General features: G+C 31.9%; 11 protein-coding genes and 1 long non-coding RNA gene across 20 annotated transcripts; 5 read left to right on the top strand and 7 right to left on the bottom strand.

Moving 5' to 3' along the window:
• The first annotated feature begins 21 nt into the window (after positions 1-21).
• Positions 22-5,708, top strand: LOC114389733 (FRIGIDA-like protein 3). 3 transcript variants are annotated; one of them, XM_028350481.1, is made up of 5 exons: positions 22-208; positions 543-592; positions 1,915-2,972; positions 3,745-3,917; positions 5,053-5,708. In XM_028350481.1, exons 3-5 carry the CDS (start codon positions 1,925-1,927, stop codon positions 5,470-5,472), a joined length of 1,641 nt encoding a protein of 546 aa, XP_028206282.1. In that variant the 5' UTR covers positions 22-208; positions 543-592; positions 1,915-1,924; the 3' UTR covers positions 5,473-5,708. The 3 variants fall into 3 exon arrangements, with proteins under 3 accessions (XP_028206282.1, XP_028206283.1, XP_028206284.1); XM_028350482.1 differs by lacking the exon at positions 22-208 and adding an exon at positions 239-375; XM_028350483.1 differs by lacking the exon at positions 22-208 and adding an exon at positions 255-380.
• Positions 5,709-11,771: 6,063 nt separating this feature from the next.
• On the bottom strand, positions 11,772-13,886 carry LOC114391145 (receptor-like protein kinase HSL1). Its single transcript, XM_028352148.1, has 2 exons — positions 13,375-13,886; positions 11,772-13,289 (listed from the first exon to the last, which is right to left on the bottom strand). Exons 1-2 carry the CDS (start codon positions 13,884-13,886, stop codon positions 11,810-11,812), a joined length of 1,992 nt encoding a protein of 663 aa, XP_028207949.1. The 3' UTR covers positions 11,772-11,809.
• A 5,068-nt stretch (positions 13,887-18,954) lies between these two features.
• LOC114389682 (receptor-like protein kinase 5) lies at positions 18,955-22,776 on the bottom strand. Its single transcript, XM_028350416.1, has 2 exons — positions 19,991-22,776; positions 18,955-19,670 (listed from the first exon to the last, which is right to left on the bottom strand). Exons 1-2 carry the CDS (start codon positions 22,620-22,622, stop codon positions 19,261-19,263), a joined length of 3,042 nt encoding a protein of 1,013 aa, XP_028206217.1. The 5' UTR covers positions 22,623-22,776; the 3' UTR covers positions 18,955-19,260.
• An 11,608-nt stretch (positions 22,777-34,384) lies between these two features.
• Positions 34,385-38,338, bottom strand: LOC114390573 (receptor-like protein kinase 5). The gene is made up of 2 exons (XM_028351347.1): positions 35,593-38,338; positions 34,385-35,202 (listed from the first exon to the last, which is right to left on the bottom strand). The coding sequence occupies exons 1-2, from the start codon at positions 38,204-38,206 to the stop codon at positions 34,781-34,783; spliced, it is 3,036 nt and encodes a 1,011-aa protein (XP_028207148.1). The 5' UTR covers positions 38,207-38,338; the 3' UTR covers positions 34,385-34,780.
• A 21,835-nt stretch (positions 38,339-60,173) lies between these two features.
• LOC114391029 (mitochondrial import inner membrane translocase subunit TIM17-2-like) lies at positions 60,174-63,178 on the bottom strand. 2 transcript variants are annotated; one of them, XM_028352022.1, is made up of 2 exons: positions 62,427-63,178; positions 60,174-60,352 (listed from the first exon to the last, which is right to left on the bottom strand). In XM_028352022.1, the coding sequence occupies exons 1-2, from the start codon at positions 63,023-63,025 to the stop codon at positions 60,349-60,351; spliced, it is 603 nt and encodes a 200-aa protein (XP_028207823.1). In that variant the 5' UTR covers positions 63,026-63,178; the 3' UTR covers positions 60,174-60,348. The 2 variants fall into 2 exon arrangements, with proteins under 2 accessions (XP_028207823.1, XP_028207822.1); XM_028352021.1 differs by lacking the exon at positions 60,174-60,352 and having other exon boundaries at positions 61,989-63,177.
• A 2,415-nt stretch (positions 63,179-65,593) lies between these two features.
• LOC114390480 lies at positions 65,594-73,152 on the top strand. The gene is made up of 14 exons (XM_028351220.1): positions 65,594-65,837; positions 68,872-68,927; positions 69,016-69,190; positions 69,325-69,426; positions 69,551-69,622; positions 69,884-70,000; positions 70,125-70,202; positions 70,508-70,577; positions 70,635-70,742; positions 70,923-71,001; positions 71,074-71,285; positions 71,753-71,898; positions 72,158-72,280; positions 72,649-73,152. The coding sequence occupies exons 1-14, from the start codon at positions 65,751-65,753 to the stop codon at positions 72,805-72,807; spliced, it is 1,584 nt and encodes a 527-aa protein (XP_028207021.1). The 5' UTR covers positions 65,594-65,750; the 3' UTR covers positions 72,808-73,152.
• Positions 73,153-73,398: 246 nt separating this feature from the next.
• LOC114389651 (cytochrome B5-like protein) lies at positions 73,399-76,745 on the bottom strand. Of its 4 annotated transcripts, none has more exons than XM_028350373.1 (6): positions 76,625-76,745; positions 76,377-76,482; positions 76,226-76,266; positions 75,201-75,278; positions 74,791-74,882; positions 73,399-73,742 (listed from the first exon to the last, which is right to left on the bottom strand). In XM_028350373.1, the coding sequence occupies exons 2-6, from the start codon at positions 76,456-76,458 to the stop codon at positions 73,676-73,678; spliced, it is 360 nt and encodes a 119-aa protein (XP_028206174.1). In that variant the 5' UTR covers positions 76,459-76,482; positions 76,625-76,745; the 3' UTR covers positions 73,399-73,675. The 4 variants fall into 4 exon arrangements, with proteins under 4 accessions (XP_028206174.1, XP_028206173.1, XP_028206170.1 ...); XM_028350372.1 differs by lacking the exon at positions 76,625-76,745 and adding an exon at positions 74,473-74,536 and having other exon boundaries at positions 76,377-76,618; XM_028350369.1 differs by lacking the exon at positions 76,625-76,745 and having other exon boundaries at positions 76,377-76,618.
• A 4,969-nt stretch (positions 76,746-81,714) lies between these two features.
• Positions 81,715-87,514, top strand: LOC114389149 (senescence/dehydration-associated protein At4g35985, chloroplastic-like). The gene is made up of 5 exons (XM_028349767.1): positions 81,715-82,408; positions 85,394-85,521; positions 85,733-85,899; positions 86,287-86,371; positions 87,133-87,514. Exons 1-5 carry the CDS (start codon positions 81,761-81,763, stop codon positions 87,302-87,304), a joined length of 1,200 nt encoding a protein of 399 aa, XP_028205568.1. The 5' UTR covers positions 81,715-81,760; the 3' UTR covers positions 87,305-87,514.
• A 10,994-nt stretch (positions 87,515-98,508) lies between these two features.
• Positions 98,509-108,584, top strand: LOC114388936 (putative ABC transporter B family member 8). The gene is made up of 9 exons (XM_028349479.1): positions 98,509-98,971; positions 99,096-99,150; positions 99,604-99,782; positions 100,065-100,522; positions 102,769-103,309; positions 104,083-104,262; positions 104,461-105,744; positions 106,495-106,910; positions 107,677-108,584. Exons 1-9 carry the CDS (start codon positions 98,717-98,719, stop codon positions 108,020-108,022), a joined length of 3,714 nt encoding a protein of 1,237 aa, XP_028205280.1. The 5' UTR covers positions 98,509-98,716; the 3' UTR covers positions 108,023-108,584.
• A 2,510-nt stretch (positions 108,585-111,094) lies between these two features.
• Positions 111,095-113,674, bottom strand: LOC114389155. Of its 2 annotated transcripts, XR_003661711.1 has the most exons (6): positions 113,541-113,674; positions 113,169-113,310; positions 112,927-112,997; positions 112,741-112,812; positions 112,569-112,640; positions 111,095-111,356 (listed from the first exon to the last, which is right to left on the bottom strand). It is a non-coding gene; the product is annotated as an uncharacterized LOC114389155 (long non-coding RNA). The 2 variants fall into 2 exon arrangements; XR_003661710.1 differs by having other exon boundaries at positions 112,741-112,997.
• Positions 113,675-120,118: 6,444 nt separating this feature from the next.
• Positions 120,119-125,285, top strand: LOC114391250 (2-oxoglutarate-Fe(II) type oxidoreductase hxnY-like). Of its 2 annotated transcripts, none has more exons than XM_028352306.1 (11): positions 120,119-120,268; positions 120,352-120,547; positions 120,843-120,941; positions 121,059-121,110; positions 121,703-121,824; positions 122,051-122,151; positions 122,244-122,302; positions 122,812-122,868; positions 123,533-123,578; positions 124,110-124,189; positions 124,817-125,285. In XM_028352306.1, the coding sequence occupies exons 1-11, from the start codon at positions 120,179-120,181 to the stop codon at positions 124,905-124,907; spliced, it is 993 nt and encodes a 330-aa protein (XP_028208107.1). In that variant the 5' UTR covers positions 120,119-120,178; the 3' UTR covers positions 124,908-125,285. The 2 variants fall into 2 exon arrangements, with proteins under 2 accessions (XP_028208107.1, XP_028208106.1); XM_028352305.1 differs by having other exon boundaries at positions 120,840-120,941.
• A 570-nt stretch (positions 125,286-125,855) lies between these two features.
• Positions 125,856-130,963, bottom strand: LOC114390585 (NADP-dependent malic enzyme-like). The gene is made up of 19 exons (XM_028351371.1): positions 130,700-130,963; positions 130,065-130,185; positions 129,855-129,929; positions 129,382-129,533; positions 129,190-129,295; positions 128,975-129,040; positions 128,729-128,824; positions 128,522-128,593; positions 128,354-128,437; positions 128,155-128,253; positions 127,875-127,922; positions 127,714-127,767; positions 127,488-127,586; positions 127,318-127,407; positions 127,150-127,227; positions 126,959-127,033; positions 126,775-126,865; positions 126,410-126,538; positions 125,856-126,300 (listed from the first exon to the last, which is right to left on the bottom strand). Exons 1-19 carry the CDS (start codon positions 130,849-130,851, stop codon positions 126,212-126,214), a joined length of 1,776 nt encoding a protein of 591 aa, XP_028207172.1. The 5' UTR covers positions 130,852-130,963; the 3' UTR covers positions 125,856-126,211.
• Positions 130,964-144,179: the final 13,216 nt, after the last annotated feature.

Below are 144,179 nucleotides of genomic sequence, written 5' to 3'. Positions count from 1 at the left end.
AAAAAGAAAACAGAAGGAGAAAGAATAGTGAAGAAGAAGTGAGAGAGACACAGACACAGTGCGGTTTGCGACTCTAGTACTATTAATTAAACAAACACTTCTACCACACATTCTTTTCTTCTTCTCTCTCTCCCAGGGTTTCACGTTTTCATGTGAAAATGGATTGAGAATCTCTTTCTATTTTTATATTTTCTTTCGGGTCAATTAGGTAACTCTTCCTTTCTCTCTCTCTCTCTCTCTCTCTTGTGATTTTGTTTTGTTGCTGTCGGTTTAGATCGGCTTTGTCTGCTTATGCGGAACAAGAATCCGCTTTCTCCGTTCCACGATTGAGAGATGTTGTAGCCATTGTGCTCGAAATCAGCTCTCGTAACTGCAGTTTGGTGAATTTTGTGATTTTTTTTGTTGTTGTTATGTTATGGAAATTAGTTATTCTGTGATTTTTAGCTTTCTACTTGTTATTCATTTTTGCGTTTTGTTTTTTGAAATTGCCTTAATTGATGAGTGGAAATGTTGTGCTGATTTTGCTCATGTTTCCATTTTAGGGTTTTTTGCTGGCGTGATTCTGAAAGCTTGGATCTGGATATCTTCTTTGGTAAGGTTTTTAGCTTTTTTGGTTATTGTAGTAACTAATTAAGCTGCCTGACAAATTATAAAGAAATGAGTAGTTGAGGATTCTGTGGAGGGTTAAATTTGATATCAAATAGTGAAGTGGATTAAGCTCAGATTTTGTTTTGAAATTTTAGGAGCGTTTTGATGATTTGATAATGCTAGTTCTTTCCTTTGTTATTGTAATGAGTTGACTGTGAGGGTTAAGGTGATAGATTTTTTTCTTTCTTTTTCACTTGTAGTATTAATTTTGGCTGTAGAGTATTGCACTATTTCTATTATTGTGTAAGGAGCTAGATGCTCTGCAATTCAAAATTAAACTGCGCAGAGTGCAGTTAATGATTAATGGTGGACAATTTTTTAATAAGCTTTCACTGTTTATTTCAAATAAATATGAAACCATTGAATGGGAACTGCACCACCATTCAGTTATTTCTTAACTTCAGAAGATCGTAATCCTATTGTGTAAATAATTTTCATTCTAAATCTGAAAACAAAATTCACCATATGAAATTAATTTTTTTTTGTGCATGAATATCAAATAGTTTCTTGATTCTTGCTTTAAAAGTAAATAAGTAGAAATTTCTATTCTCTAAGTACTTGATTCTTTGCTTTTATTTTAGTTTGTGATTGGGACGGGATATTTTAACTAACATTTGGTAAAGACTAAGGAGTAAAGAGAGACACAGCATGTGTATAATATGAGAAAAAAGACAAGCAAATATTTATGCCACTAGGACATTGGCAAATTGAGTGAGAAGGGAAATATGGAGGAACACACTTAAGTGAGAAGGGAAATATGGAGGAACACACTTTACACACACAAGTTTTGGTTCATTGTCTGGTTGCTAGACTTCACTGCAAAGTTTGAACAGTAGCTACTTGTTCTGAAATAACTGCAATATAGGAAGTTAGAAGCTTGAAACTTGCACCCTAAAATTATACACTTGGCCACTCACAGAGCTTGCTTTTCTGAACATTGCCAATTACTCAACTCCACCAACAAAAATTCCTCCTTTAGGTAATTATATATCATTATCCCTAAGTTATAGTAGCTTTTGCTTCTTGCCTTTATCATTACAACAATTTCCAAAATGGCAACCTTTTATCTGTTTTTCATTGTTTTATTTATCTTGCATCTGGATAACACAAGTATTGTTTTTCTCATATGGTGCATGTATGGTTATTCTCATATCAAGACAATGAGTATTGTAATTGCTGATATATCTTTAGTTCATACTACAGCACATGGTCTGTGTGTGCATAATTTAAAACTTGGTATTTCTTTCTTTATTTTATCTTCTTCAGCTTCTTTGCTATGGAAGACTCGGATTCAGTTGCTACATTGATAGATTCTACTACTTCTAAGATACAACAGCTGCAGAAGGCATTTGCTGAACTTGAAAGTTATCGGGCTGTTACTCTTAACTTGAAATGGAAAGAACTAGAGGAACATTTCCATGGTCTTGAGAAATCCTTGAAGAGGCGCTTTGATGAATTGGAAGACCAAGAAAAAGAGTTTGAAAGCAAAACGAGGAAGGCTCATGAGATACTGGAGAAGCGGGAAGCAGCTGTTTTTGCCAAGGAGCAAGATTCATTCCAGAGGCTTCAGGAAAAAAGAGATGCTGCTTCATTTGCCATTGTAAATGCTCGAGACAAGCAGAGGAAGATTTCATCACGTGAATTGGCTACTGTCTCAAACGGTGGTAAAGGAGGGATTCCAGGAGTGGAGGAGAAACCTGTGGATACTGTGTCCACTGCAGCTGAAGGTAATGTGGAAGATATAAAAATTCCTGACAATGGAAATGTGGAGTTGGTATCTTATCCAGAGTTGGTAAAACTATGCAAAGAGATGGATGCTGCTGGACTTCACAAATTCATATCTGATAACCGTAAGAATCTTGCTACTGTAAGGGATGAAATACCAAATGCATTAAGAGCTGCTACTAATGCTGCCCATTTAGTTTTAGATTCTCTGGAAGGATTTTACTGTACAGAAGTGTCAAATCAGGACCTAAAGAAGGATGGTAACTTATTGGGTCTTCGTCGAACCTGTATCATGCTGATGGAATGTTTATGTGATTTCCTGAGCAGCTCAGGTTGTGTTTCTAATGTGATTTCTGAGGATATCAAGGACAGGGCAAAAGCAGTTGCTGAAGAATGGAAACCCAGATTGGATGCTCTTGACATGGATGCTAGCAATGGGAATTCCTTGGAGGCTCATGCATTTTTACAACTTGTAGCTAGTTTTGGCATTGCCTCTGGTTTTGATGAGGAGGAGTTATCCAGATTGATTCCAATGGTGTCTCGGCGCCGCCAAACTGCTGATTTATGTCGTTTTCTTGGGCTGTCAGAAAAGATGCCTGGTGTGTATTTGATCTTTATAATGTTTGACATGAATTAAAACTTTACAAGAACTATAGGAAATTTTAAATATTGAGCCAAATTTGATACAAGGAAAAAGTTTTAATATTCTGTTTATTCTGTGCAAAGCTTTTCATCTAATTGCATCATGTGTTATTTTTCTTTAGTTTTATTTTTATTTCAATAACAAAAAGCTGTTCCCTTAATTTTCATTTTGTGATTAATATGAGTTTTTGTTAAAGTATCTACTGTCGCGTGGCTGCCAAAACAACCATTTTAGTAACAGGATTTTTGAAAGTCTTACCAACTTTGATTAATTATTATTTTTTACTTTGCCAGTCTTCTTGGATGTTCCTGCTTGCTGGTTCTTGTTAAATAATTGAAAGGAAAAGCTAAAGGAAACTTAAATTGTGATAGTATGCCAGGATATCTACTGAAAATTGATGACTCTTATACTTCCCTGATATTGTTTGAAGACAATTGAATGGTGTGCATTAGTATGCTAGGATGTCCACTGAAAACTGCTGATGCAAGTTATCTAATATAATATAAATTATATCGTAAGAGAGTTTTTGGTTCTTAACATATTACATTGCAGCGTTGATTGACTTTTAATGAGAACCCTTGACCTTTGTTCCTTGGAATCATCCCAAGTGGCTTTTAACATGCGAGTCTCATGCATGAAATCTAGCAGTTGTATCAATTACAGAGTGAAGCAATAAAACTATTGCATCTGTTTGTTTTAATGCTTCATTTTACATTTTGGATATACAGGTGTTATTGGGGTTTTGGTGAACAGTGGGCGACAAATTGATGCTGTTAACTTGGCTTTTGCATTTGATCTTACTGAACAATTTTGTCCTGTTTCTTTACTGAAGTCTTACTTGAAAGATGCAAGAAAAGCTTCTTCTCCTGTTAGAAGTGTTAATTCTTCTCCCACTGCACAGGTGTGTTATTTAGTGTCCGCTATATTAAGTAATTATTCCCTCCATGATCTTCTTTTCACAGTTTGAGCTAGTGATCTAATATTTTGCCAAGCTCTTCAAATTGTAATCAGGACTCTAGGTAAAGCTGATGAGCTGGAAGGCCTACATATTATTCATGTTTGTTTCATTTGTTTTGGAAAAAATTGGAGATGATGGGGATTTTCCAATGGATAATAAATGAAAAATATGCTTAATTCTATATAGCAGAACCATTTATATTTAGGTTAAAAAGCAATTTGGTGCAAGAGCCTCATGAAAGTCTTAATGCTATAGAAAAATATCTAGATTGTAGAGCTTGCAGTCTAATGTTTAGGACTTAAGGGCTATGCTTGCGGAGAAAGATCTGAGATTCTTATTTCTTTGTGTACAGTGTACACAGGTTTTGGTTTTCTGTTTGACTTATGGTTAGTAAGTGATTTAGTATATAGTATATGTATACTAGATGTGACATGGCATTTAGCACAAATATTGCATTTATTTACATCTGAGATTCTTTTGTATTGCATAATAAATTATTTCTAGTAATTTATAATATTTTCTCTAGATGTATGAACAATGTACATCTTCAAACATATATCTGGTGAATGAAAAAGGAAAAAATTGAAAGCAAATGCAGTTTTTAAAAGCAGCTTATGCTTTTTGTCAGAAATAATTCCACAGAAAGCAGCTGTATGTGTACTGAAAATATCAAATTTTGTCTTTTCTGAAAGGCAAGAAACACCAATTGTTAAGAGTTGATGCTTAATCTACTCCTATATTATGAATTAGGATACACAATTTGGAGAGTGAGACCTTACTTTCTTCACTTTGTCAATTAGACATTTTCAATATTCCCTCTTGTCTCCTTTGGAGGTGTATTTCACGCTGTCTTTGATTAGCTAAAAAAAATTCTTTCAATCATCTCAAACTATTTTCCTTTTATCTTTATCTGTATACTTGATCTTCTTCATTGATTTCCTCCTTCAATCTACCGTCATTTATCTCTACCTGTAAATTGATTTTTAATAGTTTCTTAAAAAGAATTTGGCTTTTGTGGTAATATACTGTTTTTTATTTCTTTCTTTCTTTTTAATATCCCTAGTGTCTTTTGTCTCAGATTGAGGTGAATGAACGAGAGCTGGTCGCACTTAAGGCTGTAATCAAGTGCATTGAAGAACATAAACTTGATGAGCAGTATCCTCTGGATCCTCTCCAGAAACGTTTGGTGCAGCTAGAGAAGGCCAAAGCTGACAAGAAGAGGGAAACTGAAGCCACAAAACCTCAACCCAAGAGACCCCGTGCAAATGGCGCCGGATATGGTCCACGTGTCACTAACATTCTTTCCGACAAAGCTTCCTATGCTAGAGTTGCTGACAGGTATCCACAGTTTGTGTATGACCGACCACCTTATATGTACCCTGCTCCAACTGATAATCATTGCCCCCCTCTCATGACCACTGCAACGTATAACTTCTCTCCCAGCCATGGCAACTACTTTGGAAATGGGTATCAGTACCAAGCTACATATCTCCACTAGAGTTAGCTGATATGTTAAAACAGGCGACTATGATCCTTTTGTTTAATATCTAGTCTTTAACCTTCAAGCTGTTGTATGTTGCACTTCCACAATGTAGTCTTAAGAATCACTGAAAAGAGGTAAAATGTCAATCTAAAATTTAACTTTTGTAGCACAAGATATATTCTGATCCTCTAATGTATGAACTCTGTTCTCGTTTTTTACACTCTTACGAGATATTCTTCTTCTTATTATTATTATTACTGTCAATGTTTCTAAACAATTGCTCTTTCTATGCATGCTGTCTTTTTGTTTTAAAACATGGATTTGCTGGGAGGAACTGTTGAGCACCATGAGCCCTTAATCATCAGCATATGTAAGGACCATTAATAGTAGCAAAATTATCCATGATTCATGTCTATCCCTAGTACATAGCCATTGTTCCGTCTAGTGGCTTAACCATTCTGGAGACAAAGTCCTTGAGGCTCACGAATGGCACTCGCTATTAACCAACCTTATGATGTACTTTACGTCATCTACTTCCTGTTGATCTATGAACAGACCCTCTATTTCTAGTTTATACTTTATACTATGATACCTGCTTGGAGTTCTGCTTATTTTTCCATTTTGTTGGCAGCTAAGAAAGCTAGAGGTACCCTTATCCTATACTTCGAGCATCTGATACCAAGTATCCTCTATCATCAATGTCTTCAGAAGTGCAGATCACTTCATCCTTAAACATGGCTTTCACAGACTTAACAGTTGCCTCATCTAAGGCAGCTAGTTCCTGCTTCATCAATTTTCTTTTCCTTTTCTACTTCCTACTTAGCAAGGGCTACTACTTTCTTGAACTATTAATTTTCTCATTTCTTTGATTTAGGCAGTTAGGCTCTACCATTGCAGGTTTTTTGCCTTTGATTTCTTCTTCCTTCTTTTCCTTGGCAAGAAAAGGTTCCTCAATGATTACATTAGACGCAGGCGCTGGGACTTCAATTGTAGCTTTCTCTTCTTTCATTCAATCTGTTTGTTCCGGTATATGATTTCTTTTCTTCAAAGAGCGAATAATAAGAGTCTCTTCATCAACATCTTCCTTAATCGGTTCAATTGTAGATGGTTGCATTATTTGATCGTCCTTACCTTAATTATCTTCCAAGTGTTCTTTTGAGGCTATTTGTCTGTTGGCTTAGAAGATGGTGAGTGTTGCTAGGTGCATCCAGCATTATTGCTGGTGCACCCAGCAAAGCTATTAAATGGCAAAATTGTCCTTGCTTGTTTTTCTTCTTACGGATCAAGGTGATCCGTACGTTGATCCGTAAGAAGAAAAACAATTTATTAATTAGTTTGTTATATATAGAAATCTATTTTTTTAGTTGAGATTTTTGTAATTGAAAACGATTATGCAATACTTGAATTCAAACAGTACATTAACTTCAACATAGTCGAACAAAATTAAATTTCCATCAAATACCACAATTAACTAACTCATGCTAATTTTGCGACAAGCACAACTTGTCTTCCATTTGCGGTAAAGGTTTACTGAAAACAGCTAAAATTTCTATTGGCCCAAACTTTTTCCAGTAGTTAGATTCAATGAGCACCTTCATCACATCCTCGTTGGTTTTGAGTTCAATTATTTCAAATTTTATAACTTTTTCTGAATACTCATGGTGAATTGGTTTCCGAAAAAATAATCGCGTTACCATTTGTGTTTCATCAACATCATAAGGGGGAATCCCACGAGGCGCAACTTGTTTGATCAAATCCTTCAGTTCATCCATGGTACATCCGGTGGGAATGTCAAAGTTTTTGGGATTTTTTCCTGTGAACGAGTAACCTATAAACTCATTTTGGTGTGACATGTTCCACCTCCCATTGTAATATAGCAGGGCATCATGAGTAGGGGTCATAGTAGTTTCAAGTAAGTTTAAAATACCATCTGGGGTTCTAGCAATGCTACATAATAACTCAATCGGACCAACAAAAGAAAATTCATGATTACACATTAACATTGTGTTAACATCAGCATCATCTTTCAGTTGCATACATTGAAACCGAAATTGATTACCTGCATACGTGAAAGGTCGCCGGTAGTAAATTTCATCCAAAAATTGCTTGTCGGTTAGCTTAAGGGTATTGTGTATTCTGGTTTTTAACGTTTGAAAATCACACCCGTTAGGTACTCGAATGGGAACTGGAGTGGAAGCTTGGAAGGAAACACCACTGTCGTTGTGAATAATGGATCCATTTGGAAAAATAAAACCTAATGTGGAGTTCACAACTGTCTGACTGCTTGTCTCTCTGAATGCCATAGTTTTTTGTAAGACTTGGGTTGATACTGAAACTTGTGCTTTCTTACAAGGTTAGGTTGTGCCATATATATAGATGAGTTTTAATATTAGTGCTGCATTTTTTAAAGATTGAAAATATGCATGCACATGCTTTCTGTATGTGTTGTCAACTACACGAATGACATGACATGCTTTAGCTTGCATCAGATCTGCATGTGTAGTCATGCTGTGCAGGGTCCTTTCACGCGCTTTATGTTATGTTAATGCAGACAATAATTTATCAAACACGGTTTTCCACAATGTGTAGTCAAGTCAGACAACGATATATCATACATGCTTTTTTAGAATTAAGTAATAATTTTGTTGTGGACGTAACAAATAAATTACATGTTCAAAACGATCAGGCATTTATAAATTACATGTTCAATCATCATTTAAGTCAACATAGTCTCTCTTGAACATCACAAAGCTCTTGTAATGCTGCATTCTGCTAATATATGGATTTGGCCATGACTTCGCCTGCGGATGACAATTGCTAGACCATAAAAATGATACAGGTGATAAGGGACAACGTTCTTTTAAATAAACCTATTGTGTATGCGAAAAAAATGTTAACTCAATCCTACAAAAGCCATTGCATAATCATAAAAAAAACACTTCATATCTACAATGTACCTTAACAAAATGATTGTCATACACATGACCGATACAAATTATATGATGCAATGAAGAATTTGTCAGCGGTTGACTTCTAAGGGGAAAGAATATCATGTTTTGTTGTTTAGACAAGGATACAACGATTACGTTATACCTTGATGCAATGACATGTCCCATGTCCGTTATATCCATCCACTTATCCGTTGTCACCTGAATAAAACAAATATACACATCAAACTTAATTTCAAACTAAAGTCTTAAAAATCAAATTCATAAATTACATACCTTGGTTAACCCATCAACAAGTAGTGACATCCTTAATTCCTCAAATCTCTCCGTGCCACCAAAGAGCTTGATATAGTCTTCTGAGAAATTGGCAAGTTCTTTAAGCAGATGGTTGCGGACCACCGACCAAGAGTCTTGACCCATACCTAATAAACCGGCAACCGACCGATATCCACAGTTACCATCACCTTTGACATCAACAATCTTATCAATGAAGTCGTGCATAAATGGCTGAAACTGGTCCAACATGGGCATCATCGTTCTTCGATTCGGTTGCTCAGAGGATGATGCAGTACGTCTCACGGACGAATTGCTATTTTGTTGTGATTCAAAGGCATCTACATATTCTCAGTAAGATGGATCGCGCTTTGTTGACCTTGGGTTCCTACTCGTAATTTTCTTCGGTGCCCCCTTTGTGTTAACCTTTGCTGGAGGAGGACACATCGAATTCTGATCAGGGAGTGCAATTTCCCAAAGTTTACTTCTTAGAGTAAACTTGCCACAAACATCAAGTTCTTCGAATTTTTGGTATATTGTTTCCATTACGTCCTTGATGCCCACCTCGGGCTCAGATAACCCTTGGTCTGAAAAATTGAGTCTCCTCCAGAACATATGAATTGAATCAAGTGGGATGCAACCACCAACATATTTGGATAGCTCACAAGCACAAGGAAGACCAAGCGTGGTTCTCACCACGCAACCACAACTTGAGGGATTCTTGCCAGCATAGTGAACACGCTCAAATTCAGCAACAATCTGATTTAAAGCATACATTGAAACCATTCCAAGCATCCTCCTGTATAAGGTTTTTTGTAACACATGTCCAACGACATGTGTACTTGTTTCAAATGATGCTTTAATCTGTGTGTGCTGCAACGTTGTTCACGGCATCCCACACACTGCATAAGTGTCCAATGCTATTTTGTAACAGTATTTTTAAAGACGAGTGAGCAGATTCAACCCTACATTTCAAATACACAAATAAAAATAAACATATACAATAATACAATTCCATAAATTTTTCAACGTTAATAGAAATAGTTGAACAGTTTCATACCTGTTTGTTGTTGTGTTTCCTAAGTGCATCACCTTATTAGTCCAGGCGGAAACAAATTTTTCCTTGTGTGGTATTATCCATGTTTCCTTGACATAGTCAACAAATATTGGCCAAGGTGCGCAAGCTACTTCGAACTTCTTCAGGCATTCATCAAACTACTGTTCTGAAGGACAATCAATCAGAGATCCCCAACAATCCATGACATAATCCCAAGCATTTTTTTGCGCAATTAGTGATTTACATTTAACCGTCACATTCTTGTTTATGTGAAAGATGCACAACAAATTTGTGCATTCAGGGAATACATCTTTCACTGCATTCATCAATGCTTGGTCTCTGTCAGTGACAATAACTCCAGGGAGGGCATCACGCTTTAAAAAAAGGCCTCGGAAGCGTTGTAAAGCCCATACCAAATTATTAACGCGTTCACCCTCCGCATATGCAAAACCGGCAGAGAATGTCATCCTAGTCGATGTCATCCCAACAAAATCGAGCAATGGGAGTCTATACCGGTTTGTTTTGTATGTGCTGTCTATCAAAAACACCAAATTGCATGTGTTGACTAACTTCACTGAATCAGGGTGACACCAAAAGATATCACGAACCACGTCTTCATCCTTTATTTTGTGCCAATAAATATATTGATCACGTTCAAGAAGCTTCATCAGATGTTGCATTTCAAGATCGCTTTCTCTTATGGAAGAACGGAATGCACTTATTGCATTGTATATCTGTTTAATAGTTGTACATCTATTTGCATTGTGTTCCTTCAGAGTTAGCAGAATGTTTCTTGGCTTCACCATGGACTTCGTCATATCAGCAATAAGTGTTTTTTCAGCTTTAGTCAATCGCCCCGCATATGGATGTCCAACTAATGACTTGGCCAATTCATGATTATGCACTCCACAAATCAACTTCACCATCCAGCCTTCTCCTCCAGCCACTGGCTTGCAACGAAGCTTGAAAGGACACCCACATTTCCTAGTCCTAGTGTCTCTTCTGATAAATTCTTTTTTCCTACACTTATACTCGCCACTCCTTTCACAGCCAATTAACACAAACGTACTCCTTTCTCTACTACCTGTGTTTGTGTCCGACCTTAAAATTATCGCCACAAATTCGTTTTCATGAGCCACGGATCGAGCCCACCGCAAAACATCCTCTCGACACTCAAACACCTACAAAATTCACATAATTTAAGTTTTCTATCAGTATTCATTTTATTAAATGTGTGACAAGCATTAACATTATAACCTGAGAAGTCTTGAACGCATCCGAACAATCAACATGTGATTCATTCGCACCACATGATTCTGCATTTTCATAATCCATATCCGCTCGTTCAGACATTATTTCATACATCCACTCATCTTCATCCATCTAACCAAATCAAACAAAAAATGACCATACAAAAAAATTAGTAATTTAAAATAAAAAAGGAAAATAAATGGAAAAACAGATGCAAAAATGCAAAAACAACAAATACCAAAAATAATACACTTACGGAGCAAGTTGATCCGTAAGTGTTTTACGGATCAACTTGATCCGGAAGCTGCTTAATACTCTTCCGGATCAAGTTGATCCGTAAGAGGCTTCCGGATCAACTTGATCCGTAAGTGTTTTACGGATCAACTTGATCCGGAAGAGTATTAAGCAGCTTCCGGATCAAGTTGATCCGTAAAACACTTATGGATCAAGTTGATCCGGAAGGATGTCCGTATGTCTGCGAACAAAAATGGAGGTTCTGCGTACCTCGTTTGCCGCCACCGACCACTGCAACGCTCGACGCCGGTACCTTCACCTTCACGCCGGTACCCTCAACGCTGCTACCCTCACGAACAAGACACAATGCCGCACGAAAAAGAGAAAACGAGAGAAAGCACAGCGAACAAAAATGGAGGTTCTGCGCCTTTCTTTAAAAAAAATCATTTTTAAGGAAGAAAGAAGTCAGGGGCATTTTTGCCATTTAAAAACTTTGCTGGGTGCACCAGCAAAAATGCTGGGTGCACCTAGCAACACTCGTAGATGGTTTAAGTTTCTTTCTTTTTGGGGTTTCAGATTTGGGCCTAGGCTACTCATAGACAAGGAGCAGAGAATCCTCATTGGAAATGCAGCATAGCAACTTTACAATGTTGTTATGACGAATATTGCTCAATATTTCAACTTCTGCAAGAAATGAATTTGCAAGCTTCTCCTCTAATTTTCTGCTACTCCATATCTTTTTCACCGCAACATAATTTAAATCATCAACAACGACACGATATACTGCACCATACCCACCACTGCCAATAATATTGTGTTCTGACATTGAGGACACAATATTTGTTTTTGTGAAACTCAGCCTCTGAAAGGAAGTGAGCTTCCATGACCTTTTCATTTCCTGCTTTCTTTTTCTGTAAACTCTGATCATCAAGAATGATGACGACAAAGCCAGTAAGGAGGCTCCTACCACCAAACTTATGATTATAGCATAAGATGCAGATCTTCTTTCAATTCTTGCCCTTTGAGGCCTAGAATTGCACAAGGTAAGGTTTAGTACTTTACTATCAGCACAGAGACCAGAATTGTTCAAGAAGCTTCTGGCATAAGCAAGGTTTTCTAATTCACTTGGAATCCTCCCTGTCAAAAGATTGGAGGACAAATTGAGATTTGTGAGTCTCTTAAGGGCTAGTTGAAGTGGAATTTGACCAGAGATTTTGTTTTCTGACAAATCCAAAATATTAAGGCCAGGTAACTGAGCAATTACATCTGGGAGTACTCCAGAGAGTTGATTGTGGCTCAAATCTAGAGTTATTAGGGACTTCCATGATATTATATCTGATGGAAGTGACCCTGTGAGCTGGTTATGATCAAGCAGAAGAGTTGTTAGATGGAGAAGAGATGTTAGCTCCAGTGGAATACTACCATTGAAGAGGTTGTTACTGGCATTGAAAATCACAACATTCTTCAAGGAAGACACTCCGAGGGGAATTCTACCGGAAAACTGATTGTAACTTATGGACATGACTGAAACATTCCAAGATAATCTTTCAGGAAGCTGACCAGTGAACTTGTTTTCATTTATCATAAATCTTTCCAAGTTCATCGATGTCCATAGACCACTAGGAACATTACCAGAAAGATTATTGTTTTCAACCCTTAGAATATTCAGGCTACTGCAACTTCCTAGAGATTCAGGCAACTTCCCACTCAGGTTATTGTCATAAGCAGTTAAACCTACTAAACTTCCATGGTAGCACAAGTTCTCTGGCAACCTTCCTGTGAAACTATTAGATGCAATCTGAAATGTTTCAAGCTTTGAGAACCGAACGAAGTCTAGAGGAAGAGTACCTGATAAATTGTTGAGAAAAACAACAAAGTCCGTCAGAGCTGGCAGACGAGCAATGCTTTCTGGTACATTCCCAAATAACTGATTGCTATATAAATTCAAGTATTTTAAGTTATTGAGCCTTCCCAAATCATCAGGTATTTTCCCACTAAGTATATTCTCTGAAAGATCAAGTTCTGTCAAGTTGAATGCTTCAACCACTCTAGGTATCTCCCCGGAAAGGCTGTTCCGGTAAAGATATAGTATGCTCAGATTTTTTCAGCATGAACAAACCATTAGGAATTTGTCCACTTAAACCATTTTTTGACAAATCCAATTTCTCCAATGCCACCATGTGTCCATTGGTTTCAGGGATTTCCCCTACCAAGTTGGACTCATACATATGAAAGACCTTCAATTTGTTCAACTGGGTCAAGCTTGATGGCAACTTTGTGGGAGGGAGCATGTGGTTTGAGAACACATACAAGGACTCAAGGTTGGACAAATTGCCAATTTCAGCAGGGAAAGTACCATTGAGAAGACACTGATAAAGTTGAAGATTTCTTAGTTCCTTTAACCTCCCAATGCTGGTTGGAATATCACCAGAGAAGTTGTTGCCACTAAGGCTAAGAAAACTCAGGCTAGCCAAGTTGTCAATATCATCAGGAATCTTGCCAACAAAGTAATTCTGTGAGAGGTCAAGGTACTCAAGCTTGGAGCATTTGTAGAGAGATTTTAGGAACTCACCAGGAATGAAATTCCACTGAAAATCAACATGTGTGAGGTTTGTGAGGTCACAAAGGAAAGGTGGCAGTGTTTGAGTGATGTTGGTGTTGATCATAGACAGTGAAGTGACTGAACCATTAGTGCAGCTGATCTCTGGCCAAGTGCAATGTGAGGAGTTTGATGAGGTCCAGTGATTGAGGAATGGTGGATTTTGCAGGTATTGCTTTATCTTCAATAGGACTGCATGTTCTTGATCATACAACAAAGAGTACTGAGACTGAGAGTTTGCATAGGTGAGAAAGAAGAAGAAGAAGAAGAAGAAGAAGAAGAAGAAGGAGAGAAGAGAGAGGATTGACATTTTGCCACATGATGAGGTAAATTTTTTCATCTTGGTGGTGTATGAGTTGTTTCTAGTTCACTCATGGCATGGTGTTATTATTCAATAATGAAGAGATAATGTATGAGAAATCTATTACTTCTCTTATTGGCAACAACCACACCTCACACTGAATATGACTGAAAAGTTGAACTATGATTGACTTACTCTTGCTTTCAAACTTGGCATGCCAATTTACCTATTCCGTATAATGCCAATTTTTATGTGGACCTGCTGAGACCACTGACTGGGACTCCTCTAGTTAGGATGTATTGCAGGAAAAGTATCAATATGTGCCAAATAAATTAATTACTAAAGATAACCTTTATTTTTAGTATTATTATTTAAGAGTAATGATAAGGTAGCATATTAGAATTATGATTTTTTATTATGATGTGACATGAATGATAAATAATTTTAATCTTCTAAATATGTGATAAGGGATTTGGCTCTATAATTTGAGTAAATGGAAAATTATTTGCTTGGATTAGTTCTTTTAATGGATTTCAATATTTCGAGAATTAATCTTTAACTCTCGGCTGAGAATTATTTCAACTAAAAAAATATTATAATTATGGCACAACTAAAATATATTAAAGTATTTTTATGTGACCAAAAATTATATCTCCTAGCCTTCACGTTATGGCTTCCAACCTGGAGATGTTTTTTTTACTCTGAATCTACGAGTTTGAAGGCTTTTTATTTGAAAAATCGCTACGCCTCTTGGTTTTATCCTTTTTTCTTTCTTTCTATAATTAAAGGAATATAGAGTAATCAAGGGGCAACTAATTCAATTGTTTAGAATAGTTTGCATCTTGAATCACCACAAAACTTTGACCTCGATTCACGTGTGATGTGAACGCCGACCAAGAAACAGTAAAGTTTTGCGACCATACATGCCCACGATGAAATTGTCTCACTATATTGATAGTATTTTAGAACCTTATGGCATCAACTTGCTATTTTATTTTGTTTTTATTTTTACCTTTCATTAGCACTACAATTTTTTTTTATTGAAGCACTACAAATACTTCATGTTAAAATAAAGTGATTTATGTGAATTAAGGACTTAAACTTGATTTAATAAAATAAAGAGATCTGTTGATAAATATAAGAAGTTAATAAACTTACAGAAAGTTAATAAACTTCTAATAACTAATTTGATGAAAATATGTTAATATAAAACAATAATTCTATCTCTGTTATAAGCATTTTTCTCTAATTATTAATCTATTTTTTTATTTTTATTTTTCTCTCACGTTCTTATGATAATTAGAAAAAAAATGATTATGACAATAACAAAATCCTTTATCTTTTATTAAAAAAATTTCTATCAAGTTAGTTATTAAAAATTTATTAACTTCCCATAAATTTATTAATTTCCCAAATTTTTCAACAAGTTCATTTATTTTATTAAATTAACTTTAGACCTTCCAGTTATATTATTCTAACACTTCATACTTTGAAAAGTCAGCAAAGGATATAAGCCCAGAGATAGGTGAGCACCGCAATATGCAAAACATTCAAGGAAGCATACTACTTTTGACTATTTCCGTGATGCTTTAATTTAGCATGTTATTTTCAAAATTATATTTTCTATTGATTCAAATGTATTATAAATCAAATATTTTATTTTAATTACCTTGTTTTTAAAATAGAATTTAGTTAGAATACACAATTGAATATGACATCGAATCACAGATTTCATGTATAGTAATTATTTTTAAACATAATTATATTATTAATGAGAAAATTGATTAATTATATTTTTAATTTAGTTAATTCATCTTAAAAATTAAGTATATTAAAATTTATTGAATTTTTTTTTTCATTCAAGTAACAACGGTGATGTAATATTTTTTGAAAAAAAAATGCAAACAAATAAAATTATTCATTTTAAAGATTTTTAGTAGTGAACCAAATATATAAATATTAAAATTAAAAAATAATGTGAAACATTATATTTTTAATGAATACATATTCTTTTTCAACTTATTAAATAAGTCCGTAGAATTTCATTATAATTTATTTTTTCTTCAAGTAGTAATATTAATATGAAACATAGAAGTTAAAGTATAATTATATATATATATATATATATATATATATATATATATATATATATATATAATGTATAATATTTATTTAAATTTCAGCGTATATTTATGATAAATTTTTTTTTTGAAATAGTATGAATTCTATTAAATATATATGATCATTAATTATTTTTAAAATTATAATTTTATTTATTTTGAATATATTTATTTTGTGTAATATTTTTAAATTTTTAAAGTTTGAAACTTTAAATATCATTGTTTACATATTTATTAACTTATTAAAGATATTACTAATTATTTGTATTTATTACTAATCTTTCATATGTTATTAACTATTACATTCTATTGTTTCTTTGTAATAATAATTATATTGTTATATAAGTGAGCTATTTAAAATTAATGATACTTATTTGATGTTTATTATCCTTTATTGTCTAAATGTATAAGGATATTAAGCTATAGCTTTTATGATTGACCTTTATAAATAACTTTTGTTGTTGTTGTAAATTATTTACATTGATAACATGTATTTTTCAAAAAATAAATTAACCAATTGATAGTTAAAAATTATCATTCATATTTTTCGACAATTGATTTGAGTAGAAAAAAATAAAAATTTTTAATGGAATTTTTCAAAATATGATTGATAAAAAAAATAAAAATTGTCACAATAATAGAATGTCTTCATGTTGAACAAATATAATATAAAAGTAAGATTTCTAATACTATAGTTATAGAAGAAAACACATGAAACATATATTTATTATCAATTTCATTATTTAAATTATTTATTGTAAGTTTTAGCATATATTTTAAAACTAAAAATATTATTATTAAATTAATTGTGTTAATGATAATTATTAAATTATTTACATTGATAACATGTATTTTTCAAAAAAATAAATTAACCAATTGATAGTTAAAAATTATCATTCATATTTTTCGACAATTGATTTGAGTAGAAAAAAATAAAAAATTTTAATGGAATTTTTCAAAATATGATTGATAAAAAAAATAAAAATTGTCACAATAATAGAATGTCTTCATGTTGAACAAATATAATATAAAAGTAAGATTTCTAATACTATAGTTATAGAAGAAAACACATGAAACATATATAAAAAACAAAAATAATAATAATTAAAACTTATAATAACATAACACTAAAATGAAGAAGAAGAAAAAAGTGATTCTTACAAAAAAATAAAATAATGAAAGACATAAAAGGATGATTCATGTAAGAACTTTCTAATAAATGTATGATATTGATTCAAATATTTATTCAATTTTACAAAAATTATTTAAAGAAACAATTAGACCTAAAATCAAAGTATAAATATAAATAAAACAAAATAAAAATTTAAACAATTTTTTTTTATCAATGATAAATATAGATCCGCATTATACCTTACTAATCTAAAAGAATTAAATTTTCATTATTAACGATGATCGATAACACATTCAAAGTATCATTTCATACATAAAAATAAAGAATAAGAGAAATGGTATTATATCAAAATATACAATAACATAACAATAAAATGAAGAAAAAAAATAACGGGAGAGATACTTGGAAAGAAAAAAAAAATAATGATAAAAGACAAAGAGTAAGATGATATACTTGATCAAATATGATCTTCAATTTTCACTTTTCATTCCTCACAAAATGTATTGCATAAATTATTCATATAAGAACTTTATAATAAAAACATGATATTGATTCAAATGTTTATTCAATCTCACAAAAATCATTTAAAGAAACTGTTAAAATATAAATATAAATAACACTAAAAATAAAAATTTAAATAGACAAATTTTTATCAATTATGAATATAGATCCACTTAAAATCTTGCTGATCTAAAAAAGTTAAATTTTCAATTTTTACGATGATCAATAACATATTCAAATATCCTTTTCATTGTGTAACTTCAATATGATATTAAAATAATTTAAAATATATTTTTTTTATCATTGAACAAAAATTTATTTTAGAAAAAATAATTTAAAATTTAAAAATATTATTAACTTTATCCTACAGATAAATTTTGTAACTCATATTTTTACATATAGCTATTTTTATATAAAAACGAAGTCAATAATATTTATTATTTAATTATTACATTTATAGCTTTAAAAATATTAGTTTAATTATAAAATAAAATTTACAATAAAAATAATATAAAAATTCTTATATTTATATCAACTTTTAATCTTCTATCATCAATTTATATTTATCTAATTTAAATAATTAACATTGAATATAACTATTAATAATTTTATTTTTAGATATATATATATATATATTTTTTTTATTTTAATATTATATTATATTTTTTTATAACTTTAAAGTGATAAATTTAATTTATTATTTTTTAGAAATATATTTTAAAATAACTAATTATAAAAATAAATAAATTTGTGAGTAGATAATAATACACTGACATAAAACATAAAATGTTCTCATTTCTCCAAATCACTCATTTTAGTGACGGGATAAGGTGATATTGAGAAACTCAAATTTTATATATTATAAATAGATATATTATTTTAAAGTCATGTTTCGAAAGATTTTTAATTTATTGAGTGTAAAAATATTTAAAATTTCAGAAAATTAAATTCTTCAAAATATTCTATAAATGAATATTAGAAGAGTTATATACTTGAGTATCAACTATCAAGTACTAATATTGAAATGATAATTTTGTTAAGGAACTCTCAAAAAAACTTTAAATATGACACACAATTTCCATTGGGAGATTGTGATCCAAAAAAAGTATTAAGGACTACTCATCAAAAGAGTAGCTACAATTTAGAAATTAATTGGAATCCTGATAACTAATCACCACCCCTGAGGATTAATTAATCTCACATACCAAAAAGTACTTCTATTTGGTGTCACTTTCCATGCATTCTATAGCGCTGATGTTCTAAATCTGCTATCCAGTGGCTGTTTCACTGACTTCAATTCCAGAATTGGCAATAATCTCCATGGAAGCTCAGTTGGTTAGTCACACACAAATCAGCAATTTACAACCTCAACATGATACCAACCTAGCTAGCTATCATTATCAATATCCAACTTATGCTCTCTTTTTGAATTTTTAAGAAGGGGAACATCATCATAGTGGCCAATAATACTCTCTCCTTTAGAAAATGAATCTTCACAAGAAAGCAATACTCGTAGAACCTCCTTCATGGAAGGTCTACTAGAAGGAAGTGTTGCGGTGCACATGATCCCGAGTTTGAAAACCTTACACATTCCATCCAAGTAACTGGTTTCCATGACATCCTTATCTAGCAGCTCTTCTATGTTGCTTCCTAACTGCTGATGTCGCCACGCCCACTCTGCAAGAGATGAGTGCTCATCACCATAATTAGCTTCCTTACCAGTTGTCAGTTCCAATAGCATAACTCCAAAGCTGAAGACATCAATCTTTTCACTGACTCGAGTTGTTTGAACATATTCTGCAATTCAAGTATGTCAAAAACAATTCATATTAGACTTATGAGTTATACCAAGGGAAAATGAGACATAATTCAACTAATCATTAGCAACATATTCGTGGACAAATCTTAGATACAATACTAATTAAAGGTATAATTGTTGTTGATTTCCAATCAAAATTAGCACTTCATCATCTTGGTAACTAAAATTAACAATGATTACTGATAAATCATCAATTTTGGTTAGAGAATATTGGCATAAATAGTACTTAAAAGTAACGTATGTAAGTTTTGTCCTATATTTATTTTGAAGGAAACAAAAATTTTGGCAAGTCATTCACCTGGAGCCATATAGCCAAATGAGCCAATCACGGATGACATGGTGGCAAGTTCCCCTGGCTTCATTAACATCCTAGCCAGACCAAAATCAGCAACTTTTGCATTGAATTGAGAATCCAAAAGAATGTTGCTTGTTTTCACATCTCGATGAACAATAGGTGGTGAGCAATCATGATGCATGTAGCTCAAACCTTGTGCAGCTCCAATGGCTATATGCAATCTCTTTGGCCAATCAAGGACAATATGATGGACTGAACCTGACACGGTTGATGACTTATTTTTCCGGTGCAGCCACCTGTCAAGGCTATGGTTTTCCACATACTCATAGACAAGGAGCATAGAGTCCTCATTAGAGATACAGCACATCAATTTGACAATGTTTTTGTGACGAATGTTGCTCAATATCTTAACTTCTGTATGAAATGAGCTCTCAAGATTCTTGTCCAACTTCTTGTGTTCCCAAATCTTCTTCACAGCAACATAGCCTAAACCATCAACTGCAACACGGTATACTGTGCCATATCCACCACTGCCAATAATACTATTTTCTGTCAGTGATGACACTATGTTTGATTCAGTGAAACTCAGCCTTTGGAAGGAAATGAGCTTCCATGATCTATCCAATCCTTGCTTTCTTTTTCTATAAAATCTGATGATCAAGAGTGATGTCAACAAAGCCAGGAAGCAGGCCACTGCCACAAGGCTTATAATCAAAGCAAGAGACAAAGATGAGTCCTTGCTTTGCCTTTGAGGGCTAGAATTACACAACCTGAGGTTCAGTGCTGGGGTATCAGCACATAGGCCAGAATTGTCCAAAAAGCTTGTGTTATAAGCAAGATTTTCAAATTGACTTGGAACCCTCCCTGTCAAATAATTGGAGGATAGATTGAGATTGGTGATTCTGGGAAGTTTAGAAGGAACTTCACCAGAGAATTGATTTTCTGACAGGTCGAGTACGCCAAGGACGGGTAACAGACCAATTGAATCTGGGATATGTCCAGAGAGTTTGTTTTGGCTCAAATTTAGAGTTACAAGGGATTGCCATGATATGATATCTGATGGAAGTGGCCCTGTGAGCTGGTTATGATCAAGCAATAGAGTTGTTAGCTTGGGAAGAGATGTTAAACCTTTTGGAACACTCCCATTAAGGTTGTTCTCACTTGCTATAAAAACAACCACATTAGTCCATGAAGATACATCAGTTGGAATCCTACCAAAAAACCGATTGTGACTTATCTCCAAGCGCGAAATACTTGGGGACAATCTCTCAGGAAGCTCACCAGTGAACTTATTATAACTCACCATGAAATTTGACAAGCTTAAAGTCCAAAGACCACTAGGAATGCTACCAGAAAACTCATTGCTATAGATTTTCAGTTCCATCAGGCTACTACAATTCCCAAGTGATTGTGGCAACTCCCCACTCAGATAATTTATATAGGCAGAGATGTTAAGAAGGTGACCATTATAGCATAAGTTCTCTGGTAGGTTTCCTCTAAAACTATTATTTGCAACCAAAAATGTTTCAAGCTTTGAGTAGCGACCAAAATCAGGAGGGAGAATACCTGATAAATTGTTGAAAAATACTTTAAAATCTACCAGAGATGGAAGAAGTCCTATGCTTGCTGGTATCTCCCCTTGCAAGTTATTCATAGACAAAGCCAAACCGGTTAGCTTTTGGAGCTTTCCAAAACCATCTGGTATTTTTCCTGAGATAACATTCCGTGTGAGATCAATGATGGTCAAATTCAATGCTTCAACCACATCAGGTATTTCCCCAGAAAGATTGTTTCTAGATAGAAACATTATGCTCAGATTCTCCAGCATGAACAAACCGCTAGGAATTGGTCCACTCAAATTGTTTTGCGATAGATCTAATCTCTCCAAAGCCACCATGTTTCCAATGGTTTGTGGGATCTCCCCAACCAAGTTGGACTGAAACATGAAAAAAACCTTCAACTTGTTCAACCGGGTCCAGTCACCGTGCAACTTCGAAGGAGGAAGCATGTTGTTAGAGGACAAGTCCAAGGTGTCAAGATTGGACAAGTTGCCAATCTCAGCAGGGAATGTTCCATTCAATAGATTATTTTGAAGTTGAAGATTTCTAAGTTCCTTAAGCCTTCCAATGCTAGCAGGAATGTCACCAGAGAAATTCGTGTAACCAAGGTTGAGATACTTCAAATAATTAGAGAGGTTTCCAATGTCATGAGGAATGCTGCCAACAAAGTTGTTCTGAGACAGGTCTAGGTACTCCAACTTGGAGCAATTGTAGAGAGATGTTGGGAACTCCCCAGGAATCAAATTGTTGTAGAAATCAACAATTGTGAGGTTTTTGAGGTCACATACGAAAGAGGGTATGGTTTGAGTGATGCTGCTGTTGGACAAAGTCAATCCAGTTACTGAACCATTGCTGCATTTTATCTCTTGCCATGAGCAGTGAGAGGAGCTTGATGAAGTAGTCCAGTGACTGAGGAATTCGGGGTTTTCAAGGTATTCCTTTATCTTCAGTAAGGTTGCACGTTCTTGATCATGCAACTGAGACTGAGACTGAGTGTTTGCATGGTTAAAGAGCAAGAATAAGATCACAAGAGAGTGAAATAACAATTTAAGACATGGTGGAGTGAATAATTCCATCTGGGTGATTCAGTTTTGTTTTCTTTTTCCTGGTTTGAAGTGTGTGTGTATGCGTGAGTTGAAAAGAAAAGAAGCTAATTTGTTAGAGAGGATGAAGATGATGATTTCATGATTTAATTTGTGGTTTGAAACTTTGAAGTTCAAAGCTTGGTTTTATCAGACTGAAAAGTTGAGAATTGTTGGCTTCCTTATAAATGTTAAAATTCAATTTTGGCGGGTCAGAAAGTCAAAGCTAATATATACGCTGGAACAGAACAGCGAAAAGTATAAATACTACAAATTAAGAAATCAAAACTTCTATGTTGGAAGGAACACTTCGGTCAACTGACGCAACAATAGCGGTTACTGACCACCTTTTATTGTAAACATCGAGCGAATGGATGTTTCATCTGCAATTTGTACATGATGTCTATTTTTTTTTTATTATAGAAATTAAATAGCTGGAGCTATATTAAAATTTATGTGCATTTATTAAAAATATAGATAGGCATGTATAAAGCTTTCAGGTAATATAATTATTATAGTATAAAAATTTCATTCTAGAATTTCGCATTATGGATCACATTCATTCACACACACCTGCTAGCTGTAATCTGTTGCTTCTTCGTGATATACTCTTGGGATAACTTCTCCTTGTAGGATTCTTCTGTAATGGGCTTCTCGACCTTTTAGGCCATCTTTATAATTAAAAAAAGAAGAAGAAATAGAAAGAAAAATCTTCTCCAAATAATTTTTAGTTCTTTTTTCTATTGAATTTGGTTCTCTCCCGTTATTCACTACTATGATATAAATATATAATTGTGTTAAAAAAAATTATTAGAGAAAGACCCATCACAAATTCTCATGTTGTTGCATGAAAGAATATCTATTAGAAGATGTTAGCAAATAAATTTCTATGAAGACATTTTTTTTATTTATAGGAATTAAAGATAAGTATTAGAAATCTTTAAAATAACTCACGAATCATCAGGTTCAATCATCTAATATAAACATCTTTGATAGTTTGAAGAAAGATTCATCAAAATTAATTGTATAATGTATTAATTACATTTGGTAATGATATATTGTCAGAAGTATCTAAGTATTTAATTGCAGAACCACTAGAATTGAGGATTGGAGTAAATGTATGAAGATTTAAATTCAAACTTAATTATCATCTTATAACTAGTATTTAAGTTTCTGTTCATTTTTTTAATATTTTTTTCGGTATAACTAAAGAAAATTACAAAGAAGAGCAAAATTAAACGAGTAATAATATAGAAAGAGCTAAAATAAATAAATTATAAAAGTATATCATAAGAATAAAATAATTCATTTCATAACTCCAGTTAAACAATTATCTATATTCAGAACCCACGGTAAATTACCAAAGCTTTGACTTTTCCACCTATTTTCTAAACAATGAATAAGAATAGTGGATATATATAATAAATGGGTTGCTTGGAAATTATAAACAGCAAGATAAGTGAAACACACAAGAACTTTGAACTTAGAATTGCTCTTAGAATTTTCTCTCATTCGTGTAGCATAGACATGCATGGATATAAATTTCTCTTATTGTGTATGTGGAAAATTATTCTTGTACCAAAGAGGAGGGGAAATTATTCCGAAATCTAGAATGAAGGTGAGGCAATCACCAAAGCATTAATTGCCTCTCTTTTTTTCAAAGTACTTAGTTCATAAGAGGCCTCCACCATTAACGTAAATGGAAGACTTGATGAACGTGAAAAATCAAAATTAAGGATTCTACAAATATGCCTTCGTTACAACCTCACAAACACTTGGACGAAATTACACTGCCTTTGTTTTCTACTTTATATACTTTTCTTTTCCTACTACTTTTGTTTTCTACTTTGATTTAGGACGAAGATTCAATTCTAGATCATGAGAAACCGGATAAAGAAAGAGAAAAAAAAAAAAAAAAGTTTAATCCATGGACCCAACACGCAAGTCTCAATCTGGTTGCTAGCTCGAGCTCTCAGAGAGTGATTGTTGCCTTCTTGGAAAGGGAACAAATAAATAGAAAGGAGGGAAAATGGCATATTTGACGTAAACTTTCATGGTATTTCTTTAAATAGAATATTAGATATTAAAAAAAAGTGTACCAATCAATTTAATCATTAAAATTATCAAATGTCAATTATTTTAATTTCTACTTTCATAATTTTAGATACTAAAATAACAATTATTTAATGTAGTTTTTTTAAAAGAATATTTAATATAGTTAAGAACCGCAGCTTGGAGTTAATTAATTTTCTCTAGAAGACTTAATGCAACTTTAGTTATATAGTATTTCCAATTCCAAATGGTTGAAATGCTATGTTTGTTTTTGTTAATTTTTAGTGATTTGCACCCAATATTGCATGTCTCATGCCATGACTAGAAACAACAGAAATTAAGTCAGAGACCCCCCTTCCCTAGAAATCATCAGGAAAGAGTGGTGAAGCCGTGAAGGAAAAAGAGGATGGAAAATGGACCATTGTGCAAATGAAATTTTCCTTAGAACTAGCTAATAATTACTTCTAAAAAATATCTAATGGATTTTTTTTAAAAAAAATCTCAATTTAAAATTCCAAATTTTATTACTTAAAATGGAGAAACAAGAATTCATTGTTTTGAGAATAAAAATACTTTTGACTTGTCTTAACTTGAAAGTTAAAGTTCAAACAAACACTTTATTTTTTTTTTAAATTTGAACGGTTAAATATTTGGAATAACTTTTATCGTTTCTTATCACTGGTACAATTTAATGGACCTCAACTTTTTAAAAAAAAAGTTACGTTACTCCCTTGTTTTCTACTTTTTCCACTACTTTCGTATTTACACACAAGTGCAAATAGATAAGAACATCTAAACTTATTAAATCCTTTTCATTATATTTTATAATTTTTTATATTAATTATTCCAATTAATTATATTTTAGAATAATACGTTGGTAAAAATTTAAGTATATTAAAAATAATGCAACTTTATTTTATTTATGACAATAATATATATATATATATATATATATATATATATATATATATATATATATATATTTGTTAATAGAAAAATTAGTTTTCACTTGATGAGCACACAATTTTTATTTTAATGTTACTTCATTTCATTTTTGTGTGATGAGCATGGTGCTCACTACACACAGATATAAAGCATTTGATAATTTACACTTGAACGAATTAAAAATGGTTGGATGAGATCGGATTTGATCTATTTGATTTGTTTTAAGTCATTTAATTTCAATGGATCTCAATCGGTTGGTCAACTCCACTAGGTTAAATATTTAAAAAGATATATAATGGAAAAAATGGAAAATAGACAAAGAAAATTAAAAAAATAGGAAAATCTAAATTTTGTTGAACCTATAGCTTTACAAAATAGTAAAATAGGAAGATTTTTTAAATAAAAATAGTAAGATTTATAATAAAATAGGCTGTTTGATAAATGTAGGAAGATTTATAATAAATAGGAATATTTATTAAATAAAAAAGATTCATCATAAATACATTTTGGATAAATAGGAATGTTTATAACTGAGTCTTGATATCTGATAATTTTATTTTATAGATTAGTTATAAAAACATAAAATGAAGAGTAACTTTGATTGAATAGTTTGTCTCGTTTTGGTTTTTATAAGCATAACTTTAACACATTTTGCTAAAGATAAAAATAAAATAGAAGGACTTTAATATTTTTTGTTCTTATAAAATATACATTTCCTTTTTCTTAACATATTTTTTTGTCTGTTTCTGTTTTTATTTTATTTTATTTTTTCCTTGCATCAAGGTTTCTCTGTTAAGTGACAGTAGTTAGAAAACAAACTTAATATTATCTATACTTTGTAATGAAAATTGAAAATTTTGGTGTACATATTTTTATATTTATTTTACCCTTATAATTATACAATCAAATTACCATTACCCTCTCACTATTTTATCTCTATAATTATCATCACATATCATCAACTATTATATAACTGCCCATCTCTCCCTTTTTTATTGTATTTTTATTTTAAAAATATAAAGAGACAGCGAGGCACGAAAATTTACTCAAGTCTAAATAAGATCAATTAAAATAGAAATATTTAAATATACTATAGATTATAGACCAATATACAAAGTTAAACTATATAAGAAATGTAACAATAAGACAAATGCATGTACCGGTTGTTACATCATGAACTAAAAAAAACTAAAATACATACTATTATATAATAGTTTCATAATAATAGTAGAAAAAATATTTTAAAATAATTATTATTTTAATTTTAAAATCAACATTAATTACATTTTTATTTATATCCCTTAAAATATTAATTATATGGTAAAAAAATAAATTAATGATTATAAGGTTTTTTATATATAAAAGTTTAGGAGAGTTGAGTTTAAGAGATTCATCAATTGAATCAATCTTTATTGGTTTTATACACAAATATTAATTTGTTGATTTTTGTTACAAATATCAATTGGAAAGATATTTAAACCCGCCACTTCTTCCTCTTCTTTTACCCTTAAGTCTTCTCAACCATAAACATATCTTATATACCCTGATTATATAAGGTTAATTTTATAAAAAATTATTATTTTTATCTATTTATATATATATATATATATAGATGACAGTTATAATTGAATAAAGGGTCTAATGATAAAAATATATATTTTAATTAAATAAAAGCCAAGAACATGTCGATCACTTATTCAAATGAACCTGCACAGTCAACAGGGGAAAGCAGCAAAGTTGACTTAAACTTTTGGGTTATTTATTTCAGTAATACACCGAGATCAATTACATAGCCATGAAGTTTGTCAAATGATTTTAAGTTTACTAGGTACAATAATGAATTTCTAATCACTTTTGGAGTTAAATAGCATCTAGCATCCACTTAAAAACAGAGAAAAGACAGACAATTATATTGGAACTCTACCACAGTACCACTATACTATTTAATTTATAATATTATTGAAAAAAGGACAGAAAAAGAAGAAACATCAAACTTGGAAAATGAACCTCACAAATCACAACATTGCCTCAAAACCATGCTTTTAAACTGCTATATTCCACTTTCTACCTTCTTTGTTCTAAGTTTTTATGCGTACTATCAGTAATTCATTATTCACTATCATTATCAACAGCATCCAAACTACTCCCATTTTGAATTCTTAAGGGGATCACCATCATATTGCCTAACATTCCCCTCTCCAAACGCAAATCCTTGTCCACAGCTAAGCAATATGTGTTGCACCTCCTTCAAGATTAATTAAGGATTCTACAAATATGCCTTCGTTACAACCCCACAAACACTTGGACGAAATTACACTGCCTTTGTATTTCCAATTAATTTTCTTGAAGAATTTTTAATATAGTTAGTCACCTTGGAGTTAATTATTTTATTCTCTATAGGGCTTAATGCAACTTTAGTTATATAGTATTTCCAATTCCAAATTGTTGAAATTAAATGCTATGTTTGTTTTTGTTAATTTGTAGTGATTTGCACCTAATATTGTGACTCATGCCATGACTAGAGTAACAGAAAGTCAGAGACCCCTTCCCTAAAATTCATCAGGAAAGGGAGGTGAAGCCGTGAAGGAAAAGGAGGATGGAAAATGGACCGTTGTGCAAATGAAATTTATCTTAGAACTAATAATTACTTTTAAAAACATCTAATGCATTTTAAAAAAATTTCAACGCACAATTCCAAATAATTCCAAATTGTATTACATAAAATGGAGAAACAAGAATTGATTGTTTTGATAAAAAAAAAATACTTTTGAGTTGTCTCATATGTAAGTCTGAAGTTCATCAAACAAACACTATTTTTTATAATCTAAACTATTAAATGTTTAGAATAATTTTTAACATTTCTTATCACTGGTTAGTGGTTACAATTTAATGGGCCTCAATGATCAAATTATTCTATGGTGTGTGTTAATTTTTTTTCCTTTAAAGCAGCCTAAAAACTATTTTCCTTACAACTTATACTGGTAGGGCCAAAAATCCCTTTGAGCATGACCTAAGACCCTTCCAGCCACAACCTAGTACCTTTTCAACCATGGCCTAGTACCCCCTCGGTAAATAAAGAACCCAAGTATTTAGCTAGGCCGAAAACTCAAATACTCTAAACCTTATTTGACAAAGGTGAAACCTCATGTATTCAAGTAAGTCGAATACCTAAGCACATCTAACCCTCTTAGGCAAGAAGAAACCGTAGTTGGATTGACCATGACCTAGGACCCTTTCGACAACGGCCTAGTATCCTCTCGACCACAACTTAGTACCCCTCGATAAAGAAAGAACTCGGGTATTCAGCTAGGCCGAATACATGAATACCTCTAACCCTGTAAGACAAGATAATACCTTAGGTATTTGGCTTGGCCTTGGCCTAGTACCCTCTCGACCATGGCCTAGGACCCCTTTGGCCACGACCTAGTACCCCTTCAATCACGGCCTAGTACCCTCTCAGCCACCACACCATTGAGGCGATTATATAGCATTTTTAATACATTCAACATCGTTTCAACTCAAAGTTAGATAAAATAAGAATTTACACTTAGATACCTTAGGTTGGTAAATTGTTATGATTTCTTGATGTTTTGTGGAGTTTTGCAGGAATTTAGTTAGAAAATCACAAGTGAAGATTTGTTCTCTTAAGCACGGCTTGTTGTACGCTTAAGCGAGCCAAGACAAATTGAAATGGAGGAGCCACTAACATGTCTCTCTCAAGCGAGCCTTCTTGAGTGCTTCAGCTAGAGGATTTAGAAGTAGTTGTTTAAGTCAAAGCTCACTTAGTGTGGCATGTTATGAGCTTAAGTGAGCTAAGGCAATGAGGACACTTAGAGCCATTAAAGGCCCTCGCTTAAGTATGCCTAAGCCTGAGGCGCTTAAGTGAGAGAAACAAAGCAAAGAAGGACAAAAAGACCTGGCTTAAGCGCAACATTCAGAGCGCTTAAACAAGAAGAGACAATAGCCAAGGAACTCAAAATCAAAAGGCCTCGCATAAGCGAGGCAATACCCATGCTTAAGCGAGGGAGTTGTGTTAGGCCCAAACCCATTGAAGTTTATAAAAACCTGGTATGCAAATGAAGAATGATCCTAGAATGAATTGAAGCAATGGTTATGTGTGTGAGAGAGTATCATTTCTAGGCTTTTAGAATGATTTCATCGTATGATTTCTATAAGCCATTGTACTAAAATTATGAGCAATTAATCTCCTCATTTGTTGGGTTGGAAACAATTGAACCTAATTTCATGTAATTCTCCTTTTAAAATATTTGTTCATGCTTTTATTATTACTCTTCTTCTACTCTCAATGTTTATTCTAGACTAATCATTTATTGTTTGATCATAAGAACCATTACTTTAGTTGACAAACACTCTTTTGGTTGTTGAACTGAGAAAAGTACCTAATTAAAATTGTCACTAGACATAGGTTAATACCAATTAGGCTCTGTTAATTCATAATCAATAATGTTAATTATTTAGATTAATTTACCAAAACATTAAGAATTAATCTAAATAAGTTAGACTCTTCCACCTAAGACATTATGATTAGAATATATTTGTGAAATGAGGATAAATTGCATGAATAATTAGATTAATTGTGTGTATTATATTGAAAGAAGAGAAAACCAAGTCCAACCGTAACCGTTCAAATTAACCTCTCAATTCTCGCAAGATACTGTGATCATTCTTGCTACTCCATTTTACATATTATTATTCTTACAATTGTTCTTTATTTTGTTTTTTATCATTCTTTAATTGTTCAAAATAACCCTTTGAGAGAATACTTTTAACAAAACCTTAGCCTTATAATTAGAATTGTCTGAATGAACACTAGTCCTTTGGCAGATAACTTGGACACAAGTCCTAACACTATTTCAAAGCTTGTGGTTTCACTTGACTATACAGAAAATCCCTAACATAACATTATCAAGTAATCTCATAATACATCCCCTTAATTAAGAGGTAAGGCACATGAACTTTGAGGCCTATAAATATGTGTGTGTAAAGGGTTAGATTTTCAAGATAATTCACATTATTCTATCCACTCTCATTTACTATGTTCATTATTCTCTTTACGTCGAGACCTAACTTGAATGTTAAAGTATCTTTTACAGGTACCTCAGTCTTTGAAAGATTATTTTGTCAAGTACTAGAGAAAGACACATTGAAGTGAAGCACAAGACATAGAATAAAGTTTTCAATCATCTTTTGGCACAAACACATCTCAACAAACACTTAGAAGAAATTACTCCCTTTATTTTCTACTTTTTGTACTTTCCTTTTTCCACTACTTTTGTATTTACACACAAGTGCAAATAGATAAGAACATCTAAACTTATTAAATATTTTAATTTATATTTTATAATTTTATATTAATTATTCCAATTATTCTATTGTATTGTTATAATTTTGGAATAATACATTGGTAAAAATTGAAATATATTATAAATAATGCAACTTTATTTTATTTATGACAATAAATTTTATATATATATATATATATATATATATATATATATATATATATATATATATATATATATATATATATATATATATATATATATATATATATATATATATATATATATATATATATATATATATATATATATATATATATATATGATATTTGTTAATAGAAAAAATAATTTTCACTTGATGAGCACACCATAAATTTTTTTATTCAAATGTTACTTTATTTCATTTTTGTTTGATGAGCATGGTGCCTACTACACACACATATAAAGCATTTTCTAATATACAGTATATATGTATAAAGTGTGAAAGAGTTGGCTTGCAACCGCAAAGGATAAAAGAAAATAACAGCTAAAAGCATGTAAACTCACGAAGTGTCAATCAAGCATGAGAAGAAACTTTTTTATTTAAAGTTACCAAAAGGACCTATGGTCAAGGAGGAAGAGGGACCAAAGTTGACTTACAACTTTCATTGTACTTCTTTAGTAGTCAAGTCTTCCATGACGTTCCTTTCTATGGTTTATGATGTTCTTTGAGCAATAACTGTTAATTTTACGTTAAGAAGGAGTGTATATGGGTTAGGTTGTGTTGGATTAAAATTTGAACGAATTCAAAATGGTTGGGTGAGATCAGATTGGGTCTATTTGATTTGTTTAAGTCATTTTAATGGGTTGGTCAAGTCATTAGGTTAAATATTTAAAAAAAGATATATAATAAAAAAAATAGAAAATGAAAAAGAAAATTAAACAAATAGGAAAAAACTAAATTTTGTTGAATCTAGTTTTACAAAATAGTAAAACATAGGAAGATGTGTTTAAATAAAAATAGTAAGATTTATAATAAAATAAGTTGTTTGATGAATATAGGAAGATCTATAATAAATAGGAACGTTTATTAAATGAAATAAGACTCATAATAAAATACATTTTGGATAAATGAGAAGGTTTATAACTAAACAGTCTTGATATTTGATAATATTATTTTATAGATAGTTATAAAACATAAAATGAAGAGTAATTTCGATTGAATAGATTGCAACGTTTTTATTTATAAGCAAAAATTTACCACATTTTGTTAAAGATAAAATGAAAATTAAAGGACTTTAATATTTTTAGTTATTGTAAAATATAAGTTTTCTTTTTCTTAACAGATATTTTTTTGTCTGTTTCTTTTTTTTTAATTTATTTTATTTTATGTTCGATTTGTATCAAGGATTCTTGTTAAGTGACAGTAGTTAGAAAACAAGTTTAATATTTTTTATACTATATATTATGGGAATAGAGAGTTTTGGTGTATATATTTTTGTGTCTATTTTATTCTTATAATTGTACAAGCAAATTATCATTTCTCTCTCAATATTTTATTTCCGTAATTACCTTCACCTCCACTTTTTTATTGTATTTTTTATTTTTAAAAATATAAAGAGACAGTGAGGACTTCGTGCCGCATTTCTCCTAGTCTAAATAACATCAATTAAAATAAAAATATTTAAATATACCATATCCTAATAGAAAAAATTTAAAACTTTATAAGAAGTGTAACAAAAAGATATATGGGGCGGTTGTTACATCATGAACTAAAATAAAACAAAAATTACAAACTAAAACACATAGTAGTATTATATAATAGTCTCATAAAAATTATCAGAAAAAAATTATTAAAAAATAATTGTTATTTTAATTTCTTAATGTAACGTTAATTTTTTATTTATATATCTTATAATATTAATGATATAAGCTATAGAAAAATGAATTAATAACTATAAGGTTAATTTTATAAAATTAATTTTTTTTATCTATTTATTATTTTTTCTTGATTTTTGTAAAACAACCTTGGACGGCAATTGATAATTGACTTAAATACTTAATTTTCTCATGTTTCATAAGACAGTTAATCTAATTTTATACAATTTTAAAGTGATGTTTTACTCATTTTATCTTAGTTTGTAAATATTAGATTTTTAGTTTAGATACTTAATTTCTTAGGTTGCATCTCATATTTTTTTGTCTACTTTTTGTAGAAATGGAGTGGATAGTAGAAAATCTCTAGAGCTATTTTGAGGAGGGGGACTTCAATTTAGTTGAGCAAAGGAATGAAGATGGAGCTAAATTCTGACAGCAAGCAAAAACACATCTGGAAGCTTGAGCTAAATTTGGAAGTTGGAGCTAGATTCTCTTTCGCCCTTAAGTTGTTTTGCACTTTAGCTGAAGCTAAAATTTTGAACTCAGCTAAAAGTCACTTAAAATAGAATTTTTGGCTCTTGTATAAATAGGATTTGACTATCATTTAGAAGAGGGGGTCCTTCATTTGGCACGTCTCTACAATCCCCGCGAGGGAGAAAGCTTCCCTTTGCCTCCATTCTTCATCTTCTTCCACCTTCCATGTATTTTGAGGCTACCCATGAAAATGGATAACTAAATCTTCCATTATTGAGGTTAGATGCAACCAAGCTTATACTCTCCTATATCTTTATATATGTTTATATATATCCAATGTATTGATGTTAGTATTTGTTTTTTTACTTAAACCTTGTTGTGGAATGACCAACCATGACATGTTTTTGGGACTTAATTGTTGTTAGAAAATGCTTTCATAGTCTTGAACTGAAGCAAAATACCCAATGAACTTTGTGTCTAGAAATGAAACTTAGGCCATTGGTCATCTTGAATCACTAGACTTAAAGCTAGTTTCTTTGTTAAGTTTGTGAGGGATCAAAACTTAATAACAAAATTAAGATTCTTTTCACTTAAGAAATTAGGACTAAGAAAATATTTATTGACTAATTTTAGTATTGATTCACAACAAGTATATTTATTGTGCATTTAAGCAAGAAGAGAGTAAAATTTGGTAAACTCTAACCCTGATAATTCCTTTTTTATTTGAAAACCCCATTGTTCTAAGCTTTATTTTAACTAAAAAAAACCACAAAAAAGAGTATTTTAATTACTTTGCCTTTACTTGTTTTGTTTTTATCTTACTCAAAATGAACTAAAGTTAATGTTTTCATTACTCCCTTGTGATATTTGTTAGCTTAGATAGTGATTTTATTAATTTTGCCTAATATTACGCAAGTCTCTAGGTAAACAATATTTGGAATTTCCATTTAATTACTTGTACAATTTAGTAAGGTTGTCAAAGAGATAATAACAAATATAATGAAACAGAAAGAATAATGATAAAAAAAACATATTTAAATAAATAAATAAATAAATAAGCCAAAAGCATGTCGATCATTGATTCAAATGAACCTGCACAATCCACAAGGAGGGAAAGCAGCAAAGTTGACTTAAACTTTTCTGTTATTTATTTCAGTAATACACCAAGATCAATTTACACTCTTTAAAGTTAAAGAAGGATGCATTAAAGGATGGTTGCGGTGGTAAAATAATCAATTTCTAATAACTTTTGGAGTTAAATAGCATCTAGCATCCACTTAAAAACAGAGAAAAGACAGACAATGATATTGGAACTCCACCACAGTACCACCATACCATTTGATTTATAATATTATTGAGAAAAGGACGGAAAAAGGAGAAATATCAAACTAGGAAAATGAACCTCACAAATCACAAACACTGCCTCAAAACCATGCTTTTATACTGCTATATTCCACTTTCTACCTTCTACGAACCCAATAATATGTTTGGTTTGTTCTAAGTGTTGATGAGGACTATCATCTAGTCACTATCACTATCATTGTCAACAGCATCCAAACTACTCTCCCATTTTGAATTCTTAAGAAGGGGAACACCATCATATTGCCTAACATTCCCCTCTCCAAACGCAAATCCTTCTCCACAGCGGAGCAATATGTGTAGCACCTCCTTCATGGAAGGCCTTTTAGCAGGAAGTGTTGAAGTACACAACACTCCAAGTTTGAAAACACTGCACATTTCATTCTTGTAACTTGGATCCATGAAATCAATGTCTAGCAGCTCTTCTATGTTGCTTCCTACAATAATTTGGCGCCACGCCCACTCTGCAAGAGATGAGTGCTCATCACCATAGTTAGCTTCTTTACCAGTTGTCAACTCCAGTAGTATAACCCCAAAGCTGAATACATCAATCTTCTCGCTGACTCGCGTTGTTTGAACATATTCTGCGATGCAATTATAGCAAATTCAGATTAAACTTATTCCAATGAAAAAAAAAAAAAGACACGGAGAATTTCAGGCTTGTTTTCTTTTGTTTACATTTCCTGTTTTTCACTTTTAACTCAAAATTATCACCTTGCTTTCCATCTATTTTATCATTTTCAAAGATTTGCACAAGAAATCGTGAAAACAACCTTTTTTTTTTTGTTTTCTCTATTTCCTGTGAAAATCTTTGAAAATAGAAAACAAACTAAAAACAATGTGACAGTTTTTTTGTAAATTAAAAGTGAAGACAGGAAAAGAAAACATAAGTAAACATGCCCTTAACTATATAAATAACATATTTGTGAGCAAGAAAAACAAAAAGGATTGATTAGCATGCCATTATTATTCACCTGGAGCCATATAGCCAAATGAGCCAATAACAGATGACATGGTAGCAAGTTCCCCCGGCTTCATTAACATCCTAGCCAGACCAAAATCAGCAACTTTTGCATTGAATTGAGCATCCAAAAGGATGTTGCTTGTTTTTATATCTCGATGAACAATCGGTGGCGAGCAATCATGGTGCATGTAGCACAAACCATGAGCAACACCAGTGGCAATTTGCAATCTCTTTTGCCAATCAAGTTCAAAATGATGCGCTGAACCTGACACAGCTGGTGGTGATTTGCTCTTATTGTGCAGCCACCTATCTAGGCTACAGTTTTCCAAATACTCATAAACAAGGAGCATAGAATCCTCATTAGAGATGCAGCACAACAATTTCACAATGTTTTTGTGACGAATGTTGCTCAGTATTTTAACCTCTGCGCGAAATGAGCTCTCTAGCTTGTGGTCTAACTTTCTGTTACTGGAGATCTTTTTCACAGCAACATAGCCTAAAGCATCAACCGGAACACGGTATACTGTACCAAATCCACCACTTCCAATAACATTATGTTCTGACATTGATGACACTATGCTTGATTCAGTGAAACTCAACCTTTGAAAGGAAATGAGCTTCCATGAGTTATCAAATCCTCGTTTCCTTCTTCGGTGAAGTTTGATAATCAAGAGTGAAATCGACAAAACCAGCAACAAGGCTATTGCTACCAGGCACATAATCAAAGCAAGAGACCAAGAAGAGCCTTTGGATGGCCTTTCAAAGCCAACATTGCACGGCCTAAGTTTCAGTGCTGGAGTATTAGCACAGAGGCCAGAATTGTCCAAAAAGCTTGTGTCATAAGCAAGATTGTCAAATTCACTTGGAACCCTCCCTGTCAAATAATTGGAGGATAGATTGAGATTGGTGATTCTGGGAAGTTTAGAAGGAACTTCACCAGAGAATTGATTTTCTGACAGGTCGAGTACGCTAAGGACGGGTAACAGACCAATTGAATCTGGGATATGTCCAGAGAGTTTGTTTTGGCTCAAATTTAGAGTTACAAGGGATTGCCATGATATGATATCTGATGGAAGTGGCCCTGTGAGCTGGTTATGATCAAGCAATAGAGTTGTTAGCTTGGGAAGAGATGTTAAACCTTTTGGAACACTCCCATTAAGGTCGTTCTCACTTGCTTTAAAAACAACCACATTAGTCCATGAAGATACACCAGTTGGAATCCTACCAAAAAACCGATTGTGACTTATCTCCAAGCGCGAAATACTTGGGGACAATCTCTCAGGAAGCTCACCAGTGAACTTATTATAACTCACCATGAAATTTGACAAATTGAAAGTCCAAAGACCACTAGGAATGCTACCAGAAAACTCATTACTGTAAATTTTTAAATCCTTCAGGCTACTACAGTGGCCAATTGATTCTGGCAATTCACCACTCAGATAATTATCATAAGTAGTTAAATTAAGTAACTGACCATGATAGCACAAGTTTTCTGGGAGCCTTCCAGTAAAACTGTTGTTTGCAACCAAAAATGTTTTAAGCTCCGAGTAGAGACCAAAATCAGGAGGAAGAATACCTGACAAGTTATTGAACATGACCTGAAAATATATCAGAGATGGAATACGGCCTACGCTTTGTGGTATCTCCCCTGACAAGTTATTGAGAGACAAACTCAACAGTGTTAGCTTTTGGAGCTTCCCAAAATCATGAGGTATTTTCCCCTCAAGATTGTTCTCTGCAAGATCGATTTCTGTCAAATTCGATGCTTCAACCACACCAGGTATCTCTCCAGAGAGCTTGTTCTGGAAAAGGTACAGTGTGCTCAAATTCTTGAGCATGAACAAGCCTCTAGGAATGTGTCCAGTTAAATTGCTTCGCGATAAATCCAAGTTCTCCAAAGCCACCATTTCTCCAATGGTTTCAGGGATTTCCCCAAACAGGTTGGAACTGTACATGTGAAAGAACTTCAATTTTTTCAACCGGGTCAAGCTTGACGAGAGCTTGGAAGGAGGGAGCACCAAGTTAGAGGACATATCCAAGAATTCAAGATCGAACAAGTTGGCAATACTCTCATAAGGGAAAGTACCATTGAATAGACAATAGTGAAGTTGAAGCATTTTCAGTTCCTTTAACCTTCCAATGCTTGCAGGAATGTCCCCACTAAAGCTTGTGGAACCGAGATTAAGATGCTGCAAGTTAACCAAGTTGTCTATGTCATCAGGAATGGTGCCCGAAAAATCGTTCATTTCGAGGTCGAGGTAAACCAGCTTGGAACATTTGTAGAGAAATGTTGGGAACTCCCCTGGAATGAAATTCCTACTGAAATTAACAAGTGTGAGATTTTTGAGGTCACACATGAAAGGTGGTAGTGTTTGAGTGATGTTGCTGTTGACCAGAGTCAATCCAGTGACTGAGTAGTCACTGGTGCATGTGATCTCTGGCCAAGTGCAGTGAGAGGCAGTGTTTGATGTTGTCCAGTGACTGAGGAATGAAGGGTTTTTTAGGTGCCGCTTTATATTCATTAGGACTGCATGTTCTTGATCTTGCAGCTGAGTCTGAGAGTGTACATGGCTCAGGATTAGGAATATGGATAAATAATAACAATAGTAAAATGGTACTGTCATGTGTGTGTTTGTGTTTTTTTTTTTTTTTCTGGTTTGTGTGTTTTGAAATGCAGTTAATTTGCAAAGGAGGAGGGAGAAAGAAGACTTATAGTCTACGGTTGCTTGAGACTTTTGTACTCTAAACTTGGACTGAAGATTCAATATATGCTTATGGACATGGGGATACTGTTGAATGTTGATGATTATTATTTCTGCCCATTTTATTTACTCAAAGTCACTTTCAAAATAGAATAAATTTGTGAATAGAAAAAACTGTATATAATACCAGTAGTTAGAGTTCTTATTTTTTAATTTTTGAATAGTCAAATCTCTAAAAATGTAATACAATAATAAATTAGTCTTTAAAATTTAAAAAATATAAATTTAGTTCCTAAAAATACGATAAATTAATTCTGTCATTAAATTTGTACAATCATTTTTTCATTAAGTTATAATATTTAAAGATCAATTTGTTAATAAATTATATCTTTCAAATATCAATTTAATATTAAGTTATAAAATTTAGGAATCAATTTATTATTAAATTATTTTTGGTACTAATTTAGATTTTTTTTATCTTGATTAATTTATCAACCCCTTCACAAATTTGATTATTATTTATCTTTTACAATAATTCAGGCACCTTACCTTACTGTTAGATTCCATTAACTCTTTTAAATATAATGTTTATGCAATAAGGTATAAGCACATGACTACGTACTGCATTCGTGTGAAACACTTTCGTGACATATAGTACTGCTTAATAATTTATCATATAATGAAAGATGATCTGGTGTAGTTAAATCATTTTAGTCTATTCATATTGAGTGTATTATTAGTATTTCCAACCCAAGCAGCACGCATTTGTGGAAAGAAGACCTTAACGTAAACATTCCACCACAAAGGACAATGATGAGGTGCCCATCAATAGAAGAAGACCTTGACTTGACTAATGCACAAATCAAAGGCTTGTGCATCTGTTATTTTCACCAATTCGAATGATCACTGAGTCTTCTATTGGGCATGAAGCATCAATTGTGAGGAAACAATGCCCCACAACCCAGTCCCACACTCTCATACTTTGACAAAATCCACTCCCCTAATTATTGAGCAGCATCAAAATCACACACTAAATCCATTCTCCACTTAGCCCCACAGATAGTGTGATTTTTACCTTCCAGCACTGAAATCTTACAGTGACTATCAGATGAAATGCATTTTCCTCCCACTAACTACGATTTATTGAATACTTTTCAATTGCAAGTGTGGTATGAATAAGAGTTTAATAGTATAGTCCTGCACTATCAATGCATAAATTTTTATATGCTATTAATCAATTGAAAAACATCATCAGTTTGACTTTGTAAGTAATTATTAAAATAATCAATAAATTTATCAATACATTTTACATTATTAACCGTGTATAAAAATTATTATACTATCAGTTATACCTTAGATACTATTTTGTTATTTCAATCAAAATTAAAGTTTCGTCTCAATAATCTATATAATCCTTTGGTATATATAAGTTTTATCCTATTATTTATTTTGTATAATACTATACTATTACTATATCTAAGTTTTCTCCTCTTATTTATTCTACGAATAAGAATACAAAAGACTAGTCACACACTATGATAAAATCCACTCCTCTAATGATAAGGAAACTGGGCAAGAGATCAAAACCATACACACTATATTCTACTTTGGAATTGGATTATTATCCCCAGCAGACGGAGGGTGGGTTTTACCTTCCTGCACTAAAATCTTACAGTGGCCGTCAGATGAAATGCATTTTCCCTTCCTCTCAGATTCAATATTTTCCAATTGCAAGTCTAATATGAATGAGTTGTTGTTATAAAAAATATTATATGATCAATCAATCAAAAATTATTATTTATTAAGTAATTATAATAAAAGTTAACAAATTTGTTATATTTGATAGATTGTGATTAAATTAATTAAAGTATAAACATCGTCACTTATTATTTATTCTATGAATTGGAATACAAAAGAGTCAAAAGAGTAGTGGCTTGCAACCTAAATAAATCCCACTCACCCTATGGACTAGGTATATGTAATTAATGATTAGTCAGTTATTTTCCATTGAGAATCAGCTATAAGGAGTTTGATCGCATCCAAAGTGCGCAACTTAACTTCTGACACAAATGAAATGGTATTTATGAAATATATAAATCTTTAGATTACTAGAGACGACAAGAAGGACATAAAAATACACTTTGAAGTTAATTTTACACAATAACATGCAGCATTATTTATGCTTCTACAACTCTATCCCATTAAAGAGATAACCTTAAAAAGAGGAAACTTAATTTGGACCATGATTTGTGTCCAGGTACCCAACATCAGGATTGCCCATCTCCGTGTACAAAGCGTGATACTTATGGGTGGGGTAAAACTACAAGGTGTGATATCAATTTCTTGTACCAGATTTGTTTAGAGGAACCTAAGAGGGATTGGACGGATCCAGAAACTCTATTTTGTGGCAATTTTACATTGTCAAAAAATAAATAAGAGCCGTAACATAAAAAAATGGTCATATAGACTAAAATGTAAAATTATGTAAAAGAACTAAAATAGATTATTTTTCTTAATACAAATTATTTGATTATGCTAATTTATGGGATTGATAATATAATTAAGATATTTAGGTCCTCTTGTTTAAGGAATTAAGATAAAGATAAAATTATGATTTGATGATAACATAAACATGAATGGTATGAAATCCATATGAGAATGGGTTTTCTTGTGAACTTATGAATGTGTATAATCCATCAGTTTTGTGCATTATGTAGAGTCTAAGGAGCATAGCACACGTATGCATAATTATTAGGAATGAAACATATTAGGAATGAAAGAAATGGAAGATAGATGAAAAGTAGTTTTAGGATTCATTCAATTCATTCATTCATTCATCAAAGTGTTACAAAATGGATGTATTTATACAAAGATAGAAAATAACTAACTTGAGTAACCAACATTAACTTACTCAAATAACTTCTAGTAACTATAACTTGAGTAACCAACTAATTTACTTAAATAACTTCTAATAACTAACTAAATTAATTTTATGTCTAATACCCCCCGCAAGCTGGAATGTGTTGAAAAACACTTCTAGCTTGGAGAATACAATACATCAACCTTAAAGAAGAAAGAGAAAAGAAAAGAAAAAAAAATTGAAAACATGAAATATAACAAAACATGTTGGAAATACATTGATCAAAATATAAACTTCGAGAAATCTTCGACCAACTGCGACTGCTTCCAAGAGTCCAAAGCAAGCATCAAAGCTTGTTGGCAAAAACTTTGGTGACGAAGGACAAGAAATTGTAACCGACACGCTCGAAGAGGTACCACAATGCGGTGGCATAAACGAGTACTGCAACCGCTCCACTCCAATTCATCCACAACACCACATCCACAGAGAACACGATGAAAGGATGAGAAACTAAGGCAATGCCAAGATTGTCATAAGAATGAAGAATGAAGGGGTTAGAATCATCAATGGCAGCCATGACCATGAGAGAAAAAAAAACAACCAGACATCCGAAAGGTCCCTTTAAAAAACGATTCATAAGGAGGTGGCCTACCCAGTTATATAAGAACTTAATCATCAATGGCATCCATGGCCATGAGAGAAAAAAAAAAAACAAAAGAGCAAATTAGGCATCCGAAAGGTCCCCTTAAAAAATGATGCATAAGGGGGTGGCCTACCCAATTATATAAGAACTTAATCATCAATGACATTCATGGCCATGAGAGAAAAAAAAAAGAACCAACCAGACATCCGAAAGGTCCCCTTAAAAAAACGATGCATAAGGGGGTGGCCTACCCAGTTATATAAAAACTTAATCAGCAATGGCATCCATGGCCATGAGAGAAAAAAAAAAGAACCAACCAGGCATCTGAAAGGTCCCCTTAAAAAAACGATTTATAAGGGGGTGGCCTACCCAGTTATAGAAGAACTTAATCATCAATGACATCTATGGCCATGAGAGAGAAAAAAAAGGAATCAACCAGGCATTCGAAAGGTCCCCTTAAAAAATGATTCATAAGGGGGTGGCTTACCTAGTTATATAAGAACTTAATCATCCTCATGAACCACCCGATGTGGGACTCGCAACACGCCCCCTTGAGTCAGGGCTCGACGCCACAAAGCGAAGGCTAACAGCACTATCCACACCATCGAGCAGAACCACAAATAACTTCAATAGGAAGCAAGAGACACGGAAGCAAAAACTGCTGATACCATATTAGGAATGAAACATATTAGGAATGAAAGAAATGGAAGATAGATGAAAAGTAGTTTTAGGATTCATTCAATTCATTCATTCATTCATCAAAGTGTTACAAAATGGATGTATTTATACAAAGATAGAAAATAACTAACTTGAGTAACTGTGACACCCTCTACCCCTCACATATATATTAATAAAGGAATAAAAATTCAAATATTAATTAAAAGTATTTTTAAAACATTTTTAAATACAAGCTTTTCAAATGGGTAAAAGGCTCACGTTCACTTCCTTCTACATCATATTCAAACTTGTTCAAATAAATAATAAAGTCATCTCGACTCAAAGAAAGTCATATAAGTCTCATACAATTAATATAGAACCTATATCCTAATGTCACATCCTATCAGAGCGTGGTGTTCCCGTGTCCTCTAGCATGAGGTTCTTCATAGTCATCCACCTATTCATCTGCTCCCCCGAACACAAGTTCAAGATCATCACAGGATCCAAACACAACAACACACAGGGAGTGAGTTATCACATTCCTAACTAATAGAGAAACAAGACAATTAAATATACATATTATATAAATGAGATACCACTTGCTTAAACATAGCTCACGTAACTTCACCACTTCGTCATTCAAAATTCACTTCTCAATTATCAATCACATTACACAAGAATCCCACACTTCGATCAAGATATAATAACACATCAATTAGCAAGCATATGAAATAGTTATGCTAAGACTCAATTCTATATGCAATGTGGTACCATGTCAGTGAAAAACCACCCTGGGGCGCTTAGGAGTACATAACAAGACACACCACACAATGGGTTTGTCAGGTCACTCTCACTAAGTAAGATCATAGGGAGACCAGTCAGGGTCACGATGTTTTGCGAGAATGCTCCAACCATATGAGATCAGCATAGGCTTAAAGGAGCACTCAAACCCGGTGACCCCCAAGGCCTACACTCCGAAGAGTCCGTCAGGGCCTCTCCCTCCTGATTCAGGTCCAACCCCTAAAATAATTTTTTTTTTACATGCAGACACTGCTCATGAATTATACAATACCCACGACCTTACACTCGTGTTTTAAACACGTTCAACACAATTGCGCTACGATTTAACACTGGTTCCTAAATAAGAAACCTACATTTTCTCTTTAACACTGCGCATCAACGCTTTTCTCAAGATAACGCTGGTTGGGTATTGTACAATTCATGGCTTACAACACAAGTAATTTCACATCAAGTGTTAACTATACACTTATCCACAACTAGAACTCATTCACAATTTCACATCTCATAGTGTCACAATCCACCATCACATGTTTACACGTATCTCACAAATTAACACATGTTCAACTTTACACTTATACTCAATCTCAATAACAATATAATAATCAATCTCAAAGCAACATGTTATTCTACAATTCATCACATACTCACAATTTGAATTATCATTTCATATCCTCAATATAACAATGTATATAAAAGACTATCACAACATGAGGACTAAAACCCCTCAAATAATATTACACAATTATATCCAAATCATAGGTCCAAATATACAAATATCAAGAGCACAATTTATCAAGCAATTTTCATCAGGACATCAATATTTTATTTATAATCATAAAGGAAAAATTGCAATTTAACAAACATCCCAAAATAAAATCCCAATTTAATCCTCTAAGGATCCCTACACATGTTCTCACTAATCCCAACGGTGAATAACTCATCCCTTACCTCTAAGCGGGCTCACGTGTCTTCAGCCAGCGATAGCAACATCTCTAGCGGTTCCCGGAAATTCTTTCAATTATTCATCCGACTGTTCCAATAGAATTCCCAAACGTCAGAGAGACGGAGAAGAGATTGAAACCTCCACTTGTACTGTCTTCATACGATTCCTTTTTCTCCCTCCACGAATATTATCTCAAAAATCCCAACGGTGGAAGCGTGCGGAATTGAATTTCGAACAACATATCCAAATTTCACAATAATCCAACGGTTAACGAAACCGGGATCGTAGTTTTACCAAGACAGTTCTGGGTTTCTACGGGAAAGAAAAAGGCTACAATGCGAAGGGTTTTTCTCTCAGTTCAGACATGATATCGAAATTCCCAACGGTGAGAATGCTCGGAATTGTGTTGCGAACATGATACTCAAATTTCACGACGATCCAACGGTGAACGGGTTCGAGATCGTCGTTTTTCTGAGACTGGTTTGGTGGGCTGCGGGAAAAAGAAAGGGTTTTGAGAGGAGAAGGGGAAAAACGAAAATGAGGCCAAAAGGAGGCAGCTGACTTAACATAACTATTTATACCTAGGGTACTCAGCCTATTATTTGCTCTATATTTATTTATTTATTTATTTATTACTAAAAATCTTTTTAAATTTATTTACGAAAAATTGGGATGTTACAATTCCACCCCTCTTAAAAGAAGTTTCGTCCCCGAAACTTGCCGAAAGATCGAGAAAAAGATATCACGCATATGATTCTCAATATCAAGATGTGTGTCTAGTTGAAACTCTTTTTCTGTTACTCTGATCACAAGACTCCTCTGCACTTAACTATTAAATCCGGTGATCCTCATTTACTCAATGATAGTATTACATAAGTAAGTCTTCTCACGAGAGTGACATCTCAACTATAATAGAATGTGAATGACATACTATTTGGAGTAGAATAATATCATAGGAGACACTAATGACAAATTGAAAAGAACAAACAAACACAAGGAGACGTGACTGATCACATGGTCGACTCTTTTTCGAACATCGGACTGTTCAAGAAAGATAATGAGTTTCGAGACTCTCACACTCTACCAATCCTAGTTCACGATGACTATCGAGAATACATGATTTGCCTACCCTTGAGTCTAAGCCTCTTCCTTCAACATGATCTTTCTCACTTTCGTATACTTGACTCATAACTCTCACTTAGGTTCAAGAATGGTAACGATTCAACTCTAAGGTTGCCTACTTGATACTAACTGGGTGCTAATTAGATAAGCAATACAGATTACTCCCTACTTCTGTAAGTTTGTTCACCTTGAGGTAATCTTCACACATTTATGCTCATCATGTCACCCTATAACTTTGCACTTGAAGTTGAGATTTCAACTGTTGTTTACGATATCTAACCCTATAACTAGGACACTAGTCATATCATCGGTTTCCTATTCAAACTCTAACTACTAAGCTAGTTCTAACATTTAAAACTAAACTCACAACAAGATTCTTGAGAATTTTACACATCTCTTTTATCTCGGATTCAGCTCCAAAGATCCTCACAATGTATCAAACTAACGGTAATGTCTCCCAAAATATTATGGTGAACCCCATGGTTACCTATTCTAACTTACATATAGGATAAATCTTTTCATAAGTCTTAAGTTGTCAAGAAACATTGATCACTATTTGTCCTCCTACAAGCACTCCTCTAAACTTAAAAATTATTTCAAATATTTTACTACTCCAATAAGGACCTACGCGACTAAGATAGCACTCAACAATTTACAGTGGTCGACTTCTCTATGAACTTATGGCTTACTCCTTACAAGGATCTCACTCAAAAACTTAAACTTACTTAAGTCATCTCCAGCAAGCATTAAGGTTAATCCAATGAGTCCTAAAATAACCTTTTGGTTCGACTACTAGTTAAGAGCATTTCATCTTAATCTTAGGTTTCCTCTCATCTCAAAACAACTTCTGCCCAAGAAGGATTTGTAGTTATCTTTCACCTAGACGTAGCATACTTTAAGGGTCATCTTCATCTAACTAAAATGCATAACAAAACTCTTAGCTCGGAACATGATGTCCAAGGGTCTATAACAACCTTATAATGCACATCATAATTCAACTTAACTGGAAACATACTAAACACTAATCATCAAAACCACAACAAGAGCTAACTCAGGATGAGAGATCCTATCACGCATTCCACAAACACACATAGACATCAATCATATTATGACATGACCAGGTACACATAGAGGTCACAATAGGTACTAAGGTATTTATTAAAGCATCAACAAACTTTTTCCATATTAAGGTAAAAAGAACTAATATTTATCTTGCTAATCATACAACTATCATCAATAATCTTTTAGGTCACCTACCTTACGCAAGAACACTCACTCTTGAATCCTTCTATGCTTAACAATTAATGTCTTACTAACTACCTTACTCTCTTCTTAAGGTTCCACATTAAACCTCTTAACTATACTTCATAACTTTTCCAACTAGACTATGTTCTCCAACAACTCTACACTATATATTTCCCACGAACTACGGTTACAAGTTTCTATGGGTACTACACTTATAAGATTCTCAATCTTGCACTTAGGTGGTAACTAAGCATATCCTCAAGGAACACAGGTACACGTCTTACTAAGTTTGACTTTCGTCTATATGTAACAATGATCATGTCTACTCAAGTATTTCCTCTCAAAACATCTTAACATGATTGTCAAAGGCGAAGTCTCTCTTTATTCGTATTAGAAGTAACAACAAGAAAGATTATCAAGCAGTTTAACTAGACATCATTGGAAGATGAGCAGCCAATAATAAGATGAACACTCGATGGATTAGGAGACTATAATTTTAAATCAAGAAGGATCACTCATCTAGAATCAACAGTAGATACTCCAAATGAATTCTAGAAACGAAAACATAATCACAGTGTACGCACATATGGAGATATCAACTATCACTTGATCGTGACAGAAACATCAATAATCCAATTATTTGATGTAGGCTCATAACACAAACAATGAATTATACTCAAGCTTGCAAGTGAAATCGAATTACTCGACTTAAGTACGCAACACAAAGAATAGTTTACACTAGAATAAAAAGGTATGGTCAAAAAAGTATTCTATATAAAATATATCTCGATACGAGTCCTCGAACTATAGAGTATCAACATTGCTAAGAACAAGAAATCACGAACAACCATACTATCTATGCAATTAAGGCAAAACACCATACTACTAACATACCCAGAATTATAAGGTTCTTATAATAAGTATACAACGTACATATAAGAAGTAAGAATTTAACAGTTAATAAGGATGTATTAAAGAATCACAAACTTCAACTACTACATTCACGACTACACACAAAATAAAGTGAGTTAAGTAGTCATGCGTTTACACATCAAGAAAGACATACTCATCCAAGACATATATATGGTTCAAAAGGTTTTCACAACACTAATCCACACATCAAGATAGAAATAAGTTTATTAACAACATACAAGCAAGAAGATAAGGGCTCATTAAAGCATTATCCATCAGTATCAAGGCTTCTTGCATCACCTAACGGCTTACCATAATGTCGAACCGCACTTCACAAATTATAGAGATGACCAGTCTCATAACTCATGACTCAACAATGGATTTATGGTATAACAAACATTAAGGATGCAAGGCACATACAAGCATTATTATTAAGTCTTATTTAATCATGTAGGAGAAAATACAAATAAAAATTCAAGCATGCTCAACAAAAGTACTCATAAGTAACCACACAGAGTGCACACCAGAATATGGTAAGCACATAACACACTGGCCGAAAGGTTCGACCTGCTCTGATACCACTAAATGTGACACCCTCTACCCCTCACATATATATTAATAAAGGAATAAAAATTCAAATATTAATTAAAAGTATTTTTAAAACATTTTTAAATACAAGCTTTTCAAATGGGTAAAAGGCTCACGTTCACTTCCTTCTACATCATATTCAAACTTGTTCAAATAAATAATAAAGTCATCTCGACTCAAAGAAAGTCATATAAGTCTCATACAATTAATATAGAACCTATATCCTAATGTCACATCCTATCAGAGCGTGGTGTTCCCGTGTCCTCTAGCATGAGGTTCTTCATAGTCATCCACCTATTCATCTGCTCCCCCGAACACAAGTTCAAGATCATCACAGGATCCAAACACAACAACACACAGGGAATGAGTTATCACATTCCTAACTAATAGAGAAACAAGACAATTAAATATACATATTATATAAATGAGATACCACTTGCTTAAACATAGCTCACGTAACTTCACCACTTCGTCATTCAAAATTCACTTCTCAATTATCAATCACATTACACAAGAATCCCACACTTCGATCAAGATATAATAACACATCAATTAGCAAGCATATGAAATAGTTATGCTAAGACTCAATTCTATATGCAATGTGGTACCATGTCAGTGAAAAACCACCCTGGGGCGCTTAGGAGTACATAACAAGACACACCACACAATGGGTTTGTCAGGTCACTCTCACTAAGTAAGATCATAGGGAGACCAGTCAGGGTCACGATGTTTTGCGAGAATGCTCCAATCATATGAGATCAGCATAGGCTTAAAGGAGCACTCAAACCCGGTGACCCCCAAGGCCTACACTCCGAAGAGTCCGTCAGGGCCTCTCCCTCCTGATTCAGGTCCAACCCCTAAAATAATTTTTTTTTTACATGCAGACACTGCTCATGAATTATACAATACCCACGACCTTACACTCGTGTTTTAAACACGTTCAACACAATTGCGCTACGATTTAACACTGGTTCCTAAATAAGAAACCTACATTTTCTCTTTAACACTGCGCATCAACGCTTTTCTCAAGATAACGCTGGTTGGGTATTGTACAATTCATGGCTTACAACACAAGTAATTTCACATCAAGTGTTAACTATACACTTATTCACAACTAGAACTCATTCACAATTTCACATCTCATAGTGTCACAATCCACCATCACATGTTTACACGTATCTCACAAATTAACACATGTTCAACTTTACACTTATACTCAATCTCAATAACAATATAATAATCAATCTCAAAGCAACATGTTATTCTACAATTCATCACATACTCACAATTTGAATTATCATTTCATATCCTCAATATAACAATGTATATAAAAGACTATCACAACATGAGGACTAAAACCCCTCAAATAATATTACACAATTATATCCAAATCATAGGTCCAAATATACAAATATCAAGAGCACAATTTATCAAGCAATTTTCATCAGGACATCAATATTTTATTTATAATCATAAAGGAAAAATTGCAATTTAACAAACATCCCAAAATAAAATCCCAATTTAATCCTCTAAGGATCCCTACACATGTTCTCACTAATCCCAACGGTGAATAACTCATCCCTTACCTCTAAGCGGGCTCACGTGTCTTCAGCCAGCGATAGCAACATCTCTAGCGGTTCCCGGAAATTCTTTCAATTATTCATCCGACTGCTCCAATAGAATTCCCAAACGTCAGAGAGACGGAGAAGAGATTGAAACCTCCACTTGTACTGTCTTCATACGATTCCTTTTTCTCCCTCCACGAATATTATCTCAAAAATCCCAACGGTGGAAGCGTGCGGAATTGAATTTCGAACAACATATCCAAATTTCACAATAATCCAACGGTTAACGAAACCGGGATCGTAGTTTTACCAAGACAGTTCTGGGTTTCTACGGGAAAGAAAAAGGCTACAATGCGAAGGGTTTTTCTCTCAGTTCAGACATGATATCGAAATTCCCAACGGTGAGAATGCTCGGAATTGTGTTGCGAACATGATACTCAAATTTCACGACGATCCAACGGTGAACGGGTTCGAGATCGTCGTTTTTCTGAGACTGGTTTGGTGGGCTGCGGGAAAAAGAAAGGGTTTTGAGAGGAGAAGGGGAAAAACGAAAATGAGGCCAAAAGGAGGCAGCTGACTTAACATAACTATTTATACCTAGGGTACTCAGCCTATTATTTGCTCTATATTTATTTATTTATTTATTTATTACTAAAAAGCTTTTTAAATTTATTTACGAAAAATTGGGATGTTACAGTAACCAACATTAACTTACTCAAATAACTTCTAGTAACTATAACTTGAGTAACCAACTAATTTACTTAAATAACTTCTAATAACTAACTAAATTAATTTTATGTCTAATAATAATGTTACGATGTAATGTGTTGGATTATGTGAAATGTGTGTGTGCCATTCAGCTTAAGTTGTTGTATTGTAAGAATGTGAATTAATATTGTGACTTGTGATGTGTGACTTGTAATGTGTATTGTTGTGATAGCAAGGTTAAAGGTTTGAGAAGGGTTATGCTTAGAATAGTGTTATGTGAGTCCTAGTTGGGACAAGTATAGATGTAAGTATGTATGTTCATAACTAAGGGTAAGTCCAAGCAAAATGCGCATTAATTGAGATTGATAAGCATGAACTCCTAGTTTAATAATGAGAACAAGCTAATGTAATAATTATAATGAGAGTGAGGAAGAAATTGATAGAAAATATTAATTATCGTAAGTGTTTATTCAAAAGATATTTATGTCTTAAAAACGAATCAGTACTCTTAATTATTTTGATTAGATGCAAATAAATACAAATAATAAAAGTTGTGTTTAATGTGTTATCAGATTATGTTTTGTATCTCTGCATCTATATTTTCAAATGATACATCCATAAGATGATCTGGCATAATATTTATATTTAAGACCTTCATTTAACACTCTCTGTTTTAGATTCTTTCATGCAAAAAATATTCTCCTAGGATTTGTCAAAGTCCTATGAAGAATAAATGGAGTCCATAGTCTAGAAGCGTTAATCCTTATCAAAAGGAACACTCTGCTGGTGTGAACCTACTATGAGGAAAGAAGTGACTTTTCTGTTGAAGTGTAAGGCACACTAGCCTATCAGCATGAACTTTGAAGAGCCCAAAACGGGTTCAAGACTTCATTTAGGTCCTTTTCCATACGTATGAAATCTTGCGTAAACCTAGGCTTAATTATGACAATACCCTTGTGGTGTTACAATATTAAAGGACCTAAATGATATGCAACACAAAAACCAATTTTAGCTCAAAAGAGCCCAAAATCAATTTTAGGTCTTCATGCTCAACATTTTACTATGCACCATTTAGTCATCATGAGTTGGTTTGCTCTAAGTGTTAAGGAGGATGGAAAAGGATTGAAGATTGAGTATTCATTAAGTGATAAAAATGATATTAGTAACATGAAATATATATGTATGTCTGCACTTTGACCAAGTGCATGTCGACATCTTCCTTATCTTAAATTATCACTAACACCAACTCATGTAACTTAATGAGTTCTTTTTTTTTTTTTTGTATTCTATTCCCATCATGCTTCTTTTGCTACATATGATTTATTCTGTTTTGTATAAGAAGTGTTGAATCAACATCCCTGGTTTTAATTATGGCAAACCATTAGCAATACAAATTGAAAGGACAATGAGTTTAAGTGATGGCTAACATTCTACTTAATCGTTTCAGTGTTTATTCCTTAAGAATTAGAAGTGTTATTTCATTCCGAGGTCCTCAGAATGATGCTAAAAAAGGTTCAGAGAATTTTTGTTAGAGTTAAGAACTCATAAGAATTCATGAAGGCCATCAGAATGATGAAGTTTGTTTCCCTTTAAGAACTTGGTTCTAGGCAAGATAATGAAAAACAAGGTCTTACATGGAATATCTATCAAAGGCTACATGAAAAGCATCATGGTTTAGAATGAAAATATGTAGAGTCTACATCAGAATGATGAAGACCTTAACGTTGAGTTTTTGAACATCATAATAGTTCAAAATGACTTAGAAAGCATCACTTGGACATTATCAAAATCACTTTCCATATGTTACACTTTCAGTGATAGCACGTCAGAAAGTAAAAGTTATCTACAGATGAAAATGCAAGTATGTTGAAAGTTGAAGAAGTTCATGAGAAGCATTAATGTCAAGCATCAGATTGAAGGATAAAAGAAAACTACTCAGACTGTACATGGACAGAATACTAACACACCAACAACTGAAATTCTACTAAGTCTTTCTAAAGTAATCAACTTCAGAATGCTTGAAGTTGTAAAGAAGTGTTAAGAGTGATGAGCTTGTCCTACATCAAAAAGAGATATCAATTTGAATTTCATTAAGAGTGTGTTTTGATAGGGTAATTTAACTAGGTAATGTATTTTTTATAGGGAATTAAATTCTTTTTTATTAAAAGTAACTGTTTGGATATTTTAGTAAAAGAAATTTAAAATTTTAGAATTTTAAAAGGGATTTTAGTTAGTTGAAAGAATAGAATTTCAAATTCTATCTTCAAGGGAGCGAATTTGGAAATTCCTCTCTCCGTCGCCGTCATGCCCCTCCTTGGCCACCTTCACCTCGACGACAACTTCTTCTCCGACCAGATCCCTCCCGAGTACGGCACCTGGCAGCACCTCCAGTACCTCGCCCTATCCGACAACGAGCTCGTTGGCAACATTGTGCCCGAGCTTGAAAACCTCTCCGCCCTCTTTGACAAGAGGAATAGAGAGAGAATCGGTACCGCACCCAGCATCGAAAAATCGTAACGCCCTGAAGGGAACCTTCATCCTTCAACATGCTCAGTGTGTTCTCTACGGTCTTGGCGTGGCCCAACCTAATGTCACGCTGAACCCAGTTCACCTCGTCGGTGTCGCCGTAGATCTTCTTCCAACGCTGGAACCCGGTGTTGTTGAAGTACTCCCTCACCACCTCCTTGTCGCCGCCGCCCACCTCCTCTGCCTGCAACTACCATCGCCACTCCGGGTCCGTCAGCAACAGCACTACTGCAGTGCCACCACGAATCCCCCGTTCACCACCGCGATCGTCGTCCTGTCGATGGCGTCCGAGACGTCCGCCGCAATGGCCGTGGAGAGCGGTGGGATGGCAAACATAGGGAGGGATTTTAGGCAGTTTGTGAGAGAATCGAGTGGAAATGGAAGTTTTGTTTGGGTTCGCAACGAAGAGGGCAACCATAGGGAGGATGAGAATGCTATTGTAATTTTGGGCCCTGTTGTATCCAAACACACAATTTTAAAAATAAAGAAATTTAAATTGAAGCATTTGAAATTTTCAAAATTTAAAATTCTTTAGAATTTTAAATTGCCTCATCCAAACACACTGTAAGGGAATTCATTAAGTATGGATTCTTTCTCATCAAACATTAGAATGACTATTCTATTGGTTCTTCAGAATGTCCATCATAAAGGTTCCTCAAAATGATTTTGTATGTTGTCACTCCATGACAGTGTAATGTATACTTACTTGCTCTAGAAGTGTATCAAATGTGCAGAGCCTACTACAACAATCTTCTTGGGAGCTTTATAAGACATTTTCCAAGGTTATGAAGAACAAGTTTCAGCATTCCAAATATGCATCATCATGTGCAAGATCTTTGAGTGAGAAATATGTGTTTTTAGCTTCAACCCTCTCTATGAGAGTAACTCACTTCTGCATTGTGCTTTCAAAACTTGTAATAATCTTAGATAGGAGTGACAAATTAAATTCCTTAGTGCAATCCCTCTTGTAAAGTGAAAATTTGTACTTTGTGCAGTAAATCACAGATCCCTTTTTTGTAAAGTCCAGTAGTGATTAGACATGGCAATGGGGTGGGGCAATCACAGGTATTATGTCCCTAATCCCCGACCTTGACTCCCTAATATGTCCCCATACCTGTATCCGATATCCGACGGGTTAAAATTTATTATCTCATCCCCGTACCCGTTGGGTATCGGGTATCCCCGACCCGTACCCGATTCAAATTAGAAAAATAATTTTTTTTTGTAAAAAATATTAAAAATTTGATTTTAGAAAAAATAAATTGATTGTTAAAAATTTATTTTCAACTACTTATATATCATTAAATTTATTATAACGTATGTGTCTACAAAATTCGTTAAGAAATGAATATTAAATTATGTAAAAATTCTAAAATAAAATTAATTAGTAATAAATAAAATTAAGACTAACACATTTGTCTAGCGTGATTCCAAAATTTTTTAAGGTAAATAAAATACGCCAAATATGAAACAACATAACTCAAATGTTCATTAGTTCAAATTACACCAAATTAGAAAAAACTAGAAAATGAAAACAATGTCCATCATCAAAATAACCACCAACTTCCCCAAAGATGTCATCAACGTTTCTTCCTCAACGCTCAACCTGGTATTTATAAAATCAAACATCATATTTTAGATATTGTTTCAAATCTTAAAATTGTACATCACATTAGTAAATAAGTATAGTTATTACTTTACCAATCAACAATAATGTCTACTAATCTTGCAAACATTAAGTAATGCTACTGACCAAAGATCCACCTATATTTTAAAATTTTTGAAAAATTAGATATGAATAATGATATTAAAGTTTTTTTAGAACAACTAAAAGTGAATATACCTTCATCATCGGATTCAATCTCATTAGTAAAAGTTTATTCTTCAATTGATCTAGAATCTATAAATAATAATTATAAAATAATAAATAACAAGTTATAAGTTTTAAAAATATAAGCAATTCATAAAGTATTACATAAGCATTCAGAATTTTACCTGCATTCTCTGAATTCCATAACCAACTTTTAAAGCAGCATGAAAGATATGACATTTGTTACTCTTGTTGTGGTCAAAGTTCAAACAGTTCACTCACTTTATAGCTGATATGGTTCAGGTGAAGAATGGTGTTGAAATGAAGGGAAATTCTGCTTTAGTTAATAAAGAAACAGATGAAAATTTGCCTAAAACTTTGAATGAAGAGACAAGGAGATATAGCTCGAGCAGGGAAGCCATCAGCAACAAGTATGCTACTGTCAGACAGTAGAGTGAATTAACATCTGTGAAGGTTTCCTTGCTTGATCACGACAATGCTCATTCTAGTAATGTTGTTGGAACTTCAGGCTTGGTCGAAAAGTTGCAAAGTGTTCTATAATTGATCATGCAAAAACATAGTATCATGTACAGTTTCTTGTTTCCTTTGGTAGTTTATACCAAATGCATTTTAAAGATAGATAGATAGAGAGTCTTTGATACAGGAACTCATACTCGTTACAAGTGAATCTCACATCAAGTGTAGATGATCCATAGAAAGAATACTTAAAATTGCACCGGTATACAACATTCAGACATTTGTTCTGTTTTGATTCATAATCTTATTTCACTACCCGCTTAGCAATTAGCATACCGCTCCATTATACACATAACAGACAGCGACGAATCTACTTTGTGGGTTTTGGGGGCAATTGCTCCCACTAACTTTAAAACTTAATGAAATATGTGAATGGCATCATGTTTTGCTCGTGCATGTACACCCTTATCACAGTAGATATTAAAAATGACAACTAGAACACTTGTGGAACAATGAGAGAAAAGAATGAAATATTTTAATATGATTTATGTTGAGGGGGTGGTGAACATCGACATGTAAAGAAAACCATTAAAATTCCTGTAACAAGCCAATAGCCATCTCAATAATAGAAAACCATCCGTGCTCATGCCATCACACATCCTTTCATTTAGAGGCGAGTTTAATTTTGATTCACAATCATGTTTAGTTACATCAATTAAAACACTAGATCCAAATTAACTAATTAAAAATGCCAATTACTTCCCTCACTCACGAACCTCCTTGCCAGGGATGGAGCAAAGAGGGTTGAAATTGAAAGAGAGAAGGAAGGAAGCGATACATGATTACCTGAAGGAAGAAGAAGAGGAAGAGCCAAGGTCTGAAGTTAGGGTTAGGGTTGGGGGTAGGACCGTAGGACTTGCTGTTTGGTGATATAATACAATACAATTTTAATTTATACACGCTTTAGCTTTTTTCTCTGAACGGAACCCTATTCTTTCACGTGCAGGATTTTTATTTATGTTATTTTTAAGTGGTGGGGCGGATCTGGGTTTGGGGTCGGGGCGGATATAGTAATCCTATACCTGTACCCGTACCTGTACCCGTACCCGACTTTTGGTTATCGGAGAAAACCCGAACTCATACCCGGTCAACTCGGATATTACCCGTCAAAGTCAGGACAGATTCGAGCGGGTACCCACGGATACAGGTTTTCTTGCCATGTCTAGTAGTGACTCCAAAGGTGAACCCATTGATGTAGCTGGTCTAGTAGAGACTAAGATTGAAGTCCACTAAAGAACTAGCAAGGTTGTGAAACCTAGTGGTTGTTGATCCACTTTTGAACCAGTTGTGTTAGTGAAATCTCATCTTTAAGGATAAGGATTAAACGTAGTCCAAAATTGGAGTGAACTAATATAAGAACCGCTATATAGTCTTTCTCTTTCTCTCTTTTTACTTTGCTTTGCATAGAATTAAAAATTGATTTGGATCAAAAAGATTAAAATTTGTTATTTTTCATCTTAACTATAGAAGTGAACTTTGGTTTATCAAAAGATTCTTATTAAATAATTATCTTTGAAACAAAAACTTTAAACTATGAAAGAACTATTTTTTCATAATTGTTGCATTTTCACTTTAAGTAACTTGTATTTCCATTCAGAGTTCGTAACAATTTTCTCATTCTGGACCTGTTCATTATGAACTATCATCATAAACTTTCTTGTTTTCAAAGGAACATCAATTCAATTCCCCTTCTTAAGTGTAGTTCGCATACCCACTAGACAACTAAAATTGAAAATTGCAACCGGAGATTCATGCACCATTAGATCAACATGATTTTTGGACAAAAAATTCGACATACATGATTTTCTAATGACAAAAGTTCTGATAGGGAGCTTATGGACAACAATTCATGTTCCTCTCCTAGTCGTGGTTCAAGAGTAAGCATGAATCATTCATGTTCTCGTTTGTTGATTGGTCAATGAACCCAGCTGCATGCATTGGTGAATCGTCTAGAGGTTAACATGTTATTGGTCCCTTCTTATTTTGTGGGATCCCAAGTGTGCGTCGCATTCCATTGACATTTATGGCATAGGAATTTGTTTTATATATTTTGGCGATAGCAAGGGCTAGCCTATTGGTGTTTATTGTTGCGAGATTGGTCCTTTGTGAATGCAATTATGGCTAAGGTGATGCTAGGTGCACCAACTCTATTGCTTGTACACCCAACATTTTTTGTTAATTTCAAAATTATCCTACATCGAAGGTACGTGAGTTCGTGATTGATCCATATAATTTGTACAGATGAACTTGATCCGTAAGTATAATTTAAACATACGAATCAACATGATCTGTATGAGTCATACGAATCAAGTTAATTCATATGAATCATACGGATCAAGTTGATCCATATGAGTCATACGGATCAACATAATCCGTATGACTCATATGGATCAACTTGATCCGTATGATTCATATGAATTAACTTGATTCGTATGACTCGTACAGATTAAGTTCATCCATATGACTCATACGGATCAATATGATTCGTAGGGATCAACTTGATCTGTCTAACTCATACGGATCAACTTGAAGGGTATTTTCTCCTATTCACTTAAAATGCTAGGTGCACTAGCATCACCCTTATGGCTATTGATGGGGTGGAGATCATTGGGCTTTCTGATGGGCTGATTTTGTGGGGGGCATTTATGTTGGTGACTAATGGGGTTATCTCCCATTTATGTCTCTTTATAGGCATAAATTATTTATAACCTCTTGGTTGTTTCCCAATGTCAAATGATCTGTGTATTAGGATATCGGTACCACTTATATCTTGTTATTAATATATATGTTTAGTCGAACCAAAAAGAAATCGGACCTGAAGGATATATATACATCTTTTACACATATATTAAATAAAAAATTTAAATATATTTTTAATTCTTATCATTTTATATTTTTTTCATTTAATCCTTAAAAAAAACAATTAATCCTTGTAAATTTGTAACGATTCATTTTAAGTCCTTCTATCCATATCTGTTAAAAAATATGACATGGCATCACGAGGTTTACATGGAAAAGTCTTATTGGTTGTATTAAATATGAAATTTTAATAGCAAAATAATATTTTGTTTTTTTTATAATACAAAATTAGAAACTTAAAATGGGTGTTTATAAAAAAACGCAGAGGCACATCGTAAGGGGATTTTATCCACAAACTTTCATTCATTGAAAGTCAAAAGGATTACACAATCTATATTCAGCCAGTCATTACAATTGGCAAATGGATTTACCACTTCATTAACAAAAAAAAGACACTAAATCCACTGCTACATTTTACTCATTGCATAAACTTCAAAACCAATCCACGACATCAGCAACATTATTAGCAGCAAATTTTGTTTCTTTTCTTCTCCATTTTCAACCTCAGCTTTTCAATTTTCTTTAACCACATTTCCATCGTGAGATTTGAACACCCACAGGCCTGTCAGGTCACAACTGCCAACAACACCATTTCGAGATTCCAAAGCCAGACTCATGCTATCTGTACTTGTGCATTGAATGATATGGTTGTAATTCTCATTTGTTGTGTCCAGTCGTGTGTCCGCATCCGACGTCCAATATCTTATTCCAAGTGCCGAGAGAGATACATGTAATTCTCATTGCTGCCATGTCAGATGGCAGAATGGTTTGCTCTGCCAAGAAACCCTAAACGCACAACATATCCGTGTGTTAACCCTTTACCATTTTACGGTATGTATTTTTATTTATTTTTATTTATAAATTAATATAAGACTAAAATATATTTTTTGTCCTTATAAATATCAAGATGTTCAAAATTCATTTCTACAAAGTCGCAAAATTAAAATGTGTTATTTCTGACGAATAACCTGAACCTAATTCGAGCCTACACATGTTAATGAGGAGAGGGCTAGTTTTTTTTCAACTTTTTTTTTTTACATCAGATATTATTATAAACAATGAAGAAAACATTATTCTACATCAGTTCTCAGTACCCCATGGCCTTGCCATAGAACAATCTAAGTTCACTACATAAAACCACCACCAACCACCACACAACCAAACCCAACCACCACCACCACCATTGACCACTGCACAACCAAACCCAACCACCACCGATCATTGTACAACTAAACCCAACCCACCACCACGCAACTAAATCCAACCACCACCATCAAACCAAATTTGTTGATCTAATATCCCTTCTCTCACGATAGTTGGGGCTAGTGGCACAAAGATGCACGTGTGGATTTGTGTCACACCAGGATAAGGGTCTTGCATGACACGAATCGGATTGAGGGTGGTCGTGTCCAACTCCTTTGTGATCATGAGTTTCATGACAATGGTGGTGGTCACAGAGGTACGAAAAATTTGCATTCAGGTACGAAAAACAGTTTCATCAACGATTGTTTGATAATTTAAGGAACTCAATTAAATCACTAAAGAAAAACACTTGGATTTGATTTAATCTTAAAAGAAAGAATCAACAAATAATTGTTCAAAATTACAAACGCAAGACAGTGAAGACACTAACTTTTTCCATCCGCTTCAGTTAATATTTTCAACAAGGGAAAATTTAGAATAGTATTCCATCAGGCACTAAATTCATATATGATTTACTTTTTTAAAGACTAATTTAAGTACTAAAAATAAAAGAAAAATAATTGAAAGAATAAGTCGCTTAATCGTTCTACCGTTGTAATGTTGAAATATTATTGGGTGACTTTTTTCAAAACCAATGCGCAATTTTTCAGCGACCAAAGGACCAGATTGAGTTTTGCTCTAGAAACCAATTAAACCAGCTGAGGATCATATAACACTATCCATCCAGCCAGTGTGCCACAAGTCAATGGGTCAATTTCTTTAAACTTATTTATTAAACTTATTTATTAAACTAAGCGTTTATTTAAAAAATAAACAATTTTTTATTTTTAGTGTTTATCTAAATTGTTTTTGCTTTAAAAAAACTTCTACTTATTTTAAGAAGCAAATTTTATCTACTTAAAAAAAATACTTGTATAAACAACCTTTATTTTAAAGTTATTTTATTTAAATTTAAACAAACTCACCCAATATCACATAAATACCCATGTAAAGTGCCAAGCTAACACTGGTGAATTCACTAAACATCTAATCTTCCCAGTTGATAAAGAGAAACCACGATGTACTTAAAGAATGGAGTCCTGACCTCATCTACATATAACAATGAAAGAAAATCGTAATACAGACAACCAAAATAATGAAGACTATAATATTGAAATACAAGAATAAAGAATACACAATTCTGTTGAGACCATAAATGTAGAAATATGCAGAATTCACACAATGCATAACATATAACTTCAGTTGCTTACTGAATCCTTCATGTTGTAAATCAAAATAAATGAACAGGCTATAAGAAAGTTCCAATTTCCAAATCCATGATAATTTCAAAACCCATGAGAAAGACTAAACCTACATATCTTCATGTTGATGATCAAGATTTAAAATCAGCAAAGCACTATTTTCATTCAACCTATACAAGGATACTCAGTACCTACAATTTTTTTGCTTTAAACCTAAATAAAAATAAAATAACTTCTAATCAGATGCCGGTTAATTCCAAAAGCATAATTTATACCTATTTTCCCAATAAATTAATGATCCAATGATCAGAAAATTGAAATAAAACCCAATGTTTTCATCATGTAAACAGAAAAGACATAAACAGATAAAGCATAAACTGCTACCATTATAGAGAAGACATAGCACCTCTACATTTTAGAATTTTAAAGCAATTTACCACCCCCAGCCTAAACATCAACCTAGTCAAGTAGGCTTTCACACATAAGGAGGTGTGAACTGTATGGCCAAGTTCTGTCAACTGACCAATCAAATATTAACCCATAAATGACGAGTAAATGGCTCACCATGTCCAATCAGGCTCATGGCTGATCTATTGGCAGAGCTGACTCAAAGTCAAGGCCAATGAACTATTGTGCACTGATAGCAGGAAAACAGTAGAGCTGCGAGGAATTGGTAGGCCAACTAGTCTTCGGGGCCCAACATAACAGTCTCTAAAGTGTCATTAGCGGGAACAGTTAAAGAATGGCACACTTGTTAAATAGGTGTGACTAGTCTTAGTCCCTTCACCTCAAGTCATGCCTTGTAGAGCTCACAGGACTCTTGAGTTCACACTGAACTTTTTTAAGACTCTCTAAAAAATACCAATATATGCAGAACAAATAACAATATCACTGTTCTATAAAAACAAATCCAACAATAATAACTGATAAATCATTACAAAAAAGTAATAAAAGAAAGGCTTAAATATGTTTTTCATACTTGTAATATACTTCTTTTTCAGTATACTAACTATATTTTTTTTATTTTACTACCTTACATTTTCAAACTTTTAATTTTGGTATCTGCCATCAGTCTAAGTCTGTTAAGTAATGATGTAATACTAATGTTAGCTTGTCACATCATCACGTGACACTATGTTAACTTGTCACATCATCACGTGACACTATGTTAACTTGTCACGTCATTACTTAACAGAACCAAAAGAAAAAGTTTGAAAATGTCAAGTAGTAGAAAAAAATTACGTAGTAAATTGAAAAGGGGATATATTACAGGTATGAAAAACACATTTAAGCCTAGAGGAAACTACATAGAATTTTACATACTTAAATGTTAAAGATTCATATTTCATCCCATTCTGAGTATTATGTAACCTGTGTTAAGATATATAGAGGATAACATCTTACTCCAACCAAACAAAAGTCATAAAACAGCACCCTCAAACTGTGTAGTACTCCTATTTCCAATGAAAGGAGACATTTAAACATTCAAAATAAATAGCTCCATCTAATATGATATCAAAATTTCAATTCAAAAGAAAACAATACATAAATTATAGATGTGATGAAAGCCTACCACTACACTTATATTACATATTATTGTGAGAGCGAAAAAAAAAAAAGGAAAACAAGTAACAAAATCATTGTATGATAGACAATCATCAAGTGAGGTTCAACAACAAATTCAATATTTAACTTCTCAACTCTTCCACAAAAAATAACTAACCCCTATAACCAAACCCCAATTACTTGAGAAATTATTAGATAGTCTCAGACCACCACATGTTTTATGATCTCAATCAATCAATCTCTACATGAAACTAGTCAAGCATTTCAATTAACTATGACACTCAATTTCATGTCATGTGGAGATCAATTAGGAATTTGGTCTGAACTCTGAACCACAGGATAATCTCTCCACTTACTTATACTCAAAATTGGGCACAGGGGGAGCATCGAAACTCTCCAGAATCTTCGTCTCGCTTCCGCCGCTGCCGGCGGTCTCCTCTCTGTTCCCTCCACCGAACCACCCTCCGAGCCACGGCTGCTCGGACGACTGCGGAGGCTGCGGCTGCGGCTCGTCCATGATCATAGGCATGGGCTGCTGCGCGCTGAGGAACTTGTTGAGCATGATCCCGGCGCCCTCGATGAGGGCGAGGAGGACGCCGCCGAATGCCGCGGAGCGGGCGGAGGCGCCGAGGCCCTGGCGCATAGAGAGGAAGCCGCCAGTGGCGGCGCCGGCGACGATGGAGTTCCAGGGGTCCTCCTTCTGGCGAGCGTAGACCATGGTGCAGTCAAAGGCGGAGAAGAGGCCGCCCCAGACGGCGAAGCTGCCGCCGACGCGGGGGGCGTTAAGGCGCACGGCCTGGGTGGCGCCGACGAATCGATCGCCCTTGGGGGAATTGTAGAGACCCTTGAGAAAATGGAAGGCGGAGCCACCCACCGCTCCCATGCCGAAGGCGCCGCCTATGTCGTCGAGGATGCGATCGGGGCAGGGTTCGCGAGATGTCTCGGGTGTTCCCATGGCGTGTTAGGGTTTCTCTCAATCTAGGGTTTGTGATTTGGGGAATTTTCTCTCTGCCTAGGGTTGGGACTGCACGCGGCGTTGTTGAGGAAAGAGCCGATCTAGGAAGAATATACCCACACGCATGCTACTATTTGTTTATTACTTGTTCCTTACTCTATTCTATTGAAAGATTTTTTGTTTTTGTTTCTTACTTATGAGCAGGGTAGGGGTGGGAAATAGGTTAGGCCGGCCTACAGGGGCCTACGACCTGGCCTACATAAAATTTGGCTTGACCTGACCTATTTAATTAAAACTAGGTTCAGGTTTTTTTAAAAGCCTATCAGGCTTAGGCTTATTAAAAAGTCTTATAAGCCTATAGGTCGGTCTATATATATATATATATATATTATTTTTTGGGTACAATTAATATTATTTTTTAAAAAAAAAAACTAGCAGATTTCATTCCTATAATTAAGTAAAATTTTAATTACAAGGTGTGAGTTTCTTTATCTTTCTCATTATTTTTATTAGTTTTCTTATTTCTGTTAATAGTTCCTTTTTCTATTCAGTTTCCTTTATTCTAGAGCAAATAAAAATCATATCCTATCATATCCTACATTCTTATACAAAATCATATCCTATCATATCCTATTACGTTCCTATACAAAAAAAAATCATATCTTATCATATCCTATTATGTTTGTGTACAAAAATCATATCATATCATATCCTATCTTATAGTGGATATGGAGGAGCTAATGATGGAATGACATTACTATTAATTTTATTGGTAGATATTTTATGCACCGGTAAATAGAATGGAGATGTAGGCTTTATTTTTGTATAGTAATAATTAATATGTTGGTTTGATAGACTTGGATGATACTACCTCAAGACCTCAAGTATGAGGTTTTCTTTTGTTTTAGATTATTTTGTATCATTTGGTGATTTCTGTTTATATTATTAATATATTTTTAGGATCACCAACTAAATTAACGTTAGATTAAAAATTAAGGCAAATTATATATTAAGGCCTTGTTTAGCCTATTATAGAAGGTGTGTTATTTTATTTTGATAAAAACAACTAGGAATATTAAAGATTTGATGTGAAGAAGATTTTTAAATAGACTTTTAAATAGGTTATCAGGCCAGGCTAGACTTTTAAAAAGGTCAGGCCAAACTAAAATAAAGTCTTTTATAGACTATAGATCAGACTCAAATCTTTTAAAGCCGGGCCTGAACCCATTCCCACCCCCCCTACTTATCAGTGCCTAGCAACGTTGATCTTTATCTTTTCTTTATATATATAAAAGGAGAAGAGTGGGGTAGTTTTGAAAAAAATAATTTTACATTAGTGTTGTAAAAAAAAAAGTGTGCTGAATGAAAAGGCAAAACGTGTATATTTCTTTAAAAATTAACGTGAGGTAATTTTGAAAAAATAGTTTTTCATTAATGATGTTAAAAAAAAGTGTGCTGGATGAAAAGATAGAAAAAGCGTGGACGTTATATTCATTTGGAATTAACAATTAATGGCAATTGTGAATTAACGTGTGTGGACTGGAAGTAAAACTTTTTATTCAATTTATTTGTATGGACATATAATAAGTAATACAATAAAAATAATCCAAATTAATAAAAGTAATATAACATGTGTTACTATTAACAAAACAATAATTTTAGTTACAAAGTATTGTAAAATGTATTTAAATTGTTGAAAAAGATATATAATTCTTTAATTATTCTTCACATGTCCCAAAACATATAAAAGAAAATAAACATAAAAATAATTCAGTAACACTATTTTATATACAGGAATGTTATATGAACTATATTTTGAATTTCAATAAAATAAAATATTTGTTGCAGTAAGTTTAAATCTCATGTTGTATTTCTCTGTCAATTTAACACCACAAATTAATATTAAAGGTTATACAAATTAAGAAATAAAAAAATAAAGAAAAATATAAAAATATTATATTAGATTGGGTAATTTAATTGATTGAAATTTATCAAACCAAAAAGTGTGCAATAAAAAAAAGTGTGCTGAGTAACTGAAAAGGTTTTAAAACATGTGTGTCTTCACCGAAATATGAAAACATGTCTTGCATCCACTAAAAATAAGAAACATAGTGATAAATGGTAATTAAATGGAGTTAAAAAAATTATAATTTTACGTTTGGATCATAATGAGTAAATGAAAGGGTTTAAAAAATGTGTGTTGATCCTTCACCAAAATATGAAAACATAGTGATCAAGGAGGACAATAGTAGTTGTGAAAATTGATTATGTAACAATTTGTTTGGAAAGCACACATTGATGAAAAAAGCGAGAGAAAAAGAAAAGAAAAGTTTGAGAAGCATCTTATATATAATGAATATGAATCAGCACATACGTATGAAACAATTGTTTTGTTTTGTTTTGATATGTCCCTCATACCTATTAATAACCACCAATCCAACCGTCACTACCCCTCTTGTCTATTTTAAGTTTGCATTTTAATGCAAACTTACGATCAAAGACAGATATAGAGAAGAAGAGAGAGAGGAGAAAAAACAAAAAGAGTGGTGGTATTGTGTCATGTGTGTGTTTAATTTTGTCGTGTGGTGCAAATGATATGTAATGTAGAGATAGAAAAAGGCTTATAGCATGAAATGTTTGTGTTGCATGAATCGGAGAGTTTAAGAACTAAGGAATAAAGAAAACTTGAGACAACGGAGAAGAGAAAAAAGGGTCACAATATATAATGGTTTCCTTAGACTCTCTCGATTTCGCCCTTTTCCGTCTCAGCACTGATTTTTGCTTTCCTTTTGCCATTTTCGTTCAAGCGCAGGTACCATTGTTTGTTTTCCTTAACTCTCTCTATTTTATCTATTAGTTATTGCATGTATATCATATGATCACTTACGTGTCTTTATTCATTTTTTTGTGTTAGAAATAGTAAAGAAATTCTACGTATGGAACAACTGATACAGGATTATCCAATTGTTGAGTATGAAACTATGTTAAAACTAAAACTTAGATGGATAACTAACTAGTCATAGCATGTTTTTGTATCAATGTTCATTTTACCAAAGCAAGTCTTTAGTTGCTTTACAAATTTTGCATTGGAAAGCTCAATTCTCCCGTTCACGGTGTTTTGGACGCATTTGCAAACATACTTATAATGATTGGATCTGGCTCGATCAGGATTGTCTCGTGAAGAATATATGTGGTCTTTGAAAGAAAATAATACTAACAATCTTTAAATACAAGAAATTAATGATTGACAAATAAAATGTAATAGTACATTAAAACTTGATTAAAACTTGTATCGTTCATGACAGTAAGAATTCTACATGAACTGTAATAATAGTAGATACTTTGGACTTTGGAGATGAAATGTGGACTTGTTTTTCTTCATTATCTATTTGTCAATTGGTGTAATGGTTGAATATGGTTACAATAGGAAATTATGTTTTTACAATTTGTTGGAGCAGGAAGTTCAGTTTGGGGCAATTGTTACGTTTTTGTAGGTTTCTTTTGTGTTTTCTACTGACATTGCTTGAGAAACAATACGCTGATGCCTGATGCTAGGTTTAGCTTGATAGGAGGCGTTCAAATTTGTTTGAATAATTGGGTGCAATATAGCTGTGAAATATTTGTCTTCTCCAAGGATTTTTATATTAATTTTTTTAAATTCTCCATTTCCTATATTTTGGACACCAACATGCTGGATTGCTTCCTATTTCGCATCCATTGAATCCACATAACATGAGGAGTGTGCTGTAATTAAAGAAACATTATAGAGATTGACATGAATTTTTGTTGGGAGAAGTGTCCACATTTAATATTCGTCAATGCTCCAAACAAAAATTGTCTCTCAATGAGGTTGCCTTTGGAAAACCAAAAGAGTCATATTACCTTCAACATTTGTTTACAATCTTCGGTACATGGATCAATAATATTTTAATGGGATCACTATTTGTAGCCATGTTGGTTTTCTGGACCTATTTACTACATTTACAGGCAATCCTTATTGGATGGAAATTTAGATATTGCTTGGTTCCATAAATTTGAAAGCACAAGGTCGTTCCAGTATTGTTTTTTGACTCTTCAAAATTAAATTAGAACAATTTTTGGTTGATTTGACAACGAGACACATTATGGGTAAAATAGTTGCTTTTAAGTCTCATTTATATTGAGTATACCAATTGGATAGATATAGTATTTGCTTTCTTGGAAATTATTATATTCATTTTACTAACAAATGGTTTTTTTACTAATTTCTAATATGTATACGATTTTGTTCTAGAAGCATGGTTTACAACATGTACACATACTCATTTTCTTGCATCCATCTAACAAATACCCAACTGTCGATGACATAGACCAAATCATTTCTATTGAGATACCATCTGAAAAGGATCAATCGGAATTATACAATTTGGTGAAGAGTCACATGATTCATGGCCCGTGTGGTGTAGCTAATAGATCATCACCTTGCATAAAAGTTGGAAAGTGCTTTAGGTTTTATCCAAAGAAATTCCATAATACTACTATTGTGTGATCAAGATGATTATCTAATTTATAGAAGAAAAGACAGTGTTAATACTATTGTAAATAATGGTAAATAATGTGGACTTGTTGTTCTTCATTATCTATTTGCCAATTGGTGTGTAATGGTTGAATATGGTTACAATAGGAAATTATGTTTTTACAATTTGTTGGAGCAGAAAGTTCAGTTTGGGGTAATTGTTATGTTTTTGTAGGTTTCTTTTGTGTTTTCTACTGACATTGCTTGAGAAACAATACGCTAATTCCTTATGTTAGGTTTAGCTTGACAGGAGGCGTTCAAATTTGTTTGATTAATTGGGTGCAATATAGCTGTGAAATCTTTGTCTTCTCCAATTATTTTTATATTAATTTTTTGAAATTCTCCATTTCCTATATTTTGGACACCAGCAAACAGGGTTGCTTCCTATTTCACATCCATTGAATCCACATAACATGAGGAGTGTGCTGTAATTCAAGAAACATTATAGAGATTGACATGAATTTCCGTTGGGAGAAGTGTCCACATTTAGTATTTGTCAAAGCTCCAAACAAAAATTGCCTCTCAATGAGGTTACCTTTGGGAAACCAAAAGAAATTTTAGATTGACAGGGAGGATACCTGTAGAAAACAAAAAAAGATAAAAAATTATATAGATTGAAAAGGAAGATACAGGTGGGAAACCAAAATAAAATTATATTCTGTTCAACTTCTTGTTTGAAAAAGGGGGGTAATGTTCCAGCTTATGGAAATATGTCTAATAAAATGGCTTGGTTATTCTGGCTGAGGTATGAAGTTAAAGAATAAAGACTAGTTTCCATGAGATTATGTGATAAAAAAAATTTTGGTTATCAAACATATTGATAAGGTGGTTTCACTTTATAAGCAGCTAGCCAACAACCAAATAATAATATGGCAATGCAGTACTTCTTGTTAGTTTGCATTGTCGTCCCAGTAGACACTGATTAAAGGGTGTATAATACATGCATCTGAGTTTCTCAAACATTACAAAATAAGAGTATGCAGTATAGTATTCAGTGATAGCATGATATGTGGAAAGGACCATCAAAAACCGAATTTTCAATAGAAACTTATAGAGCAAAGTCATTTTTTATGGTTATCTCAAAGTTATCTTTTATCTTCCTTTTCTCCTTTTCATTGGACCATCTTCCATTGATGCCTTGCCTTTTGATTGTATCACTGCAATATAATTATTTACATGCTTATCCTTCAAAAGTATTGTTTTATAGTTTGTATTCCTCCTGTTGTTTCTTTAGGAGAAAATCTACATGCTACTGTGTCATACAAACCTGATTTGAGGTTTCAATATGCAGGGATGTCTAATAAGCTTAGCACTTGCTTTTGGGTGGGCTTGTGCTGCGTTTGTCAGGTACTCATAGATGTCAAACAAAGTTTGGAAACTCATTTATCATTTTGCCAACAAGAAATTTATAGAGCACTTTGTTTTTGCCTTACAGAAACCGAGAAATAAATAGAATAAAGAAGAGTATGCGGAACGGCAACAACTATGCATTCCTTTGTCAAGATATTAATGAACTTGAGCACTCCAATCAGGCTGGTCTTCCAAAAGTAACAGTAATTATGCCCCTAAAAGGATTTGGAGAACACAATCTCCATAACTGGAAGACTCAGGTATACGACACATACCACTGCAACTTCTTGACATAATGAATTTTTTTCTTCTTGATGCTCATTTTCCAGGTTTGAGCTTCTCCTTTTAAAAGGAAATATTTGATTATTATGATTCTGTTCTTTTACAAATGCAGTTAACATCACTTTACGGTGGCCCTCAAGAATATCTTTTAGTAGTTGAAAGTACAGAGGATCCTGCATACAATGCTGTAGCAAAACTAATAGAAGAATTAGAGGTACATGTGAAACTCATTAAGATTTGATTCTATTGTTTTGGTGCCTTTGCAGAACAGTTTTGTGTCTCTTCTGACAAATTGATATTTTCAGCATCTTACTTAGATGTATGTTTAATGCATGCAGGATTCTGTTAAAGCTAGGGTTATAGTAGCTGGTTTATCAACAACTTGCAGTCAAAAAATTCACAATCAATTGGTATGATTTTATTCTTATACTTTGTCCTTATATATACTATGACACTTGCTGATGCATCTTAATTGTTTAATTGACTAGTTGAAAAACATAATCTATATAACCCTATAACCCTCGCTAGGCTAATAAATCTACGAAGGACCAACATTTACTTATTGATATAGAATGTCTGGGAAATTTCATTCCTGTTAATTTGTTAGGTTGTCCTTGCTTGATTCATTTTACCAACGACACTAGTATTACATAGTATTGGCACCTGGGCAGGTTGGAGTGGAGACAATGCATAAAGATAGCAAGTATGTATTGTTTTTAGATGATGATGTTAGGCTACATCCTGGATCAATTGGAGCACTCGTTCGGGAAATGGAAAAGAATCCTGAGGTATAGCTTAAAAGAATTTGTTTTCTTGTGGTTGTTTTCTTTAGGTGTTTAATTGAAATATTTATAGTTCCACTTGCCTAAAACCATTTGGTTACACTCTTTCAACTGTTATCATGCTTAACAGATATTTATTCAAACCGGATACCCTCTTGATTTGCCTTCTGGAAGTCTAGGGAGTTACTGCATCTATGAATACCATATGGTACACAACTACCTTTGGATTTATATCTCTTAATATCTGTAGCAAATGTCTGGGTTTATATAACATTGTGTTTTATTCTGTTTGCCATAAATGAAGCTTAGCTAATTGAATTTTGACTTTGGTCTTGAATTTGTTAGATATCTCATCTCTTTGTTTGGAGTTAGCTGTCATGATTCCGAATTTGTAATGTGTTATGGTCTTAGAATTGGATCTGATGACTTCTATTAATGGTTTTTGATAATATATCAATATTCTGATTTGTACATACTCAATTCACTTATTCCCATTTTTATTTTGTTCTACAGCCTTGTTCAATGGGCTTTGCCACTGGTGGACAAACATTCTTTTTGTGGGGAGGGTGCATGATGGCAAGTAGCTTCTACCTTTTTATTTTCATTAGTGCATAGAAATACTTATAGTTTAACTGTTTAGTTTTTCTCCAGATGCATTCTGAAGACTTCAGGCAAGATAATTGTGGTATAGTCTCGGCACTTCGAGACGGTGGATATTCTGATGATATGACTCTTGCAGCCATAGCTGGTATATCTTTGATACTCAACAATCTTTTAAATTCACACTTTGAGAATTAATGATGCTACAGCTTTGCTAGCATTCAACTAGCATAGACTTAGTCTTTTCGCAATATATATTCAATGTTTTTTCTTGGTCATTCATTCCTGTTTATTATGGCGTTCATTGCCATGATACTGTTACGTTCAGGGGCTCACAAAAAGCTCATTAGTTCTCCAGCGGTTGCTGTCTATCCTCACCCCCTTGCAAGTGATCTTAATTTTGGAAGGTTTGTGATTGTTGCTCACCTGAAATTAGAGATTCACCGTATACTCTCCATTAAATATTCAAACATGTGCAGGTACTGGAATTATTTGAGGAAACAAACATTTGTTTTGGAGTCATATGTAACCAAAGTTAACCAAGTAATGAACCGTGCATTATTTGCTGTTCACTGTTATTTGTCATGGGGATTTGTTGCACCATACTGCATGGCAGTGATTCATGTTGCCGCAGCACTAAGATTTCGCGCTAGGGAGTACTCACTTGAAGGAATAAATTACACTTCTGGTGGTGAGAACACTACTTTCCCTTCGTAGGTAGGTTGTTAGTATTGATTCATACATAAAAAAATTGGCAGGATGCTGACACAGAATGAGGGATACTGTTCAATTTATTTGAAGTGTTAGCAAACTCTTGTGATGGGTCTCTTATGCTTTAATGCAGAATAGCATGCACTTGCATAGAATTTATAACCACTATTATATAGGTGATTCATTTAAGTTTATTATTTATGCTGTCATTTTCTTACCTTCTCTCCCCTGTGGGGTACTAAATTAAGAGAAAGAAAGAAATCAGGTATGGACTATGTTAGTTTACTATCTGGTGTTGCATTTCCCCTACTGAAATTTATATTTGCATTCATGTCATGATTCGTGAAGAATAGACAAGGTTTGTGAAAAGGAAAAGAAAATTGGAAGAAACTCTCATTTTTTGGATGAACTATCTCTCACTAAGCTTTAAGGTTTGCCTTTTCTCAGGGTTAACAATGGTGTGGCTCCTAGCCACATGCACTCTTATTTCACTTTTCTCAATGTGGAACTTGACAAGGATAGAAGTTCTACTTTGTAACATATTGTCCCCAGAGGCACCTCGACTTTCTCTGACTTCTTATAATTGGTTTAAAGTAAGTATTTTCCCAAGTTCTTAAACCCAAAAAGTGTTTCACCAACCCTCCTTTATACGTGGATGGTTGAGTGATGTTATCCTAGATGTCTTACCACATTTCAACATGGCATTGCAATGAAATAAAGAGATGCAAGAATTTGTACCAACTCGAATTATAATTTGTAAATATTTGAGTTAATATGATGTCAAGGAAAGTGAAATACTAGTTGATAAGGTAAGATTTGATTTATTTTTAATTTTTATTTTCTTTTGAACAGGTATTCATTGCAATGCTGGTGGGTAACTTTTTATACCCTATATCTGCAGTTCGTTCTCATTTTACTCAGTCTATTAATTGGTCTGGCATTATATACCATTTGAAAGATGGAAAAATCAACAAGGTAAGTCAAGGTTTTATGTCAACCTTAGCTTGACTTCTACAAGTTGATGGTAGAAGTTGAAATTACTACTCCAACCTTTCTATTCCAAGTGCTACTATACTCTTACAGTACAAGAAAAGTGTTAGTAACAAACTTTCTAACACATTATAAGCTGTTAAAATTTGTTGAAAACTATAAAATCATGAGTAAACTTATTAAATGTGACATGAGATCTACAATTTTTCACGATTTCTAATAAATTTCAAGAAGAATGTTAAGAAAAAAGTGTATTATCAACATTTCCTTAGTAGCAATTGAAAAGAAAGGTTAGAACCATGCATTCCGTTTTCTCAACCATTTTTTTGTTTGGTTCATTGCATGTTATTCAGATAGATAGAATACCAAAAAGGCAGGATGTGGCTCCAGTTTTCACTGACTTGGGAGGAAAACATTTGTATGGAAAGAAAGGGATGCCTACCAAGGTTTCATTCCTCAGTTCTATGAACAAACGTTTGTTCCAATGGCGTCAACCTAAGAAATTTGAGTAACCAGTAAATAGATTCATTCAGCATACAAAGTTTCTGTCTATTTTGTCTTGTGTCTCTGCGCCCAATTTTTGAGGCACAATGGCTCCTTTTGAAGCAGAGGTTGTTGGTAAGATCAATTGGTCTTATTGAATTATTTTCTCGGTATAGGTCTTATTGATTGTTTAGTGATTCATTATTGATAGATTGATTATTTTGTGAGGCAGAATCCTTGTTCCATATACATGTATTTTTAATTACCCATTCAATCCCATATGATTTATAGCTCCTTGGAGCTGATTTTGTAATTGTAACAAATCACTTTTGTAATTTATGAACATGTATTTCACATTCAATTTTTTAATTCCATTCTCCATTACACAACATATTATTGTAGCTTTTCCCTAAACGATACTCCTTTTTAAAATTTGGGCAGATTCAAATCATGACCCAAGCATTCTTAAAATTAAAGTATGTATTGGTATTTATTTCCAGAATTGTCATATTAGTATGTCAAATAATTATTATTTTTTTATACAATATGGCATCTATCAGTTATATTAATAAATTATGGATAAAGCAAATAAACCAAAAGGGAATTGCTAGAGACAAATCTAGGATAATAATGGTGGTTGGCACATGAAATGAAGAGGGGAGCCTCATTGTTTTACTATTTCTGCACACATCCACAAGAGAGCACAAATGATTTCATGCACAATTATATCAAGATCATGCATGGGATTAATTCGATCAGTGACACCTGAATTACTATCTAATGAAGATAAATGATCAGACAAGGAGTGAAAAATTATGGAGATAACAAGCACTAGAAAGTTGAAATTCTCAAATCATACATCTCTTGAACATTACAATCCTGGAGCAACTGACTTAGCTATTGCTCCAAATCTCCAATGCAGAAGTCTTCAATCATGTCAAAGACTCGAGTTGCATGCTGAGGTCTGCAAAACAAATGTAAAAAGCAACAGATGAGGTAGAGGAGAAGATAAAGAAGAAAGGTTTACGGATTTTACCACTTAAAACATGTACAGAGAACCAAATACAAATAGAGCAATAATCAAGCAGGGGTTGAGCTTTGTTAAAAAGGAGTTTCTCAATTCTCACTATTGCCTAGTTCTGAAAACTAACATGACTAAATTATGTACCATATCGCATCTATGTCATAGGAAAAACAACCTAAATTGTTTGATAGGGAATGTAACTGATAGCAGCAAACTGACCACAAAATGTTCAGAAGCCTTTTATGAGCTAGGCTGATAGAGCATGTGAAAGATAAAATTATGTGAAGTACTTGTTTTGGATGAGGAGAACCTGTTACTGTTGAATTAGATAATTAATCTGAAGGAGGAACTGTGATGCTCAAAGGATGCTTAGCTCATAGTTGTAGTCATATTCATATAAAATGGTACTATTAATTTATTATCAGGTGAAAACCAATATCTAATGTATGGACAGATACCTTCATCAAAGTCTATGAAGATAATGTGATGAACTAAAGAGGAAGTGCTATATTGTATTAAATATTGAATACACATTGTAAGATGTAATAAAAATCATGTGCTTTCAGCCTTTCACCTAACCAGCAGCTTAAGCTTTAAAATAGTTGGGTCAGGACATACATAAATATAGACCTAACATTTATACAAAAGCATTTGTGGTAATGGCGGAAACCTTGTGCTTCTCTTGTTTCTTTCTAGTTCCCCCCAAACCCTAGAGAGAGTAATACAAGTGGTTCCTGAGAAAAATAATCATGAAATTTCTACTTAAAACCTTTGTTGGCCAAGTCTAAGTACATAATCTATGAGAACAGTGGGAACATGATTAATCCAGGTAAATACCAGGTCGGAAACAAGAAATATTTTATCGGCAAATTTGAGAAAAAATATATATTAAGAAAACAAATATATAATACAGGTAAATTCAGACAAAAATCTTCAGTACTCAGTAGAGATAAGCAATCAGCAATGGGCAAAAGGAACAAATGAATACCCAAAAAATCCTTCAGTTGAATCATCTCCCGCATGTGCAAGAATGGCATCACCACCTGGATGTTCTTCCACATATGAGGTAACATCATATACCTACAGTGGGATGAAACCCCAAGAAATGTAAACTATGTATCACTTACAGTGGTAAAAATGCCAAATCATAACATGAGCAACTGATGTAGTCAAGCCACTAGCATTGGGCTAGTGATGAACTGATAGCTTGGATACTTTCCATGAGGTTATAGGTTCAAATCTAATTGTCACTATTGTGCCAAAAACAAATAATGTAGCATAGGTAGGATTGAATGGTAATCAGAATATTTAATATGGAAATACTATTTGGTTTTAAACCAAAGGAGTAGCACACATTTGTAAGGAACTTAATATGAAACACCAATAAAAAGCCCATACCTTGTTCTTGATGATTATCCAACAATCTGTTCTCTTGTTATGCAATGAAATTTCTGTTTTACTGTAGGACTTTGATGCCTACAAGCAAAATACAGTAGATAATAAATGATAACAATTAGATACAATTTATCACACGACTAAAGAACACAAAATTTTCTGTTTGAATCAACCCTCCCAATTTTGTTCACTAGCTATTATTAGCTCCAATTATAGATACATTTACTTCCAGTCCAATCAAATTAGTTCACCATGACCAACGTTTGGCATGTAGCTCAAGGTAAGTTTATTTCCATCTTACTAACCTAGCTCCTATAGTATGATAAAAATGATAGTCGACTTTTTAAATGCTAAAATATTAGCCAACGTGCAAGCAGGATAGATGATGATTCCACTCAATAAGCAAGGTTCTGAAGGATAGCCTCCCAAAAGTTAATTCCTCAAAGCAAAAATGGTAAAACTCTGATCTTTACTCTCAGAATCACACTATGATCAAAGGCCTGCTTTAAGATTGTGCTCACCTCACTTAAGAAATAAGTCTTTCACAAAAAAGATAAAGCCACATCATTTAGGAGGAATTCAAGCGACATTCTCATTGACAAACTCTTTTCAACACTCTTATTATTGGGTGAAATCCCGTGTAGGACCCACAACATGCCTGGCCACCTTCTATAAGTTGAAAAGAGAATTTTAACTTTTAACGAATATTTTGCAAGCATTCTTCACCATTAACACAAGTTTTCATTCTTGTGGGGTATGAGCATTGAGCAAAACACTCGTATGACACCAAATCCTAAGAAACCCACTTCACCAATTGCTTAGACAACTGAAACAAGACATTAAATGACTTATTTTCTTTCAGTTTCACCTAGATCCACAATGTATTCAAACAAAGCCAGAAATAGATTGCACTAGTAATGATTCTATTCTAATTTATCACCTATGGTAAAAGCAGCAGAATTCACAGCAAAAAAAAGGGGGGGAAGAACAAATGCTAGAAAAAGCACTAAGCTACAATAAATAAATACCTTATTATCGTTTAAACTGGCTTGAGCTTTTCCCTTGTGCCCTGAGAATGATGCAGAGAACTAACGTAAATACACACAGTACATTATCATGCACGCCCAAATTTCAAAAAAAAACATAGCATGACATAGATCACATCAAAATGAACAGAACCAGATTTACGGTGTCGTGGGTTGAATAGAAGAACAGCGAGGAAGAGACCCAGAAGCAATGCAATTCCAACTAGCAATACCATAATGCAAATTCGGAAAATTTGGCGCTTAATCCAATATGAAACGGGGAAAACAAGAAAAGGGTATGCGTTAATGCAAACATATTGAGCACCCTTCGTATTCATAAAATAGTTACAAGCACTTTTGGGGAGAGGGAGAGAACAGAATCATGTTACAATCTGAACTTACCAATGAGAAGTTGGAAGCATCCAACACGAACAACGTAGGCAAATGCTTATTTATGTCACCACTCACCAATGATGAATTAGCTGCGAGTGAAGACAATAAAGGAACACAGTTCCACAAGCGCACAGAGAGAGAGAGAGAGAGAGAGAGAACTGTTGGGCCATAAACAGGCCTGAAGTGGATTTGGGCTCGTATCGGCCTGTATGCGCTGGCTGGCTTGGGCTACGATTGTTGTCTGGAAATTACTATTGGTCCCGACCTCATCACTATTCACCCCACCAACATTTTCAATTTCCAAAAATACCCTTCCCCGCATTGTGTATTTCTACTGCATTGGTGAGGGTGAAAAAAAATTAAGAACCAAAATTTGTGCAAAGGGGATGCAAAAAAACACAACGGAAATAAAATTTCATTGTGTATTTGTCAACAGAATCGTGTTTTCATTGATTAAGTGGGGGTAAAAAAAATATATACAGCAGAATCAAGTTTTGTTGTATATATCTTTTTCGTCCCCACTTAATCCATCAGAAACATGATTCTGTAATATCTTATTTTTTGTAAAATAAATTAAAAATGATTTTATTTAATAATGAATAAATTTTTAGGAAAATAATGATGTTGTTGCAATTAAATAAATAAGAAGAAATAGTTTTATTAATTAAAATAACGGTTTTAAGGTAAATAAACTAAATATGTTCTTAGAAAATAAAAAAAATTATTTATTCATTTAATAGGAAGTAAAATAGAATTTGTTCTTATAAAATAATAAAAAAAAATAATAGGCTGAGAGTACCCTAGATATAAATAGAGACATATTAGTCTACCATTATGATATGTCTCTACATTTCTCTTCCTCTCAAAATCCATTTTCTCTTCACCTTCTCTCGAAATCCTCTATTTTTCTCGCATACATTCAAACTTGTCATAGTAAAACTACGATCTCAGACTTGTTAACCATCGAATCATCGTGAAATTCAAACACTAGGTTCGGAATTCATTTTCACACATTTCCAAAGTTTGTATATACGAAATAGTGTCTAAATTGAGATAAATGTCATTCGCATCACAACTTTCTTTTTCTCGCATACACCTAAATATGTTTAAGTAAAACTATAATTCCAGATTTATTAACCATTGGATCATCATGAAATTTGAATACAAGATTCGAAACTCAATTTTTCACACTTTCACCTTTGGAATTTGCGAAATAAAGTCTATGGAGAGAGAAACATCCCTCGCATGGAGACAATGAAATGGAGGCTTCAATCTCTCTTTCTTCTCTCTAACACTTGGAAATCCTAATAGAACAATTAGAGGGAAAACTTGAGGAATCTTAGACAAACCCTAGATATGTTGTTATCACTGTTGAACTACACACGTGAGCCCACTTAGAGGTAAGAGATGAGTTTATCGCAATTGGGATTAGAATGAACATGAATAGAGATCCTTAGAGGATCTAATTGGAGTTTATTTTGGGATGCTTATTGTATTGAAATTCTTTCTATATGATTATGTGAAATTGTTTGAGGGGTTTTACTCCCTATGTTGTGAGAAACATTTTCGTATAATTTGTTTGTATTTTGGACAAGAATTACAAGATTAGCATGATAAATTATTATATTGGGATCATGAAATTGTGATTAAAATTGTGAGTGAGTGATAAATTGAATATGCGATGAATTGTGAGATACATGTGTAATGAATGTTGTGTGTATTGAGATATTGTGAGTTATGAACTACGCAATCACACAATTGTAAGACCTTTTAAGGGCGACGAGTTAATGCATAACGAGTATTAAAACCCTTTAAGGGCGACGAGTTTAATCACTTTGAAGTGCGACGAGATAAAATTATTTTCAGAACAATTGAGGAGTCATGTATTTCGTACAGTTCATAGATAGAGTCTATGTGCTAAAATGTTTTCTGGGTTAGACCTGAATCAGGAGGGAGAGGTATTGACAAACTCTTCGGAGTGTAGGCCTTGGGGGTAAATACACTTAGTTTGAATGTTCCTTGAAGCCTATGCTGATCCTATATGGTTGGAGCGTTCTTGCAAAATAGAGTGATCTTGACTGGTATTCCTATGATTTTACCTAGTGAGAGTGATATGACTTACTAGTGTGTAGTCTTTCTTGTCATCTACTCCTAGGTGTCCGACGAGGTTTTTCACTGACATGGTACCACATTGCATATAGAATTGAGTCTTAGTATATTTGTTGCATAATGCTTGTGTATTGATCGATATTGATTGGTTGAGTGATATTGTGTTTTGATCATTAAGTACGTGAATAATATGAAAGTGTGTGAAACGTGTAGTGTTGAGATGTAATGTAACCCGATGATTGGTGGAATGACGTGAGATGTGTTAAAATAAGTTGTATTTCATTTATATGATATTTATATCTACATGTTATCTTATTTCCCTTTATTAGTTAGGAATGTGGTAACTCACTCCCCATGTGGTGTTTGTGTTTGGATCACGTAATGATCTTGAACCTTGTATTCATGTAAACAGATAGTTAGGTGGATGGTTATGGAGAACATCATGCTAGAGGATGTTGGAACATAATACTTTGATAGAATGTGACATTGGGGCATAGATTTTTGTATTAATTGCACGAAGTACTGGACATGTAGTTTTTATCATTTTGTTTCACATGTCGAGTCTAATTTATTCTTTGGAGTTTTGGACTGCCTTATTTTTAGCCGAGATAATTTTATTATTTATTTGGACAAGTTCTATTATGATGTTATAAAAGTAAATGTGAGTCTTTTACCCTTTTAAAATGCTTTTATTTAAATGTATTTTAAAACTTTTAATTAATTTTGCATTCCTATTCCCTTTATTATTAGTACATATATGTGTGGGATAAAGGATGTCACAAATTCCGTGCGACCAAATATCCATGCAGAAATGCAATTCTGTTATAGGAAATGAGTGTGCAACGGTGGATGTGTGCAACAACAAAATGATAGTGGAGAGAAGTTGTGCATGCGGAGCCTTGAAGTTTGAGGTTACACATGCATGGGATGTTGTGTGCGACATCACCATGATGGTGGAGAGGAGTTGCATGTGCAGAGCCTTGAAGGTGGAGATCGCGCACACGTAGGGGATGTTGCGTGTAGGGGCTCGATGCAACAGTAATGGTGGAGACCAACAACAGTGCATAGTGTGGAGGAGATGAGATAGAGTGGTGGCGCAACTTGGAGGTGGTCAGTGGTGATAATGGTTACATGACTGTGGTGAGGGGGTGGGTGGTCATGTTTCTGGTTTTGTCCGGGGATTGGGTGAGAAGAAGGTGGGTGGGGGGGGGGGGGGGGCATAAGGAGTGGTGAGAAGATTGGGGAAAGAGGAAGAAGGAGGGGCAAAATGAACTTTTTCGTTGGGTGGTTAGGGCCAATAGAAAAGTAGTGTGGGGCCAATAACAACTTTCTTGTTATCTTTTTCTAGCAGCCCAAAAGTTGCTTATCAAAGCACTCCAACTTGACAATAATCTCAGTCTTAAATTACTAAGGATAAATACTCAAATTCGTCTTGAAAGATGGAAAATCATTTTTTTGTCCCTAAATGTATTAAAATCCCAATATATTTGTCTTAGTAGTAGTTTGGTCTAAGAAATTTAACTTTTCTGTTGACGTGACAAGCGATGACTCAAATATTATGAGAAAAGATTGTCAACGGGATAACGAACTTGATAGAAATAATTTGTTATAAAAAATATCGATAGACTAATTTGTCATTTTTATAATTTATTTCCTAAGCAAAGAACTTATTTCACTTAGGTTTTGAAATTTTAAAGGAATATATTATATGTAAAGGTCAAACTCTTTAGATTAAAAAAAAAGTCAATATTATCTTTCACATCATCCGCATTTGAGTAACAAAGCAAATTCTTGGAGACCAAAACTTATTTTGAAATCATAATAATTTTTTACGATTTCCTAAACAACTTTTAAAAATTATAGTGTTATTTTGAATAATTATGTAAGTTTTAAATATGCATTTAGTTATTCAAAAATAATATTAAATACCAAAATGAATTGATGCCTAGTTTAAGAATAAAAGCAACACCCACCCTATCCAATACAATTTCAACCTTAGCTTTTGTTTTAGTATTTTTAATACAGAATAAAGGTTAATATATTTTCCTACATTTGAAGTAAAGTATTCTTCAGAAATACATCCAAAAGAAAGGTATTCTTCAGGAAAACAAAAATCATATGCATTATGCAACAATGAAGGAAGGCAGAAAGAATAAAAAAGACCATGTGTAATTGGAACTAAGACGAAACATGGCTAGAAAGGGGTCACTTCCGATCTTATAAAATGTGCATGCATTGCATACACATTTTATAATAAGGAAAAATGCCACGACATAATTCAGGGCTAGAAAATAAAATCCGAGGTTTTACTTAAAAAATTGAAACCTAATTCCACTCATACCAACATAATATTAATAAGACATAACTAATAACTTACTGCTAAAACAGAATAAAAGAATATCAGAACATTGATAAAGGAAAGAATAATGCATGTTATAGTAAGGTATTTTGTGTCACAGCAAATTGTGATGCTATTGCAGATTGTCCAACAAGCTATCCCTTTTTTCTTCTTTCATATTCCATTTCCACCCGAAGTCCCATTATTTTAACACCATATTCCACATTACTCACCAAGACACCAATCACAGGGAACAGAATAAAGCTATGAACACAAGGGTCTTAGTGACATGTATCTTCAAGATAATGAATAAATAATGACATTTCTCGATATTTCACACACCAGAAAATATTTTATACTTCAATAAATTAAAAAAAATCATCTTAAATATAACTTTCATAGTAATTATAATAATATTATCAAACATGCATGTTAACTTATGTGAAATTATTTTAACTAAATAAATAATATTTAAATCTTAAAATTTAATTTTGTCACTTATAATCATCTTTTCTTTCTCAAAACAAAAAATATTTTATGTAAAGAATACATGATAGTTATCAAAAAGTAATTATTATAAAATTCATCAACATGTTACAATCTCAATCCATTCTAATAAATAGTTTTCATTTTTAATTAGCAAGTGTACTTGTAGGCATTTTTAAACCATAAAACCAAAACCTTCTGCTGATAAATTTATGCCCATTAACATCCAAAGCAGTCCCAAGAAAGAACAGGGCAAAAACAGAACAGAAACAGAGATGGGTTGCAATAGCTCCAAGGCTGAGCCACCACCGTTGGAAAACACCATGCATCATCATCATCATGCAGACGTTGCAGAGTTCCAAAAACCCAAAACCCTAAAAGAAGAAGTAGTGCTACAGATTCCAGGATGCAAAGTTCATCTGATGGACCAAGGCGAGGCCCTCGAACTCGCACAAGGTCACTTCACGATCATGAAGATCATGGAGCAGAACGTGGCACTAGCAACCATTATAAAAGTTGGAAACAGTGTTCAATGGCCTCTAACGAAAGACGAGCCGGTGGTGAAGGTGGATGCTCTTCACTACCTGTTCTCTCTGCCTGTGAAAGATGGTGGGGAGCCTCTTAGCTATGGTGTCACCTTTCCAGAACAGTGCTATGGGAACATGGAGATGTTGGATTCTTTTCTCAAGGATCACTCTTGTTTTTCTGGTTTGGAAAGGAATAAGAAGAGTGATCTTAAATGGGAGGAGTTTGCTCCAAGGGTTGAAGATTACAATCATTTTCTGGCAAGGGCAATTGCAGGAGGGACTGGCCAGATTGTTAAGGGTATCTTCTTGTGCAGCAATGCTTACACCAACCAGGTTTAGTTATCTGTTGAATAACAGCAACACTTTCTTCACCGTTTGTTTTTTTAACTTATAATTGCTTTTATTTAAGTATGTTCTCATGGGTTTGATGCCTCGCTTATCCTTATGGAAAAACATATATCGGGAGAAAAGATATCTTAAATGAATCTTAATATCTCTTTAGATTAGTCTTTAGTTTTTGGGTAATAGATACTTGATTAATAAAAAAAAAATTGATTTTGCAGGAAAATAATTTATATTTGAATGTGTAACTTAATAACAAAATTCATTATAAATTTTTTATACTTGAGGTTCGATGAGTATTTGAAAAACTGATTTTGAACAAAATAAATTTTGTAAGAATGATTTTAGTTGAAATTAATTTAAGATTAAAATATATTTCTCATTCATACAAAATTACAAAAGTATAAATTTTTGAGAAAAAAAGTTTATGTATTTTTTGTCTTTATAAAATAAAAATAAAAATATATTGTTTTTTAGTTTGAATCTAAGGTCGGTCGGTTGTTTCGTATACCTACGTGTCATTGTCTTTTTTACGTGCCATTTCGTCCTTGGTCCAGTTATCGGAAATTGTCTTAAGATTTCTGGAAATTAAAACCCCCACTAATTGAAACAAAACAAAAAAAAAAATGGCCAGATTTTCAAACCCCTCATCCCTAACCTTTGATTTTTCAATCAATGATTACAATTTCACACTCTAGCCTCTAAAGTGCATCCCTCACATTGAAGCATCCAAATCCCAAAATATTATTATTACCACTTGAAGCTACTACAAAATCAGAAAACACTCACGTTATTTGTCCCATATATGCAAAGGTTACTCCTGTACAAAACATAAGCGAAATAACAATGATAAATTTCATCATGTTCATTCATAGTTTATTTTCCAAACAGAACAAAGACCAAAAAAACAAAACATACCCAAAGCTGTATAAAATGGAAAGAAATCCAGATTGGAATGTGTTCTTGACCATATTCCGCACCACCAAAACCCCCCAACAACAGAAAATTTTAAAACCAAAATGAGAAGAAAAAAAAGTAAACGAAAATTAGACGTGTGAGAGAGATGAACAAAAGCGAAGTAGCAATCTGAAATCCTACTATAAAGGAACACAAAAAAGACCAAGACTTTCGCAGTGTGTGTGAAACCCTCTTCGACCAAATCAACTCCACCTTCCGCCGATTTTTCTTCGCTCTGCCTCAGCGCCACCGTGACCGTCACACTCTGTCTCTTCCGCCTCCGCATCCACGGCTATGGCCAATTGTTGAAGACCTTTCTCTCGTCCTGACGCTCCCGCACTCCGATCAGCAATTCCTCCTCCTTAAGTGCCGGTCCCTTCTTCGCGTCTGTCACCAGATCCAGCGTCGCCGCCGGAGGGGCGAAGCATTTGCATTTGCATTTGCAGTGCGATGGGAGGTGTCGACTCTGTTGCTGCTATAGCCACTAACCTAGGTGGCGGAGAAACAATATCCCGTGATCGAGGAATGGCAGAGAAATCAAAGGAATAATGAGAAGTTATTGTTCATTCATTAGCAATCGTTGTGTGACTCAGATTTGAGAATCATTTTCAGTGTTGTTTTTTCTTTTCCCAAATTATTTATTCGGATTGCTTGTTTCGAATGATTATGGTGGTTGAAAGTTTCGGACAACGTAAGGGAAGAGGGGTTTGAAAATTTGAGAATCAACCAGTAAGAAAAAATTTACAGGGACCAAATTCATATTTTTATGAAGATAATGACACAGATAGATAGATATGAGAATCAGTAGACAAATAACATTTTAATTTTATGAAAATAAAAATTACAGGATGAAATTCATATTTTTATAATTTTATAAATATATTTTAACCTTAATTTTGAAATCAAGTGAGTTATTTGAATATGTTTACCTTAGAAGTAAGTTTGAGGTAAACCTTAATGTAATTTTTTTAACTCAATGTTTTTTTTTTTTTTTATCACTTTTAGTCAAATTGAGGTTTAAAGGCAAAATCAACTTTACCTGATAATAACCGAACATATGTATTCTTGCTAAAATCACTTTTAACGGGAAGCAAAATCAATTATGATGCATTTAACCATGAGACCAAACTCACAAGGACCAATCTTGATATCTCAATTTAAAATCAATAATAGATTAAGAATTAATTCATCTTAGGATGAAACATGTGAACATTTCATCTTAGTTGATATTTTAATCCTATTTTAAATAATCTAACAGGAATCCAAGTATTAACGTTTAGTTCTTGTTAGAGCAATCCTTGATGTTGTATTATGCCAGTCTCCAAACCCCACTAGATGGCATCTGATGCACTAGGTTTCCCCTTTGACATTTACTTCTAAGTTCCTATTATATGACAACTTGTAATTTCTTGATGCTAGGAAAATTGCGTGAGATCGAAACATTGATAATGTTGTGCCAAGGTCAAATTCCAAAGTATGATACTTGTGAGCTGTGAACATGTGACCCACATAGGAAATGAGATTCTCATGGAGATTTATATAAGCTTGGGCTTTCTCTTCTTGATAGCTAGATTATACTCCCTCAAGGTCTATATTTATGGAAAACAAAAATAGTATAAGATTTTAACTCAACACTCATAAGCTAGGTTCAATACATTATAGAATATATAACATTTAAGGTTTTAGTTAAGATATTAAAAAATTAATTGATTTGTTAAATTTTTAAATAAAACATAAAATAATTTTTTAATATATATTTTATATCTTTAATTAATAACTTATTTATTCTCTTTATACACCACTATCACTAAGTATCGCTTAAGAATAATTTTTAAAAAATATTTAATGTAATATCGATTTTGTAAAACGACAAAAAATTTAGAATTTTTTTTTTCACTTTAAAACATGTAACATGTAACGGAGGGAGTACTTTACCATCATCATAAAAAAAATATTTTATTATGAAACTTATTCAAACACTATAAATCCTTTTCATCATTAACTTGTTCTGAAAATCAGGTCCAAAAAGGAGGGGAAACGATCCTAAATACTGCTGCAGAAAAGAACAATGGTGGCATGGTCACAGAAAGTATGAACCACAGGAGTGATGCCACAAAGAATAATGCAACGAACGATAACCTCAAACGGTACGTATTTAACAACTCACTCGATCTGTACATAACCAAACATAACATAATACAAAGTGAACATGGGATGTGATTGACTATACTCTACAAATCATGAATTACTGTTAAGGATAAGAGTGTTGTCCATGAATTTTCCATCTCCATAGTTTTAAGAGGATATATACATGCAACTATAAACTGATTGAGATTATTTTTCATTTTTGAAATCTAGTGTGAGAAAGCTGACAAATATGACAGAAAAGTTAACCAAATCTTTGCTTGATGGTGTTGGAATAATGAGTGGATCAGTGATGACTCCAGTGCTGAAATCCCAACCAGGACAGGCATTCCTAAATATGCTCCCTGGAGAGGTGCTGTTGGCTTCCCTTGATGCCGTCAGTAAGTAACAACCAAAGTCTAAAATATTACTACTATACGGCTAGCATATATGGTCTTCATATTATGAAATTATCAGACATTAAAAAACACAAGTTTAATTTCAATGTAATGTTAGTTCCAAAAAAATTATATTGTTAATTAATCAATCAGAAATTTTGGTAAGTATGATTTATAAAATAATTATTGTAAAAATCAACACATCATATATGTCAATTTATGATTAGATAACCATATAAAATTACATGCTGAATGCATATATTATTTAATCTTAAAGAATCCATATACCAATCTTATTGTTATATATCTTGCTTACTTACATAAGCACCACCACCTAATCTCATTCTGTTAAACAAGCAGCATCAACTTGATCTCTATTTAATGTTGCAGATAGAGTTTTTGAAGCAGCTGAAGCTGCTGAAAAACAAACCTTTTCTGCCACCTCTCAAGCTGCAACCAGAATGGTTTCTAACAGGTAAAAAAGTATTATAATTATTATAATGCTGCTTTGAACAATAATAAACTGGAAATTTATAGTGACCTCATTGACAATTTATGACTTAAACTGAACTCTACTTAGCCTGGACAAGAGTTTTTACCTTTATGATTTGTTCAACTACACTTTTAGTTTCTTAATTTTAATTGTAACATCATTATCAGGTAATTTAAGTCTTATTGGAAAATTAACTTAGCCATGTCATTTTTTGGTTGATGTAACATATTAACACTCTGCCACGTCAATTTAAGGTGTTTTAAATTGCAGTCATAGTTAAAGTATTTGTCATGATAGTTGGTATTGCAAAAAAAAAAAAAAAAACAAATAAATCTGGTTGCAATTGCGGCCATAGAAATCCCAAAAGCCTTAACATTATAGTCATAATTGTAATTATGGACCATTTTTAAAACCTTGCATCAATCTATATCAGCGAAATAAATAAGAATGACCGCAAAAATCATAAATTTTTGTACTAAATGAACAAAATATATCAATAAAAAAGTACCAGCAAGATATTTTTTAACATTTTTTTCTCACATACTCTCTTATTATGTGAAATTTATGTAGACTACTCATTCTCAAATTATGAGACCACGAGAATTTCAACCAATAGAAAAGTGTGTTGGAAATAGTGTTAGAAATTATGTTGTTAGCAGTACTCTCATTAATATATAGATGTAACATAGAAATTATGTTGTTAGCAGTACTCTCATTACCTAACATGGATTCTTTGGCAATAGGTTTGGGGAAGAAGCAGGAGAGGCTACTGAGCATGTGTTTGCAACTGCAGGACATGCTGTTAACACTGCTTGGAATGTCTCTAAGATACGGAAGGCCATCAATCCAGCCTCTTCAGCAAATGCTGCAGGAGCACTGAGAAATTCTGCCAAAAATAGAAATGTTATATATTAAATTCCTATCATGTACTGCTTTATGTTTGACAATGGTGAAGGCATAAAATTTTGCCTATACATATTGCAATATCATTTTGGTTGTTATATGTAAGTATTAATGTGTGTATTGGTCATCCCAAAGCAGACCTTAGAAGAAACAAACTATAAAAAGTGTCCACATGAAAAAGCTCCTAATGTAAGTAAGATAGCATTATTATGCTTTCAGCCTCTTCTCCCTGTCTTTCTTGTCTTCCCATATTCACATGTATATTATTTCGTGGACTTAAATGTATTTTTAGTTTCTTAAATTTAAAATTTGTTTTTTAATAATTTTTTAAATTAAAATTTATATTTTTTTAATTTGTGAAATATTTTTTAGTTCTTTTGTTAATTACATATTTAAACAGCTAAAAATCAGACAATGTGGAACAGAGGGAGTAACTTGATGATTGCTATTATATATCAATTTAATATGATTTTGCGTTGATGTTATGGGTTTATAGCCTGAAAGGACTTCTTTTCCTCCAGTAGGGCCAATGATTATTACTATGAGGAAATAATGCGGACCTAGTTTCATAATGATGATTACAAATATAGATAAAGTGATTCTAGTTGCCTATCTACCGCATTTCATCATCCAACTACGTTCATTGGAGTCTTAAACTTGTCTATCTTTATACTTTTGTTTCCCCTTTGGTGGACTTTTTATAATCACTAGAATTGTAGGCAATTGGCACGGGAAAATGTAAACAAACGTGCATTCATTCAAAAAAAATAAAATTATCTATGGCTTATATGAAAAAAAAAGTTAAAGTCATTGAGTGGATTAACAGCAGTTAAACTGACATGAGATAGTTTACTGGATAAATTTATGACATCAATCTATTGTTGATTAGTAGCGTCCTGCTAATGATGGAGGTGACTATTCATATAACATATTTCTTTTTATAATATTCATTTTTATTACATATTTTGTTATTAGTTAAGGTTTATTGAAAATTATAAGAAAACAGATAAAAACCCTTATTTTTAAGTTCATTTTGAAACCGTTAGTCTTGTTTCCGAATGTTTGTCACAACAAAAGCAACGGAAAACAAGCATACCCTAACAATTGAACAAAAAAAAAAAAAAAGTCGCCTGCTAAACCAGCTATATATAGGCTATTTGATACTAACAATGTTCCAGCTGAAGATAAGCATTATCCTACATATGTTTGGCTCTCACAGAAATTATTTTGTAATTTTGGATTATCAGGTATTTATAATTTTGATTGACCTTTGTATACTATGTGTTTAAATTTTTTAATTTTCAAAAAAAAAATTAATTATACTCAATTATTTGCTATGTAGAGATATATAAAAATTGATATGATGATTCTAAACCACCTAATAATTTCTTCAAACTAAAATAAATTTGTTTTGTACATGGCTTGTTTTAATAGCTTAACCAATGCTTTGAATCATAATTTTAAAAGTCGAACCAAATCAAGCAATTTAATGAGTTTGATCTAGAATTGATTTGGTAATTGATTTATTTATTCTAAAAAATAAATCATTTTAGAATCACTCATGAGAATTCGGTCAAACTAGTCTAAACCAATTAAGAACTAATCAAACTAATGAAACACGACAAAAGTTGGAAAAAAACCAATATTTTTTAATTTATAAAATTCAATCTAAAACATTATAAATATATAAAATGCATATTCAATAAGAATTACATATAAATATAAGAGTGTTTCATTTTAATTTTTAGTGTTATAAAATTACTATATTTTACTGTAAAAATATTGTTGTTTATTTATTTAATATTATTTAATTTTTATTATCATATTAATATTAATATTGATTCGATTACAATTAAAATTACAGTTGATCTATTAAATCTTAAATTAATAATACCCATTCAATGATAGATTAAGATTTAAAAATATTATTTTCAAAACTTTTGGACTTCTCATATTACGAATGTGGGTTCAATGAGTATATCTTACTGAGCAAGAGTTAATCACTGGGTGCTTAACGAATGTGGATGTGGATGTACTAACGCGTGATGCTCTCTGATTTTACATTATGGATTCTTCTTGCGCGGGATGAGTTGACTTCCTCGCTAAACCAGATAGTCTCACTTAGCTAATCTAGCTTGTTGGACGAGTTAGAGCTCTTTAGCATGTATTTTCAAATCTTTCTTTCTTAAACCTAAAAATTCAAAAACCAAATTTAATAAGGGGAAAAACTCATATAATTGTTATTGTATATCCTTAAATGGAAAGATCATTGTAAATTAAAGAAGCAGCTAGCTAGCTAGCCATACAAAGTAATATGGACAAATTGAATATATAGCCCCGAGTCCCTGACGATCGTGTGATGACCCCATCTTGCTTCCATGCTATTTACCTGCTCCACTCCCTTCAATTATAAAATTAATTAGTCCACATTGATGCTCTATAATCTTTGTTAATTTACCTCGTGACAAAATATACTACACTATTATTAAAAATCAGAACCCTAAACCTTCTCTCTAACGCAATGAACTGGTCTCCATATAATGGGGATGCATGTTTTGTCCGTGTGTGCGAAACCATATACGGCTAGGGGTGAGCAAAAAATCATCTAATTAACTAAACATTGCTTTTGAGTTATTATTATCATGACATGTTAAATAGTTGGGAACATATATAAAATGTTATCAAAACCATATAGCATAGGAATTGTAGTGGGTATAGGACCTACAAACTAATCAAAATTCCACTCTCAAGTTTTAAACTATAAACAAGTCCACATCATATATAACTCTGCCTATACCATACATTATGGGATGTGGTGGTATACGGTGGCACTACTCTTACGTTGCCTAATTTAAAAATTAAAAGTAAGTATCATTCTTGCAAGGAAAACTTACTAAATTAACAAAAAACTTTTTCTTTTGTTGAGAGGGTGTTAAGAATCACAAAATCCATCATCTATATATTTTATAGTCAATTAAAGTCACCAAAAAGAAGGGATGCTGAATATGATTTTAAACATGCATATGTTTAGTAATTTAATCACGTGGTATTTAAATTAAAATATTGAGTCATTATCATTGGGCTCATAACTAGTAATAATGAGTATTTAACTACCTATAGACCTACTCAGAATCTTAGTTCTTGGAATATGGAAAAGTCTCCCTATTTGGAGTCACAGCATTGGATTATCTTAAAAAATCTTTCTCATGGGCTCATGGCACTTGCCTGGAAACCAAGATCAAATTTAGCCACATTTGTTCATTATTTAAATCTTTCTCTATTTGAACAATTAAAAGTGATAAAATGAGAAGACACTTACTAAAAAATTATTGCATATACTTATATAAGCCAAAATCAATTTTATCTAGTCTCAACTACTCAATTGATCCTTGAGTGTTAATTAGGAGATTATATGAAAGATAATTATCCATCAAGTGAGATTTTAATAAATTAACATCAAAGGAATCGAACCCGTGTTCATAAGAAGAATGAGAGTTAACTACTTTACTCAAAATCCTTAATCACTTCTTCCAACTCACATTAACCCATTATTTAAATCTCTAACACCCCCAATCCACCCCTACTGAGCAACAGGCGTGCATTCACCCTAGTTAGGCATGCAACCATTCTCAACAACAACACAAGTTTCACGTGGACTTTAAACCTAAAAAATAACACTAAATCAAAATAAATTTACGTGCGTCATGGTGGTGGACCAATCTATATAGCTACAAGGTCAAGTAAAAGTGAGGGGGAAAACAAACCTGAAAACTCTAGACTTTGTAGGTTTTTTTTTTTATCCAAATAGTACTCTACAAAGCAAAAAGTTTGCCTAAGAAAACTGAGTCTTTACTTATCGGGCTACATTTAAGGCGAAAATACCGGATCATTGATAGATGATAGGGTTTTGGAGCTTACAGGAGGAGAAGAATTAATGAGTTCAGGTTATGTTTGGCCGGCGGGAAGAAATAGAAAAAGCAAAAAAATAGGATAAATGAAAATAGTTAAAAAAAATAAAATAAATTTTATAATTGTTTGATTTGAAAGAAATAAAAAAGAGAACTCTAAGGGATTTTTTTCTTTGTGAGGAAGGAAGATGATAGAAAAGAAGAGAATAAGTGAGAAGAGAAATAGGAAAAAATAGAGGTGATTTGATTGAAGAGAAATAAATCAGAATATAATGATTTTTTTAATTAAAATTATTTGGTAAGTAATAAAATAATGGGGAAAATATCGGAGTTGAATAAATGAACATTTAAACCTTTTTAAAATGAGATTTTTAAATGATCATTAGAGGGCAAGATCAGGAGTGAACCCAGACTCAAATGCCAGGGTAATTGGCAATAAAAAAATAAAATCCATGTAGCACATCATAAAAATATTTATAAAATGATGTTTCAAAATGTTAATTACATGATAAATTAATAATCTATCAAAACATCAATCGTCATTCTTGAATGCTAAGAAAATTATCTATAATTAAATCTCTGTTAAATTTTTAAGCATTTACTTACTTTTCAATGTATATTAACAAACAGTCGGTCAAAAAATCATCATCCATCTTGTTTAACAATTATATATCAACAAAACTCGAGAAAAATACAAACCGGTTATATAATAAATAGAATTAGTCAAATATGATATTTGGATAAGATTTCTTTATAAGAAAAAGAGGAAACTACCATTGATTTTATAATTTAAAATGACAGGAAATAAAAATTGATTGTATAATAACTAAAATTTGATTAAAAAAATATAATATTTAAATACTTTTAAAATAAAGATAAGATTACTATTGATTTTATAGTTTAGAAAAAAAAGTCAAGAGATAAAAAAAAAATTATATAATAACTAAAGGAGTCGTTAAACAGGACGTGTGATTATGGTAAATCTTCTAGTATGATATTCAAATCCTACGGATATAAAATATTAAATTATATATTTTTAAGATATTATAAATTATTATTACTTTATTTGATATGTTAGTATAATGTAAATATGGAGTAATGGAGATATTAATAAAATAATATTATAATATAACATCTTCTGTATAAATGTTTATAAATAAAAATTAAAATACTATTTTTACAATTATTTATACTTAAACATAAAAAAAAATATTTTAAACTTTTCTCCGTTTACTTTATTTTCACCCTCTGTTTAGTCCTGATTAATGCAGAACTGATGTAATAAGTCATTAATCCCTTTTCATTAATCCTCAAGCCAAATAGACGTTTAAATTAATATTATCACATCTGCTTCCACTTTCTTCTTCTCCCTCGTTTCCTTTACCACTTTATAATAAAGCTTTGGTTAGTTTTTAATTTGTAATAATTTGTGAGAGGCTGATCGATCAAGTATGCTGAAACCATGCTTCAACCAAAAAGTACATAATATATACCGTGGAAAGGAAATGCCACTTACTTAGAAAATTCAGCCCCTATAATTAAAAGAAAAGATCTGGATTCAAAATTGTGATTAGTCATAATGATGATGATTAATCAAAAAGGGAGCATCGTTAACCTTATCTCATAAAGGTTGCTTCATGAGGAATTATCCTTAAAATAATTTAGTTTCCTCATAGGTACTGAAAACGTATCTCTCCAAAGACACAACGTATTCATTATTTGTTTATTTTTCTCAAGGGAAAATTTACAGTAAACTTTTCAAAGGAGAAAAAGAGAGGTTAAAATTAGAAGGAAAAAAGAACGCATTGTGAGATATCAAATATGTTTCCTCAATGCACACATGCAAACATGTCATTCAAGTAAATTACTTAATTTGATTCCAATGGAGAAAGTAGTAAATTCTAATTGGCATATGATTCTGATTGCATTTAGGAAGTCCCTAAGTCTCAAATAATAGGTAAAGTCTCTCACAGAAAGAAGAAATGATATTAACAATGAGGTGAAGTGCATGCATTGAGCTCAGAACCTAATTATGTTGCACGTGCATGCACCGGAATCCAGCAAATAAATATGAACAATATAGCCTTGAAATTATTATCAATTAGTATTTCCATTATAATTATTGTATAAGAAAAAATAATAAAAACACACATTCTTCAAATTTAAGTATATAGCGGTATTTATTTAAAAAATTGTCATGATAGTATATCAAATTATATTTTTTATATTTTTCTATAGAAAAATAATTTGTTTTAATGAAAGAGAACAAATTACTTAACAGAATGAAGGAGGGTCAAGGATACCAAAATAAGTTCCTTTTTTAAAAATAAAAAAGAATACCAAAATAAAAGTAAGTACAAGCAGACATATTATATATAACACATACAGCACAAGAGTACCAAGTACCAACAACAAACTAAATCACCTCATTACAATTAATACTTCATCCGTCCTAAAAAAAAATCTTCATGATAGTTTTTCAATATAATATTATCTTAATTTTTTTCATTAAACTCCTAATAAATATTACTTTAACTATTTAATATATAATACTAATAATAAGTTTAGTTTTATAAAATTACTATTCTCGAGATATATATCACTTAATTTGAAGATTTGTACAGTGCTCTCTACGGTCGAATTTCTGATGGTGCAAGGGTCATAGCAGAATATCAATCAATAATTTATACAAATATTACAGTGGATATATAAGATTGTTGTCAGAAAGAAAATTGATCTTAATGTATATGCTTAGACAAGAATAAGGAATAAAGTGGTTTGGCTCTTTGATCAACAAGGGAACAATTTGGTACTGCGCATTAAAGAAGAAGAAAAAAAGACTTCATCAGAAGAGTTATATTCGTAAAGCAACGGAAGAGATAAAAATATGGAAAAGAGTCAAAATAATAAATATTTTATAAAAGAATTTCAATATAGAATTTATCAAAGAAAAAACATATCTAGGCCCTGGCTGAAAATGGGGAATATCGAAGTGTTAAAAGCGAGAATATTACAAACATATATATTCAAGACAGCTAGTGTTGAACATGTGCCATTTTCCGAAGATTTATATATATATATATATATATATATATATATATATATATATATATATATATATATATATATATATATATATATATATGCTGATTAAATCGATTTTTTGATCCCAATAATATAAATATAAATAAATATCTATATAAATAATAGAACCCAAAAAATATTTATCTTAATGATATAAAATATTGTTCACATTTCCCATTTCTAAACTAAGGAATCTTTTTTTTGCCTAGTTTAAAAATCAGAACCCATTTCTAAACTAGGTTTTTAGTTTTTTTTTTTTAAACTCAATTCAGAATGAGAATGAGAACTGGGTTTTTTTAATTTTTTTTATATTTTTCTTACAGTTTTTTAAATTAATTGTTTTTTCTTTTAATTTTTTATTTTACTAATTTATATATATTAATTTATAAAAATATAATTTATCTAGAATAACATTTAAGAAAAATGCATATATTTAAATACTCAATATAAATATAATTTAGTTAAATATTTATGAAGAATACATATACTTAAGTGATCTAATTCTTTTACCTAAAAAAATTAAATAAAAAAATTGAATTTTAATATAGAATAATATAATAATGAAATTAATATTTTTAATTCATAAATCTTGCATTTTTTTAAAAGAAACTCGGTGAATAATGTCATTTTAACTTTTGCTTCAATTTTTATTGATCTTTTCTCTCTAAATATATCTATGATATTAAAATTAAGCAATCCTAAAAGTAATAAAAAGATTAAGATAAAACAAATAAAGGGAAAACTAATTAAATTTCATATATAATGAATAATTATAATATAGTAAAATAAAAAAGTAATTTGAATTATCCAAGGTAATAAAATAACAATGTAGTATTAAGAAAAAAATGTAAAAATTATACAAAATTCCATTTAATAACTTATGAGAGTTTTTTTTTTCTATAGTAGCATATAGATAATTAAAAAGGAAAAAAATAACAAAAAAAATAAAAAAAAAACAAAAAAAAATTCAGTTCTCATTTTGAACTGAGTTAAAAAATACCTAGTTTAGAAATAGATTCTGCAAGCATCAATTTCTAAACTAGGAAAAAAAAATTCCTCGTAAACTAATTTCTAAACTAAGGCAAAAAAAAATAATACGCTCACGTAGCAGATCTCCAGAATTGATTTCTTAACATGAATAACATTTTATATCATTGGAATAAATATTTTTTGGATAATATTATTTGGATAAATATATATTTTTATTATTATTTGAGTGAAAAATTCTGATTAATTACATCACATCTCCAAAAGTAATATATTACTTTGAAAATTTTGTTAGAAGTCTAATTATAGACGGACGAGTCCAGATAATGTAGGGCTAAGGTTTTCTAGCACAATTTAAGATGCATGTTTTTTTATTGACAAATGTTATTGATTAATTATTAATTATTAATTTTTTTTAGTGTGAAAAAATCGAACTTATGATATTTTTTAATTTTATCACAAAATCAACGTTATAACTGTATTTAAAATCCATCATTGCTAAGGATAAATGCAAAAAGTAGATATTATACTTCAAAAAAATAATAGGTAAGGATCATGATAGCAATTGGTACCAACACATGTAAGAAAAAGAGAGGTCCAAAACATACAGCTATACAAATATGTTGGAATTGTATGGAATTTGATCTGTAGGCTTAATTAGGCCTGACAGCTCATTTATGCAGAATTAAAAGTGGAATATGCTGTGTGAAGATATATTCCTCCTTAATTCTTACTTCTCAGACACAAATGCAATTGTGAGAGCTTCTATTCTTAAATATCATACACACAATTAACAATGTTGATGGCCATATTTTATTTCATCTTTCATGGGGGCTGCTTTTCTAGATTTCGTAATATGTGAGATGTACTCTGACAAAGTTGTCTTATATGAGGACCTTTCTTCATTGTAGCACATGTAGTTATTTTGTTGATTCTACTTTTTCTTTTGTTAAAAAATAGAATGAGACACAAATAATAACACAACACAAAAATCCTCACCAGAGTTTTGCTAGACTTCGTTGAATTCTCATGAGCTTTGGTTGTCTTCGATCGATATGGTTTTTATTTAATAAAAATTGAATTATTGATACAAATATTATTCACTACTTAAAAAAATAGATCTATATAAACTGCACATCATACCATTAATATATATATATATATATATATATATATATATATATATATATATATATATATATATATATATTGTTAAATAATAATTACCTTAACAAAAATTAATTATTTTAATATATTTTTTCTCAATATAGGTATTCAGTTTTTTTTTTCCTTAGTCAATTTTAAAAATAACATATTTAGAGGAATTGTTATTTTTAAATACATTAACTGTTGTTCCCAAATAAATTAAATATGTTTAATATGAAAATTCTAAGAAATATAAAGATTTACATTATTGTATTTCAATTAACTAACATGGATATTAATTTTGCAAGATGATATAGGTTTATAGTTTCCATTGTACATCTATCATGTAATGTTTCTCAACTTGTGTGTTAAGGATAAATTATAAATAAATTACAGCATATGCTTAAGAATGTAAATGTAAATGCTATTAATGGAAACCGTTGTCAAGACAGAGGTAAAGGAGCACGAGTCATGGCAAGCTAATACGACTGGACAAGTTGCAATATGTTATGGGGAATGGTCGAGTTAGGCTCAAATTGATGACTCTAGTTTTCACACAATATTGAATCTCATGATCAAATCCAATATCATATGTTTAAGGAAATTGAGTCTCTCACACCAAATTTTACACAAACCAACACTTGCTAATAATTTACTCTAATTTAATATAAAAAAGAAAAATGTTAAATTAGTTAATTTTATAGTTTTTTTCAGTTTTATGCTAGCTAGACCTTGATCGAACTATAACCATAATAATTAAAAAACTAAATCTAATTCAAATTCAAATTTAAAGTTCCAATTAATCCTATATTTTATTAGATGAGTTCACTCGATTTTAACAATTAATTTATTAAGTTAAATTCACATTCCATTTTCAACTAAAATATATTTTTTAATAGGTTGTCAATTATTTTTAGTAGAGTATGAAAAATAAAACTATTTTTACTGAACATGACCATAGGACGTATATATACACACACATTAAATATAGAGATCATACTTAAAGACAAATTTACAATTAAAATATCTTAACTATGAGTTGACTGTATTAAGGGGAGAGAAGTCAGTGCTTTAGATCTTATGTACCGTTTGCGACAATTAAGTAATAACTCAAAATAATTAATTATAAATTTAATTAAAATGGGATTTTTTTTCCCTTCTTTTTTATTTCGTTAGAGATAAGGTGTAAATCTACTACTATATATCCTTCAATAAATTTTTTAAATACAACAATGTTATTTTTTTTATCTTTTCTTAAAATAAAAGATATAATTTCTAGCACCCTCGATTTAACAAAAGAATAGAGAAAGAAAGATATTATAATATGACTAATATATAAATAGTTATGATTTTTTCACATTTTGATTTTTATCTTACATGGTTTTTTTATCTTTCCTTTTGTTTCTCATCATCTTATATGTATATTTATATAATTGGAGATAAAATTTTGCTTCTGATAGTTATTATATCCATCTCAATCTCAAGTATAATTGTTTCTTGTAAAGCATTCTCAATTATATACATGCTAAAGAGTAGTATTAAATAATCATGATGCAGTAACAAATTAATATGACATTTGATCGATAGACCTGCAGAGAGAAAATGGATTCACAAAAATTTGACTCAATATATATATACCCCAGTAATATTCTATTAAATATTAAGCTCCCTTCAAGGAAAGGGACATTAATTACAACTTGGACTGGCCATTTATTTATGAAATAAAAAAGCTGGCAAATGGCAATAAACCGACAATGGCCAAACTGACCTCAAATTAGAGTACTAATTAAACAATAACAAATTAATAGAAAGAAAAGGGAGCGAGTGGTATGATGGCAAATTGGACCTGTGTCATATCATCTTTCCCCAAAACTTGACAAAATTGGGACTATCTAATCAAGACATCAATGGATTTTAAAGAATAAAGAATTGCAAAACAAACAAACAGATGAAACGAGAAGCACAAAATTATCTTTAACAACCCCACAAATCACAATCACACACAAAAAGCCTATGATCATGATATATATATATATATTCCATTAATATTGTGTGCTTCCAATGGAATTAATATGCCACTCATCACTCTTTCCGAGTCTTGACATAGATGCATAGTGTTCACACTTCACTCTTCACACTTATATAAAGCACGGTTTTGAAATGATCAAAATCATCTCATTGTGATGTGCCCCCACAACACACACAGTTTCACACTTTCACCTCTCTCACTCTCTTCTTTGTTTCCTCATATTTGACAAGCTAAGAAGGTCCTGAAGGTATATATATCTATAGCAAAATTATGGGTTCTCCAAAAATGGATGAGAGTGAGACACAAAAGGTAGACATGGGAAGAAAAGAGAGGGCTTCCATAGCAACTATTTTGAGATATTCTGATTGGATTGATGTTGTGCTCATGCTAATGGGAGCTGTGGGAGCAATAGGAGACGGCATGTCCACAAATGTTTTGTTGCTGTTTGCTAGCCGTATTATGAACAGCTTAGGTTACAGTAATAACCTACAAAGTACCAAGACTTACATGGCTGAGGTTGAAAAGGTAAGTTAATTAATGTTGACTCACTCATTAAATCCTTAATTGGTCTACGTTTTACACTTTAACCAACTTCTAATAATTCCTCTCTCTCTCTCTCTTTTTTCTTTTTTCTTGTTATTATTTACAGTGCAGTTTATATTTTGTCTACTTGGGATTAGCAGCAATGGTGGTGGCCTTCATGGGTAATCCAAATTCAAACCCTCTTTTGCTTTACTTTTTGAGGACAAAGGTGTGAAACGTTTTAATATACTAACAAACAAGCAACAATATTTAGCTATAGCATCTATCTAACTGTAGTAGGCATTACTCAGCAGTGCACCTAGGTTCGAGGCACCCTCAATTTTCACATGTTTAATTTGGCAGACATGTTTGGTCATTATTGTATATATTTATGAAACCCTAAAAAGTAGAGTTTCATACACAGAAAATTGGAAATACAGTAACCCACAAAATATATTAGTCATCTAGCTAAATCAATCAAATATACAACTTGTCAGTTTTGGCTTAGAATTTTCTCAAAGATTTTATCCTGAAAAAGAAGCCAAACCATATATAGAAAAATAGGAACTTCTAAAAAGCAACACGTACTTCGGATACTAGCTTATTGATCAACAATTGATGCTTATAAATTGCAGAAGGGTATTGCTGGAGCAAAACAAGCGAGAGGCAGGTGCTGAGAATCCGTTACAAGTACTTGGAAGCTGTCCTAAGACAAGAAGTAGGGTTTTTCGATTTGCAAGAAACAACCACTTCTGAAATCATTAATAGCATATCAAAGGACACTTCTCTCATCCAAGAAGTTCTAAGTGAAAAGGTCGGTTTCTTTATTACTTCACTTTTCTTTTAATTAAACTTCTCTTTCATTTTTGTAATTTTCTTTTTATGCACTACATGTCACATATTATTCTCCGAAAGACCATGTTAATTTATGTATCTGTTAATTTTTGTTTATTGCAGATTTTTCTTTTCTATAAATATTTATGAAGAAATTTGTTCGAATATAGTCTATATTAATATATATTAAGAATTTAATGTATATACACTTATCTTCTCATATCCTTTAATTTCTACTTTGGTTTTGGCTTCTCATCATCAGGTGCCCCTATTTTTGATGCACTCATCATCATTCATCTCGGGGGTTGCATTTGCCACGTACTTCTCTTGGAGGTTGGCATTAGTAGCATTTCCAACGCTGCTTTTGCTCATAATCCCAGGCATGATATACGGGAAATACCTAATCTATTTGTCAAAGTCCACACTGAAAGAATATGGCAAAGCAAACAGCATAGTAGAACAGGCACTTAGCTCCATAAAAACCGTTTATTCATTCACTGCGGAGAAGAGAATCATGGGAAGATATTCAGACATATTGTGTAAAACTTCAAGGCTTGGAATCAAACAAGGCATAGCAAAGGGCATTGCAGTGGGAAGCACAGGTCTATCTTTTGCAATATGGGCTTTTCTTGCTTGGTATGGAAGCCGTTTGGTTATGTACAAAGGTGAAAGTGGTGGAAGGATCTATGCATCAGGCATTTCCTTCATAATGTGTGGACTGTAAGTAATTACTTTTCCTTGATCTCATTCAACTTTAATTTCCAATCCTAATTAATGGCTTTTTTTTATCATTTGGGGTTTTTTTTTTTAATTATCAAATGAGAACACCTTTTAAATTAATTCTAGTTCAGGGTAAAAGGGTAAGTCGTAAAAATAATTATGATTTTATAAGCAAAAGTCATAAATCTTAACACGATTTTAATTAACATAGTCGTAACTACTACTTTTACGTTTTATCCTAAACAAAGAATTAATTTAAAAAGTGTCTCCATTTCATAATTTTTAAAAAAATTGTCCTGTTAAAAAAAATCCTAATTAACTTTGTTAATCCATTAAATTATATGCAATATGTTAGTTGAGTGTCTGATTTCATAAAAATTAAAGTGAATGTCGATTATATATTTTATTGATGATCGAAATTAAAGTGAATTATACGTTTTATAGAATTAGAAATTAAACTATAAAAAATTATAAAGTAAAATATTAAGATGATACATACTTATAATTTCAGATACTAAATTCAACTTTTGTTTTTTTGTTAAGCAAATAAAATGTATTACTTAAATAAAAGAGCTTAATTAAGTGTTAAATCTTAGCATAAGACATGCCAAAGATAAGTATAGAAGATTTAATACAAGAATCCATCAAGATCAGCATAAAAGATCTGATACATGGATTCACCAAGATCAGCATAAAAGGTATATATAATACTAATACATGAATCCACAACCAGTAACAAAAATCATCAAGGTTTATTCATCTCCAATATATCTTATATATCTTTGAATCAGGCATGAAATTTAATTTAGTATGATTTTGTGGCTGATGCAATGTATATAGTATAGTAACAGATCAATGGATCTTGATAACCAATTAAAAAAATTGGGACACAAGAAAGCCAAATTAATATAAAGTTAAGACTACATTCTAAATCTTACATTTAGTAGACAACTTGTCATAGCCGGCCATTGTCATCGTTCTCTTTAGGGGGAAGGGAATTAAAAATAATTTTAATTCCATATAACTAACTTTAACTTTATGATAAGATTGGAATCAAATCGCTCCAGAAAAGTCATGATGGTGTCTTTATCTTTCACTAATGCGCAAATATTTTACTACATCACCATGATATTTAATTAAATTGAGGACATAGTAGTGACAATCTTCAGTAAAGAAGGCAGTGGCCTTCTTTCCGTGAATGAAATTCAAATGCTCTTTCTGTCAAAAAAGTGACCTCTTAAAGCATTAGATGAAAAGCAAGACTAGTACCTAGAAAAGGAAAGTCCTCCGGTTTTAGTAACAGTGTTAACTATAACTATTGAAGAGTTTAATTTAATTATCTTCCCACGTTGTGAACTCTCTTCTACTGACCAAACTGTTTATATAACTCGATTTTAAAGATATTAGTAAAAGTTGATGTTGCATTATTTGTGCGATGAACTTCATCTGTTACTGTAATTATTTCTGCTTGAACCTGATTATCATGTTGACCACAGGGAAAAAACCTTGTAAACTTGTAGTAGGTAAGGAAAAAAATCATTTAATTAATCTCGACATTGCTTCAATTAATCTCTGTCATATTTCATCAATAGCTTTAAATGACAAGGTTGTTATAGAAATGTGACATATATGACTAGCTAAATATTGGGTAGTATTAAAGTTGTCCTTTGTAAAAAACAATGAAAATATATAAGCTTTTAAACTCTATAAATAAAGGAATTCAATTAAGGAGCATATATACAACTTTTTTAAAAAATTAGCATTTCTATTTTTTGGTAAAGTTCTGGTAAATCAATTTTTTAAAAAGTTTGAATCACTTTTAGTTTTACTATAGTAACATTCTTACATTTTCATCAAGATTTGAATTTTATTACACATTATGTTTTTTACTATTTATATTCCATATTAAAGTCTGGTAGTAAGGGTGCTTGAGTTTCTTTCAATCAAGAGTAGTTGTATGTATGTAACACGGTCTTCTTATAAAAAAAAAATTCACATCTTATTAAATATTATGATTAGAGATATTGGATATAGCTTACTGTTATTTTCATTTTTCACTTTTAAATTTAGGAAAAATCAGAAGCGGGTAAAATACAATTTATTGGTTTTACCTTAACAATTTTCAATTATATGCGCCAAAAGAAAATCTTAATTTCGTAGTTCTTCATAAATATATTTTTCAATGTGGTATATTTTTTTTTTCTTCTTTGCTAATTATTGGAATGCATGTAAATAAATATATGTAGATCTCTTGGAGTGGTACTTCCTGATTTGAAGTACTTCACGGAAGCATCTGTTGCTGCTTCACGAATATTTGACATGATTGATCGAACACCATTAATTGATGGTGAAGACACAAAAGGAGTAGTGTTAGAGAGCATTAGTGGCAGGCTAGACTTTGAGCATGTTAAATTCACATACCCTTCTCGTCCAGATATGGTTGTGCTTAGAGATTTCAATCTCCAAGTGGAAGCAGGGAAAACGGTTGCTCTGGTTGGTGCAAGCGGAAGTGGTAAGTCCACAGCAATAGCATTAGTGCAAAGGTTTTATGATGCTGATGAAGGTGTTGTGAGGGTTGATGGTGTAGACATAAAAAGCCTACAGTTGAAATGGATGAGAGGGAAAATGGGCCTTGTGAGTCAAGAACATGCAATGTTTGGAACTTCCATAAAGGAGAATATTATGTTTGGGAAGCCTGATGCTACCATGGATGAAATTGTTGCTGCAGCCTCAGCAGCCAATGCTCATAACTTCATAAGGGAACTTCCTGAAGGTTATGAAACCAAGGTAAATTAGTTCAACCAAATAGGACTTGTGATCCTGTTGTTTTGGATAAATTTTTCTATAAACACTTGAAATAAAAAAATAAAAAGGTAAAATGCATTATAATTTTTTCTATAAACTAAAATCAACTTGCATCCTATTTTTTAGAGAAATTAAATGAAAAAAACTTGTATGAACATAAGTGCATAATTCTCAACTTAGTCTTAATTCAAAACATATATATATATATATATATATATATATATATAGTTATGAAAATTTCGTCTTTGTTTGTAAACTTTAAAATAATAGAGCTTTGCAACTGGTTAGCTTTAATTCCACACACTCAAATTTCCAATAATGTTTGAAACTTTCTGTTTAGATAATATTCTCAATAAGTATTTATAAAAAAAAAAATCGATCAAACTTTTTTTATAAGTTAAAATTAACATATACACTCCAGGTTATGGAGAAGTTAAATGAAAATGTCTAAAAGTTGAAGTGCATAAAATTACTTTAATTTATGGAAAAGCGTTTAATTATTTCATTTTATCATATTTATTTTCTTATTTTTTAAGTATTTATCGAGAAGTTTATCTAAACATGATTATCTGATTATTTGCCAAGAATAGGTTTGTGTTTGGATAAGAGATTAAATGTTATGATTAGAAGCAGGAAAGAACTAGTATATATAAGTTATAATTTTAGCACCACCTGGTATGAAGGATAAAAATTTGATTCTATATTTTATATCATTAGAAAATATGCAGCTACTAACCTTATAATTTGTAAACAAGATTGGAGAAAGGGGGGCACTTCTTTCGGGAGGACAAAAGCAGCGAATAGCCATTGCAAGAGCCATCATAAAGAATCCTGTTATTCTCCTACTTGATGAAGCAACTAGTGCTCTTGACTCTGAATCAGAATTACTTGTTCAGAATGCCCTCGATCAGGCCTCCATGGGGAGAACTACATTGGTAAGTGCAATCATCCATTTGATACATTGCACACTAATATATTAACAAAAGTATGCTATTCTATACATTAAACTACTTAGTTCACTCGTCAATTTTATTTAGAGGCATAAACTATTAGTAATTATCACAATGAATGAATGTACACTGAACAAAGTTTATTTGCACCTTCCTTCTATAACACCTACTGAACTTGATCAGGTTGTTGCACACAAGCTATCAACTATTCGAAATGCAGACCTCATAGCAGTTGTCAGTGGTGGTTGCATCATTGAAACGGGCACACACAATGAACTCATCACCAAACCAAATGGCCACTATGCAAAACTTGCAAAGTTACAGACACAATTGAGCATTGATGACCAAGATCAAAATCCAGAACTAGGTGCTCTTTCTGCAACAAGAAGCAGTGCAGGCAGACCAAGCACAGCCAGGTCAAGCCCTGCCATATTTCCAAAGTCACCATTGCTTGATGATCAAGCAACTCCATCTCAAGTTTCTCACCCTCCACCTTCTTTCAAAAGGCTTCTTTCTCTGAATGCTCCTGAATGGAAACAAGGTCTAATTGGAACCCTCTCAGCCATAGCCTTTGGCTCAGTTCAACCCTTATATGCTTTAACCATTGGTGGTATGATTTCTGCTTTTTTTGCTGAAAGCCATCAAGAAATGAGGCACAGAATCAGGACTTATTCTTTGATTTTCTGTTCACTTTCCCTTGCTTCAATTATCCTCAATCTCTTGCAACACTACAATTTTGCTTACATGGGAGCCAAGTTAACAAAAAGGATAAGACTTGGCATGCTGGAGAATATCTTGACCTTTGAAACTGCTTGGTTTGATGAGGAACAAAACTCCAGTGGAGCATTATGCTCAAGGTTAAGCAATGAGGCTTCCATGGTTAAGTCCCTTGTAGCAGACAGACTCTCTTTACTAGTTCAAACAACTTCTGCTGTCACAATTGCAATGATCATAGGCCTTGCCGTGGCTTGGAAGCTAGCTCTTGTTATGATAGCAGTGCAGCCACTCACAATCCTTTGTTTTTATACAAGAAAAGTGTTGCTCTCCACACTCTCAACAAAATTTGTCAAGGCACAGAATCGAAGTACACAAATTGCAGTGGAGGCAGTTTATAACCACAGAATTGTGACTTCATTTGGGAGCATCACGAAAGTGCTATGGCTATTCGATGAGGCGCAAGAGGCGCCGAGGAAGGAGGCGAGGAAGAAGTCTTGGCTAGCAGGCATAGGAATGGGTTCTGCTCAGTGTCTAACGTTCATGTCATGGGCTTTGGATTTCTGGTTTGGTGGTACTTTGGTGGAAAAAAGAGAAATATCAGCTGGGGATGTGTTCAAAACATTTTTTGTGTTGGTGAGCACTGGCAAGGTCATAGCTGATGCAGGAAGCATGACTTCTGACCTTGCCAAGAGCTCAACAGCAGTGGCATCTGTCTTTGAAATTCTTGACCGGAAATCGCTAATTCCCAAGGTATGTAATATGCAGCTCTACATGTTTTTTTTTCCGACAAAGGTTAATTATTAGTTAATTTTTGTTTGCAAGGGAGATCGAACCGCCACCTTTCCCCTTTCTTTCTTTCATAACCATCCAACCAACCTTATATATATATATTTGATGTAGCTCTACATGTTGACATGCAACATAAAATTTAATAAGGTTCAAATTCTCTACCATTTTGTTTTCTTTGGCACTCCATGTCCCCCCATTAAACCTGTCTATTAAATCCACATAGAACCAAGAATATTGTTGTGAACATTTATGAATGCAAAAGTTTTGTGAGTAGTACTATTATTTGGTGCATAAGCAAAGGAGAAAACTGTTATAATTTTAGTTAAATTTAATTAGAATGTACTGGCAGTGTAAATGCAAAGATTTGTTTTTTACTTCTACATAGATTGACATTCAAGCATGGATTGCTTTATATGCTAAGATTCTTGATTTTTGTAATAATTACTTTAAAAGACATTCTTAAATGATTTGTAATTGGTTAACACTATAAAGATTTATACCAGGACGGTGCATCAAAACTAAACTCATTTCTAATAATGATTTACTCATATATAATGAGGCAAACTAATGTTGCTATATTTTTATTTTTGAGTAATCTTATCCGCACATTTGTATAGTCATAATTCATAAATACAACTCTGCTTCCATATCATTGATATATATATGTATGATACAACTTTTACCAATGAATTAACATTTTTCTTTGGTTAGGCTGGAGATAACAATAACGGCATCAAGTTGGAAAAGATGAGTGGAAAAATAGAGTTGAAGAATGTTGATTTTGCATATCCAAGCAGGGTAGGGACACCAATTTTGCGCAAGTTTTGCTTGGAGGTGAAGCCAGGAAAAAGTGTTGGACTTGTTGGAAAAAGTGGGTGTGGAAAATCAACAGTGATTGCCTTAATTCAAAGATTCTATGATGTTAAGAGAGGTTCAGTTAAAGTGGACGATGTAGACATAAGGGAATTAGACATTCACTGGCACAGGCAGCACACAGCACTTGTTAGCCAAGAACCTGTGATATATTCTGGCAGCATACGTGACAACATTTTGTTTGGGAAACAAGATGCAACAGAGAATGAAGTAGTTGAGGCTGCAAGGGCTGCCAATGCTCAGGAGTTCATATCGTAAGTTTTCTCATTAGATATATACTATGTGCTCACTTGTTCTAACCATCAACTGTCACATTCATTTGTGGAAAAATTAATTGTTAAAAAGTCTCACATCGTTTATCTCAATTGTCGAGGTGCAACTTATATCTATTGTTGACAACTTAACTTAAAGCCAATTGGTTTTAAACCGAAATCTAATATTAATAAACTTAAAATGACTTAGCAACTAGGCATTGTTCTAATGCATGACATTTCTATCAAGAAGTTTTTAACCAATAAAGTTTGGCATAGTTGGTAGATAATGGGATCCTCTAAGCATGTTGTTAGGATTCAATTACTATGTGTATAGAAAAGAGTTTTGTTGAGAGAAATAATAATATTCACTTCAATCTCTACATCTAAAGGAATTTAGTCTTTGATTGTCGGTTGGGGGAGATCCTTACTCCTCAGTGTAAACCAAAACCCACAGAATTTTTGTTTCTTAGAAGACAGGTAGAGATCACAAGTTCAATCTCTAATAAGAGGGCGTTTGAAAAGCCTTATATGTGTTTATAAAGATAACTTGAAACATTTTTATAAACTCCTTTTAAGTCATTTTAACTAGTTTTTTTTTTTTTTGGGGACAAGTTCATGAATAAACTCTCATATAATAAGAATTTATTTAGTAAGTGTATTTACTAAAACGCTCCACATGGGTGATATGATTTCAACAAGGCTACCTGACATTATAATTATTGGGCGAGAATTTAAAGAAGTGCAATTTTGATTTTTGGTAATGTAGATCATTGAAAGATGGATATGAAACTGAATGTGGAGAAAGGGGAGTGCAGCTATCAGGAGGACAAAAGCAGAGAATAGCAATTGCAAGGGCCATAATTCGCAACCCAAAGATACTACTTCTTGATGAGGCAACAAGTGCCCTGGATGTTCAATCAGAACAAGTTGTGCAAGAAGCCCTTGATAGGACTATGGTAGGCAGAACCACTGTTGTTGTGGCACATAGGCTTAACACCATCAAAGAGCTTGATTCAATTGCTTATGTGTCTGAGGGCAAGGTCCTGGAGCAAGGAACCTATGCTCAACTTAGGCACAAGAGAGGTGCCTTCTTCAACCTTGCCAGCCATTAAAATCCAAACTTAGGTAATGTAAATTATTATTTTCATGTACAAATTTGAGTTCATGGAGGAATGTAGCATTGTGAGCTTGCTTGGGACAATTGCTTCCTGCACCTCTGGACTTTCTTCCTGAACCCTACTTTGGAACGTAAAACTTACATTCCAGATTAGTCATTCTGGAAAGACTAATCCTGTAAAATTACATTTTGGACTAAGCTTTTCAAAAGGTTATAAAGGTGCATGAAGCAATTCCGAACGTGCAGGAAACAATTGCCTTTGGTTGGTCATTGCTTAAGCCCATCTAAGTTAAATTGGGTTTGTGGCCAACTTTTTTGGTCCAACTATATTAAGCTCTATATTTATACACATAAAAATCACAACATTAAAGTGCTGGGAGTTGTCATTAGCCCCATTTCAAATGGGGGCAAAATAGACTTTTCTCCTCTATGTCAGGGTAAGGAGTAGTCAATAGCAGCACCATAAAGTGTTGTGTCTGGACACGAATAATAAAATAAATTTCTTAATGTAGAATGTTGTAGTTCACGAAACTTGAAGGAACTAAGGATTATCACAATTATCTTGCCTTATTTAGATATTTTCCCACGAGCATACAAGTTTAGGCCCAAGAAAATGTATTGTTATGCATAAAATGTTTCGGTTACATAAATCATGAATGATTAACATCAATTGATATATTCAATAGCCAAAGTTAACCTTTTTGCCTTTGTTTTTAATTCTTTTATTGATATTAAAAAACCCTTTTATATAAGTTGCACATTACATGGGACCAACATATATTTTAAATTGTGGAGTTTAAAGAGAGAGTACGGATAAGTTAGTTTGTGTTTAAATTTGGGAGGTGTTATATTGTCTTAAAAATTAAAGTAATTAGATTTATACTCTTCCAATTTATATACATTTTAGTTTATTTTTACGACTTGTACATTCTCCGGAACTCCCCCTCATTTTATTGGCTTTTTGTAGAAAAAATGCCTTGTACATATTTAGAGTGTAATACAAAATACAAATACTAAAGCATTCTAATTTAAAATTAAATTAATAGCATCATAAGTCTAAATGGTAAGAATAATAATAATATCTTTATTATTTTTTTTAATCTAAACTAGAGTAGTGAGCTCGCAACAGGAACAAAATAGTGGTTTTTTAAAATGCAGAAAGAGGAAGAAAAAAAAAAGGTGAGAATGCAGCAGTTGACGCATGTAGTTTTGTGGTTGACAGCTGGATTTTTTTTTAATGCAGCTGGATAATTTTTTAAATATTATTGATAACATCCTCAAAATTTAAAACATAACAATGTTTTTTTTTTGTGAAATAAGATACCTCAACTGAAAACCAAGAATATTTTTTCAAATATTTAGACATATTCTCAACGATATATAATTCTAATATTAAATGTAATAATTAATATCCGCTTGTAATCCAGCTAATACGGTATTAGTAATACCTAGGGGTCATCCACATGTGTAATACTAATACCTAATATATTGCTCTATTTTTTACTTTGGTAAAGAAAATAAGTTAGCTTTTGTAAAGGATGATTTGTATTGCATGCCTTGGGAGAAAAACATTATTTGTGCAACTTTAGGTGGAGTAGGGACGACTAGATAACAAACTAAGTAAATAATATATTCACCAAAAAAACTACTAAGTAATAATATATAATTATTTTATTTCAAAATTGTTGGATCTAGGTGGTTCAACGAATAATTGGAGAGTGGAGAGTACCACATGCTTTAAATATACTGATTTTTTTTTTTGTATAATTAGAAGATTTTGTTCTCAGAAAAAAATATATATATTATTTAACGTGGTGGTTTTCAAGGAAAAAAATAAATAAGCTTTTTCATAAACGTTCTACTTATAGATAAGTTAAAATTAAGTTTTTCTTGAATAATTAAGTTTCTCTCGTTTAGCTTATGACGTGGTAACCTTATATTATGGCTAATCCGCAGCACCTATTGTATAGCACACATTAACTTGCTGATGGAGGGGAATCTATGATACTCTATTTACATACGTTGTAGAGTAGTTTTCTCACTCCCAATCCAAATCTTAGGTCACTCCTTTGCCCCATGCAACACGATACTACATGATTCGGGTGTAACCAATTTCAGAGTGTTTGTGGTGTGGTTTAATCAATTGAATTTTTAGTTAAAAAGTTGTTTGAATTAAATATAAAAAAACATAAAAATTATATGTGATTTGATTTGAATTTAATTTTAAATTTGAATTAAATCAAACTAATATTGTATGGTTTAATTTAGATATTTTTTGTAATTTTTTAAAATATTATTTCATTAAAATTTATATTTTTTCATCTTTTAAATCAAATTATTTTAAAAAATTACTAATAAAATGCACTAAACTTATTAATATATTAAATATTTAAATATATAAAATTATATAATATTGTGAATTTTAAGTTTATACACATCAAATATATAACAATTCATAATAATATTAAAGTAATATAAGTGTTACTCTTGGATTCAATTTCAAAAACAAATGAATTTAAGTGTAAAATCATCCAAATAAATTCAAAAACTTACATTTTGATTTGATTTTTCAATTTTTTTAATGGTTTTTTATTTTTATTTTATATGGATTTGAATTTAAACGTCACTAATAAATTCCTCCAAATTAACTTATTCTACTATCGTACAGTCTCTTTAGAGCATACCACACTAGGAAGCATATACATTTATTTCCCAACAATTTAACTCATAATATTAATGCTTCAGGTTTTATGTTCAACTCACAGTCAAGTTTTATTATTAATTAAAAGCCTTATTAATTAAAATCATGTAGATTTTTATAGGCCATGCCATCCACCTGTTTAGGCTTACAAAATTTGTTCCAAAAAAATAATTAATTAAATTGACAGCATCTGGGTCTCCCCAAACAAAATTCATATAACCCAAAAAACAATGTCAGTGGGATTAACTTTCAGCATCATTTATATATGATATATTGATAAACTAGATTTGAATTCATTGACTTTAATTATCTACTTTTGCATATATTGGGACTTCTAAGTTCTAACGTTACGTATGCAACCCTATGTGATATGAGCACACAAGCAATAACGTACCGGATTTTTGTTTGTTACAGAGACAAAGGCAACAACTGTTAATTAAAAATCACAAACAAAATTTTCAGATAAGTCTAATTTAATTAAATTGGTGGGGAAGCTAATTAAGAGGACCACATCAAAATTGTTGGTGATCACTAGCACTTCAACTGCATGCAGCACCAACCATCCTCATGCATGCACTGCTACGTACAAAACCTTCAATTCATTGGGAGCTTGGGAGTACTCCAGCAACTGTAACAAATTATATAAAGAGAAAATTTAGGTCATCTCAAAGATTTTTTTTTGTTTTTTTGCATTATATTGTATTAATTAAAGGTCTTGAGCTGGAAGAAAAATTAATTATGTGATACAATTTATGTTTTCTATAGCTTATTCTTATTAGGATAAAATACATTTGTGATCCCTAATAAATAAATAAACGAAAAAGATTAAAAAAATTATAATTATGTAATACAATTTTATAAAAAAAATTTGTTATTAATCCTTTTAAAAAATATTAATAACAAATGAAAAATTATCAACAAACAAACATAAAATTTATTATTTAATTTAACAAGTACTAAAAAAAAGCGTCAAATGATCGATAAAAATAAATTTGCTATTTTAGTAAGAATTCAATTAATGAAAGAAAAATCTTTTGGACAATAAACATTTGATACTTATTGGAGATCGGAAATTTATTTTAATATTCTTTTTATAATGAGAACCAACTAATTTTAACTTTCAAGAAAAAGCACAAAGACAGAGAAGACCAATAGCATAAGCTATGCTTGTGGTCCAAATACAACGGTTCATGCTTAACCACCAATTCAAAAATACGAGAGATGCGGTCCCTATAGAAAGTGCTAGATAACTATTGTCCATTAATTAACTACACTCTCATTTAATAGGAAGGCAAACTTTCAAGTTTTAATAGAAAAGTTTAACTTATCTCAAAAATAAAAATAGTAAAATTTAGCTAACATACATTTAATGGAGAAAAATATCTTTCTTAAAAACAACACCTTTTTCATTATGGAATTTTATAACTCAGTTATTTTTTAAAATAGTAAAAAAAAAATTAAATATAAAAATAAGGATATGTACTTTTTGTTATTGTTGATCAAGTATTCACATAATTGTGAGACGTCTAAATAATAATGCTACAATTCAATTGACACATTTAATGGTAGAAATATCTCTTTTTTAAAAGCATTAAAACGTTCGTATGGTTTATTTAAACTTAAAAAAAAGTAATTATTAAAAAGAATTTTTTTAAAAGCAGATAGAATTTATTTATCAAAAGAAATAAAAAAATAATTTTATAAGCACACTAAAAAAAATAGAAAACGACTTTTTTTTATTAAAATAAGTATTTTTTTCAAGAAATAAATTTAAATAAACTCACCTATTATCCTTTGAAAAATGCTTCATTGGTTAAGGTAATTAATGTGCGTTAATTACCTGAAAGTAAGGCTCAATTTCGCCCTAAGATTTACAGTCTCCATCTTCACCTGTTCAAAAGCATGCATGATCCTGCAAAATTCATGATTTAGAGTCAGCATATTGCAATTTCATTTGGCTAAGGATTGAAGGAAACAAAAGTTTATATAATTATGTCAAGTGTAACAATCACCCTTCCACGTTGCCTTTCTGGAAAAGTTGTATAATCTTATTGACTCCGTTCAAAATCTTGAGAGCACCAATGCTGAAAACACGACAATATTTATGATGCTTAATTTGAAGTCGAGAAAATATATATATTTTGGAGATCATCGATCAATTGGGGTCTTGGGGATGGAGATCGAAGAAAAATAGGTACCACAAATTCCCTTGAGTCCTTGAAGTAACCTATTCATGTCTTTCCTTGGCTTACCATAAATTTCTTCTCGACTGTGTAAATGCACAATCATATCCATCAATTAGAAACTTATTTTGAATGTACACACATGTTGACATGTATATACATACGTGTGAGTGTGCGTGCTATAGAAATCTCAATAGAGAATACACTAAAATAACACAATTTTGCATATTAAGGTATGGTTATGCACTTTTACTCACAGAATTTGCTCAATTTCGATCCTCAAACTGTCTTGTCATGTCCGAGAAGAACAAATAAAAAACATCGATCCCTAACAAAGTTCATATTGTCCCTGTCTTGTAGCAGCTCCAGCTCTTGAAACTGGGTTGGAATCAGAAATCCCTGAAACATTAATTTGTCACATATATAAATTTGCATCAATATTTAAAATTGAGTGGCAAAATTTATAACTATATATCTTGTCTGTTAGTATTTGTGACTTGGTAGAAAGAACTCAGAGAAAAGAATCAACCTCAAATGAGAATCAGTGTTACACACCCAAATAGTATAAAGAAATATCATATATTAAAAAAAATCATCAATGCGTATTATGTGTGAGAAAATAAAAATACCTCATCGAAGAAAGATTGTTTCATCATTACAATTTTGTTGTGCATCTCATCGGAACTCTTCATTGTCTCAAATCTCAATTTCAGAAAACATAGTTTCAAGGCTTTCAATATATATCACGGTGGTTGAGCCACATAGCAAAATTTATAGCTAGAGAAAAGAAATTAGCTAGGGGCAAGTTATGTATATATGGGAGTGCATTAATTGTTAGCAAGAAAAAAAGAGTAAAAAATAAGCAAGATAATAGTATATATGTGTTTTAGTAGTAATAGATCGGGTGCATCTATAATTATTACGATTCTCTTGATGGGAATGTAAAGAATTAATTGAGTGTAAAAAAAAAAAAAAATTAAGGTTTGAGCATTTATGAATCTGCCTAGAATGTTCAACATGTTAAATCAGAAAATATATTTGCCATTAAGAAACTATCGTACGTAAAATCATTTATGGAAAGCCGTGGCACGCTACTATGAAAAATCACCGAGTGAAAAAAAAAAAAAAAACAGCTAGCATATGTACAAAATTTCACTAGATCTAAATTAAATAAATTAATGGATTTTTTCCCTATTTTATTTTAGTACAACCCAACCCCCCTAAGCAGGGTTACAAACAATGTGAAATCCAAGAAAATCAAATCTAAAATTCATAAAATGTAACTTGAAAATTTGTATCTCGCGGTGAGTTAAGAGTAACCATAGGTACAGTAGTCAATGTTATGCATATATATATATATTATAGAACTTAATGTGTTTAGAATATTATTTAGAGATTAAATAGTTTAGTGCCAATAAATAATTATCTAAAATCAAATGAGTTTTAAATGTTTTAATTAACACTCAATTTTTTTATCAACATTAAGTATAATTAATAAGATATATGTAAAAGTTTTAAATACTTATATTTTAGTTTACATTTTTTATTTAATAAAACATTTTCTTGATTTTTTAATTTTTTTATATATTTCCGTCTTTCTATAAAATCCATGTAATGCATAAGTTTTATATATATATATATATATATATATATATATATATATATATATATATATATATATATATATATATATATATGCAAAAGAGGCATATATATTAAGAGGAGTACAAGAATTACCCCCCAACTCATATGCAAAAAGAACAGCCTATGCCAACTATTATTTAGGCAAAGCAATCAACGTACCAGACCCCGTATAATGCATAAGTTATTTATTATTAGTAATTTAGTAATTTGTTTTGAATTCTAAATTAATGATAAATCAACTACTTTGAATAATGGGAGGAAAGAAAAAAATAAAAATTCAATTTCTTTATGTCAATAGTTGTCCCTAAAATGATTGAATATTTCCTAAATCAAATCAGATGTATCTTGCATTGTGGCATTTAACATGATTCAGAAAAATATATTCATGAACACCAGAGTCCTAATTAAATTTGAAAACAAAATTTCAAATCAAAATAAACTTGAGAATCATTGGTTGAATAATTGGGATCAAAATGTCGTTCCACTAGAGTCAGAAACTAGTTAGTTATTGGGGAAAAAATAAATTGTTAAGAGTTTATATCACTCGATCTTACAGATAGTTAATAACTACTGTTTTCACGGTCATTAAATAGGTGTAGCAATGTAATTTATATTACATCATAGTAATTCTTTTTAAAAAAATTCCACATATATATATTTTTTTAGATATATTAAAATATTATTAAACATGAACATTTCTTTCAATGAAAATTGAACCTTGATTTTTTAAGTTGCGGAGGACTAATATCTTCCCCCAGATCTAACACCATCCATATGTGCATCATAGTATAATTTGTGATTATAAAATCTCCAATTTATAAACATTAGAAATAAAAATGCGTGGAAATCCTTTTTTAGGAATATTCTTTATACAATGTGATAACGCATAACATTAAATTCTTTTATAAATATTATAAACACAAATCCCTTAATTAATAGATCAACAATTAATAAACTGACAACTCAATCTACTTAATTAACCCATCAAAATAAGTTGGATTGGGTTGAGTTGAGAATCATATTGATATTTAATTTGTTAGATTTTTTTAATTATTTAATTAAATATTATTTTATTGGACATAATATTTTACGAATTCTTATGAATGTCATGTTGTTTTGTTGCTTTATTCTACATTTATCTAACTCAGTGATATTTCTAAATGAATTTGTGTTAAGACAATATAATAAAATAATATGATAATACTCTTATGATTGTGGCATTAATTATGTTTAAATCATTTATTTGTTTATTTATTTGATAAGTCAACTTATGAGCCATTATGCTCTTATAAATTATTAGTAAATATTAATTATTAATATTTATTACTCATTTTACACCACGAGTCATTAGGCATGTAACAAGTAAACTAAAATGTATGAGTATCCATATGATTAAAAAAAATCCACTTTTTGACCGAGATTAGGTTATAATTTTTCTCAACTTGTAAAAACAGAAACAACTTTAAACTTGAAAATATAAGGGGAACATTAGGTGAGAGAAAAACATTTTATTATGAGAGGAGAAATGATTAAATAATAATTTTTAGATCAAATTAAAAAATTTAAATTTTAAAAAATTTTAGATCATATTAAATGCACGCAAGAATATAAAATTTGTTAAAGACCGGCAGAGTTGACCTAGGTAAGTGCTGGCAGGGGGGATATTGGAACATAGTTTAGTCTCCTCCACCAGTCAATATAGTCAAAAAAATTAATATAGTATATCATATCTTATGATATATGTAATTGCTTTCTTGACGAAAATTTTCCAAGCATGAAGCATGTGCTGCTTTGCTCATTCGTGTATTCAAGAACAAGTGGACAAGTGGGAGAGACGCGTCAATAAGTCATTTTTTTGTTTTAGTATTTATCTTTTTTGTCAAATTAATGTATTTATTACAAAGGAGAGATAACTTTTCAAATACATTTAAATTAAATCACCCATGATCGAGTTGCTTCATTTTATTACTAGTTCCTTAAAGGCTATTTATTTATTAATCACCTAATATTTCTACTACATCATCCATGTATAGGATGACGTCATGACGTGTATATATAATCTATTTAAAAATCCTTTATTTAATTGTTTTTCACAAAATGAAAATAGTATAATAGTAGACATATGTATAAAAACGATGGAACCAACCAATTATTATAATTATTATTATTATTATTATTATTATCTAGTATCGATATAATTTATTATTTTGAGGTTCAATATTTAGAAAAATAAAAATAAAAAAAATCGTGGGAAGGTTACAATAGCAAGAGACATTGGAAATTTTTTGTATACATTGGAAGAATTCATTTTAATTCATTTTAGTTATTAATTGAGATTATCTAAATTATCCCTAAAAAAGACATTATCTGAATAGTTAAATGTTACTATTTATAAAAGAAAATTGTTCAAAATTCCGATTTTTTCTTATAAAAATATGCATTCTACCCATTATTTTTTGGCCTTTTTATCTGGAGTTGAAATTCTAGGTATCATTAATGGAAAAAAAAATTACATTGAGAGCTTATTAAAAATCATAATTAATAAGAATTTTAAGATACTATTATAATAATTAAAAAAATCGGCTCATGTCACTTCTAGGTAACTTTAAAGGCTTAATGTTTTTAATGTGAGTAAATTGCCAACTTTGTTTGATTGATTGGGCTCATGTCTCCCAAAAGTTTTGGGTCCCTATAGCAAAGCTCTTTCCTACACCACACAAAATTCTGGTCGAAGAAATTAGAAAATTCGGTTGGTCAAAAAGGTACACAAGTGTCTCCCACTTTGACACCTGTCAACGATATAGCCCTTTAACCTCTATAATGTATCAAACGCTTGGTATGCAACTATGCATGGCATGAAAATTTTCAAAAATATAAATAAATATTATCATTATTATTTAATATATTTTTTAAAAATATTTATTTTTCATCAGTTAAAATTTATTTAAAAAATATAAAAATAATATTTATTGTATTGTCATTATATTCTAATTAAATTCTTAGAAAGTTTACGTAATAATAAAATAATTAGAATTGCATTATTTTTATTTTATATTTTTAGCAGTGATCTTTCAGGTTATCCCATCCGAAATTGGTGGACAAAAAAAATCCTTTATATATTTTTTGTTATCTCTGTTATATAAAATTTGTGGATGTTATAAACTTTGTATAATTTTGATGGAATTTATTTTGGAAGAAAAAAATAATACATTAAAAAGTGATTAATATATACATTAAAATTCGAAAAGTGTTCGTCATTCAAAGAATTTATTTCGATAGAAATTGATGTTATTGATGATTATATTAAACCACATGTGGTTTTGAAAGCACTTAGAAGTATCATCATTTCGAATTTCTTTCAAAAATATGAGCTGAATCAATAAATGGAAGATGTTACATAAAGTCACCAAATAACATCAAATGTATTAAGGAATATTGTAGTATATATATCAAAATCATAAAATTCGACCATTTGTATTAAAAGTTTATAAATAAAATTTTTGACAACCATTTTTTAATGGATTGAATTATTATCACTTAAATCCTTAAATACTGACAACATTATACATTGATATTGACTACTGATTTAAGAAGTTATCATATATGTATTTCTCACTTTTAATGAATCCTTGTTTCATTATTTTAGTGCATATTTCTAAACACTTTACTAGATGTTCATATATCTATGATTACTAGATTACATTTTTTAAATGATAAGATATCACCTTTCTACAAAATCAAATAAAGTCTCAACTAAACATAATATCTCAAATTCTTTTAAATTTATATGTTTAATAATTATAAATTAATAATAAGTATGATTAACTTAATACTACCTTTATTTCTAAAACAAGTTATAGTGTATTTTAAAACAACTTAATACACCATAACTTCATTCTTACAATAAGAAACAGAAGTAATAACATTTTGCCTATCATAATATTATAGTTTAAATACATTTTTTGTTTTTACAATTTAGTGTATTTTTTATTTTCATTTATGTCATTTATTTATTTTTTGTTTTAATTTTTATAAAATATGTTTGTTTTGTTTTTTATTCTTAAAGTATTTTATATAATTTTTTTTCACTGTTTAATGTATTTTTTTTACGGTTCAAAATATTATCTAAAGTACTTTAAGAATTAAGAAAAAAACTAAAATTTGGAGGGACAAAAATAAAAAAATGTTAAATTAAAAATAAAAAAAATATTTAAGCATGATATTTACGCTTTTCGTAGAGAAAATCCACATTTTCAAACCTGCAAGTTATTGAAAACGTAAAAAACGGTTGTTTACACTTTACACAACTATCGATTCAACTTCAATGATTGGCTAAGTATTAGGCGGAAGCATATCATATTTGACTAAACGATTTCCCATAACTTGCAAATTAAGAGAAGCATATAGAATGGAAATATTTGATACGAAGAAAAGAAAATAGAGAGAAAAACAAATAGAGATAACAATATTTTTTTATTTGAATTAAGAGAAGCATATAGAATGGAAATATGAAATGATTTTTTTTCCTTTAGAAAGAAAAATTAACTTATAGAAATAAATTTTTTTTTTTTTGTTTTCTCTTCATTTGTTTCCTCATTCCAAACATAGGATAAAAGAAGTTTATCCAAAAAAAATACAAATCCAATTATAGATTAAATATCAATGATGTTATTCTAGAAAAGACTTTCTCGGAAGTCAAGGCAGCATAGTTAAGAGCATCAAGTGACATATAATGTACAACATATCGTCCTAAACTAGAGTAATGACTTTTTATGCTATCTACTATCTATCCACCTTCTTTGATAGTTTGAGATCAGAGACAGTCAGACATATCAAGATGTACCATGTCCCTGAGATTTTCATTATATGATAACCACTACATTAACACCAGTGTGTTCACAATACTCCAAAAGTGATTAGATTAAATAAGGATATGCTAGAGCAATCAGATCAAATTACAATCCGGTCCCAAGGGTAGAGGCCCAATGAAGAAGAAAATAAAAGGCAGCAAAGAAATTTATATTAATTCAAGATTGTTTATGGATTTATCAGCGAACTCAAGATTTGAATTGTTTGGGTTGAGTCATTTATGTATTTGAGTCAAAAATTAAATTAAATGGATCTCGTTTATGTATTGATTGTGTCATGGGTTTAATTTGTAATTTTATAGATCCAATCAAGATTGAACTGAGCGCGCATCTCTCAAATCCTCTTCAAGGGACATAATCTCTCTAATTGAATTAACTTGTTTATAAATGAATTGGATTAGATTAAAAATAAAAATTGTAAAAATTAAATCGAACTAAATTAATTAAATTTAATTAAATTATGTCTTAAATTTGATCAAATTCGATCCAAATCAGTTGGAAACACCCGTGTAATAACTTGCAACTAAGAAATTTCAATTTCTAAATAAGCGAAATAAAAAATATAGAAGAAAATTTATATAGAAAAAAAAAATATATGGCTGCTACGATGAAAGGTGGCAACGATTGTGGACCCATGATGATGTGTTGAATATGGCTTATATAAGCAAAAACCATTCACTTTTTATTTTATTGTTTGTCATTGCAAAGCGCAAATTAAAGCGCAAAAACCATTCTCCTTCGGTGCTCTTGAAAACATGGGAAAACAGAGCACAGAATTCTCTGCCCTCAACTGCATCGACCTCTCCAACCCTGACATCAACCAATCCGTCAATTTACTCAAACAGGTTTTTGCTTCCTCAATTCACTTTGTTTTTTGAACCATGATTTTTTATCATGTCATATTAATGTTTTTTGTTTTTGTTTTTAGGCATGTTTGGATTCCGGTTTTTTCTACGTTGTCAATCATGGAATAAGCCAGGAATTCATGGAAGAGGTTTTTGCACAGAGCAAGAAATTCTTCTCTCTTCCTCACAAGGAGAAGATGAAGATTCTCAGGAATGAAAAACACAGGGGATACACCCCTGTTCTTGATGAGTTGCTTGATCCTGAAAACCAAGTGCATGGTATGTACTATATACCCTTATGCCTTTGTTGCATGTTTACATAGAGTCCACCATGCTTTCTGATTCTTATTATTTTGTGATTCTGAACCGGTAAAAATACTTAGATACACAGTTTCTTATGTACTTTTGGTGTTATTAGCCGATCAGAATTGAAGTAAACCTTCATCAAACCTTTATTATTAAACCTTTATTAGATAAAACTCTAATTCTAATCAGAAAATGTATCTAAAGTTGTACATACAAAAATTCTGTCTTTCTGAGACTTGCTAACCTTTTTCTCTGATGGGTTAAGTAGGAGACTACAAAGAGGGGTATTATATTGGAGTTGAAAAAGGTGAAGATGACCCAGAATCGAATAAACCTTTTTATGGACCGAATAACTGGCCCGCACCAGGTAAATGAGTCAACTTCTTGGACACAAAATGTGTAATTTCTACCAAATGAGTCTTCCAATTTTTTTTTCTTTTCTTCTCTTAAACTTTTCCTGATTTTTTTTGTTTTTACCATGTAGGTGTTCTTCCAGGGTGGAGGGAGACCATGGAAAAGTTCCATAGAGAGACATTGTATGTTTTGGTGATGATTTTTTTTTTTTTTTGTTTCTTTCTGTTATAAGATGCAATCTCAAATATTGAGTTTTGATCATTTGTGCTGCATGTGGAACCTGCTAATTGTTGGTTTGTTTCTCACCTACGGTACTTTGTGGAAACCATAGTGTTTAATATGGAGCATGGTTTTAAATTGCGGTTGTGGTACATGGCTTTGTGACAGTTCCTTGATATGATGGGAAATTGCACACAAATGCAGCTGATGCAACCATAATCAAGGTCGCAAAAGCTCCAAAAACCTTGATGTTGCAACCACGAACTGTTTTTTAAAACGGTTATATGGAGCATATATTTGCTTTTCATTTCAACAAAAAAATTCCATTGTGTTTCATCTAGTTGCCTTGTTCTTCCTTGCCTTGGTGGGAGTGGATTGAGGTCTTGTTTTGCTTCTTTTCTTGTCAATGTTATTGCTCCCTTCCTATGTAGAAAATATTAGATCCTTTTTAACAGCCTTGATTGTTCATTTGGAATTAAATTCTGTATTATAGAGGAAAAGGGATTCACATTTTTGTTTTTCTTTTGTTTCTGTCTGTTTTGTTTGGGAATCCAGAGAAGTAGGGAAAGCAGTTGCAAAGATAATAGCCCTTGCACTTGATTTGGATGCTAATTTTTTTGATCAGCCAGAAATGCTTGGAGAGCCCATTGCAACTCTGCGTTTGCTGCACTATGAAGGTATTGAATCTATAACCTTTATACTTGGTATAGATACAAAATTTTCTCAATAACCTCGCATATCATGTACTGAATTCAACCTACCACATCTCGGGTTCTCTTTAAAGGAAGTTTTGTAATAATAATGTAAAAAGTGGCAAATCGCATACACATAGCTGGTACTATATCTGGTACAATTACAAAGAAAAATAATTTATACAATTGTATTCATTTTTGTTTCATGAAGGTCAAGTTTCGGATCCCTTGAAAGGATTATATGGAGCTGGAGCTCATACTGACTATGGTTTAATTACACTGTTAGCAACAGATGATGTCTCGGGTCTTCAAGTAAGAAAGGAACACACACACACACACACATATTTTAATATTACAAATATTTTTGTGCAAATAATTAAAAACATTGATGTCTTCTATTGCAGATATGCAAAGATAGGGATGCTAAACCTCAGAAATGGGAGGATGTAGCACCATTGAAGGGGTTAGTCCCTATGTCACTGTAGCTTTCATTTCTATTTGCATGCAATGCAATAGTGAGAAACTGAGAATTCTTTCTTCTTCATCCCTAGTTCCCTACCTTTTAATTCATGGGCTGATTTCTAAAAAATTTCTGACATGCCCTTCTTCCTTCAAATTCAAGTTTTTTTCCCCTGGATTTGTTTATCCTAATTTCATAGAGAGTCTTTCCAATTGTCATTCATACAAATCTATATGATGGGATCATGTAAGAAGGTCATACTTTTCATTTGATAGTATGACATGGAATGCTACAAAACCATTCATTCTTTGTAAAATTAACTTATTTGCCACAACTAATGTATTTCTAAAATTTTAATTCTTTTTAAGCTGTGTTATATCAAGTATTAGGCATAATTGGCTGCAAAGAGAGGAAGAACCTATGCTACTAGTTCTTAACTTCATTACCTTTGTCATGCCCTTCTCCTGAATTATTATATAATTTGACTGATTATTGATGTTGTTATGTTGCAGAGCATTCATAGTGAATCTTGGTGACATGCTGGAGCGCTGGAGCAACTGCGTTTTTAAGTAAGAAATCCTTCCCACTTTTAAATATTTCTGATTTTGAATGAAGGCAGGCATGCTTCTGATCTTGGAGGAGTTTAAAAGACAAAAGATTGATTTGTATGGTGGGCAAGCTACAGCTACTATTCACTAGGGAAATATGTTGAGAAGTAATAAATTAGCTAGATAATTAGTGGCATGATATAATGTAGTTTACCTATAAATCTGTAACATAATACTCATCATTGTCAAAAACGACACATGTAAATGTTTCCATGACATTTTCCTTGATGCTAGATTTAGCTTTTAATTAATAAATGGGAATTGCATGTGCATATGGTTTATCACTTGTATTTTTATAAGAACTAAAATTTTTAGAGAACTTGTGTGGTATCCTACATCTCCTTTAGCTGCTACAATGTAATTTGTAAGCTTTAATAGAAGCAGAGAATTGCATGTGTACATAAGTGATAAGTAATTTTATGTGCTCTCATGAAACTTCAAATGTTATGTGGTATTCTATCATTTGTTTCCAGAAACAAAACACCAAGACTTACAGTATACGTAATGAACAAAAGCTAAGTTGAATAAAATATGTGATTTGGCCTTTGGGGTATGTTAACTGTGCATTCTTTTTCATTAAATTTTATGTCATATAATCAAAAATTTACTTTGCATTTATCTTCAGGTCCACACTGCACAGAGTTCTAGGAAACGGTCAAGGAAGATATTCTGTAAGCCCCAGCTCTTTTTTCTGGTTCAACTTTTTTCTTGTTACAATTTTTAATTTGATAGCAAAACAGGTTTTACATTGTTAAATTCAGCAGTACATAATATACTTTGTCTCCCTAAAGATCCTGTTGTTTGTTCTGAGTTTAGAATTTTAAAATTGAAGTTGTATGTGCTTAATACATATATCTGGTCAAATATAAATAATATTTCAAGCTTTAGCTTGTAATCTTGTGGTTCTCTATTATTATCTGCCAGCACTGTAATTCACAATGCTAAGGACAATTATTGGCTACAGCCGCCAGGATTGACTTATGTCACAGTTGGTGATTTTGTTAGCACTGCTAATCTTCCCTTTTGTTTATTCATTGATAGCAATCAATGGGAATCTTCACTATGTTATTATTTTCCAAAATTTAATCTCCACAATTTTTGGTCCATTCCTTGATTATGCATCTTTGTATGTCACAGCTTTAACTTGCAAAGATTGGCAAAATCGTGCATCTTGCTCATCCCTGTGCTGTTTCCTTTTACAGATTGCATACTTCTTGGAGCCCAGTCATGATTGTCTAGTGGAGTGCTTGCCTACCTGCAAATCAGACAGTAATCCGCCCAAGTGAGTTAAACTTGTCATCTAAAATTTGACAGTATATTGTATGTTATAAAGTTCATATAACATTCAAATTCCATCCTTCCATTTTGTGTTATAAAGTAAATAAGGCTCTATCTAGATAAATTTTTCCACAAGCACTTATAGGAGAAGAAAATAAGAAAAAAAATGAATTGTGCTTCTTCCATAATCTGTGTGAGATTATGTTTTGATATTATTCCTGATATTGTATTTATTATTAGAATATTATATTTTCTATTTATCAGTAATTGATTGATCTTGTAATGAATACTGATTCCCTTTTCCATATTATAGCATGAGGTGTGGTATACATTGACACACAACATTACACAGTAAAACACAGCTATAAAATCAACTTATGCACATCAGCTTGTGGAAAATTTAGATGGGATAACTTAAGTTGATTTTTTATGGAGAAATTTATTCAAACAAGGCTTAAAACAGACAATTTATAATATGATGGATTGTGAATTAAATTGCCTTAGTTGTTCATCATACGGACAGATTAATAAGAGACAGCTGCAGTATTAAAATTCTGTATATGGAAACTGAAAAATGAAGTTGTGCTTTTTGTAGTGGTTCTTAACATCCTTGCATTTTCTCTTGTTCCAGATTTCCTCCCATCTTATGCCATGACTACCTAACTCAGCGCTACAACGACACTCATGCTGACTTGAATGTTTATAAGAAACAACAAGCTTGAGTAGTCAACCTTTGGAACTGAACAGCCTGGAGATTTCTCACAAGGACACTCACCTAAGCTGATTTGGATGTTTACAATAAACAACATGCTTAAGAAGTTAGTCTTTTGGAGCTGAGCAGCTGGGGAATTTTGGACTGCTTTATGTGTTAGAGTTAACAGCATCATATTGCATTGGCGATGTTATGTAGAATTTGTTTGAATGGCAAATTAGTTTTGTTTTGTGGAAGGGGGGATTCAGCTGTATGGTTTGGTACTTAATGTTAAACCTAAAAGAAAAACATGTATGAAATTAGCAGATGTATTTTTTTTATTCAGCACTAAAGTTGGGAAATGGGAATGATAGGAAGATGAAAAATGAAAATTAGTATTTTGCTTTCATCCCTTGCTTCTAGTCTCTTTACTTTGGCGTCTTTATCTGAATTGATTTGAAAATATACATTACAAATTGCATTCCAACCACACATTAATTTTAAGAATAGATCTTCAATTGGGCCATTTGCTTTAAAAATAGATAAAGTTAATTTTAAATCATTAATCTTAATTAAGATGTTTGTCTAAATTAATTTTAATTATAAATTTTATATTCAAACGTGTTACAATGAAAGAAATTAATTTTAGAAGTTAATGCATGTTTAGTGTCGTGTCTAACTTACGCACAGAATAACTTTCATGTTAACACAGGCATACATGCGATATTGAACATGATTGAGAATTCGTAGCAAAATTACGTTTGAGACAAAGAACAATTTTGTCACTGAATCAAGACCTTTACTTTTGTATTCATTTTGCTTTTATCGGTTGTATTTGCATTAAAACGCGCGTGGCTGTATTTTCAACTGCAAATCAAACATGCACATTGATGCTCACCCTAACACACTATAGCCACGTTAAAGCCTGTCTCAGTATCAGTATGTTTATTGCTTCGTAATTTCCTCATGAAGAATGGACTAAATGCAATATGCTGGTCATTCTTATATTAATTACACGAATTAGTTGTTAAAAACCAATGCATGGTACCACAAGCCATACTGTTCCTATGGCAAGGTTTATTGAGCCAGCCATCGGCATGACATGAGATGAATTGAACTAAGATTTCATAATACAAAGCATTATATGCTTATTACAGCCAAAGCTAACAGTGATTTGCCCCATAACAAAAAGCATGATTCACCTGCAGTTTTGGTGATTTCGTAATAAAAAGCATAAGACCACTCTCACTTATGCGTAAGTTACATAAAACAACTCACATATGCCACCAAAACATATGTTTATTACAGCCAAAGTTAAGTGACTTGCCCCATAATTCACCTATAGTTTCGGTAGACAGGGGTATACATGCAGCTCTCAGCATACTTCACAAGATTCTGAGGACGAGGGAGACGTGTAGCCAAGCCTACAAAGAAAGTTAAAACAATTGTCAGTTTCAAAACATGGCTGATTCATGAGACAGATAGGTACATTCGAACAAAAACGAGGAGTTGTTTGTGACAGTGAGCACAGACCTAGCTCATATGCCTTGGCAGCTACACTTGCAGCTATGTTAGCTGAAATTTTTCTGATGTTAGAGAATGGTGGATAAATCAAGCCCTTTTCGTAGTTCTCCTCGGTCACCAGTTTAGCCAAGGCTTCCGCTGTAAATTACATGAGAATAATGTTGAAGATTCCTTTGTGAACTTTACAAGATCCAAAAGCATTAATTATTGAGATCTTATCATCTCCAATCACAATAAATAAATCAAAGAAAATGTGCAGTGGAACCTCTATATCCAACAATGGAAGAAACTTAAAAGTGAAACAAAGAGGATACAAAGAAGGGAAAGAACAAAACATCATGTTTGTTGAATGTAGTAATTTGTTATCCACTTACAAGCTGCTAGAAGCATATCGTCATGCACTCTGATTGCTCCTGAGATTACCAACCCAAGACCAAAGCCGGGGAAGATGTATGCATTGTTGGCCTGAATGGACAAGGCATTGAAGCAAGACTTAAGATATATGATGCTATTTTTGTATAACTAACTAAATAGTAGAGGTGTTCATGAAGGTAAAACCTGGCCAGAATAGTACACTTTGCCCTTGTATTCTACAGGATCAAATGGACTTCCACTAGCGAAAATCGCACGACCCTATGTTTTTGAAGACAAGCAAAGATAAGTTGTGGGAATAATGCATCATTTTTGCATCAAATCAATGAAATCTCTCAACCAGTTCAAGAGACAGATGTTCTTATCTCTTATTTTACCTCACTCCATTCGTAAGCCTCTTCAGCTGTACACTCAGACTGTGAAGTTGGATTGGAGAGGGCCAAAACAAGAGGTTTCTGCAAGCCAGGCATGACAGTTTTATCAAGATTTTTCTATCTAAATAATCACACAAATACATTCATGTGCAAGAAGAGATAAGAGTTTACTTCATTGATAGAAGTCACAGCCTCAATTACTTCCTTTGTAAATGTTTTTCCCACTCCTGATGATCCAATCAAAACTGTAGGCTTGATTACCTGAAGATGTAACCTAATTAAGGATAGAGACACATCAAAAGACAACCTACAGCAAGTCACAAACAGACATAGTTTGACACCTTAACAGCTTCTAGGAGACTGCCAACAGGCTCATGCTCATGAGCCCAAGGCTGCTTGAAGTGTTGAAGTGAAGCCTTTCTTGAACCAACAATCAAACCCTGCAAGAGAAAAAAAATAAATACTTTGCAGAAACCTAAAAAATTAAAATAAAAAGATAACATAAATTAAACTAAAATGTAATATGTACTAATTTTCATGAGACCCATCATGATTATTTTCTACTACCTTTGAGTCTACAAGCCATATCTTCTTGCGAGTCTCCTCTATAGGTGTCTTTGTCTGCACGAGAAATAAATATAAGAAAATTAGCAATTTCAATTTAAAAACTAACTCAGGAAATCAACATGACCACTATATAAAGTATAAACAATAAATAACTTATTCACCTGCTTTGACATCTCAAGAGCTATTAGTTCTGCTATTCCAGTTCCAGCCTAAACAACATGACAGAAAATAAATTACACAATCTTGCCAATTACAGACAACAGGTGATGTGTGATACCGTGCATGCATAAACCTCAAAACAAGAAGAAATATAAAATAAAGAAAATGGGTATTTAAAAGTTTTCAAACTATGTACTACTCATTCTATTCCACTGGTTGTTTCCCTTTGCTTCAGCAACATGGAAAGATGCATAAATATGAAGTCAGAAAAGGGGCAAATACCTCTCCAGCCCCAAGGAACAAGAATGTGTGGTCAGCCAGATTACCGCCAATGAGCTTCAAGGCTGCCACGACCCCAGCAAGAACGACAGATGCAGTCCCCTGACACAATAATGCATTAATAATTAGAAATATAGAACATAACAATCTTCAAGATGTATGTGAGTAATGTGACTGTGTCAGCCTTTATGCAATTTAGTACCTGAATATCATCGTTGAAAACAAGATGAGTTGTGCCATATTTTGCAAGCAATTCAAAAGCATTGTGGTTTGCAAAATCTTCAAACTGCACAAAATCAATTTAAACAGTCAGAGATACTAAGATTGGATGAGCTCACAAATCTTAAGAATTACACAAGAAATTTGCAACCTGAATAAGAACTTTTTCTCCATAGTTTTGCTTGACAGCAGTCATGAACTCTTGCAAGAGTTCAGAATATTCCTAAGAAGAAAGCAGAAACCAAATTGCATCAAGATTAATGCAAGTTAAAATGATGCGGATAATGATAGTATATTAAGATAAACAACTTTGAGCAAGCCATAAATCATATTATGCTATTATGTTAGTTATACAAACCTGTCCAGTTGCCCTCTTTTGTCTGAGCCCAATGTAAAACTCATCATTCAGTAATTTTTCATTGTTTGTCCCCACATCGATCGTAATAGGCAAACACTAGCAACGGAACAAGAAAGAAAACATCACTACACGACTCACAAGAGTGAACTTAATTACACTATTACTCAATCTCAATGTTCCAAAAAGAGAAAGGAGACATATAATGATATAACAATGAGAATATAAGAACATATGTAAAGTGCTTACTGCTGATGGTCGAACTCCTCCTAGTGCTGTGTACAAGGCCAATTTACCAACAGGAATTCCCATCCCCTAAAACACATTCAACATCATTATGTGAAGAGTAAATTATCCACTTTCATCATATATATCAATGTCTTGATAACTTCAATGATAGTTTTTCTTTTTATATGATCATATCAATGAATTTGATTCCCTATGAGAAATATTCAAGTGAATACCTGACATCCAAGATCCCCAAGTCCCAAAATTCGTTCGCCATCTGTTACAACAATAACTTGAATACTCCTCTCAGGCCAGTTTTTCAATACTTCAAGAACCTTCCCCCTAAAAAAAGGCAAACAGCTTAATGACCCTGCATTAAAATGTAGTCCAAAACTGCATACAAGCCACATGAATAAAGAAATTTATACTTCTCTTTCAAACTTATGAAAAGACCCTGAGGACGCTTGAAGATGCTCCCATATTTCTGGCAAGCCTCACCAACAACAGGAGTATACACAATTGGAAGCAGTTCCTCAACATGATCAATTAGAAGTTTGTAAAACAGCCTTTCATTCGTCTCCTGTGTACCAGCACAACATGTTTCACTTTTCAGAACAAGAGGAATAATATTTTTCCATGTTCCTCCTTGATAAAATTCAATGGCATCAGAATCTTTAGGTTCTATTTTTGAGTTCAAGGAACCATAATAAAAGGAGAAAAGAGATCATGGTTGAAAGAAAAGGCGCTATTAGTATAAAATATTTGCAATTATATGTCACTTCCATCCATCACAGACTAAAGGAGACAACATTAATAACATCATGAAAAAGACAAACTTAACCACAAACAATATCATGTTATGTAAAAATAGAACTATATATGATGAGTTGAAAAGACATGCCTGAAGTTCCATCATAGCCTGATACTTTTGCAAGGGAACCTGATACTGTCGGATATTGTTTATCAACTGCTTCTCCTGTAAACAGTAGTAGAGAGAAGTGATCAAAAACTAGAGGGAAGGGGCACAAAGGGGAAAAAAGTAAAAAAGAAAAATAAAAAATGAAAGAAAATAGCCAACTAAAAGATAATAGATAAAAATCATAGTTCAAACCTGAAGTTGCTGGGAGGTAATTGTAGGAGGTAGTAGTCCACGCAAATAGTGCGCATCCCTCTCTTTCTCAGTGAAAGCAAGTCCCTTGTTGTATTGTGGATCTCTAAGCAAAGAGTACCCACTGCAGCACAAAATCTTATACAAACTCAGACCACAATTTCAGCTAACTCAAAAATGATCAAATATTAACTAATCTTTAGCATTACTATATGTTATATTATCTACCCTGAATAAATTTCTCCATAAAAACTTTAAAAGAAGAAATTAAGTAAAAAAGTAAAATGACTTAAATCTTCTTTCATAAGCTAAAATCAACTTATGTACTTAACTTTTTGTAGAAGCTCGCTTATGTAACTTTCAATATGTAACATATGGAAAGTTTTGAGTAGAGGATCAGAATTTTATTAAAGTCAACAAGTTCAACTTCTGCTAATTAACCACTTCTGTTAAACAATCTTAGTCTTGTCTAGTTTTTTTTTTTATCTGAGATCGAAGACAGTGTCAGGGATTTACAATAATATACCATGTTCAACCAACTGGCCTAAACCCCTTAACATATTGAAGTTGTGAAGCTCAAAAAAACTGAGAAAGTATGCAAATTATGAAACATGAAACTAACAGGTAGAGAGATTGACCTGGCGACTGAGAAATTCCATGGGGTGACAAGTTGGTCCTCAGTGGCATGATCTTCACCGTAGACATCTTCAACACCGCCACTCACGGTGGATCTTGGACTCAGATCAAGCACTGACTCACCATCTCTCAGGGCCTTAAGTGTGCTCTCCATTCAAACTCACCACTGTAATAAACACTGTCTCTAACTATGTGATATGATTGGTGAACTGTGAAGTGCTAATAAAAAAAAACAATGCCAGTGCATCAACACCACCACCACCTCTCTTACTTATTGACATGATATGATGACTTACAATACAATAAAAATAAAGAGAGTCAAGGAAAGAAAAATAATCTAATGGTTGTTGTGTCGTTTTCTATTTGGAAAGTGAAACCATGTGAAATGAGTGCACCACTTCCACTTCATTGCATTACTAAAGTAATAATACTTTCAATGCTATTGCGTTGTTAGATACAAGTGGATACTAAGGACTTAATAAGCGTTAAAGGAGTGGTTAATTATAGCCAAAAAATAATAAAGATAATATAATCTAAATCGAGAACATGTAGCAGAGGAAGTGTGCTTTAGACTGGCCACGTTCTGTTGTGTCGGGGGAAAATTGTCGCGACCTATAACAGGATATGAAAAATACGAATTGTTTTTGTGGGAAAAAAACACGTTCTATGTTAGTATTTTGCACGAATTGTTTCATATGATAAACAGTTAAACATCATGAAGTTTTTTTTATATTTTATTTTAACAAAGCCAAAATGAATTTTATTATTAAAACAAGAAGAGTTGTTATGGGTCCCAACACATTTGCCATTGGTTCTTACCAACATTCAAAAATTCCAAAACACACATTTCCCCACAATGCAACCGTGCAAAAAACATTGTGCAACAGAGCCCTGATTCCATTATACATTCATTATGCATCCCACTAATACAACTGAATCATAGTTCAGTTGTACAACATAATTGTACATCTGATGTAAAAAAAAAAATTGTTTTGTTTAATTGTTTGATAGATAGGTTTGACAATTAGAAATAACTTATTTATTGAATCAAATTTCATAGAAATGTCTATTACATATCGTCTATTAAAATACACATCCATAAAATTAATTGGATACACACTAAACGTTTAAAATTATTTCAATTCATAGAAATGCCTACTAAATATTGAGATCTTCTAGTTGAATGAAATTGTATTGAATTGAAAGCTTGCATGCGTTGAATGTTAAGACCTTTGCCATGAACAAGCTTCGGGAGTGCAGTATCCTTTCCATTGTGGTACAACAAGAGACAATAAACAATTATCCTTTTAAAATAGCTATATTATCATACAAAAGACAGGGTTAGTGAATAAATCAATATTAGCTTACAAAAGTAAAGGGTATCTTTAGTGGATAATATATACCTGCACAAAGTGATTTCCATTGACAAATCCAATTACAATTAGATGAGACATAGTTGGTGCAAAACTCCTAAATGGAAAGAAGGTCCAACTTTCCAACCTAGATAAGTGGACCAATACAACATTATGCTAACTAGCAATGACATAACCCAGGTAGGGAATGGTCATCCACTTCACAGCGGGCACTAGGTCACGTTCAACATACAAAGAGGTTATTAATTTCAACAGTTTTTCTTATGAGACAAATAATTGAACATAGAGAGAGTGTCATGTTTGAAGTTCCTAAATCAAATATGCAATTTCCTTGTAGCCACAACTTTTTTCTGGTGTGGCCAACAATCTTTAAAATGTAGTGTTGCAACTCATCGGGAAATTCATCCATATAATGGTTCATTTTTTTTCTTCTTGTTGTCATGGCCAACTTTGCAAGCCACACTTGGAGTTCTCGAACTACCAACCATCATATTTATTTCATTGATTTGCTCCCACATTGAAGTTTCACATTTGACAGATTTCACAGACTTTGGAGCATCCTTTGTTTTTATCTTCATTAAAGGGGGACACATCGAAATGGCATTTGAAAATGCAAATTCATGGACTTCAATCTTTAAGGTGATTTTACCACACACATCTAGTTGTGAAAATCTCTTAAACAATGCATCAATCTCAATCTCATATGCCAAAGCTAAGTCCCCACAAAAGTCACATGTATCATTTGAACTATGAATGGATAATATCTGTCAATGTACACAAATGGACATCAAGGGAATGAAGCCATATATACTGATAAATTCAACAAGTTTACAAGCACATGGTAGACTGTGAGTAACTCTAAGTGTACAACCACAATTAGAACTGTCAGTACCTACAGTGTTAACCCGTTTCAACTCATGGAAATGATGTCGTATGCTTCTCTTGATACAAAATCATGTAACTTCTTATATATCAGGGTATTGACATGTGTTCAACCATATTTATCCTTTCTACAACACCTCTTGTTACATTGACTCTTGGCCTTTGTTTAATTTTAAATAAACTCTTAATTAATTTATTTGTGAAAATCCATGTTAAGTTTTTGCATGTACAACATCACTAGATAAAAGCAGAAATTAAAACATAAACACCATTGTGGAAGGAAACATAAATTTTTCATTAATTAAAAAATGTGTCGACATAGTTAAAAAAATACAACTAAAGGTACTCAGATCACTGAAAGACCACTAATCAACTCCCTCTAACAAAAGCATAACAAGTGACACTAACATGCTAATCCCCTCCCTCGGAATCAAGCTTGACAAGATGGCACTCATCACCCGTAGGAATAAAAGATAATCTAATCAGACACATCTACTTCTCAGGAATGACAAGAGCCTCCATGTATTGCTTGGCCTCACGTATGTCAAATACTCTAGGTGGAAAGGTTAACTCAGTTGTAACTAGCGATGCGCCTAACGATGGTAGGTTACAAATGATGAGACCTCCACGTTAGTGATGTCTACCATCGCCTTCATGGAAATACCACTATCAAGTCGGGTCAAACGATACTTCTTGATTCCATGTTGTAGGTTCCATCTATGCTTAAAAATAAAAGGGAATTGGGGTGAGATCATATTCTTTCGATGTCACCTCATGGAAAGAGTAGAGACATTTTATCACTCCAACACACAAACAAACAACATAGAATTGTACAAATATAAGATTAGTAGTGGGAACTCTAGAATAATCCAAGTCTCATCTTGTCCCCATCATCATCATCACATCATTCTCTTATCAGCATCATCGTATGGATCCATACACCTGGTTGATTAACCATCATCACAAATCCTTGGGAAGCGATGTGGAGTAAGTGTAACATCCCAATTTTTCGTAAATAAATTTAAAAAGCTTTTTAGAAAAAAATAAATAAATAAATAAATATAGAGCAAATAATAGGCTGAGTACCCTAAGTATAAATAGTTATGTTAAGTCAGCTGCCTTCTTTTTGGCCTCATTTTCGTTTTTCCCCTTCTCCTCTCAAAACCCTTTCTTTTTCCCGCAGCCCATCAAACCAGTCTCAGAAAAACGACGATCTCGAACCCGTTCACCGTTGGATCGTCATGAAATTTGAGTATCATGTTCGCAACACAATTCCGCGCATTCTTACCGTTGGTAATTTCGATATCATGTCTGAACTGAGAGAAACACCCTTCGCATTGTAGCCTTTTTCTTTCCCGCAGAAACTCAGAGCTGTCTTGGTAAAACTACGATCCCGGTTTCGTTAACCGTTGGATTATTGTGAAATTTGGATATGTTGTTTGAAATTCAATTCCGCACGCTTCCACCGTTGGGATTTGCGAGATAATATTCATGGAGGAAGAAAAAGGAATCTCATGAAGACAGCACAAGTGGAGGTTTCAATCTCTTCTCCGTCTCTCTGACGTTTGGGAATTCTATCGGAGCAGTCGGATGAATAATTGAAAGAATTTTCGGGAACCGCTAGAGATGTTGCTATCGCTGGCTGAAGACACGTGAGCCCGCTTAGAGGTAAGGGATGAGTTATTCACAGTTGGGGATTAGTGAGAACATGTGTAGGGATTCTTAGAGGATTAAATTGGGGTTTTATTTTGAGATGTTTATTAAATTGCAATTTTTCCTTTATGATTATAAATAAAATATTGATGTCCTAATGAAAATTGCTTGATAAATTGTGTTCTTGATATTTGTATATTTCGACCTATGATTTTGATATAATTGTGTAATATTAGTCAAGGGGTTTTAGTCCTAATGTTGTGATAGTGTTTTATATAAATTGTTATATTGAGGATATGAAATGATGATTCAAATTGTGAGTATGTGATGAATTGTAGAAGAATATGTTGCTTTGAGATTATAATATTGTTATTGAGATTGAGTATAAGTGTAAAGTTGAACATGTGTTAATTTGTGAGATACGTGTAAACATGTGATGGTGGATTGTCACACTATGAGAAGTGAAATTGTGAATGAGTTCTAGTTGTGGATAATTGTGTAGTTAACACTTGATGTGAAATTACTTGTGTTGTAAGCTATGAATTGTACAATAACCCGACCAGTGTTATCTTGAGAAAAGCGTTGATGCGCAGTGTTAAAGAGAAAATGTAGGTTTCCTATTTAGGAGTCAGTGTTAAATCATAGTGCGATTGTGTTGAACGTGTTTAAAACACGAGTGTAAGGTCATGAGTATTGTATAATTCATGAACAGTGTCTGCATGCAAAAATTATTTTAGGGGTTGGACCTGAATCAGGAGGGAGAGGCCCTGACGGACTCTTCGGAGTGTAGGCCTTGGGGGTCACCGGGTTTGAGTGCTCCTTTAAGCCTATGCTGATCTCATATGGTTGGAGCATTCTCGCAAAACATCGTGACCCTGACTGGTCTCCCTATGATCTTACTTAGTGAGAGTGACCTGACAAACCCATTGTGTGGTGTGTCTTGTTATGTACTCCTAAGCGCCCCAGGGTGGTTTTTCACTGACATGGTACCACATTGTATATAGGCTTGAGTCTTAGCATAACTGTCACATACGCTTGCTAATTGTTTATTATGAAATTGATGTGTTATTATGTCTTGATCGGAGTGTGTGATTTCTGTGTATAGTGATTGATGATTGAAAGGTGTAATTGATGGATGAAAAGTGTGATTGATGAATGACAAAGTGATGAAATAATGTGAGATATGCTAAGTAAATTGTATTTGGCTACTATATGTTGTGTTGTTTCTCTCTAGTAGTTAGCAATGTGATAACTCACTCCCGGTTTGCTGTTTGTGTTTGGATCCTGTGATGATCTTGAACTTTGTGTTCGGGGGAGCAGATGAATAGGTGGATGACTATGAAGAACCTCATGCTAGAGGACACGGGAACACAACGCTCTGATAGGATGTGACATTAGGATATAGGTTCTATATTAATTGTATGAAGACCTTGTTGAGTCGAGAATACTTTATTATTTATTTGGACAAGTTTGAATATGATGTAGAAGAAAATGAATGTGAGCCTTTTTCCCCTTTGAAAGACTTGTTTAAAAAAAATGTTTTAAAAATACTTTTAATTAATATTTGAATTTTTTTTATTCCTTATTAGTATATATGTGAGGGGTAGAGGGTGTCACAGTAAGTATATCTACCACTGTCACAATCATATACATGTGCAGTCAACACATACACTTGGTACCATGATACCAATACTAGCTGTCAATCAAACATACTCTCATTACATGTAAACAACAAAACGAAATCCTCGAAAGAGATATACCCTTTGCTCCATCATAAGTTGTCTTTGTATTTATTGGGATGTACCAGTTGGCACTAAGAGTCCCAAAACATATGGGAGCGACCTATCCGTTGAGATGTCACACACTCAATGTCTTCCACCCTTTAGACCTCTTGCTCGAGCTATTTATATCAACTTTTGGTATACCAAATCGTAGCTTCCTGCACCACATCCAAAACCTTCCACCTAACTTGGCTAATCCAAGTCTTTTAGGTTTTAAGGTTCATACTCGTGGATTAACAGTCAAGATCAACACACAAGGGTCATTCTCACCCTTTAACAACAATATATAAGATAAGGATATGGTACGCGAAACATCAACAATAATAATAAAAATAATAAGGATACACCATCACATTTTCAAGACATAAATTCCATATCTAACAATAATGATGTAATCATTATATCACATGCTTCATGCTTCCTTGTAATTATATTAAGATTCTTATCTTATCATAATATTTTTTTAATATTCTTTTCTTAAAATAATTATAAAATCAACATAATAATAATAATAATAATAATAATAATTTTCTTATCAAAATAAAATTATAAGAATCATTCATATTTATATAATTACAAATAATTTGATAACTCAGTTATATTTAATTTATTTGTGAGATAGAAATAATCATTTATAACATCACTTTTTATATTTATGTGTAAATATAAATACACGTGACACATATATGATAACATAATAATGATTAATACTTTATTTTTATCTAATCCTTAAATCTGGTAAAACAATTTTTCTTATAAAATGAATTGAAGTATATAAATGTTACTTTATAATGACAACATTTCCTTTATAAAGTAAGGATAATATTAACTTTATCAACTTACATAATTCAAACACTTGTTTATAATAAAAGTTTCTCTTAAAATTTTGTAATAATAATGATCATAACTTTTATAAGTTTAATTTAGATAGAACTATAGAATTCCAAAACGTATTTTTCTTCATAAATTAAGTAAATAATGAACATTTACTTTCTTCAAATAAATACTATAATAATAATAATATATAAAACGATTATTCTCTTTTGCTGTACACATTTCATTTGACGTTTTTACCCATGAATTAATTATAAAATTATCATTTATTATTTTTTCCATGTTCTCCAATAATATTACGAATGGATATTTCGTTTTATTTTAAAAATTTACCCTTCAACTTATGGAAGGAATTACACGAAGCCACCAAGGCACCAAGAATAAATGCACTCAGATTTTATATCCAGATTTCTACAAAGTAATTGCACTTTATTATTTTTTTGGGAACTGCATATCCAACTGCATCATGTGGTACCAGTTGTTCCTTTATGTTTTATGTTCCTTTTTTCTCTTCAAACTAATCACATATTTAACTCTCATCTTCTTTCTTTCTTCTTCCACCCATTCACCATCACAATGACTCTCTTTTAACATGTATGTTTCAAATTTAGACTCTACTTAACACAAGCTTCCCAATTTGTCATAGTTTGTGTTTTATTTTAATTGTTTGTGTATGTATTGTGTTTTTTTTCTAATATTTTATGTGCATTTCAGATTTATCAAAACTACATAACTTTAAAAAGGTTCTTTAAGAAATTGATTAACAATCAAATTCAAAGGAATTTATTAAATTTTGGGTTAAGTTTGATTTTAAAGAAATTCATTTATTTTTTATTATTTTCTCTTCATCTTATTCTTTGCCCACTATAAAATCCTCCTATATATTGTCAACTTTCTTTTTATTTACTATTTACATAATTTTCTTTCTTTAACAGGTGATATAAATACTATAAAAAATTTAAATACTTAACAATAAAAAAAATAACAAAGAAAAACATAAAGATAAAATACAAGAAATAGAAGATAAAGAATCATCATGGGATGAAGACAAAATGAATTATTTAAAAGACAAAGAAATAATAGAGAAAGCCTAAATAATATAATTAATTAATTATATTATTTGTCATATTATAATATGACAAATAATATGGATATCTTGATCTTTAAAATATAAATTTTATATTTATTTTTTTACTTTCAGTATCCATTTTAGATGTATATAATTTTATTTTTAAAATAAGCACATTCAAATGTATAATACATGAATGGATCTATCTTATTTTAATTAAAATTTTAAAACTTTCGCTTCCCTCTGCTTTTCTTTACTCTAAACCTGACACGACTAATTATACTAAGATGGATCTTTTCTAATGAATCATACATAACTAATTAATAAATTGTCATGAACATTTTCTAATGACAGGGAGCCTTCAATTGTCATGTTTCTGCGTATGAATTGAACATTATAGTATTGGGTTTCCAATACTCACACACCTAGTATGTCCCCTTGATTTAATTGTCATGCCTAATTGGAAGAAAAAAGAAAAGTAGCCACACTAAAATCAAATTATTAAATGAAAAATAATATATATATATATATATATATATATATATATATATTAATACATAATAAGATACAATTATTATAAAGTAACAAGAAATAAAAAAAATATACATTAATTAACGTGTGTGTTCAAAAATAAAATACTAAACTAAAAATAATATGTACATTAGAATACATGATATATTAATTTTGGCACAATAAAATTAATTGTGACAATATATCATATTTAGCTACATAAAAATACTATAGCCTAATATAAATGATGTAACTTAAATGTCTTTTAATGACTAATTGTGTATATAAATAATTATACTTTTTTATACTAATATTAGTATATACACTAATGCACATATTTAAATTTAGAAAGGGTAAACACATATTATAAGAATGGATTCGAGAGAAGATTATCAAAGAAAATTGGCTAAGTTTTCACTTCATTTCAGTATTTTAATATTAATTTCCTTCACTTTAATAATTATTTTTATAACTTTTGTTTTATTGTTTTATTCATATTCATCTATTTAAAAAAAAACATTTATTAAACAACTCTCAGTTTCATTTTTTTACATAAAATAAAAGCTCTCAATTTTTCTAATAATAAAATTCCAAACCATCCCACTATAGGCTACCAAATAAAACCACCGCACACTATTCTGTTCTTTTTTTTATTTTTTTACTAAACCACTCTTTTTTTTAAAAAAATAATTTTTTTAAATTTTAAAAATTTAAACTACCTCACTTTTCTCTTCAGTTTTTAAACCGTCCAATATTTTAAATTTTAAAACTTAACAATTAACAGTTTTTAAAATAATTGTTATGACTTATGAGAATGATATTTTCTTTTTTAAAGAAATCACTTTTTTTTTAAATCACTATTTTTTTTAAAAAAATCTATTTTTAAATTTTATCATTCAAACTACTCCAATTTTCTATTGGCTTTTTTTATATCGTCCAATTTTTATTTTATTTTTAATAAATTTAAAAATAAAAATTAAATAAAAATTAAAATTTTAAAACAAATATTATGAGATTCATATTTATTAATGATTATATTGGATAAAATATATTTTTTTAACCTTTTAAGGATAAACATAGTAAACTAACTATTGTTATTTAGAAACAACAATATCTTTTTAAATTTAAGATTTCATATTATCCCACTATTTTCTTAGTTTTTCTTTAATAAATCAATATTACTTAAATATTGTCATTTTTTGTTTTTAAAATCTCAAACTATTGCACTACTTTCTTTAATTTTATTTTTATTCTGAAAATTTTGAAATGTTTTGTTCTTAAAGAAATATAAGAAATATTTTTCCAACAACAAAATAAATACATGAGAATACCTATGTTTTCTTTGTTTTCTCTCTTTAATTTATATACAACATAACACAATAGAAATATAAACACAAATATGTGATAAGGCTTGTATTTGTGCTAGTAATAATTAGAATAAGTACATACTAACACTAGTAATCAAAGTTACACTCCACATAAAGATGGGTGAGGTCTTTTTAATTTCTCTTATGTTCATCTTGTTTATAGACATTCATACAAGTTCATGCAAATTCATCATGATCTTCATTCAAAATCAACACTTCAAACCATACAAATTAATAATAATAATATGAAATGAGAGAACCTTTAAGATTCATCTTTACACTCCCATAAAATAACATTTTTCCTCTCTCAGACTTGTGTCATTCTTCTACCACCACCACCAAAGAAGAACTTCAAACTTTATTCCTCTCTAACTTTTTCTCTACTTTCTCTAAAATTCTCTACTTATAGACTACTTGAGTAATAAGAGAATAAATATGATTAATGATGGATACTAAATAAGAGAACCCACAAGTCCTATGATTACTAAATCTTTAAACTATTATTAATCCTACCTTTTCATTTTATGATATCAAATTCTTATAATAATTCTATTCAGCCTTTTAACTAACTAATTATTCGCACAAAAAATAAATCTTCCGGAATTCTTTTTTTCTTCTTCTTTTAGAAACTGGTCAGTTTTATGTCCAGCACCCATTTTCTATTATTCACACCCCTGCAACACCTTATTTTGTTTTTATTATATAAGTCCAGAACTAATATATTTTTATTCTAGGCCCAACATAATAAACATATAATGTTACACATTTAAAAGCTAATTGCAAAAACTTGTAATCAAATAAAATATACTTATAAAAGAAGTCATACAACATCAATTCACACAAATACATTACTCAAAGAATTAATCATAATTTCTTGTGATAATAATTCTCTTTAAATCAAACAATATTTATTTTAGGAAATATTTAATTTCCTAAAATAAATCAATTCCTATAAAGTGAAAATTGGGATGTTACATTTTTCTAAAACAAAGTCTTAATAGTTGTATGCTACAAGTCAAGCATGTTACTCATTGTATCCCACAACTATACAAATCTCTTATGCTATCATGAAGAAACCTCTTCAATCTCTCATATGTGCCTTCAACCCTATTATGCAACAAAATGAAATGTAAAAAATTTTGCAATATTAAAAAATAATAAATATCAAAGTAATTAAGCAATTCAATGAATTTATGTACCTATTTGTTTTTATGTTTCTGAGATGCATGACCTAATCAACACATGCTTGTACTAATTTCTCCTTAAAAGGCGTCAACCATGTATTTTGGATATAGTCGACAAATACTTTTATAACGTATGCACCAGTTTAAAAAGTTTTTCAAACATTCATTATATGATTCTTCATTCGAATATTGTAGTAACAGTTTCCAAACATTCATGATATTTTGTCCCTCTTCAGCCTTATCTACATGGATTTTGCATTTTGCATTGATATTTTTTGTAATGTGGAATAATAGACATAACAAGTCGGTTGAAAAAAGAAACACAATCTCTAACGAATTTGTGAAATCAAGATTCCTATCGACAATAACTTGAGGCAACACATCATCTTTCAAAAATAATCTTTTCACCTTACTTAAAGCTCATTCAAAATTATCAATTATCTAAGAACTTAAATAAGAAATGGCAGCAACAAAAGTCATGTTTGTTGAAGTGATATCAACAATTTCCAACAAATGGAAAACGATACTTTTTTCCTTGTAAGTTGTTCATAAATCAACATTATTGGAATTGAATTCAGGAGTTTGATTGAATCTGGATGTTCCCACAATATATCTATGGTGACATCTTCATTGTCTAATCGTCTAAACTAGTAAACATATTTGCTGCATTCTATCAACTTTATGAGAGGTTTATTTTGTTCTTGGATCCCTTTGGCTGCAATGATATTTATGACGTTCATTGTGTATGATTTTGATGGTGTCGACATTTGTCTAATCTTGATCTTTGATTGTCAACAAAATTTGACCAAGCTTTACCATGTTTTTGGTCAATTGATTAACTAGAGTTTTTTCTTCATTGCTTAAACGACCAGCATATGAATGATCAAATAATGTTGTCATCACTTTATGATTATGAAAACCACATTCTACTGTAAGTTTTAAATCTATGGTTCTCAAAAACCTCCCTTTTAATTTATAGGGTACCTACATTTTTTGGTTTCAGTACTCTTGTGCAATAACTTGTCTTTGTACTTTTTTTCCTCATTTTCGTAACCCAGTATAACATTTTTTTTTACTTACTTTAGACTTTTGAATCAAAACCACAAACTTGTGCTCCTTTCCCACATGTTGAGTCCAATTCAACAAATCACCATGCTCTTGAAAAATCTAAAGAATCAAAAAAATTATTCAATAACAAAACACAGACATATAAAAGTCATAAAATACATATCATCAATCATGAAATAACTAAAATTGTCAGGATAGCTAGGTTGCGACAGCATATTAGTGTCATCACCACCCACATTTTCATCATTATCAATCCTCAAACCAATATCATTAGGCTCGATTCCATATAAAAAGTCGGTTGATAAAAGAAAGCTTGGCTTCTATCATGCATATTTTCTCATTCAGGTGGCATTGTAACCTCATCAAATATAAAATTATTCTAATCCATTGACCTACAAAATCAATAAAAAATAATTGGTTGTTTAAAAAAATTGTTTGGTGCATAATTTGTAACCCAACAGAATCATGATCTTGTGGTGTATGATTTTTTGTTATACAATAAAATTGCGATTCCGTTGGGTAACCTATAAAATTTCTGACTGTCAATTTCTCGGCAACTCATACACTATGACACATCACAAGGTGACACTTCACTCAATATTCTTGTTGGTCAAAACCATTCGTAGATAACTCTTTTTGAGACATCGATAATGTTCTTCGACTGCTTTTAGGAGCAATGATTGTTCTCACAAATTAATACGAGACTTTTTAGTGTGTTTTATCTTTACTCACACTTTTTGAAAAACTTTCCAAATGACCACTCATTCCATAATTACCAGCTAAAGCACACTTAATTGTGGGCATGATTCTCGCCATCAAACTTGAAGCTCCTAATTGTAGCTTATGCATCAAATGGCCAATTGGCGTGCTTTTATTGAGTTGGGATGCAGTCCAAACACGGGCTTAGGATATTTATTGAGTAAACTACAATTTTGATACTAACAAAGTCTAATTTTATTGATTAAACAGAGTACTGAATTATTATAAATTTTTAAATATTATTTTTAATTTTTATAAATAAAAAACAGCTATTTTAATTCATGAAAGTGTAATATATTTATAACAATTTATAATTAAATAATGATATAAAATTACATCAACGAGACAAGAAAAAGGATGGCAAGGCGGCTTTCTACTCTAGAACACGCGTTTTCCAATTGTTGTTAAATGGTGATGTCTTTTTCAACAAAAGCGTAGAAACAAAACAAAAATTGAATGCACACTAAAAAAAAAAAAAAAGGGATGCAATCATGTCTGATGAATAAATGTGAATATTTTTCTTATACCAAAGAATATCCACCAAAGAAAACTAAAAATATCAGGACTTTTATTACAACTAATATCATTTACTTTTATTAATCCAAACATAATAGTTTAGTGCCTTACTTTTTTCATTAAAAGAGACTGACTCTGAAACAAAAATTATTTTAGGCTAAAAGAAAATATTAGATGAATATAAAAATTAAAAAAATGGCGTATGTTTATATCGTTAATATATATATATATATATATATATATATATATATGGACTACAGGACTTAATGATTTCTTAAAACTTAAATACAACTAGTTAAGAATAAGAAACTAATTTCTCAATATGCGATGCGCGAATATCTATTTATAGAATTGACAACTTCACATCTATAGTAGATATTTTTTTCATGCACATAAACATACTTTTACAATAATGAATTAGCTCGGTGGTGTCAGACAAGTTAATGTTTTTTTTTTTATCAAATTATTATAATTTGTCCAAACAAA

This window comes from Glycine soja, chromosome 16 (assembly GCF_004193775.1).
Source record: "Glycine soja cultivar W05 chromosome 16, ASM419377v2, whole genome shotgun sequence".
Taxonomy (NCBI): domain Eukaryota; kingdom Viridiplantae; phylum Streptophyta; class Magnoliopsida; order Fabales; family Fabaceae; genus Glycine; species Glycine soja.
This window is presented reverse-complemented; position numbering and strand designations above follow the sequence as displayed.

Excerpts from the sequence above, each read along its gene's own strand:
- LOC114390480 (XM_028351220.1), top strand. The coding sequence starts at position 65,751 with ATGGTTTCCTTAGACTCTCTCGATTTCGCCCTTTTCCGTCTCAGCACT. Across the intron at positions 69,427-69,550 it reads AACTAATAGAAGAATTAGAG|GATTCTGTTAAAGCTAGGGT; the intron begins GTACATGTGAAA and ends TAATGCATGCAG. Across the intron at positions 70,578-70,634 it reads AGGGTGCATGATGGCAAGTA|TTTTTCTCCAGATGCATTCT; the intron begins GCTTCTACCTTT and ends TTAACTGTTTAG.
- LOC114389682 (XM_028350416.1), bottom strand. The coding sequence starts at position 22,622 with ATGGAATTATTCACTCCACCATGTCTTAAATTGTTATTTCACTCTCTT. Across the intron at positions 19,671-19,990 it reads ATTTGGCTATATGGCTCCAG|AATATGTTCAAACAACTCGA; the intron begins GTGAATGACTTG and ends CTTGAATTGCAG.
- LOC114391145 (XM_028352148.1), bottom strand. The coding sequence starts at position 13,886 with ATGATCAACACCAACATCACTCAAACACTGCCACCTTTCCTTTGTGAC. Across the intron at positions 13,290-13,374 it reads GCATTGGAGAAATTGGATTT|CCTTTCCGGGGAGATACCTA; the intron begins GTCAAAAAATGG and ends TTACCGGAACAG.
- LOC114390573 (XM_028351347.1), bottom strand. The coding sequence starts at position 38,206 with ATGACAGTACCATTTTACTATTGTTATTATTTATCCATATTCCTAATC. Across the intron at positions 35,203-35,592 it reads ATTTGGCTATATGGCTCCAG|AATATGTTCAAACAACGCGA; the intron begins GTGAATAATAAT and ends ATTGCATCGCAG.
- LOC114391250 (XM_028352305.1), top strand. The coding sequence starts at position 120,179 with ATGGGAAAACAGAGCACAGAATTCTCTGCCCTCAACTGCATCGACCTC. Across the intron at positions 120,548-120,839 it reads TCCTGAAAACCAAGTGCATG|TAGGAGACTACAAAGAGGGG; the intron begins GTATGTACTATA and ends TGATGGGTTAAG. Across the intron at positions 122,869-123,532 it reads TGGAGCAACTGCGTTTTTAA|GTCCACACTGCACAGAGTTC; the intron begins GTAAGAAATCCT and ends ATTTATCTTCAG.
- LOC114391029 (XM_028352022.1), bottom strand. The coding sequence starts at position 63,025 with ATGGGAACACCCGAGACATCTCGCGAACCCTGCCCCGATCGCATCCTC.
- LOC114389733 (XM_028350481.1), top strand. The coding sequence starts at position 1,925 with ATGGAAGACTCGGATTCAGTTGCTACATTGATAGATTCTACTACTTCT. Across the intron at positions 2,973-3,744 it reads GCTGTCAGAAAAGATGCCTG|GTGTTATTGGGGTTTTGGTG; the intron begins GTGTGTATTTGA and ends TTGGATATACAG. Across the intron at positions 3,918-5,052 it reads ATTCTTCTCCCACTGCACAG|ATTGAGGTGAATGAACGAGA; the intron begins GTGTGTTATTTA and ends CTTTTGTCTCAG.
- LOC114390585 (XM_028351371.1), bottom strand. The coding sequence starts at position 130,851 with ATGGAGAGCACACTTAAGGCCCTGAGAGATGGTGAGTCAGTGCTTGAT. Across the intron at positions 128,254-128,353 it reads TTTTCAACGATGATATTCAG|GGGACTGCATCTGTCGTTCT; the intron begins GTACTAAATTGC and ends TTATTGTGTCAG. Across the intron at positions 127,587-127,713 it reads TATGGCTTGTAGACTCAAAG|GGTTTGATTGTTGGTTCAAG; the intron begins GTAGTAGAAAAT and ends TTTCTCTTGCAG.
- LOC114389149 (XM_028349767.1), top strand. The coding sequence starts at position 81,761 with ATGCCCATTAACATCCAAAGCAGTCCCAAGAAAGAACAGGGCAAAAAC. Across the intron at positions 82,409-85,393 it reads GCAATGCTTACACCAACCAG|GTCCAAAAAGGAGGGGAAAC; the intron begins GTTTAGTTATCT and ends TCTGAAAATCAG. Across the intron at positions 85,900-86,286 it reads GGCTTCCCTTGATGCCGTCA|ATAGAGTTTTTGAAGCAGCT; the intron begins GTAAGTAACAAC and ends TTAATGTTGCAG.
- LOC114389651 (XM_028350369.1), bottom strand. The coding sequence starts at position 76,560 with ATGAATACGAAGGGTGCTCAATATGTTTGCATTAACGCATACCCTTTT. Across the intron at positions 75,279-76,225 it reads CCAGTTTAAACGATAATAAG|GCATCAAAGTCCTACAGTAA; the intron begins GTATTTATTTAT and ends TTTTGCTTGTAG. Across the intron at positions 73,743-74,790 it reads TCAACTGAAGGATTTTTTGG|ACCTCAGCATGCAACTCGAG; the intron begins GTATTCATTTGT and ends TTTGTTTTGCAG.
- LOC114388936 (XM_028349479.1), top strand. The coding sequence starts at position 98,717 with ATGGGTTCTCCAAAAATGGATGAGAGTGAGACACAAAAGGTAGACATG. Across the intron at positions 103,310-104,082 it reads CTGAAGGTTATGAAACCAAG|ATTGGAGAAAGGGGGGCACT; the intron begins GTAAATTAGTTC and ends TTTGTAAACAAG. Across the intron at positions 104,263-104,460 it reads CCATGGGGAGAACTACATTG|GTTGTTGCACACAAGCTATC; the intron begins GTAAGTGCAATC and ends GAACTTGATCAG.